General features: G+C 47.8%; 1 protein-coding gene across 5 annotated transcripts; it reads right to left on the reverse strand.

The window, feature by feature from the left end:
* Positions 1-36,305: 36,305 nt before the first annotated feature.
* Positions 36,306-97,161, reverse strand: STARD4 (StAR related lipid transfer domain containing 4). Of its 5 annotated transcripts, none has more exons than XM_063964114.1 (6): positions 97,066-97,161; positions 89,973-90,081; positions 81,029-81,078; positions 54,973-55,099; positions 51,111-51,225; positions 36,306-38,955 (listed from the first exon to the last, which is right to left on the reverse strand). In XM_063964114.1, exons 1-6 carry the CDS (start codon positions 97,122-97,124, stop codon positions 38,726-38,728), a joined length of 690 nt encoding a protein of 229 aa, XP_063820184.1. In that variant the 5' UTR covers positions 97,125-97,161; the 3' UTR covers positions 36,306-38,725. The 5 variants fall into 5 exon arrangements, with proteins under 5 accessions (XP_063820184.1, XP_063820185.1, XP_063820188.1 ...); XM_063964115.1 differs by lacking the exon at positions 97,066-97,161 and adding an exon at positions 91,787-91,872; XM_063964118.1 differs by lacking the exons at positions 81,029-81,078; positions 97,066-97,161 and adding an exon at positions 54,244-54,336 and having other exon boundaries at positions 89,973-90,059.
* Between the last annotated feature and the right edge of the window lie 47,018 nt (positions 97,162-144,179).

A 144,179-nucleotide genomic window follows, 5' to 3' on the forward strand; every position in this document is an offset into this window, starting at 1 on the left:
GTATGTAGTGTGTGCTCCTCCTCCCTGTACTGTGCTGTATGTAGTGTGTGCTCCCCCTCCCTGTACTGTATGTATTGTGTGCTCCTTCCCTGTACTGTGATGTATGTAGTGTGTGCTCCCCCTCCCTGTACTGTGCTGTATGTATTGTGTGCTCCCTCCCTGTACTGTGATGTATGTAGTGTGTGCTCCCTCCATGTACTGTGCTGTATGTAGTGTGTGCTCCCCCTCCCTGTACTGTGCTGTATGTAGTGTGTGCTCCCTCCCTGTACAGTGCTGTATGTATTGTGTGCTCCCTCCCTGTACTGTACTGTATGTAGAGTGTGCTCCTTCCCTGTACTGTGCTGTATGTAGTGTGTGCTCCCCCTCCCTGTACTGTGCTGTATGTAGTGTGTGCTCCACCTCCCTGTACTGTGCTGTATGTAGTGTGTGCTCCCTCCCTGTACTGTGCTGTATGTAGTGTGTGCCCCCTCCCTGTACTGTATGTAGTGTGTGCTCCCTCCCTGTACTGTGCTGTATGTATTGTGTGCTCCCTCCCTGTACTGTGATGTATGTAGTGTGTGCTCCCTCCCTGTACAGTGCTGTATGTATTGTGTGCTCCCTCCCTGTACTGTACTGTATGTAGAGTGTGCTCCCTCCCTGTACTGTGCTGTATGTAGTGTGTGCTCCCCTCCCTGTACTGTGCTGTATGTAGTGTGTGCTCCCTCCCTGTACTGTGCTGTATGTAGTGTGTGCCCCCTCCCTGTACTGTGCTGTATGTAGTGTGTGCTCCTTCCCTGTACTGTGCTGTATGTAGTGTGTGCTCCCTCCCTGTACTGTGCTGTATGTAGTGTGTGCTCCCCCTCCCTGTACTGTGCTGTATGTATTGTGTGCTCCCTCCCTGTACTGTGATGTATGTATTGTGTGCTCCCTCCCTGTACTGTGCTGTATGTAGTGTGTGCTCCCTCCCTGTACTGTGCTGTATGTAGTGTGTGCACTCTCCCTGTACTGTACTGTATGTAGTGTGTGCTCCCTCGCTGTACTGTGCTGTATGTAGTGTGTGCTCCCCCTCCCTGTGCTGTATGTAGTGTGTGCTCCCTCCCTGTACAGTGCTGTATGTAGTGTGTGCTCCCTCCCTTTACTGTATGTAGTGTGTGCTCCCTCCCTGTACTGTGCTGTATGTAGTGTGTGCTCCCCCTCCCTGTACTGTATGTATTGTGTGCTCCCTCCCTGTACTGTGATGTATGTAGTGTGTGCTCCCTCCCTGTACAGTGCTGTATGTAGTGTGTGCTCCCTCCCTTTACTGTATGTAGTGTGTGCTCCCTCCCTGTACTGTGCTGTATGTAGTGTGTGCTCCCCCTCCCTGTACTGTGCTGTATGTATTGTGTGCTCCCTCCCTGTACTGTGATGTATGTAGTGTGTGCTCCCTCCCTGTACTGTGCTGTATGTATTGTGTGCTCCCTCCCTGTACTGTACTGTACTGTATGTAGAGTGTGCTCCCTCCTTGTACTGTGCTGTATGTAGTGTGTGCTCCCCCTCCCTGTACTGTGCTGTATGTAGTGTGTGCTCCATCCCTGTACTGTGCTGTATGTAGTGTGTGCCCCCTCCCTGTACTGTGCTGTATGTAGTGTGTGCTCCCTCCCTGTACTGTGCTGTATGTAGTGTGTGCTCCCTCCCTGTACTGTGCTGTATGTAGTGTGTGCTCCCCCTCCCTGTACTGTGCTGTATGTAGTGTGTGCTCCCTCCCTGTACTGTGATGTATGTAGTGTGCTCCCTCCATGTACTGTGCTGTATGTAGTGTGTGCTCCTCCCCCTGTACTGTGCTGTATGTAGTGTGTGCTCCTCCTCCCTGTACTGTGCTGTATGTAGTGTGTGCTCCCTCCCTATACTGTGCTGTATGTAGTATGTGCTCCCCGTCCCTGTACTGTATGTAGTGTGTGCTCCCTCCCTGTACTGTGCTGTATGTAGTGTGTGCTCCCTCCCTGTACTGCACTGTATGTAGTGTGTGCTCCTCCCCCTGTACTGTGCTGTATGTAGTGTGTGCTCCTCCTCCCTGTACTGTGCTGTATGTAGTGTGTGCTCCCCCTCCCTGTACTGTGCTGTATGTATTGTGTGCTCCCTCCCTGTACTGTGATGTATGTAGTGTGTGCTCCCACTCCCTGTACTGTGCTGTATGTATTGTGTGCTCCCTCCCTGTACTGTGATGTATGTAGTGTGTGCTCCCTCCATGTACTGTGCTGTATGTAGTGTGTGCTCCCTCCCTGTACAGTGCTGTATGTATTGTGTGCTCCCTCCCTGTACTGTACTGTATGTAGAGTGTGCTCCTTCCCTGTACTGTGCTGTATGTAGTGTGTGCTCCCCCTCCATGTACTGTGCTGTATGTAGTGTGTGCTCCCCCTCCCTGTACTGTGCTGTATGTAGTGTGTGCTCCCTCCCTGTACTGTGCTGTATGTAGTGTGTGCCCCCTCCCTGTACTGTGCTGTATGTAGTGTGTGCTCCCTCCCTGTACTGTGCTGTATGTATTGTGTGCTCCTCCCTGTACTGTGATGTATGTAGTGTGTGCTCCCTCCCTGTACAGTGCTGTATGTAGTGTGTGCTCCCTCCCTGTACTGTACGTAGAGTGTGCTCCCTCCCTGTACTGTGCTGTATGTAGTGTGTGCTCCCCCTCCCTGTACTGTGCTGTATGTAGTGTGTGCTCCCTCCCTGTACTGTGCTGTATGTAGTGTGTGCTCCCCCTCCCTGTACTGTGCTGTATGTAGAGTGTGCTCCCTCCCTATACTGTGTTGTATGTAGTATGTGCTCCCCCTCCCTGTACAGGACTGTATGTAGTGTGTGCTCCCTCCCTGTACTGTGCTGTATGTAGTGTGTGCTCCCTCCCTGTACTGCACTGTATGTAGTGTGTGCTCCTCCCCCTGTACTGTGCTGTATGTAGTGTGTGCTCCTCCTCCCTGTACTGTGCTGTATGTAGTGTGTGCTCCCCCTCCCTGTACTGTATGTATTGTGTGCTCCCTCCCTGTACTGTGATGTATGTAGTGTGTGCTCCCCCTCCCTGTACTGTGCTGTATGTATTGTGTGCTCCCTCCCTGTACTGTGATGTATGTAGTGTGTGCTCCCTCCATGTACTGTGCTGTATGTAGTGTGTGCTCCCCCTTCCTGTACTGTGCTGTATGTAGTGTGTGCTCCCTCCCTGTACAGTGCTGTATGTATTGTGTGCTCCCTCCCTGTACTGTACTGTATGTAGAGTGTGCTCCTTCCCTGTACTGTGCTGTATGTAGTGTGTGCTCCCCCTCCCTGTACTGTGCTGTATGTAGTGTGTGCTCCCCCTCCCTGTACTGTGCTGTATGTAGTGTGTGCTCCCACCCTGTACTGTATGTAGTGTGTGCCCCCTCCCTGTACTGTGCTATATGTAGTGTGTGCTCCCTCCCTGTACTGTGCTGTATGTATTGTGTGCTCCCTCCCTGTACTGTGATGTATGTAGTGTGCTCCCTCCCTGTACAGTGCTGTATGTATTGTGTGCTCCCTCCCTGTACTGTACTGTATGTAGAGTGTGCTCCCTCCCTGTACTGTGCTGTATGTAGTGTGTGCTCCCCCTCCCTGTACTGTGCTGTATGTAGTGTGTGCTCCCTCCCTGTACTGTGCTGTATGTAGTGTGTGCCCCCTCCCTGTACTGTGCTGTATGTAGTATGTGCTCCCTCCCTGTACTGTGCTGTATGTAGTGTGTGCTCCCTCCCTGTACTGTGCTGTATGTAGTGTGTGCTCCCCCTCCCTGTACTGTGCTGTATGTATTGTGTGCTCCCTCCCTGTACTGTGATGTATGTATTGTATGCTCCCTCCCTGTACTGTGCTGTATGTAGTGTGTGCTCCCTCCCTGTACTGTGCTGTATGTAGTGTGTGCACTCTCCCTGTACTGTACTGTATGTAGTGTGTGCTCCCTCCCTGTACTGTATGTAGTGTGTGCTCCCCCTCCCTGTGCTGTATGTAGTGTGTCCTCCCTCCCTGTACAGTGCTGTATGTAGTGTGTGCTCCCTCCCTTTACTGTATGTAGTGTGTGCTCCCTCCCTGTACTGTGCTGTATGTAGTGTGTGCTCCCCCTCCCTGTACTGTATGTATTGTGTGCTCCCTCCCTGTACTGTGATGTATGTAGTGTGTGCTCCCTCCCTGTACAGTGCTGTATGTAGTGTGTGCTCCCTCCCTTTACTGTATGTAGTGTGTGCTCCCTCCCTGTACTGTGCTGTATGTAGTGTGTGCTCCCCCTCCCTGTACTGTGCTGTATGTATTGTGTGCTCCCTCCCTGTACTGTGATGTATGTAGTGTGTGTTCCCTCCCTGTACTGTATGTATTTTGTGCTCCCTCCCTGTACTGTACTGTATGTAGAGTGTGCTCCCTCCCTGTACTGTGCTGTATGTAGTGTGTGCTCCCCCTCCCTGTACTGTGCTGTATGTAGTGTGTGCTCAATCCCTGTACTGTGCTGTATGTAGTGTGTGCCCCCTCCCTGTACTGTGCTGTATGTAGTGTGTGCTCCCTCCCTGTACTGTGCTGTATGTAGTGTGTGCTCCCCCTCCCTGTACTGTGCTGTATGTATTGTGTGCTCCCTCCCTGTACTGTGATGTATGTAGTGTGTGCTCCCTCCATGTACTGTGCTGTATGTAGTGTGTGCTCCTCCCCCTGTACTGTGCTGTATGTAGTGTGTGCTCCTCCTCCCTGTACTGTGCTGTATGTAGTGTGTGCTCCCTCCCTATGCTGTGCTGTATGTAGTATGTGCTCCCCCTCCCTGTACTGGACTGTATGTAGTGTGTGCTCCCTCCCTGTACTGTGCTGTATGTAGTGTGTGCTCCCTCCCTGTACTGCACTGTATGTAGTGTGTGCTCCTCCCCCTGTACTGTGCTGTATGTAGTGTGTGCTCCTCCTCCCTGTACTGTGCTGTATGTAGTGTGTGCTCCCCCTCCCTGTACTGTGCTGTATGTATTGTGTGCTCCCTCCCTGTACTGTGATGTATGTAGTGTGTGCTCCCCCTCCCTGTACTGTGCTGTATGTATTGTGTGCTCCCTCCCTGTACTGTGATGTATGTAGTGTGTGCTCCCTCCATGTACTGTGCTGTATGTAGTGTGTGCTCCCCCTCCCTGTACTGTGCTGTATGTAGTGTGTGCTCCCTCCCTGTACAGTGCTGTATGTAGTGTGTGCTCCCCCTCCCTGTACTGTGCTGTATGTAGTGTGTGCTCCCTCCCTGTACTGTGCTGTATGTAGTGTGTGCTCCCTCCCTGTACTGTGCTGTATGTAGTGTGTGCCCCCTCCCTGTACTGTGCTGTATGTAGTGTGTTCTCCCTCCCTGTACTGTGCTGTATGTAGTGTGTGCTCCCTCCCTGTACTGTGCTGTATGTAGTGTGTGCCCCCTCCCTGTACTGTGCTGTATGTAGTGTGTGCTCCCTCCCTGTACTGTGCTGTATGTAGTGTGTGCCCCCTCCCTGTACTGTGCTGTATGTAGTGTGTGCTCCCTCCCTGTACTGTGCTGTATGTATTGTGTGCTCCCTCCCTGTACTGTGATGTATGTAGTGTGTGCTCCCTCCCTGTACAGTGCTGTATGTAGTGTGTGCACTCTCCCTGTACTGTACTGTATGTAGTGTGTGCTCCCTCCCTGTACTGTGCTGTATGTAGTGTGTGCTCCCCCTACCTGTGCTGTATGTAGTGTGTGCTCCCTCCCTGTACAGTGCTGTATGTAGTGTGTGCTCCCTCCCTTTACTGTATGTAGTGTGTGCTCCCTCCCTGTACTGTGCTGTATGTAGTGTGTGCTCCCCCTCCCTGTACTGTATGTATTGTGTGCTCCCTCCCTGTACTGTATGTAGTGTGTGCTCCCTCCCTGTACAGTGCTGTATGTAGTGTGTGCTCCCTCCCTTTACTGTATGTAGTGTGTGCTCCCTCCCTGTACTGTGCTGTATATAGTGTGTGCTCCCCCTCCCTGTACTGTATGTATTGTGTGCTCCCTCCCTGTACTGTGATGTATGTAGTGTGTGCTCCCTCCCTGTACTGTGCTGTATGTATTGTGTGCTCCCTCCCTGTACTGTACTGTATGTAGAGTGTGCTCCCTCCCTGTACTGTGCTGTATGTAGTGTGTGCTCCCCCTCCCTGTACTGTGCTGTATGTAGTGTGTGCTCCATCCCTGTACTGTGCTGTATGTAGTGTGTGCCCCCTCCCTGTACTGTGCTGTATGTAGTGTGTGCTCCCTCCCTGTACTGTGCTGTATGTAGTGTGTGCTCCCTCCCTGTACTGTGCTGTATGTAGTGTGTACTCCCCCTCCCTGTACTGTGCTGTATGTAGTGTGTGCTCCCTCCCTGTACTGTGATGTATGTAGTGTGCTCCCTCCATGTACTGTGCTGTATGTAGTGTGTGCTCCTCCCCCTGTACTGTGCTGTATGTAGTGTGTGCTCCTCCTCCCTGTACTGTGCTGTATGTAGTGTGCTCCCTCCCTATACTGTGCTGTATGTAGTATGTGCTCCCCCTCCCTGTACTGTATGTAGTGTGTGCTCCCTCCCTGTACTGTGCTGTATGTAGTGTGTGCTCCCTCCCTGTACTGCACTGTATGTAGTGTGTGCTCCTCCCCCTGTACTGTGCTGTATGTAGTGTGTGCTCCTCCTCCCTGTACTGTGCTGTATGTAGTGTGTGCTCCCCCTCCCTGTACTGCGCTGTATGTAGTGTGTGCTCCCTCCCTGTACTGCACTGTATGTAGTGTGTGCTCCTCCCCCTGTACTGTGCTGTATGTAGTGTGTGCTCCTCCTCCCTGTACTGTGCTGTATGTAGTGTGTGCTCCCCCTCCCTGTACTGTATGTATTGTGTGCTCCCTCCCTGTACTGTGATGTATGTAGTGTGTGCTCCCCCTCCCTGTACTGTATGTATTGTGTGCTCCCTCCCTGTACTGTGATGTATGTAGTGTGTGCTCCCTCCATGTACTGTGCTGTATGTAGTGTGTGCTCCCCCTTCCTGTACTGTGCTGTATGTAGTGTGTGCTCCCTCCCTGTACAGTGCTGTATGTATTGTGTGCTCCTTCCCTGTACTGTGCTGTATGTAGTGTGTGCTCCCCCTCCCTGTACTGTGCTGTATGTAGTGTGTGCTCCCCCTCCCTGTACTGTGCTGTATGTAGTGTGTGCTCCCTCCCTGTACTGTATGTAGTGTGTGCCCCCTCCCTGTACTGTGCTATATGTAGTGTGTGCTCCCTCCCTGTACTGTGCTGTATGTATTGTGTGCTCCCTCCCTGTACTGTGATGTATGTAGTGTGCTCCCCCTCCCTGTACAGTGCTGTATGTATTGTGTGCTCCCTCCCTGTACTGTACTGTATGTAGAGTGTGCTCCCTCCCTGTACTGTGCTGTATGTAGTGTGTGCTCCCCCTCCTTGTACTGTGCTGTATGTAGTGTGTGCTCCCTCCCTGTACTGTGCTGTATGTAGTGTGTGCCCTCTCCCTGTACTGTGCTGTATGTAGTATGTGCTCCCTCCCTGTACTGTGCTGTATGTAGTGTGTGCTCCCTCCCTGTACTGTGCTGTATGTAGTGTGTGCTCCCCCTCCCTGTACTGTGCTGTATGTATTGTGTGCTCCCTCCCTGTACTGTGATGTATGTATTGTATGCTCCCTCCCTGTACTGTGCTGTATGTAGTGTGTGCTCCCTCCCTGTACTGTGCTGTATGTAGTGTGTGCACTCTCCCTGTACTGTACTGTATGTAGTGTGTGCTCCCTCCCTGTACTGTATGTAGTGTGTGCTCCCCCTCCCTGTGCTGTATGTAGTGTGTCCTCCCTCCCTGTACAGTGCTGTATGTAGTGTGTGCTCCCTCCCTTTACTGTATGTAGTGTGTGCTCCCTCCCTGTACTGTGCTGTATGTAGTGTGTGCTCCCCCTCCCTGTACTGTATGTATTGTGTGCTCCCTCCCTGTACTGTGATGTATGTAGTGTGTGCTCCCTCCCTGTACAGTGCTGTATGTAGTGTGTGCTCCCTCCCTTTACTGTATGTAGTGTGTGCTCCCTCCCTGTACTGTGCTGTATGTAGTGTGTGCTCCCCCTCCCTGTACTGTGCTGTATGTATTGTGTGCTCCCTCCCTGTACTGTGATGTATGTAGTGTGTGTTCCCTCCCTGTACTGTATGTATTGTGTGCTCCCTCCCTGTACTGTACTGTATGTAGAGTGTGCTCCCTCCCTGTACTGTGCTGTATGTAGTGTGTGCTCCCCCTCCCTGTACTGTGCTGTATGTAGTGTGTGCTCCATCCCTGTACTGTGCTGTATGTAGAGTGTGCCCCCTCCCTGTACTGTGCTGTATGTAGTGTGTGCTCCCTCCCTGTACTGTGCTGTATGTAGTGTGTGCTCCCTCCCTGTACTGTGCTGTATGTAGTGTGTGCTCCCCCTCCCTGTACTGTGCTGTATGTATTGTGTGCTCCCTCCCTGTACTGTGATGTATGTAGTGTGTGCTCCCTCCATGTACTGTGCTGTATGTAGTGTGTGCTCCTCCCCCTGTACTCTGCTGTATGTAGTGTGTGCTCCTCCTCCCTGTACTGTGCTGTATGTAGTGTGTGCTCCCTCCCTATGCTGTGCTGTATGTAGTATGTGCTCCCCCTCCCTGTACTGGACTGTATGTAGTGTGTGCTCCCTCCCTGTACTGCACTGTATGTAGTGTGTGCTCCTCCCCCTGTACTGTGCTGTATGTAGTGTGTGCTCCTCCTCCCTGTACTGTGCTGTATGTAGTGTGTGCTCCCCCTCCCTGTACTGTGCTGTATGTATTGTGTGCTCCCTCCCTGTACTGTGATGTATGTAGTGTGTGCTCCCCCTCCCTGTACTGTGATGTATGTAGTGTGTGCTCCCTCCATGTACTGTGCTGTATGTAGTGTGTGCTCCCCCTCCCTGTACTGTGCTGTATGTAGTGTGTGCTCCCTCCCTGTACAGTGCTGTATGTAGTGTGTGCTCCCCCCTCCCTGTACTGTGCTGTATGTAGTGTGTGCTCCCTCCCTGTACTGTGCTGTATGTAGTGTGTGCTCCCTCCCTGTACTGTGCTGTATGTAGTGTGTGCCCCCCTCCCTGTACTGTGCTGTATGTAGTGTGTTCTCCCTCCCTGTACTGTGCTGTATGTTGTGTGTGCTCCCTCCCTGTACTGTGCTGTATGTAGTGTGTGCCCCCTCCCTGTACTGTGCTGTATGTAGTGTGTGCTCCCTCCCTGTACTGTGCTGTATGTAGTGTGTGCCCCCTCCCTGTACTGTGCTGTATGTAGTGTGTGCTCCCTCCCTGTACTGTGCTGTATGTATTGTGTGCTCCCTCCCTGTACTGTGATGTATGTAGTGTGTGCTCCCTCCCTGTACAGTGCTGTATGTAGTGTGTGCACTCTCCCTGTACTGTGCTGTATGTAGTGTGTGCTCCCTCCCTGTACTGTGCTGTATGTAGTGTGTGCTCCCCCTACCTGTGCTGTATGTAGTGTGTGCTCCCTCCCTGTACAGTGCTGTATGTAGTGTGTGCTCCCTCCCTTTACTGTATGTAGTGTGTGCTCCCTCCCTGTACTGTGCTGTATGTAGTGTGTGCTCCCCCTCCCTGTACTGTATGTATTGTGTGCTCCCTCCCTGTACTGTATGTAGTGTGTGCTCCCTCCCTGTACAGTGCTGTATGTAGTGTGTGCTCCCTCCCTTTACTGTATGTAGTGTGTGCTCCCTCCCTGTACTGTGCTGTATGTAGTGTGTGCTCCCCCTCCCTGTACTGTATGTATTGTGTGCTCCCTCCCTGTACTGTGATGTATGTAGTGTGTGCTCCCTCCCTGTACTGTGCTGTATGTATTGTGTGCTCCCTCCCTGTACTGTACTGTATGTAGAGTGTGCTCCCTCCCTGTACTGTGCTGTATGTAGTGTGTGCTCCCCCTCCCTGTACTGTGCTGTATGTAGTGTGTGCTCCATCCCTGTACTGTGCTGTATGTAGTGTGTGCCCCCTCCCTGTACTGTGCTGTATGTAGTGTGTGCTCCCTCCCTGTACTGTGCTGTATGTAGTGTGTGCTCCCTCCCTGTACTGTGCTGTATGTAGTGTGTGCTCCCCCTCCCTGTACTGTGCTGTATGTAGTGTGTGCTCCCTCCCTGTACTGTGATGTATGTAGTGTGCTCCCTCCATGTACTGTGCTGTATGTAGTGTGTGCTCCTCCCCCTGTACTGTGCTGTATGTAGTGTGTGCTCCTCCTCCCTGTACTGTGCTGTATGTAGTGTGCTCCCTCCCTATACTGTGCTGTATGTAGTATGTGCTCCCCCTCCCTGTACTGTATGTAGTGTGTGCTCCCTCCCTGTACTGTGCTGTATGTAGTGTGTGCTCCCTCCCTGTACTGCACTGTATGTAGTGTGTGCTCCTCCCCCTGTACTTTGCTGTATGTAGTGTGTGCTCCTCCTCCCTGTACTGTGCTGTATGTAGTGTGTGCTCCCCCTCCCTGTACTGTGCTGTATGTATTGTGTGCTCCCTCCCTGTACTGTGATGTATGTAGTGTGTGCTCCCCCTCCCTGTACTGTGCTGTATGTATTGTGTGCTCCCTCCCTGTACTGTGATGTATGTAGTGTGTGCTCCCTCCATGTACTGTGCTGTATGTAGTGTGTGCTCCCCCTCCCTGTACTGTGCTGTATGTAGTGTGTGCTCCCTCCCTGTACAGTGCTGTATCTATTGTGTGCTCCCTCCCTGTACTGTACTGTATGTAGAGTGTGCTCCTTCCCTGTACTGTGCTGTATGTAGTGTGTGCTCCCCCTCCCTGTACTGTGCTGTATGTAGTGTGTGCTCCCCCTCCCTGTACTGTGCTGTATGTAGTGTGTGCTCCCTCCCTGTACTGTGCTGTATGTAGTGTGTGCCCCCTCCCTGTACTGTGCTGTATGTAGTGTGTGCTCCCTCCCTGTACTGTGCTGTATGTATTGTGTGCTCCCTCCCTGTACTGTGATGTATGTAGTGTGTGCTCCCTCCCTGTACAGTGCTGTATGTATTGTGTGCTCCCTCCCTGTACTGTACGTAGAGTGTGCTCCCTCCCTGTACTGTGCTGTATGTAGTGTGTGCTCCCCCTCCCTGTACTGTGCTGTATGTAGTGTGTGCTCCCTCCCTGTACTGTGCTGTATGTAGTGTGTGCTCCCCCTCCCTGTACTGTGCTGTATGTAGAGTGTGCTCCCTCCCTATACTGTGCTGTATGTAGTATGTGCTCCCCCTCCCTGTACTGGACTGTATGTAGTGTGTGCTCCCTCCCTGTACTGTGCTGTATGTAGTGTGTGCTCCCTCCCTGTACTGCACTGTATGTAGTGTGTGCTCCTCCCCCTGTACTGTGCTGTATGTAGTGTTTGCTCCTCCTCCCTGTACTGTGCTGTATGTAGTGTGTGCTCCCCCTCCCTGTACTGTATGTATTGTGTGCTCCCTCCCTGTACTGTGATGTATGTAGTGTGTGCTCACCCTCCCTGTACTGTGCTGTATGTATTGTGTGCTCCCTCCCTGTACTGTGATGTATGTAGTGTGTGCTCCCTCCATGTACTGTGCTGTATGTAGTGTGTGCTCCCCCTTCCTGTACTGTGCTGTATGTAGTGTGTGCTCCCTCCCTGTACAGTGCTGTATGTATTGTGTGCTCCCTCCCTGTACTGTACTGTATGTAGAGTGTGCTCCTTCCCTGTACTGTGCTGTATGTAGTGTGTGCTCCCCCTCCCTGTACTGTGCTGTATGTAGTGTGTGCTCCCCCTCCCTGTACTGTGCTGTATGTAGTGTGTGCTCCCTCCCTGTACTGTGCTGTATGTAGTGTGTGCCCCCTCCCTGTACTGTGCTGTATGTAGTGTGTGCTCCCTCCCTGTACTGTGCTGTATGTATTGTGTGCTCCCTCCCTGTACTGTGATGTATGTAGTGTGCTCCCTCCCTCTACAGTGCTGTATGTAGTGTGTGCTCCCTCCCTGTACTGTGCTGTATGTAGTGTGTGCACTCTCCCTGTACTGTACTGTATGTAGTGTGTGCTCCCTCCCTGTACTGTGCTGTATGTAGTGTGTGCTCCCCCTCCCTGTGCTGTATGTAGTGTGTGCTCCCTCCCTGTACAGTGCTGTATGTAGTGTGTGCTCCCTCCCTCTACTGTATGTAGTGTGTGCTCCCTCCCTGTACTGTGCTGTATGTAGTGTGTGCTCCCCCTCCCTGTACTGTATGTATTGTGTGCTCCCTCCCTGTACTGTGATGTATGTAGTGTGTGCTCCCTCCCTGTACAGTGCTGTATGTAGTGTGTGCTCCCTCCCTTTACTGTATGTAGTGTGTGCTCCCTCCCTGTACTGTGCTGTATGTAGTGTGTGCTCCCTCCCTGTACTGTGATGTATGTAGTGTGTGCTCCCTCCCTGTACTGTACTGTATGTAGAGTGTGCTCCCTCCCTGTACTGTGCTGTATGTAGTGTGTGCTCCCACTCCCTGTACTGTGCTGTATGTAGTGTGTGCTCCATCCCTGTACTGTGCTGTATGTAGTGTGTGCCCCCACCCTGTACTGTATGTAGTGTGTGCTCCCTCCCTGTACTGTGCTGTATGTAGTGTGTGCCCCCTCCCTGTACTGTGCTGTATGTAGTGTGTGCTCCCCCTCCCTGTACTGTGCTGTATGTATTGTGTGCTCCCTCCCTGTACTGTGATGTATGTAGTGTGTGCTCCCTCCATGTACTGTGCTGTATGTAGTGTGTGCTCCTCCCCCTGTACTGTGCTGTATGTAGTGTGTGCTCCTCCTCCCTGTACTGTATGTAGTGTGTGCTCCCTCCCTATACTGTGCTGTATGTAGTATGTGCTCCCCCTCCCTGTACTGGACTGTATGTAGTGTGTGCTCCCTCCCTGTACTGTGCTGTATGTAGTGTGTGCTCCCTCCCTGTACTGCACTGTATGTAGTGTGTGTTCCTCCCCCTGTACTGTGCTGTATGTAGTGTGTGCTCCTCCTCCCTGTGCTGTATGTAGTGTGTGCTCCCCCTCCCTGTACTGTGCTGTATGTATTGTGTGCTCCCTCCCTGTACTGTGATGTATGTAGTGTGTGCTCCCCCTCCCTGTACTGTGCTGTATGTATTGTGTGCTCCCTCCCTGTACTGTGATGTATGTAGTGTGTGCTCCCTCCATGTACTGTGCTGTATGTAGTGTGTGCTCCCCCTCCCTGTACTGTGCTGTATGTAGTGTGTGCTCCCTCCCTGTACAGTGCTGTATGTATTGTGTGCTCCCTCCCTGTACTGTACGTAGAGTGTGCTCCTTCCCTGTACTGTGCTGTATGTAGTGTGTGCTCCCCCTCCCTGTACTGTGCTGTATGTAGTGTGTGCTCCCCCTCCCTGTACTGTGCTGTATGTAGTGTGTGCTCCCTCCCTGTACTGTGCTGTATGTAGTGTGTGCCCCCTCCCTGTACTGTGCTGTATGTAGTGTGTGCTCCCTCCCTGTACTGTGCTGTATGTATTGTGTGCTCCCTCCCTGTACTGTGATGTATGTAGTGTGTGCTCCCTCCCTGTACATTGCTGTATGTAGTGTGTGCACTCTCCCTGTACTGTACTGTATGTAGTGTGTGCTCCCTCCCTGTACTGTGCTGTATGTAGTGTGTGCTCCCCCTCCCTGTGCTGTATGTAGTGTGTGCTCCCTCCCTGTACAGTGCTGTATGTAGTGTGTGCTCCCTCCCTTTACTGTATGTAGTGTGTGCTTCCTCCCTGTACTGTGCTGTATGTAGTGTGTGCTCCCCCTCCCTGTACTGTATGTATTGTGTGCTCCCTCCCTGTACTGTATGTAGTGTGTGCTCCCTCCCTGTACAGTGCTGTATGTAGTGTGTGCTCCCTCCCTTTACTGTATGTAGTGTGTGCTCCCTCCCTGTACTGTGCTGTATGTAGTGTGTGCTCCCCCTCCCTGTACTGTATGTATTGTGTGCTCCCTCCCTGTACTGTGATGTATGTAGTGTGTGCTCCCTCCCTGTACTGTATGTATTGTGTGCTCCCTCCCTGTACTGTACTGTATGTAGAGTGTGCTCCCTCCCTGTACTGTGCTGTATGTAGTGTGTGCTCCCCCTCCCTGTACTGTGCTGTATGTAGTGTGTGCTCCATCCCTGTACTGTGCTGTATGTAGTGTGTGCCCCCTCCCTGTACTGTGCTGTATGTAGTGTGTGCTCCCTCCCTGTACTGTGCTGTATGTAGTGTGTGCTCCCTCCCTGTACTGTGCTGTATGTAGTGTGTGCACTCTCCCTGTACTGTACTGTATGTAGTGTGTGCTCCTTCCCTGTACTGTGCTGTATGTAGTGTGTGCTCCCCCTCCCTGTACTGTGCTGTATGTAGTGTGTGCTCCCCCTCCCTGTACTGTGCTGTATGTAGTGTGTGCTCCCTCCCTGTACTTTGCTGTATGTAGTGTGTGCCCCCTCCCTGTACTGTGCTGTATGTAGTGTGTGCTCCCTCCCTGTACAGTGCTGTATGTATTGTGTGCTCCCTCCCTGTACTGTACTGTATGTAGAGTGTGCTCCCTCCCTGTACTGTGCTGTATGTAGTGTGTGCTCCCCCTCCCTGTACTGTGCTGTATGTAGTGTGTGCTCCCTCCCTGTACTGTGCTGTATGTAGTGTGTGCTCCCCCTCCCTGTACTGTGCTGTATGTAGAGTGTGCTCCCTCCCTATACTGTGCTGTATGTAGTATGTGCTCCCCCTCCCTGTACTGGACTGTATGTATTGTGTGCTCCCTCCCTGTACTGGACTGTATGTAGTGTGTGCTCCCTCCCTGTACTGTGCTGTATGTATTGTGTGCTCCCTCCCTGTACTGTATGTAGAGTGTGCTCCCTCCCTGTACTGTGCTGTATGTAGTGTGTGCTCCCCCTCCCTGTACTGTGCTGTATGTAGTGTGTGCTCCCTCCCTGTACTGTGCTCTATGTAGTGTGTGCCCCCTCCCTGTACTGTGCTGTATGTAGTATGTGCTCCCTCCCTGTACTGTGCTGTATGTAGTGTGTGCTCCCTCCCTGTACTGTGCTGTATGTAGTGTGTGCTCCCCCTCCCTGTACTGTGCTGTATGTATTGTGTGCTCCCTCCCTGTACTGTGATGTATGTATTGTGTGCTCCCTCCCTGTACTGTGCTGTATGTAGTGTGTGCTCCCTCCCTGTACTGTGCTTTATGTAGTGTGTGCACTCTCCCTGTACTGTACTGTACTGTATGTAGTGTGTGCTCCCTCCCTGTACTGTGCTGTATGTAGTGTGTGCTCCCCCTCCCTGTGCTGTATGTAGTGTGTGCTCCCTCCCTGTACAGTGCTGTATGTAGTGTGTGCTCCCTCCCTTTACTGTATGTAGTGTGTGCTCCCTCCCTGTACTGTGCTGTATGTAGTGTGTGCTCCCCCTCCCTGTACTGTATGTATTGTGTGCTCCCTCCCTGTACTGTGATGTATGTAGTGTGTGCTCCCTCCCTGTACAGTGCTGTATGTAGTGTGTGCTCCCTCCCTTTACTGTATGTAGTGTGTGCTCCCTCCCTGTACTGTGCTGTATGTAGTGTGTGCTCCCCCTCCCTGTGCTGTATGTAGTGTGTGCTCCCTCCCTGTACAGTGCTGTATGTAGTGTGTGCTCCCTCCCTTTACTGTATGTAGTGTGTGCTCCCTCCCTGTACTGTGCTGTATGTAGTGTGTGCTCCCCCTCCCTGTACTGTATGTATTGTGTGCTCCCTCCCTGTACTGTGATGTATGTAGTGTGTGCTCCCTCCCTGTACAGTGCTGTATGTAGTGTGTGCTCCCTCCCTTAACTGTATGTAGTGTGTGCTCCCTCCCTGTACTGTGCTGTATGTAGTGTGTGCTCCCCCTCCCTGTACTGTGCTGTATGTATTGTGTGCTCCCTCCCTGTACTGTGATGTATGTAGTGTGTGCTCCCTCCCTGTACTGTATGTATTGTGTGCTCTCTCCCTGTACTGTACTGTATGTAGAGTGTGCTCCCTCCCTGTACTGTGCTGTATGTAGTGTGTGCTCCCCCTCCCTGTACTGTGCTGTATGTAGTGTGTGCTCCATCCCTGTACTGTGCTGTATGTAGTGTGTGCCCCCTCCCTGTACTGTGCTGTATGTAGTGTGTGCTCCCTCCCTGTACTGTGCTGTATGTAGTGTGTGCTCCCTCCCTGTACTGTGCTGTATGTAGTGTGTGCTCCCCCTCCCTGTACTGTATGTATTGTGTGCTCCCTCCCTGTACTGTGATGTATGTAGTGTGTGCTCCCTCCATGTACTGTGCTGTATGTAGTGTGTGCTCCTCCCCCTGTACTGTGCTGTATGTAGTGTGTGCTCCTCCTCCCTGTACTGTGCTGTATGTAGTGTGTGCTCCCTCCCTATACTGTGCTGTATGTAGTATGTGCTCCCCCTCCCTGTACTGGACTGTATGTAGTGTGTGCTCCCTCCCTGTACTGCACTGTATGTAGTGTGTGCTCCTCCCCCTGTACTGTGCTGTATGTAGTGTGTGCTCCTCCTCCCTGTACTGTGCTGTATGTAGTGTGTGCTCCCTCCCTGTACTGTGCTGTATGTAGTGTGTGCTCCCCCTCCCTGTACTGTGCTGTATGTATTGTGTGCTCCCTCCCTGTACTGTGATGTATGCAGTGTGTGCTCCCTCCATGTACTGTGCTGTATGTAGTGTGTGCTCCTCCCCCTGTACTGTGCTGTATGTAGTGTGTGCTCCTCCTCCCTGTACTGTGCTGTATGTAGTGTGTGCTCCCTCCCTATACTGTGCTGTATGTAGTATGTGCTCCCCCTCCCTGTACTGGACTGTATGTAGTGTGTGCTCCCTCCCTGTACTGTGCTGTATGTAGTGTGTGCTCCCTCCCTGTACTGCACTGTATGTAGTGTGTGCTCCTCCCCCTGTACTGTGCTGTATGTAGTGTGTGCTCCTCCTCCCTGTACTGTGCTGTATGTAGTGTGTGCTCCCCCTCCCTGTACTGTGCTGTATGTATTGTGTGCTCCCTCCCTGTACTGTGATGTATGTAGTGTGTGCTCCCCCTCCCTGTACTGTGCTGTATGTATTGTGTGCTCCCTCCCTGTACTGTGATGTATGTAGTGTGTGCTCCCTCCATGTACTGTGCTGTATGTAGTGTGTGCTCCCCCTCCCTGTACTGTGCTGTATGTAGTGTGTGCTCCCTCCCTGTACAGTGCTGTATGTATTGTGTGCTCCCTCCCTGTACTGTACGTAGAGTGTGCTCCTTCCCTGTACTGTGCTGTATGTAGTGTGTGCTCCCCCTCCCTGTACTGTGCTGTATGTAGTGTGTGCTCCCTCCCTGTACTGTGCTGTATGTAGTGTGTGCCCCCTCCCTGTACTGTGCTGTATGTAGTGTGTGCTCCCTCCCTGTACTGTGCTGTATGTATTGTGTGCTCCCTCCCTGTACTGTGATGTATGTAGTGTGTGCTCCCTCCCTGTACAGTGCTGTATGTAGTGTGTGAACTCTCCCTGTACTGTACTGTATGTAGTGTGTGCTCCCTCCCTGTACTGTGCTGTATGTAGTGTGTGCTCTCCCTCCCTGTGCTGTATGTAGTGTGTGCTCCCTCCCTGTACAGTGCTGTATGTAGTGTGTGCTCCCTCCCTTTACTGTATGTAGTGTGTGCTCCCTCCCTGTACTGTGCTGTATGTAGTGTGTGCTCCCCCTCCCTGTACTGTATGTATTGTGTGCTCCCTCCCTGTACTGTATGAAGTGTGTGCTCCCTCCCTGTACAGTGCTGTATGTAGTGTGTGCTCCCTCCCTTTACTGTATGTAGTGTGTGCTCCCTCTCTGTACTGTGCTGTATGTAGTGTGTGCTCCCTCCCTTTACTGTATGTATTGTGTGCTCCCTCCCTGTACTGTGATGTATGTAGTGTGTGCTCCCCCTCCCTGTACTGTATGTATTGTGTGCTCCCTCCCTGTACTGTGATGTAGAGTGTGCTCCCTCCCTGTACTGTGCTGTATGTAGTGTGTGCTCCCCCTCCCTGTACTGTGCTGTATGTAGTGTGTGCTCCATCCCTGTACTGTGCTGTATGTAGTGTGTGCCCCCTCCCTGTACTGTGCTGTATGTAGTGTGTGCTCCCTCCCTGTACTGTGCTGTATGTAGTGTGTGCTCCCTCCCTGTACTGTATGTAGTGTGTGCTCCCCCTCCCTGTACTGTGCTGTATGTATTGTGTGCTCCCTCCCTGTACTGTGATGTATGTAGTGTGTGCTCCCTCCATGTACTGTGCTGTATGTAGTGTGTGCTCCTCCCCCTGTACTGTGCTGTATGTAGTGTGTGCTCCTCCTCCCTGTACTGTGCTGTATGTAGTGTGTGCTCCCTCCCTATACTGTGCTGTATGTAGTATGTGCTCCCCCTCCCTGTACTGTATGTAGTGTGTGCTCCCTCCCTGTACTGTGCTGTATGTAGTGTGTGCTCCCTCCCTGTACTGCACTGTATGTAGTGTGTGCTCCTCCCCCTGTACTGTGCTGTATGTAGTGTGTGCTCCTCCTCCCTGTACTGTGCTGTATGTAGTGTGTGCTCCCCCTCCCTGTACTGTGCTGTATGTATTGTGTGCTCCCTCCCTGTACTGTGATGTATGTAGTGTGTGCTCCCCCTCCCTGTACTGTATGTATTGTGTGCTCCCTCCCTGTACTGTGATGTATGTAGTGTGTGCTCCCTCCATGTACTGTGCTGTATGTAGTGTGTGCTCCCCCTCCCTGTACTGTGCTGTATGTAGTGTGTGCTCCCTCCCTGTACAGTGCTGTATGTATTGTTTGCTCCCTCCCTGTACTGTACTGTATGTAGAGTGTGCTCCTTCCCTGTACTGTATGTAGTGTGTGCTCCCCCTCCCTGTACTGTGCTGTATGTAGTGTGTGCTCCCTCCCTGTACTGTGCTGTATGTAGTGTGTGCTCCCTCCCTGTATGTAGTGTGTGCCCCCTCCCTGTACTGTGCTGTATGTAGTGTGTGCTCCCTCCCTGTACTGTGCTGTATGTATTGTGTGCTCCCTCCCTGTACTGTGATGTATGTAGTGTGTGCTCCCTCCCTGTACAGTGCTGTATGTATTGTGTGCTCCCTCCCTGTACTGTATGTAGAGTGTGCTCCCTCCCTGTACTGTGCTGTATGTATTGTGTGCTCCCTCCCTGTACTGTATGTAGTGTGTGCTCCCTCCCTGTACTGTGCTGTATGTAGTGTGTGCTCCCCCTCCCTGTACTGTGCTGTATGTAGTGTGTGCTCCCTCCCTGTACTGTGCTGTATGTATTGTGTGCTCCCTCCCTGTACTGTATGTAGTGTGTGCTCCCTCCCTGTACTGTGCTGTATGTAGTGTGTGCTCCCTCCCTGTACAGTGCTGTATGTATTGTGTGCTCCCTCCCTGTACTGTACTGTATGTAGAGTGTGCTCCTTCCCTGTACTGTGCTGTATGTAGTGTGTGCTCCCCCTCCCTGTACTGTGCTGTATGTAGTGTGTGCTCCCTCCCTGTACTGTGCTGTATGTAGTGTGTGCTCCCTCCCTGTATGTAGTGTGTGCCCCCTCCCTGTACTGTGCTGTATGTAGTGTGTGCTCCCTCCCTGTACTGTGCTGTATCTCCCTCCCTGTACTGTGATGTATGTAGTGTGTGCTCCCTCCCTGTACAGTGCTGTATGTATTGTGTGCTCCCTCCCTGTACTGTATGTAGAGTGTGCTCCCTCCCTGTACTGTGCTGTATGTAGTGTGTGCTCCCCCTCCCTGTACTGTGCTGTATGTAGTGTGTGCTCCCTCCCTGTACTGTGCTGTATGTAGTGTGTGCCCCCTCCCTGTACTGTGCTGTATGTAGTGTGTGCTCCCACTCCCTGTACTGTATGTATTGTGTGCTCCCTCCCTGTACTGTGATGTATGTAGTGTGTGCTCCCTCCATGTACTGTGTTGTATGTAGTGTGTGCTCCCCCTCCCTGTACTGTGCTGTATGTAGTGTGTGCTCCCTCCCTGTACTGTATGTAGTGTGTGCTCCTCCCCCTGTACTGTGCTGTATGTAGTGTGTGCTCCTCCTCCCTGTGCTGTATGTAGTGTGTGCTCCCTCCCTATACTGTGCTGTATGTAGTATGTGCTCCCCCTCCCTGTACTGGACTGTATGTAGTGTGTGCTCCCTCCCTGTACTGTATGTAGTGTGTGCTCCCTCCCTGTACTGCACTGTATGTAGTGTGTGCTCCTCCCCCTGTACTGTGCTGTATGTAGTGTGTGCTCCTCCTCCCTGTACTATGCTGTATGTAGTGTGTGCTCCCCTCCCTGTACTTTGAAACATAAGGTTAAAAAAAGGGGTTTGTAGAAAAAAAAAATCAATAAAATCATAAGTAGATTAAAGGCATGACTGCAGTGTCAGTAGACACTGAAAGTGGGCATATCAGTCCTTGTATATTCAGACGTACAGATCTGCATCAGAGAAGGGTATTGTAGCAGCATATCCATAAAGGGGGTCATTCCAAGTTGATCGCTCAATCAGGTAAAAAAACGGCAAAACTGCGCATGCGTATGCGCCGCAATGCACACGCGCATCGTACGGGTACAAAGAACATAGTTGTTGTGCAATGCTTTTAGCGACGAATCCATTCGCACAGCCGATTGCAAGGAGATTGACAGGAAGAGGGAGTTTGTGGGTGGCAACTGACCGTTTTCTGGGAGTGTTTGGGAAAACGCAGGCGTGACCAGGCGTTTGCAGGACGGGTATCTGACGTCAATTCCGGGACATCCGTCACTAGAATTTTTTGCTGCACTGTGTGTGCACAGGTGGCCAAGTACAGCAAGTACAAAGTAGCGTAAGGGCATAGGAAAGTGTAGTCACTAAGCTCCATTAAAATGGATGCTGAAAAGTTTGAAATGCAGCTTCTTGGAGGGCTCTGACCCTGATGTAAGTGACACTGATAATGATGACAAAGTACAATTAGTCACACATGGTGAAAACACACCCAAATATGCCCAAAGTAATAGGTGCCTGTCGGAGCAATGCAATTGTTGCTCGATTGAGTGCCCATCATTTTTCACAAGCTCAAATAGACATCTCAAGTCCTGTATACAGGGCCCCAAATGGGACTTCTAGGACATTTTTTCTCTCCACTTTAGCTGGGTGTAAGAAGAGATGTGCCTCCCACGGCAAATGGGCGCCCGAATGGAGTAACATTTGAATTGCTCTATTTTGCGCCCCCTAGTGACAGCCACTGGGGAAAACATATGAACCATCCCCATAAAAATAAGAATTTACTTACCGATAATTCTATTTCTCGTAGTCCGTAAGTGGATGCTGGGAACTCCGTAAGGACCATTGGGGAATAGCGGCTCCGCAGGAGACTGGGCACAAAAAAGAAAGCTTTAGGACTACCTGGTGTGCACTGGCTCCTCCCCCTATGACCCTCCTCCAAGCCTCAGTTAGGATACTGTGCCCGGACGAGCGTACACAATAAGGAAGGATTTTGAATCCCGGGTAAGACTCATACCAGCCACACCAATCACACCGTACAACTTGTGATATGAAACCCAGTTAACAGCATGATAACAGAGGAGCCTCTGAATAGATGGCTCACAACAAGAACCCAATTAGTTAACAATAACTATGTACAAGTATTGCAGACAATCCGCACTTGGGATGGGCGCCCAGCATCCACTACGGACTACGAGAAATAGAATTATCGGTAAGTAAATTCTTATTTTCTCTGACGTCCTAGTGGATGCTGGGAACTCCGTAAGGACCATGGGGATTATACCAAAGCTCCCAAACGGGCGGGAGAGTGCGGATGACTCTGCAGCACCGAATGAGAGAACTCCAGGTCCTCCTCAGCCAGGGTATCAAATTCATAGAATTTTGCAAACGTGTTTGCCCCTGACCAAGTAACTGCTCGGCAAAGTTGTAAAGCCGAGACCCCTCGGGCAGCCGCCCAAGATGAGCCCACCGTCCTTGTGGAATGGGCTTTTATTGATTTAGGCTGCGGTAATCCTACCGCAGAATGCGCCAGCTGAATAGTGCTACAAATCCAGCGCGCAATAGACTGCTTAGAAGCAGGAGCACCCAGCTTGTTGGGTGCCATCAGGATAAACAGCGAGTCAGTTTTCCTGACTCCAGCCGTCCTGGAAAAATGAAATTTTCAGGGCCCTGACTACGTCCAGCAACTTGGAATCCTCCAAGTCCCCAGTAGCCGCAGGCACCACAATAGGTTGGTTCAAGTGAAAACCTGAGACCACCTTCGGGAGAAACTGAGGACGAGTCCTCAACTCTGCCCTATCCATATAGAAAATCAGATAAGGCCTTTTACATGACAAAGCCGCCAATTCTGACACACGCCTGGCCAAGGCCAAGGCCAACAGCATGACCACTTTCCACGGGAGATACTTTAGCTCCATGGTTTTAAGTGGCTCTACCCATGCGACTTTAGGAAATCCAACACCACGTTGAGATCCAAAAAGTGCCACAGGAGGCACAAAAAGGAGGCTGAATATGTAGTACTCCTTTAACCAAAGTCTGAACTTCAGGCAGTGAAGCCAGTTCTTTCTGGAAGAAATTCGACAGAGCCCAAATCTGGACCTTGATGGACCCCAATTTGAGGCCCAAACGTCACCCCTGCTTGCAGGAAGTGCAGGAATCGACATAGTTGAAATTCCTCCGTCGGGGCCTTCATGGCCTCCCACCAAGCAACAAATCTTCGCCAAACGCGGCGATAATGTCTTGTGGTGACATCCTTCCTGGCTATGATCAGGGTAGGGATGACTTCCTCCGGAATACCCTTTTCCTTTTGGATCCGGTGTTCTACCGCCATGCCGTCAAACGCAGCCGCGGTAAGTCTTGGAACAGACAGGGTCCCTGCTGCAGCAGGTCTTGTCTGAGCGGCAGAGGCCAAGGGTCCTCTGCCAGCATCTCTTGAAGTTCCGGGTACCAAGTTCTTCATGGCCAATCCGGAACCCCGAGTATGGTTTTCACTCCTCGCCTTCTTATTATTCTCAGTACCTTGGGTATGAGAGGTAGAGGAGGAGACACATAAACCGACTGGTACACCCATGGTGTCACTACAGCGTCCCCAGCGATCGCCTGAGGGTCCCTTGACCTGGCGCCATATCTTTTCAACTTCTTGTTGAGGCGGGACGCCATCATGTCCACCCGTGGTCATTCCCAACGGTTTACCCGCATTTGGAAAACTTCTGGATGAAGTCCCCATTCTCCTGGGTGTAGGTCGCCCATCGGAGAATCCTTGTGGCTTCTGCCATCGCCATACTTCTTCTTGTGCCGCCCTGTCTGTTTACATGGGCGACCGCCGTGATGTCGTCTGATTGGATCAGTACCGGCTGGTTCTGAAGCAGGGGCCTTGCTTGGCTTAGGGTATTGTAAATGGCCCTTAGCTGCAGAATATTTATGTGAAGCGAAATCTCCTTGGAAATTTCTTCCCTGTGTGACTGCACCCCAGCCCCGAAGGCTGGCATCCGTGGTCACCAGGACCCAGTCCTGTATTCCGAATCTGCGGCCCTCTAGTAGATGAGCCCTCTGCAGCCACCACAGCAGCTACACCCTGTTTCTTGCTGACAGGGTTATCCGCTGTTGTATCTGTAGATGGGACCCGGACCATTAGTCCCACAGGTCCCACTGGAACGTCCTTGCGTGGAGTCTTCCGAATGGAATTATGCTTCGTACGAAGCTACCATTTTTCCCAGAACTCGTGTGCATTGATGTACCGACACCTGTCCTGGTTTTAGGATGTCTCTGACTAGAGATGACAATTCCTCGGCTTTTTCCACTGAAAGAAACACTCTTTTCTGGTCTGCGTTCAGAAACATTCCCAGGAACAGAAGACGTGTCGTCGGGACCAGCTGTGACTTTGGAATATTGAGAATCCAGTCGTGCTGTTGTAGCACTTCTGCTACCCCCACTACCAACTGTTCTTTGGACCTCGCCTTTATCAGGAGATCGTCCAAGTACGGGAAAATAAAAACTTTCTTCTTGCGAAGGAGTATCGTCACTTCGGCCATTACCTAGGTAAAGACAACTCCAACGGCAGCGTCTGGAACTGATAGTGACAGTCCTGTACCACATATCTGAGGTACTCCTGGTGAGGGGGGTAAATGGGGACATGCAGGTACGCATCCTTGATGTCCAGGGAGACCCTGTAATCCCCCTCGTCCAGGCTCGTAATAACCGCCCTGAGCGATTCCATCTTGAACTTGAATCTTCTGATATAAAAGTTTAAGTATTTTAATTTCAAGATGGGTCTCACCGAACCGTTTCGGTACCACAACCACTGTGGAATAGTAACCCCTTCCTTGCTGAAGGAGGGGTACCTTGACAATCACTTGTTGTGATTATAGTGTTGAATATCCACCAACACCGTCTCCCTGGCAGAGGGAGGTGCCGGTAAGGCAGATTTTAGGAAACGGCAGGGGGAAGAACGTCTCGAACTCCAGCCTGTACCCCTGAGATCCTGCTTGAAGGACCCAGGGATCCATGTGAGAGAGCCCACTGTCCGCTGAAATATCTGAGACGGGCCCCCACCGTACCCGGGTCCGCCTGAGCAGCCCCAGCACCATGCTGTGGACCTACCGGACGCAGGGAGGACTTCTGCTCTTGGGAACTAGCTGTGTGTTGCAGCTTTTTTCCTCTACCTTTGCCTCTCGGCAGAAAGGATGAGCCTCTAGCCCTCTTGCTTTTCTGGGGCCGAAAGGACTGTACTTGATGATACGGTGCTTTCCTTTGTTGTGGGGTAGCCTGTGGCAAAAAAATCGATTTCCCAGCAGTAGCTGTGGAAACGAGGTCTGAAAAACTATCCCCAAACAGTTTTACCCCCTTATAGGGCAACTTCCATGTGCCGATTCGAGTCGGCATCGCCTGACCATTGTCAAGTCCATAACCCCCGTCTGGCGGCAATGGACCTAGCGCTTATTTTTGATGCCAGCCGGCAAATATCCCTCTGAGCATCAAGCATGTATAAGACCACGTCTTTTATATGCTCTATTTTCAGCAAAATATTGTCCCTATCCATAGTTATTTTCCGACAGGGAATCTGACCACGCAGCGGGAGCACTGCACATCCATGCCGAAGCAACGGCTGGTCGCAATATAATGCCCTAGTGTGTGACCATATCTTATAGGGTAACCTCCTGCTTTCTATCAGCAGGTTCCTTCAGGGCGGCCGTATCCGGAGACGGTAGTGCCACCTTTTCTGATAAGCGTGTAAGCGCTGTATCTACCCTATGGGGTGTTTCCCCGCGTGCCCTATCCTCTGGCGGGAAAGGGTACGCTGCCAATAACCGTTGTAGAAATTATCAATTTCTTACCGGGGGAAGACCACTCTTCCTCACACACCTCATTTAATTTCTCAGATGCAGGAAAAACTACTAATAGTTTTCTCTCACCAAACACAATACCCTTTTATGTGGTACCTGGGGTATAATCATAAATGTGTAATACATTTTTCATTGCCTCAATCCTGTAACGGGTGGACCTATTTGGAGGGTACACCAGTCTCATCGATGTCGACACTGGAGTCAGTATCCGTGTCGACATCTGTGTCTGTTATTTGAGGTAGCAGGCGATTTTAAAGCCCCCCATGACATTTGAGACGCTGGAACAGGCACAAGCTGAGTAGCCGGCTGTTCCGTGTCGTCGACCTTTTATGTAAGGAGTTGACACTTTCACATAATCCTTCCATAAGTTCAACCACCCCGGTGTCGACCCCGCAGGGGGTGACAACATATTTACAGGCATTCGCTCCGCCTCCACCTCATTATCCTCCACATACCTGTCGACACAGCCGTACCGACACACAGCACACACACAGGGAATGCTCTGATAGAGGACAGGACCCAACAAAGCCCTTTGGGGAGACAGAGGGAGAGTATGCCAGCACACACACCAGGGCGCTATATATCACAGGGATAGCACCTATAAAAAAGTGTTTTCCCTTATAGCTGCATATATTTGTATACTGCGCCTAAATTGTGCCCCCCCCTCTCTTTTTAACCCTTTCTGTAGTGTATTAACTGCAGGGGAGAGCCAGGGAGCTTCCCTCCAACGGAGCTGTGAGGGAAAATGGCGCCAGTGTGCTGAGGAGATAGGCTCCGCCCCCTTCTCGGCGGACTTTTCTCCCGCTTTTTTCTGGAATCTGGCAGGGGTTAATATACATCCATATAGCCCTGGGGGTTATATGTGATGTATTTTTGCCAGCCAAGGTGTTTATATTGCTGCTCAGGGCGCCCCCCCCCCAGCGCCCTGCACCCATCAGTGACCGGAGTGTGTGGTGTGCATGAGGAGCAATGGCGCACAGCTGCAGTGCTGTGCGCTACCTTGGTGAAGACTGATGTCTTCTGCCGCCGATTTTCCGGACCTCTTCTTGCTTCTGGCTCTGTAAGGGGGCCGGCGGCGCGGCTCTGGGACCGGACTCCGAGGCTGGGCCTGTGTTCGGTCCCTCTGGAGCTAATGGTGTCCAGTAGCCTAAGAAGCCCAAGCTGGCTGCAAGCAGGCAGGTTCGCTTCTTCTCCCCTTAGTCCCTCGATGCAGTGAGCCTGTTGCCAGCAGGTCTCACTGAAAATAAAAAAACCTAAAACTAACTTTTTCTAAGAAGCTCAGGAGAGCCCCCTAGATTGCACCCAGCTCGGTCGGGCACAAAAATCTAACTGAGGCTTGGAGGAGGGTCATAGGGGGAGGAGCCAGTGCACACCAGGTAGTCCTAAAGCTTTCTTTTTTGTGCCCAGTCTCCTGCGGAGCCGCTATTCCCCCATGGTCCTTACGGAAATCCCAGCATCCACTAGGACGTCAGAGAAATACTTCATATTCATTTGGGTGAAGGGAAGTGCGCACGTACATTTTTTTAAGGGTTGTCATTAAATATAAAATGTTCTATTTTCACAGGGTAATTTATGTAATTTTTTCTGGTATGAGTTTGTGTAACTGGAAGTGTGTTTTTAACCTGCTTGTTGAATAAAACTTTTATGCACTATAGAGTGCCTCCTTTCCTCTTGTCTTTAAGCAGGAATTTGTTCTCGTGGATCCCCGGATTATTATAGAAAGGGGAGCAGTGGTCACTATAAGGACACTAATGCAGAAATTCCACCAGGTGCTGGACTACAGTGGTATATTAGCACCTCCATTATTATACTTTGATATATATATACCGGTTTCGGTACCACGAAAAGGTTTGAATAGTAACCTTTGTTTTGCATATGAGGTGGTACTGGCACAATGACCTGTGCCTCCACCAACTTCTGGACGGCTTCTTGCAGGACAGTCCTGTACGCCAACAGAGCTGGCAAGCCTGATTTGAAAAATTGGTGAGGAGGGAGATTTTGAAATTCCAGCCTGTACCCCTGAGACACAATATCTTGCACCCAGGGGTCCAGGCCGGCTGACACTCAGACGTGCGTGAAATGCCTGAGTCTTGCTCCCACCAGCCCCACCTCCTGGGCGTGCAGTCCACCGTCATGCTGAGGACTTTGGTGTACCTTAAGCAGGTTTCTGTTCCTGGGAACCTGCGGCCTCAGGTTTCTTGGACTTGGGCCGACCTCCCCAAAAAAAGGTGTTGGACGGCTTGGCCTTTCTGGGCTTGGGAAACCGAAACCAAAGAGAGCCTGACCTGTGTAGGGTAGGGTCTCCACACTTCTCCTGGATTCCGCGTCGGCAAACCACTGGCGCAACTACAGTCCTCAACGAGCTGATACAGACATGGAAGAAATACCTGCAGTCTTTCATGGATTCTACCAGAAATCCTGCCGAATCCTGAATGTTAGGTATAAACAATTCAACATCACATTTCTCCATAGTATCCAAGTCTTCAAGTAACGTGCCTGATCACTTTACTATACTGTAGCTTTGGCAATCCAAGCACTGGCAATAGTGGGACGTAGTATTGCCCCAGAAGCCGTGTACATGGATTTAAGCGTATTATCAATTTTACGATCAGCCGGCTCTTTCAAGGCGGTAGATCCTGGAACAGGTAAAACCACCTTTTTTGAGAGTCTGGATACTGACGCGTCAACAATAGGCGGGTTTTCCTATTTTTTCCTATCCTCTATCGGGAAAGGAAACGCTACCAGAACCCTTTTAGGTATCTGGAATTTTTTATCCGGGTTTTCACAAGCCTTTTCAAAAGTAGCATTTAATTCCTTTGATGCAGGGAAGGTTAGCGAGGCTTTCTTATTTTCAGTGAAGTAAGCCTCCTCAACCTGCTCGGGTGTTGTATCAGCAATATTCAACACATCCCTAATAGCCTCTATCATCAACTGCACCCCTTTTGCAAGAGATGCTGCCCCTACTCTGATGCCGCCATCTACACACCGGCCCCCCGCTTGCTAGGGGGGTCGGTGACTCACTCGCCACTGATCTTCAGCTCTGTAAGGGGGTGGCGGCATGCTGCTGGGGTGAGCGATCCCCTGTGGCAGGGAACGATCTATCCCCTCAGGAGCTCAGTGTCCTGTCAGCGGAGATAGTGGCTCAGACCCCGCAGGGCGGACACTACTCCCCCGCTTAGTCCCACGAAGCAGGGAGGCTGTTCCAGCAGCCTCCCTGTAAAATAATAAACTCTAAAAATAAGAATTTACTTACCGATAATTCTATTTCTCGTAGTCCGTAGTGGATGCTGGGGACTCCGTAAGGACCATGGGGAATAGCGGCTCCGCAGGAGACTGGGCACAAAAGTAAAAGCTTTAGAACTACCTGGTGTGCACTGGCTCCTCCCCCTATGACCCTCCTCCAAGCCTCAGTTAGGATACTGTGCCCGGACGAGCGTACACAATAAGGAAGGATTTTGAATCCCGGGTAAGACTCATACCAGCCACACCAATCACACCATATAACTTGTGATCTAAACCCAGTTAACAGCATGATAACAGAGGAGCCTCTAGAAAAGATGGCTCACTACAGCAATAACCCGATTTTTTGGTAATAATAACTATGTACCAGTATTGCAGACAATCCGCACTTGGGATGGGCGCCCAGCATCCACTACGGACTACGAGAAATAGAATTATCGGTAAGTAAATTCTTATTTTCTCTGACGTCCTAGTGGATGCTGGGAACTCCGTAAGGACCATGGGGATTATACCAAAGCTCCCAAACGGGCGGGAGAGTGCGGATGACTCTGCAGCACCGAATGAGAGAACTCCAGGTCCTTTTACAGGATAAAGCCGCCAATTCTGACACGCACCTGGCCCAGGCCAGGGCCAACAGCATGACCACTTTCCATGTGAGATATTTTAACTCCACCTATTTAAGTGGTTCAAACCAATGTGACTTTTGGAACCCAAAAACTACATTTAGATCCCAAGGTGCCACTGGAGGCACAAAAGGAGGCTGTATATACAGTACCCCTTTCACAAACGTCTGAACTTCAGGGACTGAAGCTAGTTCTTTTTGGAAGAAAATTGACAGGGCCGAAATTTGAACCTTAATGGACCCCCATTTCAGGCCCATAGACACTCCTGTTTGCAGGAAATGTAGGAATCGACCTAGTTGAAAATTCCTCCGTCGGAGCCTTACTGGCCTCGCACCACGCAACATATTTTCGCCAAATGCGGTGATAATGTTTTGCGGTTATATCTTTCCTGGCTTTGATCAGGATAGGAATGACTTCATTCGGAATGCCTTTCTCCTTCAGGATCCGGCGTTCAACCGCCATGCCGTCAAACGCAGCCGCGGTAAGTCTTGGAACAGACAGGGTCCTTGCTGGAGCAGGTCCCTTCTTAGAGGTAGAGGCCCCGGATCCTCCGTGAGCATCTCTTGAAGTTCCGGTTACCAAGTCCTTCTTGGCCAATCCGGAGCCACGAATATAGTGCTTACTCCTCTCCATCTTATAATTCTCAGTACCTTGGGTATGAGAGGCAGAGGAGGGAACACATACACTGACTGGTACACCCACTGTGTTACCAGAGCGTCTACAGCTATTGCCTGAGGGTCCCTTGACCTGGCGCAATACTTGTCGAGTTTTATAAACATGTGGAAGACTTCTGGGTGAAGTCCCCACTCTCCCGGGTGGAGGTCGTGTCTGCTGAGGAAGTCTGCTTCCCAGTTGTCCACTCCCGGAATGAATACTGCTGACAGTGCTATCACATGATTTTCCGCCCAGCGAAGAATCCTTGCAGCTTCTGCCATTGCCCTCCTGCTTCTTGTGTCACCCTGTCTGTTTACGTGGGTGACTGCCGTGATGTTGTCCGAATGGATCAACTCCGGGTGACCTTGAAGCAGAGGTCTTGCTGAGCTTAGAGCATTGTAAATGGCCCTTAGCTTCAGGATATTTATGTGAAGTGATGTCTCCAGGCTTGACCATAAGCTCTGGAAATTCCTTCCCTGTGTGACTGCTCCCCAGCCTCGCAGGCTGGCATCCGTGGTCACCAGGACCCAGTCCTGAATGTGCGGCCCTCTAGAAGATGAGCACTCTGCAACCACCACAGGAGAGACACCCTTGTGCTTGGTGACAGGGTTATCCGCTGATGCATCTGAAGATGCGACCCGGACCATTTGTCCAGCAGGTCCCACTGGAAAGTTCTTGCGTGGAATCTGCCGAATGGGATTGCTTCGTAGGAAGCCACCATTTTTCCCAGAACCATTTCATTGATGTACTGAGACTTGGCTCGGTTATAGGAGGTTCCCGACTAGCTCGGATAACTCCCTGACTTTCTCCTCCGGGAGAAACACCTTTTTCTGGACTGTGTCCAGGATCATCCCTAAGAACAGAAGATGAGTCGTCGGAATCAGCTGCGATTTTGGAATATTGAGAATCCAATCGTGCTGCCGCAACACTACCTGAGATAGTGCTACACCGACCTCCAACTGTTCCCTGGATCTTACCCTTATCAGGGAATCGTCCAAGTAAGGGATAACTAAAATTTCCTTCCTTCGAAGGAGTGTTATAATTTCGGCCATTACCTTGGTAAAGACCCGGGGTGCCGTGGACCATCCATACGGCAGCGTCTGAAACTGATAGTGACAGTTCTGTACCATAAACCTGAGGTACCCTTGGTGAGAAGGGTAAATTGGGACATGAAGGTAAGCATCCTTGATGTCCCGAGTCATCATGTAGTCCCCTTCTTCCAGGTTCGCAATCACTGCTCTGAGTGACTCAATCTTGAATTTGAACCTCCGTATGTAAGTGTTCAAGATTTTAGATTTAGAATCGGTCTCACCGAGCCGTCCGGCTTCGGTACCACAACAGTGTGGAATAATACCCCGTTCCCTGTTGCAGGAGGGGTACCTTGATTATCACCTGCTGGGAATACAGCTTGTGAATGGCTTCCAAAACTGCCTCCCTGTCAGAAGGAGACATCGTTAAAGCCGACTTTAGGAAACGGCGAGGGGGAGACGTCTCGAATTCCAATTTGTACCCCTGAGATATCACCTGAAGGATCCAGGGGTCTACTTGCGAGTGAGCCCACTGCGCGCTGAAATTCATTGAGACGGGCCCCCACCGTGCCTGATTCTGCTTGTAAAGCCCCAGCGTCATACTGAGGGCTTGGCAGAGGCGGGAGAGGGTTTCGGTTCCTGGGAACTGGCTGATTTCTGCAGCCTTTTTCCTCTCCCTCTGTCACGGGGCAGAAATGAGGAACCTTTTGCCCCCTTGCCTACGAAAAGACTGCGCCTGATAATACGGCGTCTTCTTATGTTGAGAGGCGACCTGGGGTACAAACATGGATTTCCCAGCTGTTGCCGTGGCCACCAGGTCTGAAAGACCGACCCCAAATAACTCCTCCCCTTAATAAGGCAATACTTCCAAATGCCGTTTGGAATACGCATCACCTGACCACTGTCGTGTCCATAACCCTCTACTGGCAGAAATGGACAACGCACTTAGACTTGATGCCAGTCGGCAAATATTCCGCTGTGCATCACGCATATATAGAAATGCATCTTTTAAATGCTCTATAGGCAATAATATACTGTCCCTATCTAGGGTATCAATATTTTCAGTCAGGGAATCCGACCACGCCAACCCAGCACTGCACATCCAGGCTGAGGCGATTGCTGGTCGCAGTATAACACCAGTATGTGTGTAAATACATTTTAGGATACCCTCCTGCTTTCTATCAGCAGGATCCTTAAGGGCGGCCATCTCAGGAGAGGGTAGAGCCCTTGTTCTTACAAGCGTGTGAGCGCTTTATCCACCCTAGGGGGTGTTTCCCAACGCACCCTAACCTCTGGCGGGAAAGGATATAATGCCAATAACATTTTAGAAATTATCAGTTGTTATCGGGGGAAACCCACGCATCATCACACACCTCATTTAATTTCTCAGATTCAGGAAAACTACAGGTAGTTTTTCCTCACCGAACATAATACCCCTTTTTGGTGGTACTCGTATTATCAGAAATGTGTAAAACATTTTTCATTGCCTCAATCATGTAACGTGTGGCCCTACTGGAAGTCACATTTGTCTCTTCACCGTCGACACTGGAGTCAGTATCCGTGTCGGCGTCTATATCTGCCATCTGAGGTAACGGGCGCTTTAGAGCCCCTGACGGCCTATGAGACGTCTGGACAGGCACAAGCTGAGTAGCCGGCTGTCTCATGTCAACCACTGTCTTTTATACAGAGCTGACACTGTTACGTAATTCCTTCCAACAGTTCATCCACTCAGGTGTCGACCCCCTAGGGGGTGACATCACTATTACAGGCAATCTGCTCCGTCTCCACATCATTTTTCTCCTCATACATGTCGACACAAACGTACCGACACACAGCACACACACAGGGAATGCTCTGATAGAGGACAGGACCCCACTAGCCCTTTGGGGAGACAGAGGGAGAGTTTGCCAGCACACACCAGAGCGCTATATATATATATATACAGGGATAACCTTATATAAGTGTTTTTCCCCTTATAGCTGCTGTATTTTTAATACTGTGCGTAATTAGTGCCCCCCTCTCTTTTTTAACCCTTTCTGTAGTGTAGTGACTGCAGGGGAGAGCCAGGGAGCTTCCCTCCAACGGAGCTGTGAGGGAAAATGGCGCCAGTGTGCTGAGGAGATAGGCTCCGCCCCCTTCTCGGCGGCCTTATCTCCCGTTTTTCTGTGTATTCTGGCAGGGGTTAAATTCATCCATATAGCCCAGGAGCTATATGTGATGCATTTTTTTTTTTTTTGCCATCCAAGGTGTTTTTATTGCGTCTCAGGGCGCCCCCCCCCAGCGCCCTGCACCCTCAGTGACCGGAGTGTGAAGTGTGCTGAGAGCAATGGCGCACAGCTGCAGTGCTGTGCGCTACCTTGTTGAAGACAGGACGTCTTCTGCCGCCGATTTTCCGGACCTCTTCTGTCTTCTGGCTCTGTAAGGGGGCCGGCGGCGCGGCTCTGGGACCTATCCATGGCTGGGCCTGTGATCGGTCCCTCTGGAGCTAATGTCCAGTAGCCTAAGAAGCCCAATCCACTCTGCACGCAGGTGAGTTCGCTTCTTCTCCCCTCGATGCAGTGAGCCTGTTGCCAGCAGGTCTCACTGAACATAAAAAACCTAAAACTAAACTTTTCACTAAGCAGCTCAGGAGAGCCACCTAGTGTGCACCCTTCTCGTTCGGGCACAAAAATCTAACTGAGGCTTGGAGGAGGGTCATAGGGGGAGGAGCCAGTGCACACCAGGTAGTTCTAAAGCTTTACTTTTGTGCCCAGTCTCCTGCGGAGCCACTATTCCCCATGGTCCTTACGGAGTCCCCAGCATCCACTTAGGACGTTAGAGAAATAAACTTTACTAGAGAAACTCTGGAGAGCTCCCCTAGCTGTGACCGGCTTCTCCGGGAACATTTTATAAACTGAGTCTGGTAGGAGGGGCATAGAGGGAGGAGCCAGCCCACAATCTCAAACTCTTAAAGTGCCAATGGCTCCTGGTGGACCCGTCTATACCCCATGGTACCCCCAGCATCCTCTAGGACGTAAGAGAAATAGCACAGTAATAAAGTACCAACCAATCCGCTCCTGTCATTTTCCAAATACAGCCTGTAACATGGCAAGGTTTGATAAATGGGGGCCTGTGACTGATATTTCTGATAGAAACGTTTCCCAAAATGTCAAATTTACCACATAACTCAAATGATATCACATTAGACCTCATCACATGACGGGATCAGTATGAAATGCCAGCGGACGGAATCCTGGCTGTCATGATTCCGACAGCGGCATCCCATCCGCCGTAATGCCAGCAGCGGGGCGAGCACTAGAAAGGACCTCGCAGGCTAGCTGCGCTCACCATGCTGCAGGCTTGGTGGCTCGTGTAGTTTCTATTTTCCCTCTATGGGTGTCCTGGACACCCACAGAGGGAGAATAGCCTGTGTTGCCGCTAGTCGGGATCCTGGCATCGGCATTTGATCACCGGGATCCCGAATAGCGGTATTTTAACCGCTTCCCCACATGACTTGTATAATGATGATCTATTCAAGCAGCCACTTCAGAATCAGCAAACATCTGTCACCCCACATTATATCCACATACAGCTATTTTGTCACAACAGGGACCATTTTATAACATAGATATACCACTCTTGGGTGTGTGGTCGCGATATGATATACGCACACCTTGGGTGGTTGAACGCACGCCAAGGTGTGCATTTATCAGAGCGTGACCGCACACCCAAGAGTGGTATATCTTGCTGCGTATGCAGCGATCTGCGTCCATCTCTGAATCAGGTCTTATATGCAGAGACCCTGTTAAATCTACAATAATGGCGCATAAACTGGATCATGATCGCAAGTAGGTTCCCCCAGTAAACAAAAACTCACATGCCCGTTGGACCAGCATGCAGCTTAATCTAGTGATATTGCTATGAGGGCAACGCTGCCGAATGCAGCATGGCCTCTCTCCCTCCGCCCCCGTCGCTCTGTCACCGCTAGCATCGGCAAATGTGTATACACTTGTTGATGCTGGCTCCACCGCCAGGTCCCGTCGCCTGCGATGTCGTGCCGAGTACGAGAGCTCAGCAGTAGTGTGTGTCTGATGAATGGTTGTGTGCCTCCCATTACCCACCCCTAGAGAGAAGCTATGGGCAATGTGGCACAATACAGACTGAAGGGGCAGGATGGGGAGGTCGACTGGCAGACTGCGGATTACCCTCTGATATAATTTTTTGTTACTTTCATTCATATGGGAAGAAGCAAGATTATATCTACTGTAATACATGAGGCTTTTCTTTTACATCAAACTGGATAGTGAACATGCTTTTCACTATCCATACAAATGGTAAAGTTTTCTTATACAGTACTTTTGGCTTGTGACCTGGGGGGTCATTCAGATCTGAACGCTGCTGTGTGTTTTCACACAGTGGGCGATCAGATCCGAACTGCGCATGCGTATGCAACGCAATGCGCAGGTGCGACGGATGGCTGCAAAATGGATCGTTGGTCAGCGAAGGGTTTGTGCGAGGGATCCATTCGCACGGGTGTTCGCAAGGAGATTGAGAGGAAGAAGGTGTTTGTGGGTGGCAACTGACCGCTTTCAGGGAGTGTCTGGAAAAACGCAGGCGGGACCAAGCGTTCGACGGGAGGGATCCTGACGTCAATTCTGGTCCCGAACAGGCTGATGTGATCGCAGTGGCTGAGTAAGTCCTGGGCTGCGCAGAGACTGCACAAAATCAGCTTGTGCAGCTCTGCTACACATGCGTTCGCACACTTGCACAGCGAAAATAAACTCCCCCTGTAGGCGGCGACTATCTGATCGCAGGACTGCAAAAATTGCTGCCTAGTAATCAGATCTGAATAACCCCCCTGATTAGGTGTGTGTCTGGTGTACAGGTATACTATATACACCTGATGTAAGTCTGCTGCATGTGTTACTACTGCAGATCTGGATGTACATTATTATATATATGCTCAAAGTTATACACATATTCACCTATATCAGCTTTTTTTTTTAGCATAAATGTGTCTAACGCAGGGGTAGGCAACCTCTGGCACCCCAGTTGCTGTGGAACTATACCTCCCAGCATGCCCTGCCATAGTTTTGCTGTTGGGATGTGTAGTTTCATGGCAGCTGGAGTGCCTCAGGTTGCCTAGCCCTGGTGTAACTCATCATTCCGAGTGTGCACGTTATACATACTATGGGGGTTATTCAGAGATGAACAGAGATCAGTGCATACGCAGCCAGATCTGTGTTCGGGTGGTCTTCAGTTTGCCGGCTGTCGGGGTCCCGCCGCACAGTATACCGGCGCCGGAATCCCGACAACCGGCATACCGACACCTTTTCTCCCTCTTGTGGCTCCACGACTCCCCTGGAGGGAGAATAGATAGTGTGCCCGCAAGGGGCTCATTTGCGCTTGCCCAGCTGTCGGTATGACGGCGGTCAGGATTCCAGCGCCGGTATGCTATGCGCCGGGACCCCGACAGCCGGCATACCATACTACACCCCTGTGTTCATCTCCTCACATGCTGGGGGCTGCTGCACATGCGCAGTTTTCTGCCACCATCAAACTGAGCTGCGGGCCGCTGTTGCAGCCGGGTCCGAATGACCCTCTGTGTGCTGTGGGCTACATGTAAATAAAGGATAATAATAATTTTAAACCCTGTCCTGGATTTAATGTTTCTTGCAAAAATGGACAAACAGATATAAATAGTGGCATGTACAGTATCGCAGCAATACAAACCTAGTGAATAGTACAGTTTCACATATACTGCAGGGCCTGATTCAGGAGTAAGAACAGAAAAAAGGAGCAATTTGCACCTTGGTAAAACCATGTTGTACTGCAGTTGTGGCAGCAATGATGTGCAGAGAGATTTATATAGGGAAGGGGTGTGTACAAGCTTTATTCTAAATTTCAGTACGAAAATAACCTGCATTTGCTCACTACCTACAGAGCAGTCAGTATTTTCTCTGCATCCAAAAAATAAAATTTGCATCCCTCAAATTACAACAAAATTGCCCCCTTTTTTCTTACTCCTAAATCTGAATAAGCCCCATGTTGTTTAAATAGAAAATAGATTGAACATAGGGGGTCATTCCGAGTTGTTCGCTCGCTTGCTGCTTTTAGCAGCATTGCACACGCTAAGCCGCCGCCCTCTGGGAGTGTATCTTAGGTTAGCAGAATAGCGAACGAAAGATTAGCAGAATTGCGAATAGAAATTTCTTAGCAGTTTCTGAGTAGCTCCAGACCTACTCACAAATAGCGATCAGTTCAGTCCGTTTCGTTCCTGGTTTGACATCACACACACGCCCAGCGTTCGTCCAGCCACTCCCCCGTTTCTCCAGACACTCCCGCGTTTTTCCCTGACACGCCTGCGTTTTTCCGCACACTCCCAGAAAACGGCCAGTTTCCGCCCAGAAACACCCACTTCCTGTCAATCACACTCCGATCACTTCAACGATGAAAAATCTTCGTTCGGACGTGAGTAAATCTACTAAGTTTTGAGCTAAAATACTAACCGCGGGGGTCATTCCGAGTTGTTCGCTCGTTGCCGATTTTTGCTATACTGCGATTAGTCGCTTACTGCGCATGCTCAAGGTTCGCAGAGCGCATGCGCTTAGTTATTTTACACAAAAGTTAGGTATTTTACTCACGGCATAACGAAGCTTTTTCATCGCTGTGCTGATCGTAGTGTGATTGACAGGAAGTGGGTGTTTCTGGGCGGAAACTGGCCGTTTTATGGGAGAGTGCGGAAAAACGCAGGCGTTCGAGTTGCAAAACGCAGGAGTGGCTGGAGAAACGGGGGAGTGGTTGGGCAAACGCTGGGTGTGTTTGTGACGTCAAACCAGGAACGAAAAGGACTGAGCTGGTCGCAATGGCTGAGTAAGTCTGGAGCTACTCAGAAACTGATAAGAAATTTCTATTCGCAATTCTGCTAATCTTTCGTTCGCACTTCTGCTCTGCTAAGATACACTCCCAGAGGGCGGCGGCTTAGCGTATGCAATGCTGCTAAAATCAGCTAGCGAGCAAACAACTCGGAATGACCCCCCACATGCGCACTGCGAACCATGCGCATGCGCATTTTTGCCTTAATCGCTCCGTTGCGAAAATCGGCAACGAGCATACAACTCGGAATGACCCCCACAGTTTTATACAGAAGACAGCACTGCACAGCCAATCTTAAATTATTAAAATGATGTATAACTCTATAATTCATCTTACAATACTTGTTAGCCTATAAATTATTAACACTGTAATATAATAACATTTCACTAAAAGCTGTATCATTTTAAGTTAAATAAAGTTTACATGTTGTTTTCAAAATAAATTATAAAGAATTAAAAATAACTTAAAAAGTAAATATCAAGTACAGTGCAATAAAAATGTATAAATCAATACACAGCACCAAAGGTAAAATGCTTATTTTGGAGGTTAGAAAATATTTGGAGGTGAAATTAATCAAAGAAAAGGTTTTTGGAATGTGATGAAAGTTATGGAGTTCCCGCCACTTGCACACAATGAGGGCAAATATTTTTGTGGACCTATCAATTCTCTAGGGACCAGCCACATCACCTCAGGACCAATAGTAATAGGCACCTCCACTGTGTGTGGCTGGCAGGTGCTTCTACACCATGAATACTGTATGACAATGTGTATTCCTTTTTCATAGCTCAATCTACCATACGGAAGGAGAGTTATCATTTTTGACACTAAACACTTAGCTAGACAAATGTGGCAGCAGCTTGCAAAATTCTAAAAGCTAAATACTGTAGAATCCGTATCATAAAATATATGTCAATTTTTCTTCATAATAAAATAGCCGGCCCTCCCAAAGTGTGGATGTGGACTTAAAGGAATGGTCAAGCAATACATCTTAAAATATCTAATTGTCTAATGATGGCTCAGCAAGGCTTACATTTAGCAACAGGCTCATTCCATGAAGGTGTTGCATCAGTTACAAGACAAACCAACCAAAAAAATGAATGTTTCCTTCTATACATTCATGATTTGTTGCTTTTATTTTGTTACTGATGCAACAATCTCATGGAGTGAGCCATCATCTAGGAAGCCTATGTCTTCTGTAATGCCTTCCTGAGGTCGCTGTAGAAGTTTACTAGTGATCCTGCCATAGCGAGGTCAACAGTGCCCTGAGGAAGCATTCCTCTCAGGTCTGTCTGGATGTAGCCCGTCAGGAAGCTGTGCTCAGGAGTGTCCGAGAGCGGTACACAAAACCAGCCACAGGGGTGATTAAAGCCACGGACGCAGTGTGGCTTCACAATTTCATGTTCAACACTCACACCTGTGGAGGGAAACAAACAAAAATAGATATAAATCATCAGGTTTTAGGGCAGTTACTTTTAAAGTTAAGTTAGGCCTAACTGGATTAAGTTTTAGGCCGTGCTGCACAGCCAACCAGCGGATATTGTGTACGATGCCATGCTGCATCATGGTACACTGTGCTGTCGTAGCACTGCATCGTGCAAGTGTGTATGCACAGTGCGATAAATCGTCCCATTGGCTGACGGATTGGCCGGGGACACATGGTCCTGATGTGTACCAGGCAGCAGAATCTCACCTATACCAGTGCCTGTAACCAATAACTCTCTACACTTAGTAGCTGAGAGAATTTTCTAAACAATCCGTAAAAACAGATGATCTTTTGGAAGGGACAATCGAGGTAAAGAAAATAAGAATTTACTTACCGATAATTCTATTTCTCGTAGTCCGTAGTGGATGCTGGGGACTCCGTAAGGACCATGGGGAATAGCGGCTCCGCAGGAGTCTGGGCACAAAAGTAAAGCTTTAGAACTACCTGGTGTGCACTGGCTCCTCCCCCTATGACCCTCCTCCAAGCCTCAGTTAGGATACTGTGCCCGGACGAGCGTACACAATAAGGAAGGATTTTGAATCCCGGGTAAGACTCATACCAGCCACACCAATCACACCGTACAACTCGTGATCTAAACCCAGTTAACAGCATGATAACAGAGGAGCCTCTAGAAAAGATGGCTCACTACAGCAATAACCCGATTTTTTGGTAACAATAACTATGTACCAGTATTGCAGACAATCCGCACTTGGGATGGGCGCCCAGCATCCACTACGGACTACGAGAAATAGAATTATCGGTAAGTAAATTCTTATTTTCTCTAACGTCCTAAGTGGATGCTGGGGACTCCGTAAGGACCATGGGGATTATACCAAAGCTCCCAAACGGGCGGGAGAGTGCGGATGACTCTGCAGCACCAAATTAGAGAACTCCAGGTCCTCCTCAGCCAGGGTATCAATTTTGTAGAATTTTACAAACGTATTTGCTCCTGACCAAGTAGCTGCTCGGCAAAGTTGTAAAGCCGAGACCCCTCGGGCAGCCGCCCAAGATGAGCCCATCTTCCTTGTGGAGTGGGCATTTACAGATTTTTGGCTGTGGCAGGCCTGCCACAGAATGTGCAAGCTGAATTGTACTACAAATCCAACGAGCAATAGTCTGCTAAGAAGCAGGAGCACCCAGCTTGTTGGGTGCATACAGGATAAACAGCGAGTCAGATTTTCTGACTCCAGCCGTCCTGGAAACATATATTTTCAGGGCCCTGATAACGTCTAGCAACTTGGAGTCCTCCAAGTCCCTAGTAGCCGCAGGCACCACAATAGGTTGGTTCAGGTGAAACGCTGAAACCACCTTAGGGAGAAACTGAGGACGAGTCCTCAATTCCGCCCTGTCCGAATGGAAAATCAGATAAGGGCTTTTACAGGATAAAGCCGCCAATTCTGACACGCGCCTGGCCCAGGCCAGGGCCAACAGCATGACCACTTTCCATGTGAGATATTTTAACTCCACAGATTTAAGTGGTTCAAACCAATGTGACTTTTGGAACCCAAAAACTACATTGAGATCTCAAGGTGCCACTGGAGGCACAAAAGGAGGCTGTATATGCAGTACCCCTTTTACAACGTCTGAACTTCAGGGACTGAAGCTAGTTCTTTTTGGAAGAAAATTGACAGGGCCGAAATTTGAACCTTAATGGACCCCAATTTCAGGCCCATAGACACTCCTGTTTGCAGGAAATGTAGGAATCGACCCAGTTGAATTTCCTCCGTCGGGCCTTACTGGCCTCGCACCACGCAACATATTTTCGCCAAATGCGGTGATAATGTTTTGCGGTTACATCCTTCCTGGCTTTGATCAGGATAGGGATGACTTCATCCGGAATGCCTTTTTTCCTTCAGGATCCGGCGTTCAACCGCCATGCCGTCAAACGCAGCCGCGGTAAGTCTTGGAACAGACAGGGTCCTTGCTGGAGCAGGTCCCTTCTTAGAGGTAGAGGCCACGGATCCTCCGTGAGCATCTCTTGAAGTTCCGGTTACCAAGTCCTTCTTGGCCAATCCGGAGCCACGAATATAGTGCTTACTCCTCTCCATCTTATCAATCTCAGTACCTTGGGTATGAGAGGCAGATGAGGGAACACATACACTGACTGGTACACCCACGGTGTTACCAGAGCGTCTACAGCTATTGCCTGAGGGTCCCTTGACCTGGCGCAATACCTGTCGAGTTTTTCCCAACGGTTTATAATCATGTGGAAGACTTCTGGGTGAAGTCCCCACTCTCCCGGGTGGAGGTCGTGTCTGCTGAGGAAGTCTGCTTCCCAGTTGTCCACTCCCGGAATTGCTGACAGTGCTATCACATGATTTTCCGCCCAGCGAAGAATCCTTGCAGCTTCTGCCATTGCCCTCCTGCTTTTTGTGCCACCCTGTCTGTTTACGTGGGTGACTGCCGTGATGTTGTCCGACTGGATCAACACCGGCTGACCTTGAAGCAGAGGTCTTGCTAAGCTTAGAGCATTGTAAATGGCCCTTAGCTTCAGGATATTTATGTGAAGTGATGTCTCCAGGCTTGACCATAAGCCCTGGAAATTCCTTCCCTGTGTGACTGCTCCCCAGCCTCGCAGGCTGGCATCCGTGGTCACCAGGACCCAGTCCTGAATGCCGAATCTGCGGCCCTCTAGAAGATGAGCACTCTGCAACCAACACAGGAGGGACACCCTTGTTCTTGGTGACAGGGTTATCCGCTGATGCATCTGAAGATGCGACCTGGACCATTTGTCCAGCAGGTCCCACTGGAAAGTTCTTGCGTGGAATCTGCCGAATGGGATTGCTTCGTAGGAAGCCACCATTTTACCCAGAACCCTTGTGCATTGATGCACTGAGACTTGGCTCGGTTTTAGGAGGTTCCTGACTAGCTCGGATAACTCCCTGGCTTTCTCCTCCGGGAGAAACACCTTTTTCTGGACTGTGTCCAGGATCATCCCTAGGAACAGAAGACGAGTCGTCGGAACCAGCTGTGATTTTGGAATATTGAGAATCCAATCGTGCTGCCGCAACACTACCTGAGATAGTGCTACACCGACCTCCAACTGTTCCCTGGATCTTACCCTTATCAGGGAATCGTCCAAGTAAGGGATAACTAAAATTCCCTTCCTTCGAAGGAATATCATCATTTCGGCCATTACCTTGGTAAAGACCCGGGGTGCCGTGGACCATCCATACGGCAGCGTCTGAACTGATAGTGACAGTTCTGTACCATAAACCTGAGGTACCCTTGGTGAGAAGGGTAAATTTGGACATGAAGGTAAGCATCCTCGATGTCCCGAGACTGAGTGACTCAATCTTGAATTTGAACCTCTGTATGTAAGTGTTCAAAGATTTTAGATTTAGAATCGGTCTCACCGAGCCGTCCGGCTTCGGTACCACAACAGTGTGGAATAATACCCCGTTCCCTGTTGCAGGAGGGGGTACCTTGATTATCACCTGCTGGGAATACAGCTTGTGAATGGCTTCCAAAACTGTCTCCCTGTCAGAAGGAGACATCGGTAAAGCCGACTTTAGGAAACGGCGAGGGGGAGACGTCTCGAATTCCAATTTGTACCCCTGAGATATCACCTGAAGGATCCAGGGGTCTACTTGCGAGTGAGCCCACTGCGCGCTGAAATTCATTGAGACGGGCCCCCCACCGTGCCTGATTCTGCTTGTAAAGCCCCAGCGTCATACTGAGGGCTTGGCAGAGGCGGGAAAGGGTTTCTGTTCCTGGGAACTGGCTGATTTCTGCAGCCTTTTTCCTCTCCCTCTGTCACGGGGCAGAAATGAGGAACCTTTTGCCCGCTTGTCCACGAAAAGACTGCGCCTGATAATACGGCGTCTTCTCATGTTGCTTCCAAATGCCGTTTGAAATCCGCATCACCTGACCACTGTCGTGTCCATAACCCTCTACTGGTAGAAATGGACAACGCACTTAGACTTGATGCCAGTCGGCAAATATTCCGCTGTGCATCACGCATATATAGAAATGCATCTTTTAAATGCTCTATAGGCAAAAATATACTGTCCCTATCTAGGGTATCAATATTTTCAGTCAGGGAATCCGACCACGCCAACCCAGCACTGCACATCCAGGCTGAGGCGATTGCTGGTCGCAGTATAACACCAGTATGTGTGTAAATACATTTTAGGATACCCTCCTGCTTTCTATCAGCAGGATCCTTAAGGGCGGCCATCTCAGGAGAGGGTAGAGCCCTTACAAGCGTGTGAGCGCTTTATCCACCCTAGGGGGTGTTTCCCAACGCACCCTAACCTCTGGCGGGAAAGGATATAATGCCAATAACATTTTAGAAATTATCAGTTGTTATCGGGGGAAACCCACGCATCATCACACACCTCATTTAATTTCTCAGATTCAGGAAAACTACAGGTAGTTTTTCCTCACCGAACATAATACCCCTTTTTGGTGGTACTCGTATTATCAGAAATGTGTAAAACATTTTTCATTGCCTCCATCATGTAACGTGTGGCCCTACTGGAAGTCACATTTGTCTCTTCACCGTCGACACTGGAGTCAGTATCCGTGTCGGCGTCTATATCTGCCATCTGAGGTAACGGGCGCTTTAGAGCCCCTGACGGCCTATGAGACGTCTGGACAGGCACAAGCTGAGTAGCCGGCTGTCTCATGTCAACCACTGTCTTTTATACAGAGCTGACACTGTCACGTAATTCCTTCCAACAGTTCATCCACTCAGGTGTCGACCCCCTAGGGGGTGACATCACTATTACAGGCAATCTGCTCCGTCTCCACATCATTTTTCTCCTCATACATGTCGACACAAACGTACCGACATACAGCACACACACAGGGAATGCTCTGATAGAGGACAGGACCCCACTAGCCCTTTGGGGAGACAGAGGGAGAGTTTGCCAGCACACACCAGAGCGCTATATATATACAGGGATAACCTTATATAAGTGTTTTTCCCCTTAAAGCTGCTGTATCTTTAATACTGCGCGTAATTAGTGCCCCCCCTCTCTTTTTTAACCCTTTCTGTAGTGTAGTGACTGCAGGGGAGAGCCAGGGAGCTTCCCTCCAACGGAGCTGTGAGGGAAAATGGCGCCAGTGTGCTGAGGAGATAGGCTCCACCCCCTTATCGGCGGCCTTATCTCCCGTTTTTCTATGTATTCTGGCAGGGGTTAAATGCATCCATATAGCCCAGGAGCTATATGTGATGCATTTTTTGCCATCCAAGGTGTTTTTATTGCGTCTCAGGGCGCCCCCCCCCCAGCGCCCTGCACCCTCAGTGACCGGAGTGTGAAGTGTGCTGAGAGCAATGGCGCACAGCTGCAGTGCTGTGCGCTACCTTGTTGAAGACAGAACGACTTCTGCCGCCGATTTTCCGGACCTCTTCTGTCTTCTGGCTCTGTAAGGGGGCCGGCGGCGCGGCTCTGGGACCCATCCATGGCTGGACCTGTGATCGTCCCTCTGGAGCTAATGTCCAGTAGCCTAAGAAGCCCAATCCACTCTGCACGCAGGTGAGTTCGCTTATTCTCCCCTTAGTCCCTCGATGCAGTGAGCCTGTTGCCAGCAGGTCTCACTGAAAATAAAAAACCTAAAACTAAACTTTTCACTAAGCAGCTCAGGAGAGCCACCTAGTGTGCACCCTTCTCGTTCGGGCACAAAATCTTAACTGAGGCTTGGAGGAGGGTCATAGGGGGAGGAGCCAGTGCACACCAGGTAGTTCTAAAGCTTTACTTTTGTGCCCAGTCTCCTGCGGAGCCGCTATTCCCCATGGTCCTTACGGAGTCCCCAGCATCCACTTAGGACGTTAGAGAAAATAAGATTTTACTTACCGATAAATCTATTTCTCGTAGTCCGTAGTGGATGCTGGGACTCCGTAAGGACCATGGGGAATAGCGGCTCCGCAGGAGACAGGGCACAAGAATAAAAGCTTTAGGATCAGGTGGTGTGCACTGGCTCCTCCCCCTATGACCGTCCTCCAAGCCTCAGTTAGGATACTGTGCCCGGACGAGCGTACATAATAAGGAAGGATATTGAATCCCGGGTAAGACTCATACCAGCCACACCAATCACACCGTACAACTCGTGATCTGAACCCAGTTAACAGTATGATAACAACGAAGGAGCCTCTGAAAAGATGGCTCACAACAACAATAACCCGATTTAGTTAACAATAACTATGTACAAGTATTGCAGACAATCCGCACTTGGGATGGGCGCCCAGCATCCACTACGGACTACGAGAAATAGATTTATCGGTAAGTAAAATCTTATTTTCTCTGACGTCCTAGTGGATGCTGGGACTCCGTAAGGACCATGGGGATTATACCAAAGCTCCCAAACGGGCGGGAGAGTGCGGATGACTCTGCAGCACCGAATGAGAGAACTCCAGGTCCTCCTCAGCCAGGGTATCAAATTTGTAGAATTTAGCAAACGTGTTTGCCCCTGACCAAGTAGCTGCTCTGCAAAGTTGTAAAGCCGAGACCCCTCGGGCAGCCGCCCAAGATGAGCCCACTTTCCTTGTGGAATGGGCTTTTACAGATTTTGGCTGTGGCAGGCCTGCCACAGAATGTGCAAGCTGAATTGTACTACAAATCCAACGAGCAATAGTCTGCTTAGAAACAGGAGCACCCAGCTTGTTGGGTGCATACAGGATAAACAGCGAGTCAGACTTTCTGACTCCAGCCGTCCTGGAAACATATATTTTCAGGGCCCTGACAACGTCAAGTAACTTGGAGTCCTCCAAGTCCCTAGTAGCCGAAGGCACCACAATAGGTTGGTTCATGTGAAAAGCAGAAACCACCTTAGGGAGAAATTGAGGACGAGTCCTCAATTCTGCCCTGTCAGAATGAAAAATTAAGTAAGGGCTTTTATATGATAAAGCCGCCAATTCTGACACACGCCTGGCTGAAGCCAGGGCTAACAGCATCGTCACCTTCCATGTGAGATATTTTAAGTCCACAGTGGTGAGTGGTTCAAACCAATGTGACTTAAGAAACCTCAAAACAACATTGAGATCCCAAGGTGCCACTGGAGGCACAAAAGGAGGTTGTATATGCAGTACCCCTTTTACAAATGTCTGAACTTCAGGTACTGAAGCCAGTTCTTTCTGGAAGAAAATCGACAGGGCCGAAATTTGAACCTTAATGGACCCTAATTTTAGGCCCATAGACAGTCCTGTTTGCAGGAAATGGAGGAAACGACCCAGTTGAAATTCCTCTGTAGGGGCCTTCTTGGCCTCACACCACGCAACATATTTTCGCCAAATGCGGTGATAATGTTTTGCGGTTACATCCTTCCTGGCTTTGACCAGGGTAGGGATGACTTCATCTGGAATGCCTTTTTCCTTCAGGATCCGGCGTTCAACCGCCATGCCGTCAAACGCAGCCGCGGTAAGTCTTGGAACAGACAAGGCCCCTGCTGGAGCAGGTCCTTTCTTAGAGGTAGAGGCCACGGGTCTTCCGTGAGCATCTCCTGAAGTTCCGGGTACCAAGTCCTTCTTGGCCAATCCGGAACCACGAGTATCGTTCTTACTCCTCTCCTTCTTATGATTCTCAGTACTTTTGGTATGAGAGGCAGAGGAGGGAACACATACACTGACTGGTACACCCACGGTGTCACCAGAGCGTCCACCGCTATTGCCTGAGGGTCCCTTGACCTGGCGCAATATCTGTCTAATTTTTTGTTTAGACGTGACGCCATCATGTCCACCTTTTGGTTTTTCCCAACGGTTTACAATCAGGTGGAAGACTTCTGGGTGAAGTCCCCACTCTCCCGGGTGAAGGTCGTGTCTGCTGAGGAAGTCTGCTTCCCAGTTGTCCACTCCCGGAATGAACACTGCTGACAGAGCTATCACATGATTTTCCGCCCAGCGAAGAATCCTTGCAGCCTCTGCCATTGCCCTTCTGCTTCTCGTGCCGCCCTGTCTGTTTACGTGGGCGACTGACGTGATGTTGTCCGATTGGATCAATACCGCCTGACCCTGAAGCAGGGGTTTCGCTTGACTTAGGGCATTGTAAATGGCCCGTAGTTCCAGAATGTTTATATGAAGAGATGTTTCCATGCTTGACCACAATCCCTGGAAGTTTTTTCCCTGTGTGACTGCTCCCCAGCCTCTCAGGCTTGCATCCGTGGTCACCAGGATCCAATCCTGAATGCCGAATCTGCGGCCCTCTAGAAGATGAGCACTCTGCAACCACCACAGGAGAGACACCCTTGTCTTTGGTGACAGGGTTATCCGCTGCTGCATCTGAAGATGCGAACCGGACCATTTGTCCAGTAGATCCCACTGAAACGTTCTTGCATGGAATCTTCCGAATGGAATTGCTTCGTAAGAAGCCACCATTTTTTCCAGGACCCTCGTGCACTGATGCACTGACACCTGGGCTGGTTTTAGGAGGTTACTGACTAGCTCGGATAACTCCTTGGCCTTCTCCTCCGGGAGAAAAACCTTCTTCTGGACTGTGTCCAGAATCATTCCTAGGAACAGAAGACGTGTCGTTGGAATCAGCTGCGATTTTGGAATATTTAGGATCCACCCGTGCTGACGTAACACTATCTGAGATAGTGCTACTCCGACTTCTAACTGTTCCCTGGACCTTGCCCTTATCAGGAGATCGTCCAAGTAAGGGATAATTAATACGCCTTTTCTTCGAAGAAGAATCATCATTTCGGCCATTACCTTGGTAAAGACCCGAGGTGCCGTGGACAACCCAAACGGCAGCGTCTGAAACTGATAATGACAGTCTTGTACTACAAACCTGAGATACCCTTGGTGAGAAGGGTAGATTGGGACGTGGAGATAAGCATCTTTGATGTCCAGAGACACCATATAGTCCCCTTCTTCCAGGTTCGCTATCACCGCTCTGAGTGATTCCATCTTGAATTTGAACCTTTTTATGTAAGTGTTCAAGGATTTCAGATTTAAAATTGGTCTCACCGAGCCGTCCGGCTTCGGTACCACAAACAGCGTGGAATAATACCCCTTTCCTTGTTGTAGGAGGGGTACCTTGATTATCACCTGCTGGGAATACAGCTTGTGAATGGCTTCCAGAACTGCCTCCCTGTCGGAGGGAGACTTTGGCAGAGCAGACTTCAGGAACCGGCGAGGGGGAAACGCCTCGAATTCCAGTTTGTACCCCTGCGATACTACCTGTAGAATCCAGGGATCCACTTGCGAGTGAGCCCACTGCGCGTTGAAATTCTTGAGACGGGCCCCCACCAAGTCTGAGTCTGCTTGTAAAGCCCCAGCGTCATGCTGAAGACTTGGCAGAAGCAGGGGAAGGCTTCTGATCCTGGGAAGCGGCTGCATGGTGCAGTCTTTTTCCCCTTCCTCTGCCCCGGGGCAGAAAGGAATGGCCTTTTGCTCGCTTGTATTTATGGGAACGAAAGGACTGAGTTTGAAAAGACGGTGTCTTTTTCTGTTGATGTGAAGTGACCTGGGGTAAGAAGGTGGACTTTCCAGCCGTTGCCGTGGCCACCAGGTCCGAAAGACCAGCCCCAAATAACTCCTCCCCTTTATACGGCAATACTTCCATATGTCGTTTGGAATCCGCATCCCCTGACCACTGACGCGTCCATAACGTTCTTCTGGCAGAGATGGACATAGCACTTACTCTTGATGCCAGGGTGCAAATATCCCTCTGTGCATCACGCATATATAGTAATGCATCCTTCAAATGCTCTATAGTTAACAATATATTGTCCCTATCCAGGGTATCAATATTTTCAGTCAGGGAATCCGACCACGCGACTCCAGCACTGCACATCCAGGCTGAAGCGATTGCTGGTCGCAGTATAACACCAGTATGTGTGTATATACTTTTTAGGATATTTTCCAGCCTTCTATCAGCTGGTTCTTTGAGGGTGGCCGTATCAGGAGACGGTAACGCTACTTGTTTAGATAAACGTGTGAGCGCCTTATCTACCCTAGGGGGTGTTTCCCAACGTGTCCTAACCTCTGATGGGAAAGGATATAGTGCCAATAATTTATTAGAAATTAGCAGTTTTTTGTCGGGAGAAACCCACGCTTTATCACATACCTCATTCAATTCATCTGACTCAGGAAAAACTATTGGTAGTTTTTTCACCCCCCACATAATACCCTTCTTAGTGGTATTTGTAGTGTCAGAAATGTGCAATGCTTCCTTCATTGCCGTGATCATGTAACGTGTGGCCCTACTGGACATTACGTTCGACTCATCACCGTCGACACTAGACTCCGTATCTGTGTCTGTGTCGACCCACTGAGGTAACGGGCGTTTTAGGGCCCCTGACGGTGTCTGAGACGCCTGGACAGGCACTAATTGATTTGCCGGCTGTCTCATGTCGTCAACAGTTTTTTGCAAAGTGTTGACATTATCACTTAATTGTTTGAACACGATCATCCAGTCAGGTGTCGACTCCCTAGGGGGTGACATCACTAACGCAGGCAATTGCTCCGCCTCCACATCATTTTCCTCCTCATACATGTCGACACACAAGTACCGACACACAGCACACACACCGGGAATGCTCTGATAGAGGACAGGACCCCACGAGCCCTTTGGAGAGACAGAGGGAGAGTCTGCCAGCACACACCCAGCGCTATATATATATACAGGGATAACCTTATATAAGTGTTATTCCCTTATAGCTGCTGTTTATATTGTCATTTGCTGCCAATAGTGCCCCCCCTTCTCTTTTTTACCCTGATTCTGAAGCAGGACTGCAGGGGAGAGTCAGGGAGCCGTCCTTCCAGCGGAACTGTGAGGGAAAATGGCGCTTGTGTGCTGAGGAGATAGGCTCCGCCCCTTCACGACGTCCTTATCTCCCGCTTTTTTGTGTAAAAATGGCAGGGGTTAAAATACATCCATATAGCCCAGGAGCTATATGTGATGTATTCTTTTGCCACCTAAGGTATTATCATTTATATTGCGTCTCAGGGCGCTCCCCCCCAAGCGCCCTGCACCCTCAGTGACCGGAGTGTGAAGTGTGCTGAGAGCAATGGCGCACAGCTGCGGTGCTGTGCGCTACCTTAGTCTGAAGACAGGATTGTCTTCTGCCGCCGATTTCACCGGACCTCTTCGTCTCTTCTGGCTCTGTAAGGGGGACGGCGGCGCGGCTCCGGTGACCCATCCAGGCTGTACCTGTGATCGTCCCTCTGGAGCTAATGTCCAGTAGCCTAAGAAGCCCAATCCACTCTGCACGCAGGTGAGTTCGCTTCTTCTCCCCTTAGTCCCACGATGCAGTGAGCCTGTTGCCAGCAGGACTCACTGAAAATAAAAAACCTAAATTAAACTTTTATTCTAAGCAGCTCAGGAGAGCCACCTAGCCTGCACCCTTCTCGTTCGGGCACAAAAATCTAACTGAGGCTTGGAGGAGGGTCATAGGGGGAGGAGCCAGTGCACACCACCTGATCCTAAAGCTTTTATTCTTGTGCCCTGTCTCCTGCGGAGCCGCTATTCCCCATGGTCCTTACGGAGTCCCAGCATCCACTAGGACGTCAGAGAAAATACATTTAGCAGCTATGGTTTAAAGACAGTCCATAAAAAAACCTAATCTACACTTCTTACGGCCCGATTCAGCATGGTTCACAATTATGCTGAAATAGCTATTTGGCGATTTCAGCACATGTGCGCATGCCCGTAACCTGGTGCATGCAAGCGCAAGCCCTTAAACTGCGTTCTCTTCAGAACACAGTCTAAATCCTGGTGGAGGGCAGTGACGGGGCGTCCACACTGCATTTTATTGGCGTCAATGCACCATTTGGGGGGTCGCAGTCCAGAAAAACAGAGCGTGTCCGGACCGTTTGTAGGCCACACGCAGCCACTGCGAGCCTAAACATGGTGGGTCGCCATCTGCCTTCGCAGCGGGGCTACCCTAATCATGTGAGCACTTTGCTGGTTAGCGAAGCGTTCGCATGTTAGCGGGGGGGAGGACCCGGCATGCGGGGTGGACTTGCTCTGTGTTAGTGTAAAGAGTTGTAGTGTGATTTTTTCGCACAACTACAAATCATGCTGACTTAGGCCCTTAACCCACTGAACTGTAATTAATGACAAACATTTAGAATGAAACATAGGTTAAACATTGCATCATACTAATGATAATAATAATAATAATATATAAAGAAACAGTACCACAAGTTAAAAGGCCATCTTCATATACCGTGGTGTAGGAGAAGTCAACAAACTCTCTTGGGGAAATAATATTTAGAAGCTGCCCAGCGGTTGTGTAGCGCATCACACAGCAGCCCTATTGTATAAGCAGAATGATAAACAAAAACATTCATGCTTAGAGTTATATGAATATAAAATTATTCTAGGACACGTACTATGACTTGTATAGATTGTTTAAATTGTAATCAGTGTTTCCGTTACAAGGGTCACAATACTGTGAGTAAAGTATTCACAGGTATTGGCAACAATATTGCATCACAAATATGCTAACATATATAACAAATGCAAAACAGTTCTAGAACATGAAAAGGACTCCTTAATAATATCATAATTTATATTAATGTGTTAAAAAGCCTTTTCACTGGTTATGCTGTGCTCTCATCACCAGTGACTGTTCTATAATATATACTTTTAGTATGTTCACCAGCCCCATGAGCAAAGGAGAATTACTTCAACAAGACTCAGGACAGATAAACAATAATAAAATCTGAAAGCTGGTGCTTCATCATGGTTTTCCAGGGGGCAGTGAACACTGAGGACCTGATTCAGAAAGCAATTACTGTCAAGACTGCGCATGTGGCAAGGTGCTGCTGTGATCCTGCTTGCAATGAGGATTTCATAGCAAAGTGATTGACAGGAAGTGACCATTTGGAGGGGGTTAACAGGGAGTGGTTACAAAACCACAGGCCGTTTTCAGGGAGTGTATCTGCTATCGGCTGCAAGCTCTTAACGTACAAAAACATGGCTCCTGTGTCCAGTCTCGTATCATATAGCTACCCTTCAGCCCGATGTTCCTTGTTCTTGCGTATAGGCTGTGAATGAGTTGTGAAAGATCTGGTAGGTATCTCTTTTCACTAGCTGATATCATCAGCTGCGAAGCCAAGAAAATCCCACTTGCAGTTGCATTAGTGTCCGAATCAGGCCCTGAATCTATAACGTAGCAATGATGCAGGTTCTACAGGTATTTTTAAATAATCAAAGGTGCATCAATAATAATCAGTAGCTGAACTAACCATGGGTACACTTGTTAAAGAGCTTAAGGGGGGTTGGTTTTTTTTTTGTTCCTTTTTTTTTTTTTTATTGTTGTGCAGCAGAGAGCTGCAGGGAAGCCCCATTCTCTCCCTCACAGCTCTCACTGTCTTCCTGCTAGACACAACCTCGTTTCCACCCAATTAGCGCTGTTTGCGCCTGCAGCCCCCTGCATGGACAACATGCCCTCGGCACCACACACACACTTGCACCAGATATCAGATAGATGGTGGGGCCGAGATTAAACAGAAAGGAAGGAGAGGGGCAGACAAAAAAGTGAAAGGGGGTGAGAGAGGGCGGAGGGGGACAGAGATGAAAGAGAGAGGGGGACAGAGATGAGAAGGTGGCAAAAGACACCTGTAAGTTCTTGGAGCTGGTGCCAACCCCCGCATGCCCCCCCACTGACCTCCCAGACACAACATCACCTTGAACCCAACCACTAACCTCCCCAGCTCGTAGAGAACATCGGGGGATGGGACTGGACAAAACCAGAGAGGATGAGATTATATGGCCAAGGGCAAACATAGGATTTTCAGTGGCTCTCTTAAAAATGGCTCTTACCAAAGTATTGGCTGTGTCAACCGCTGACATATTATCACAGGTGATACTGTACTTTTGTTACCCTACTACAGGAATGGAACATCGCTTGCAGCATTGCATGACATGTGATAGTAGAATTGTGAATTATCTATTTACCTCACCTAGTGACTTTGCCAATTGAGGTATACGTCTATATATATATATATATATATATAGACAAGACGATACGAATGCTCAAAGAGCACATTGCGATGCATCGTTCATCAGTTAAAAAAGCAGCGATACACACAGACCAAAGCACACCACCTGTAGCTAATTTTACGAGATAGGACACACCTTAAAGGACTTCCAGTTTATGCCAATTGACCATATCAAACCTACTATGGGCTGACCATCATAAGATGTTACTTCAGAGGGAATATGAATTCATCTACAAGCTTAAAACTAGAGATGAGCGGGTTTGGTTTTACTCGGATTTACCCGAATCTCCTTATTGGCTCACGGACATCACATGTTTTGGTTAGCCAATAAGAAAAATCCAGAAAAAGTGAACTTGCGATAGTTCTTGCGTTAAGAACCGAGTAAATCCGAACCCGCTCATCTCTACTTAAAACAGTATTTCCTTCTGTTCTTAAGGAAGACCTGAACTTTAGTTTCACCTAGTAAAAGATACCTTTTTAAGGAGGGCTGGTTGAAAAAAATTATTTTTATTATTACGAATAGGCCTGCTTTAAAAAAAATATTTTGTAAAAACTTTTGTAAAAATGTTTTACTTTTTTGTATTATGATAAATGTTGATTTGCTTTATTTAAAAATGTTTTTAGCTTGTCAGGTTAGGATTATTTTTGTTAAGTATTTCTTTTTACTAGAATGACTTTGTTGGACTTAGTATTCATGTTAGGCGTTGCAAACCTCACTTTATTGCTACAGGGATTACCCCGCATAAGTGTATAGTAGTATTCTTTTTTCTAGGTTTCTGATCCTGCTGCCATGTCACATACAGTCCAGCGGAGTCCTGGAATATGCTCTTTCAGTACCTGTGCTCTGTGTTCCGTCTGGCCGGAAACCGGCTTGTATTTCATGTGGTGAGGACTTCCAGGACCCAGCGGCTGGTGTGAGCTAGGGCACCCATGACTTCACAGGTGAGGAGTGTTTGCTTATCTGATTTGGCGCCTTGTTTCTAGCAGTTTTCTTTTAGAGGTTGTGTGATTGATATAGGCTGATGGACCTACCGAAATGGCAATGAGGTCTGCTGAACCCAGCTCTCTATCTGAGGAGCTGCCAAGCATGCACGGCAGCTCCGGTCGCACAATCCTTGGCCAATGTGAGACGGACTGTTTCCATCTCAAGAAAAGTAAATGGTCTATTGCAGTGGTTCTCAAACTGTGTGCCGTGGCACCCTGGGGTGCCGCAAGACACTTGCTAAGGTGCCTCATTATTTATGGTCAATGTAATAGGCAAAACCAGTGTTAGTGGCTGTCAAACATAAATATGTGGACAAACAGAAGCAAATCTTGTCTCTCACCACACAAAAGAAAAGAATTCTGATACTCTAGGATGCCATGATTCAAAAACGTTTGGGAACCACTGGTCTTTTGGAAGGGACCTTCCCATGGACCTTTGTGGTTAAAAGACAAAAAAAGATTTAAAATTGATAGTTTATCTCCTACACTATGGGGGTCATTCCGAGTTGATCGCTCGCTAGCAGTATTTAGCAGCCGTGCAAACGCATTGTCGCCAACCACTGGGGAGTGTATTTTAGCTTTGCAGAAGTGCGAACACCTGTGCAGCAGAGCGCCTGCAAAATCTTTTTGTGCATAACAAGACCAGCCCTGTCAACGTGTGCGTTGATTCTAACGATGGAGGGACGGCTATTGATGTCACACACCCGCCCAGCGAACGCCCAGCCACGCCTGCGTATTTTCTGCCACACCTGCGTTTTTCTAAGCACTCCCTGAAAACGGTCAGTTGATACCCAGAAACGCCCTCTTCATGTCAATCTTCCTGCGTTCGGCCATGCGACTGGAATGTTCGTTACACTCTGTGCAAACGCACGATGCTCATTGTACCCGTACGACGCGCCTGAGCATTGCGGTGCATACGCATGCGCAGAAATACCGATATTTAGCCTGATCGCTACGCTGCAAACAACGGCAGCTAGCGATCAACTCGGAATGACCCCCTATGGACATTCTAATGTGTTTACATTGTGATTTCCATGGATTATTTAATTATGTAAGAAAAAACAGTATACCTGGTGCAAATCTTTGACTATCTCCATTTCCGTCATCAAGCTATCCCACTGCAGTCTGTAAGGCCCCGGGCGGATGAAGTCAACAATTCTGTTTGTAACTTCTTTCACAACTCCTTCCACTTTATAGCTGTAATAAAATGACAGGTTTAACAAAAACATTTAAGACAGCAGCAGCTGCTAATCAGTACATGTCAGTAAATTATATATGTATACATACACACAAACTGGTAGACAAAATATATTTGGAGAATGTGTGTCACATGACTCAAAATAAGGTGTTCCATAATGGACTATCAATAACGATAATTGATAAAACACACCCAGGTATGATGATCATCTCAATTATGAAATTAATGTACACTACTGTAAAATAAAAAGGATATTACAAGTCACCGCAGAGTTCTGCATCCTTCATAAAGGACCTATCCCTGTGCTAATAAAAGGCTGTGAGACTCCTCAGTGGTTTCTTATACTCTAACTCTACTATCTATCTATATATATATATATACAGGTTGAGTATCCCTTATCCAAAATGCTTGGGACCAGAGGTATTTTGGATATCGGATTTTTCCGTATTTTGGAATAATTACATACCATAATGAGATATCATGGCGATGGGACCTAAGTCTAAGCACAGAATGCTTTTATGTTTCATATACACCTTATACACACAGCCTGAAGGTCATTTTAGCCAATGTTATAATATACTTTATGCATTAAACAAAGTTTGTGTACATTCACACTATTCATTTATGTTTCATATACACCTTATACACACAGCCTGAAGGTCATTTAATACAATATTTTTAATAACTTTGTGTATTAAACAAAGTTTGTGTACATTGAGCCATCAGAAAACAAATGTTTCATTATCTCAGTCTCACTCAAAAAAATCCGTATTTTGGAATATTCCGTATTTCGGAATATTTGGATATGGGATACTCAACCTGTATATATGTGTGTGTGTGTATATATATATATATATATATATATATATATATATATATATATATAATAAGAATTTACTCACCGGTAATTCTATTTCTCGTAGTCCGTAGTGGATGCTGGGAACTCCGTAAGGACCATGGGGAATAGCGGCTCCGCAGCAGACTGGGCACAACTAAGAAAGATTTAGGACTACCTGATGTGCACTGGCTCCTCCCTCTATGCCCCTCCTCCAGACCTCAGTTAGGAAACTGTGCCCGGAAGAGCTGACACAATAAGGAAAGGATTTTGAATCCCGGGTAAGACTCATACCAGCCACACCAATCACACCGTACAACTCGTGATACTATACCCAGTTAACAGTATGAATAACAACTGAGCCTCACGAAAAGATGGCTCATAACAATAACCCTTTAGTTAGGCAATAATTATATACAAGTATTGCAGACAATCCGCACTTGGGATGGGCGCCCAGCATCCACTACGGACTACGAGAAATAGAATTACCGGTGAGTAAATTCTTATTTTCTCTGACGTCCTAGTGGATGCTGGGAACTCCGTAAGGACCATGGGGATTATACCAAAGCTCCCAAACGGGCGGGAGAGTGCGGATGACTCTGCAGCACCGAATGAGCAAACTCAAGGTCCTCCTTAGCCAGGGTATCAAACTTGTAGAATTTAGCAAACGTGTTTGAACCTGACCAAGTAGCCGCTCGGCAAAGTTGTAAAGCCGAGACCCCTCGGGCAGCCGCCCAAGAAGAGCCCACCTTCCTCGTGGAATGGGCTTTTACAGATTTAGGATGCGGCAGTCTAGCCGCAGAATGCGCAAGTTGAATCGTACTACAGATCCAGCGAGCAATAGACTGCTTTGAAGCAGGAGCACCCAGCTTGTTGGGCGCATACAGGATAAATAGCGAGTCAGTTTTCCTGACTCCAGCCGTCCTGGAAACATAGATTTTCAGGGCCCTGACTACGTCCAGCAACTTGGAATCCTCCAAGTCCTTAGTAGCCGCAGGCACCACAATAGGTTGGTTCAAATGAAAAGCTGATACCACCTTAGGAAGAAATTGGAGACGAGTCCTCAATTCCGCCCTATCCATATGGAAAATCAGATAAGGGCTTTTACATGACAAAGCCGCCAATTCTGACACACGCCTGGCCGAAGCCAAGGCCAACAGCATGACCACTTTCCACGTGAGATATTTTAGTTCCACGGTTTTAAGTGGCTCAAACCAATGTGACGTAAGGAAATCCAACACCACGTTGAGATCCCAAGGTGCCACTGGAGGCACAAAAGGGGGCTGAATATGCAGCACTCCTTTTACAAACGTCTGAACTTCAGGCAGTGAAGCCAGTTCTTTTTGGAAGAAAATCGACAGAGCCGAAATCTGGACCTTAATGGAACCTAATTTGAGGCCCATAGTCACCCCTGACTGTAGGAAGTGCAGAAATCGACCCAGCTGAAATTCCTCCGTTGGGGCCCTTCTGGCCTCACACCACGCAACATATTTTCGCCATATGCGGTGATAATGGTTTGCGGTCACCTCCTTCCTAGCTTTAATCAGCGTAGGGATGACTTCCTCCGGAATGCCCTTTTCTTTTAGGATCCGGTGTTCAACCGCCATGCCGTCAAACGCAGCCGCGGTAAGTCTTGGAACAGACAGGGCCCCTGCCGCAGCAGGTCCTGTCTGAGCGGCAGAGGCCATGGGTCCTCTGAGATCATTTCTTGAAGTTCTGGGTACCAAGCTCTTCTTGGCCAATCCGGAACCACAAGTATAGTTCTTACTCCTCTTCTTATTATTATTCTCAGTACCTTGGGTATGAGAGGCAGAGGAGGGAACACATAAACCGACTGGTACACCCACGGTGTCACTAGAGCGTCCATAGCTATCGCCTGAGGGTCCCTTGACCTGGCGCAATATCTTTTTAGCTTTTTGTTGAGGCGGGACGCCATCATGTCCACCTGTGGCCTTTCCCACCGGTGTACAACCATTTGGAAGACTTCTGGATGAAGTCCCCACTCTCTCCGGGTGGAGGTCGTGTCTGCTGAGAAAGTCTGCTTCCCAGTTGTCCACTCCGGGAATGAACACTGCTGACAGTGCTAACACATGATTTTCCGCCCATCGGAGAATCCTTGTGGCTTCTGCCATTGCCATCCTGCTTCTTGTGCCGCCCTGTCGGTTTACATGGGCGGCCGCCGTGATGTTGTCTGACTGGATCAGCACCGGCTGGTGTTGAAGCAGGGGTCTTGCCTGACTTAGGGCATTGTAAATGGCCCTTAGTTCCAGAATATTTATGTGTAGGGTAGTCTCCTGACTCGACCATTGTCCCTGGAAGTTTCTTCCCTGTGTGACTGCCCCCCAACCTCGAAGGCTGGCATCCGTGGTCACCAGGATCCAGTCCTGTATGCCGAATCTGCGGCCCTCTAGAAGATGAGCACTCTGCAGCCACCACAGCAGCGACACCCTGGCCCTTGGGGACAGGGTTATCAGCCGATGCATCTGAAGATGCGATCCGGACCACTTGTCCAACAGATCCCACTGAAAGATCCTTGCATGGAACCTTCCGAATGGAATTGCTTCGTAAGAAGCCACCATCTTTCCCAGGACTCGCGTGCAGTGGTGCACCGACACCTGTTTTGGTTTTAGGAGGTCTCTGACTAGAGATGACAACTCCTTGGCCTTCTCCTCCGGGAGAAACACCTTTTTCTGTTCTGTGTCCAGAACCATCCCCAGGAACAGCAGACACGTTGTAGGAGCCAGCTGCGACTTTGGAATATTCAGGATCCAGCCGTGCTGTTGTAGCACTTCCCGAGCTAGTGCTACTCCGATCAACAACTGTTCCCTGGACCTCGCCTTTATAAGGAGATCGTCCAAGTACGGGATAATTATAACTCCCTTTTTTCGAAGGAGTATCATCATTTCGGCCATTACCTTGGTAAATACCCTCGGTGCCGTGGACAGACCAAACTGCAACGTCTGGAATTGGTAATGACAGTCCTGTACCACAAATCTGAGGTACTCCTGGTGATGAGGGTAAATGGGGACATGCAGGTAAGCATCCTTGATGTCCAGTGATACCATGTAATCCCCTTCGTCCAGGCTTGCAATCACCGCCCTGAGCGATTCCATCTTGAACTTGAACCTTCTCATATAAGTGTTCAAGGATTTTAAATTTAAAATGGGTCTCACCGAACCGTCCGGTTTCGGTACCACAAACATTGTGGAATAGTAACCCCGTCCTTGCTGAAGGAGGGGTACCTTGATTATCAACTGCTGCGAATACAGCTTGTGAATCGCCTCCAGCACTGCCTCCCTGTCCGGGGGAGCTGTTGGTAAGGCAGATTTGAGGAAACGGCGAGGGGGAGAGGTCTCGAATTCCAGCTTGTACCCCTGAGATACTACTTGTAGAATCCAGGGATCCACCCGTGAGCGAGCCCACTGGTCGCTGAAGTCCTTGAGACGGGCCCCCACCGTACCTGGCTCCGCCTGTGGAGCCCCAGCGTCATGCGGTGGACTTAGAGGAAGCGGGGGAGGATTTTTGTTCCTGGGAACTGGCTGTATGTTGCAGCTTTTTCCCTCTACCTCTGCCTCTGGGCAGAAAGGACGCGCCTCTAACCCGCTTGCCTTTCTGGGGCCGAAAGGACTATACCTGATAATACGGTGCTTTCTTTGGCTGTGAGGGAACATGGGGTAAAAATGCTGACTTCCCAGCTGTCGCTGTGGAAACGAGGTCCGCGAGACCATCCCCAAACAACTCCTCACCCTTGTAAGGCAAAACTTCCATGTGCCTTTTAGAATCTGCATCTCCTGTCCACTGCCGAGTCCACAATCCTCTCCTGGCAGAAATGGACATTGTGTTTATTTTAGATGCCAGCCGGCAAATATCCCTCTGTGCATCTCTCATGTATAAGACAGCGTCTTTAATATGCTCTACGGTTAGCAATATAGTGTCCCTGTCTAGGGTATCAATGTTTTCCGACAGGGAATCTGACCACGCAGCTGCAGCACTGCACATCCATGCTGAAGCAATAGCCGGTCTCAGTATAATTCCTGAGTGTGTATATACAGACTTCAGGATAGCCTCCTGCTTTCTATCCGCAGGCTCCTTTAGGGCGGCCGTGTCCGGAGAATGTAGTGCCACCTTTTTTGACAGACGTGTGAGCGCTTTATCCACCCTAGGGGATGTCTCCCAACGTGACCTGTCCTCTGGCGGGAAAGGGTACGCCATTAGTAACTTTTTAGAAATTACCAGTTTCTTATCGGGGGAAGCCCACGCTTCTTCACACACTTTATTTAATTCATCAGATGGGGGAAAAACCACTGGTAGCTTTTTCTCCCCAAACATAATACCCTTTTTTGTGGTACCTGGGGTAATATCAGAAATGTGCAACACATTTTTCATTGCCGTAATCATATAACGAGTGGCTCTATTGGAATGTACACTAGTCTCATCGTCGTCGACACTGGAGTCAGTATCCGTGTCGACATCTGTGTCTGCCATCTGAGGTAGTGGGCATTTTAGAGCCCCTGATGGCTTTTGAGACGCCTGGGCAGGCACGGGAAGAAGCCGGCTGTCCCACATCTGTTATGTCGTCAAACCTTTTATGTAAGGAGTTGACACTGTCGCGTAATTCCTTCCACATGTCCATCCATTCAGGTGTCGACCCCGCAGGGGGTGACATCACATTTATCGGCACCTGCTCCGCCTCCACATAAGCCTCCTCATCAAACATGTCGACACAGCCGTACCGACACACCGCACACACACAGGGAATGCTCTGACTGAGGACAGGACCCCACAAAGTCCTTTGGGGAGACAGAGAGAGAGTATGCCAGCACACACCAGAGCGCTATATAATGCAGGGATACACACTACACACAGTGATTTTTCCCCTATAGCTGCTATAATACACAGTTTGCGCCTAAATTTAGTGCCCCCCCTCTCTTTACCCTATTGAGCCTGGAAACTGCAGGGGAGAGCCTTGGGAGCGTCCTTCCAGCGGAGCTGTGAGAGGAAATGGCGCCAGTGTGCTGAGGGAGATAGCCCCGCCCCCTTCACGGCGGACTTCTCCCGCTTTTTTCAGGATATTTGTGGCAGGGGATTTTACACATATATAGTATTACTGACTATATTATGTGTTTATTTGCCAAGCTAAGGTACTCTTATTGCAGCCCAGGGCCCCCCCCCCCCAGCGCCCTGCACCCATCAGTGACCGGAGTGTGTGGTGTGCATGGGGAGCAATGGCGCACAGCTGCAGTGCTGTGCGCTACCTTAATGAAGACCGGAGTCTTCAGCCGTCGATTTCCTGGACGTTCTTCTTGCTTCTGGCTCTGCAAGGGGGACAGCGGCGCGGCTCCGGGACCGGACGACCGAGGCTGGGCCTGTGTTCGATCCCTCTGGAGCTAATGGTGTCCAGTAGCCTAAGAAGCCCAAGCTAGCTGCAAGCAGGTAGGTTCGCTTCTTCTCCCCTCAGTCCCTCGTAGCAGTGAGTCTGTTGCCAGCAGATCTCACTGAAAATAAAAAAACTAATTATACTTTCTTTTCTAAGAGCTCAGGAGAGCCCCTAGTGTGCATCCAGCTCGGCCGGGCACAAAATTCTAACTGAGGTCTGGAGGAGGGGCATAGAGGGAGGAGCCAGTGCACACCAGGTAGTCCTAAATCTTTCTTAGTTGTGCCCAGTCTCCTGCGGAGCCGCTATTCCCCATGGTCCTTACGGAGTTCCAAGCATCCACTAGGACGTCAGAGAAATATATATATATATATATATATATATATATAGCATATATGGGCGGCACTCGTGAGGCTTTCAATCGACGAATAAAGAGACGAACAGCGTCTGCGTGTCAACGTTTCAGTCTATTTGACTTTTTTCAAGAGCAACTTACAACAAGTGAAATCTTACCTTAAATAGTGAAAAGCCGTCCTGGCCGCCATGACCGCCTCTCAGTCGCCGCGAGGCCCCTTCCGATGACGTCATCGCGCTGGTCCCCGTAGCTTGCTGCCGCCTTCCGTCCGTCACCTCACCTCTGCCCTGCTCGTGACAACTTCCGGCGCCGGCTGCCTGGAACGCAGACACGTGACCTTTCAGCGGAGGGGATAAGGGAGACTGGTGGTGGCCATGGTGACCTGTAAACAGCAACAACAACACGTGAACATTACTGATAAAAGTGCATCAAATTAACATCAAAAAGAATGGAATAAAAAAGAATTGAGTAAAACTTGAGTGTGCATGGATTAATGACAGTAATCAAATATGAAAGAGTGTTGTATACAAAGTCTACTGACCGAGCTACATAAGATACAGCGGGCAAAACACACTTAGGTGCCCCTGTAATAGTAAAAAAGACGTGAAAAAAATGTGTAAAAGTGGAAAGCGGCGTACCGCCTGTTAGGTAATAATAGAAAAATATAATAAAATTAAAATCCTCCTAGGAGGAAATTTCGTGTAGGAAACACGAAAAATGAGTGCTGGTAACTGATACATAAATCTAAATAAGTACAGCCTCGATTGGCAATGCCAAACTTAAAAATATGACTACTGTATAAGTGTACCCTCTACGAAGAACTGCCATATTGTAGAATATCCTGCTGAGGGATGTAACACAGGAAGTTAAATGTATTAAGATGAAATCTTAAAAAGACCTTCATTTTACTGAGACTCTACTGCTAGCCATGTGTTCTGCTAAAGAAAGGCATTCAGGGTAAAGAGAACATTGTATAGAGAGAAGTCTCGTTGGGCATTAATCATCTGACTCTGACTATGTCGCTGAATGCTACACATTCAATGTGTCTAATATGTTACACTAAATGCTGAGAGCTCATGGACTCTGTAGTGTTACAAGAAGCAAGAAAATGATAGCGACTCATTTAGACCAAAAGGTGTAATTGAGTTCATTCTGTGGATCCATTTCGCCTCTAATTGGAGTAATTTCTTGTCTCGGTCTCCGCCACGTATGGACACAGGTACATGATCGATCAGTTTATACACCAAAGATGATAGCGGATGCTTCCTTTCCTTGCCAATCGAGGCTGTACTTATTTAGATTTATGTATCAGTTACCAGCACTAATTTTTCGTGTTTCCTACACGAAATTTCCTCCTAGGAGGATTTTAATTTTATTATATTTTTCTATTATTACCTAACAGGCGGTACGCCGCTTTCCACTTTTACACATTTTTTTCACGTCTTTTTTACTATTACAGGGGCACCTAAGTGTGTTTTGCCCGCTGTATCTTATGTAGCTCGGTCAGTAGACTTTGTATACAACACTCTTTCATATTTGATTACTGTCATTAATCCATGCACACTCAAGTTTTACTCAATTCTTTTTTATTCCATTCTTTTTGATGTTAATTTGATGCACTTTTATCAGTAATGTTCACGTGTTGTTGTTGCTGTTTACAGGTCACCATGGCCACCACCAGTCTCCCTTATCCCCTCCGCTGAAAGGTCACGTGTCTGCGTTCCAGGCAGCCGGCGCCGGAAGTTGTCACGAGCAGGGCAGAGGTGAGGTGACGGACGGAAGGCGGCAGCAAGCTACGGGGACCAGCGCGATGACGTCATCGGAAGGGGCCTCGCGGCGACTGAGAGGCGGTCATGGCGGCCAGGACGGCTTTTCACTATTTAAGGTAAGATTTCACTTGTTGTAAGTTGCTCTTGAAAAAAGTCAAATAGACTGAAACGTTGACACGCAGACGCTGTTCGTCTCTTTATTCGTCGATTGAAAGCCTCACGAGTGCCGCCCATATATGCTATATACGAGGGTCCAAGTGTCTCAGGGAGGGCACCGGAGCAGCAGTGTTTGACAGCATGCGAGTGCCGACTCAATTTTGCTACATATTCAAGGACTTTGAATTTTCCTTGGGGTAAGGCACCCAATTCTATTTAACAGTTTACCCACCAGTGAATTTTTCTACAAGAACCGGGCTGTGCTATTACTGATACATACAGCAGCCCTGAGGCCTTTCATGTGCCTTATAATTACGGAGCACTGACCACTTGACCTCTCAATTGTATATTTCCAACATGGCAGAAGGGGGAACGGATGAGGGAAACGCCTTCCTGAATTTACGGCTAACAGTGGGAGACATCTTGTCCTTCAGTGATTCGGAGGCAGAAGCCGTGTACTTCAAGGATTCCCTGATACAGACAGCTGGAGCGGAATCAGCTAGTGAATTATATTCCACCTTGTGTCGATTGAAAAAGAAGGAATTAGACTATTACTTGCATGGGGTCACCCTGACTGACTACCATAAGGAGAAAAAAATACCCCGTGGGTTCAGAGTAAAAAACGTGCCGACGATTGGCCGTAACAATGTAGAGTTTTGCAAACGGTGGGTTGCTGTGTTGAATAAATGCGCTCTCGATCTCATCGTCTTGGTGATTGAAGAATCAGCACGCGAGATGCGCAATATACAAGAAAAGATTCGGGTATTTGAAGCAGCCCATAAGCAAACTCTGATAGAGGACCCTTCATGCAAGTGGATGGAGAAATTACAAAGTCAGCTGGATGAATACAAGAAAGAGCTCATTAAATTCAAGAAAGATAAACTTTCGAAAGTTAATGCTGATTATCAGGAGCAGAGAGTTTACACTTGGGTCACAGGGAGACTGCCCTCAGGAGAAGGGCGAATTAAATACCCACACAGGAGGCGTCCCAACAGGTTTGACAGTGACCAATCAAGAGACAACAGCACCTCCAATAGTGATACAGACAGCACCCGCAAATCTTTTTCCAAGAAACCCCCTTTAGGGGTTACCACTCGCGCCACCAAAAACGTAGGGCGCGCACGCGACGCGGGGGCCAATGCAAAAGGGAGGAATGCAAGCAAGAAGAAAACCTGATTGTCAACTTATCAAAACGTTCCATCACTCCCATGGAAGCCAAAGTATTAAATAAAGGACTTACCTTCATACCTACTGCTCATTTCAACTCATTTGAGTGGAAGAAAGAATTATGGAATTTTAATCGCCTACTTAAATTAAAGGAGTTTTTCCCCCAGGCGGACGACATCAATAATCTTTCACAGATGCCAGTCAAAAGAAGCTCAAGTTTTGAACCACAATCATTTAATTCCTCTATAAAAAGTTTCACACGTCTAGTAGATCAAGAAGTAACAAATGCACAAAGAAAGAGGCCTAGTAAGCAGCATTCCAACTTATCCAAAGAGGAATTTCAAGCACTCCAGGTGTTAAGTAAAGACAGTTCAGTGGTCTTTCGACCAGCCGACAAAGGGGACGCTCTGGTCATTCAAGATGTAGAGGCCTACATTCAAGAAATGTATAGGCAACTCAACATGCCGGACGTATATCAGAAATTATCGGGGGACCCAACTAACATCTATAAAAATGAATTGCTTCAAATTCTCACATCAGCAGTCAACGAGGGTTTCATATCCCAAAAAACATGTGAAGCCTTGACTATTCAGCACCCTGTGGTCCCTCTGATTTATTGTCTGCCGAAAATTCATAAATCCATGAATGCACCTCCGGGCCGCCCCATTATTTCGGCCAGAAATTCCCTGTACAGTAATGTGTCTAAATTTTTAGACCATTTTCTTCAACCTCTGGTCCAGCTGGAAGATACTTACCTTAAAGATACGAACACCTTCTTGGATAAACTTCAAAGCTTGAGGAATCTTCCAGCAGACGTCCTACTTTGCACCATAGATGTGGTGTCATTGTACACAAGTATACCGCACTGCGAAGGTCTCACTTGTCTGAAGGAATATCTCTCACAGAAACCTGAGTACACTGGACCACCTGTGCATTTTTTTGTAGATCTATTAGAGAAAACGCTTACCCGTAATTACTTTCTGTTCAACAACGAGTTTTTTGTTCAGCTGAGGGGGTGTGCCATGGGGAGTCACGTGGCACCCTCCTACGCGAACATTTTCATGTTTCAAATAGAAAAATCTTTGTTTCTGGATCATGGGTTGTTTCAACAATACACTTTTTTCTTTACAAGATATATAGACGATCTTTTTCTCTTATGGTCAGGTCCTGAACACAGCTTTAGACAGATGATGGCAGAGCTCAACGAACTTCATCCACATATTAAGTTTACGTATGAGTGTAATCACCAACAAATTCATTATCTTGATGTAAACGTACATTGGGACGGTGTTGAACTGAGCACATCGGTATACATCAAACCGACAGATGTAAACAATGCACTACATGCGCAGAGTCATCACCCTGTAGCTTTAAAAATAAGAATTTACTTACCGATAATTCTATTTCTCGTAGTCCGTAGTGGATGCTGGGAACTCCGTAAGGACCATGGGGAATAGCGGCTCCGCAGGAGACAGGGCACATCTAAAGAAAGCTTTAGGATCACCTGGTGTGCACTGGCTCCTCCCCCTATGACCCTCCTCCAAGCCTCAGTTAGGATACTGTGCCCGGACGAGCGTACACAATAAGGAAGGATTTTGAATCCCGGGTAAGACTCATACCAGCCACACCAATCACACTGTACAACTTGTGATCTGAACCCAGTTAACAGCATGATAATAGAGAAGCCTCTCGAAAAGATGGCTCACTACAACAATAACCCGAATTTTTTGGTAACAATAATTATGTACCAGTATTGCAGACAATCCGCACTTGGGATGGGCGCCCAGCATCCACTACGGACTACGAGAAATAGAATTATCGGTAAGTAAATTCTTATTTTCTCTGACGTCCTAGTGGATGCTGGGAACTCCGTAAGGACCATGGGGATTATACCAAAGCTCCCAAACGGGCGGGAGAGTGCAGATGACTCTGCAGCCCCCAATGAGAGAACTCCCGGTCCTCCTCAGCCAGGGTATCAAATTTGTAGAATTTTACAAACGTATTTGCTCCTGACCAAGTAACTGCTCGGCAAAGTTGTAAAGCCGAGACCCCTCGGGCAGCTGCCCAAGATGAGCCCACCTTCCTTGTGGAGTGGGCATTTACAGATTTTTGGCTGTGGCAGGCCTGCTGTCACAACTGAGGGCCTGAGCTGACGGGAGGCAGCCTCAGTTGTAGGGGCTGAGATGTACCGGAACCTGGGAGGTTGTATCAGACCCCTGGACATGTAAGTAACATGAATAATAACTGCCCGAAGGCGTGACCACGACAACTTAGATAAAAGTCAATGATGTTTATTATGACAACTCCGCATCACAGCAGCAATAAAAGAAAACGTAAAAGTCAGCAAAGAATAAATACAGTTCCTGAGTACTACAGCATGGCAGGAGCCACAGGGCACTGGTAGTGTGAGATAGTTCTTATGATCTTCTAGATGGAAAGTCCTTACCAGGCCCAGCTGTAGCAATGGAGATAACCCAGGATTGTACCAGCTGGTGTTCCAGGAAGAGCTGGGTTGCTGAAGGTAAAACAGCTGCTGTGGATACTGGCTGGAACCAGACTGTTGTTAGCACGGAGTGGATACTGGCTGGAACCAGTTAAATAATAAATGAACTTTGGGAGCGATGAAATGTGAACTGAAATGTAGAACTTGAGAGCGGAGAAATAATAATTCCGGTGGAGAGTGGTAAAGTGTAGAAAGGACACCGGCCCTTTAAGGGAAGCTGTACTCTGCTGGAAGCTGAGGCTGGAAGCAGGTAGTGTTGTAGCTGGAAACAGATGAATCCACAATGGATTGGAGAGTCAGGCTACACCGCAGGTGGAATGCTGGTGCGGGTCTCTATGGTGGAAGTCTTGAGACAGGAGCTGGAACCTGGAAGACAATCATAGAAGAGAGACAAACAGGAACTAGGTTTGACAACCAAAGCACTGACGTCTTCCTTGCTCAGGTACAGCTTACTTATACCTGCAGCAAGGAAGGGGTTGGCTAGGCAATTATGCAAATCAACAACACAGACAGCAGATTGGTGGAAATGATCAGATGACAGAATCCAAGATGGCTGCGCCCATGCAGACACTTGGAGGGAAGTTTGGTTTGTAATCCATGTGGTCTGGGAAACAGTAATGGCGGCGCCGGCCACCGGAGACAGGAGACGCCAGGCTGATAGATGCACATTTAACCACGCGGGCACAGCGGAGGCCGCGGCTGATGAAAAGACCACTCTGCATGTGGAAACTCAGGAACAGCGGAATCCGGTCCTGGAACGCTGAGCCCGCCTTAGGAGGCATCTGAAGGGTAAGTAATGGCGTCCAGATACCCGGATCGTGACAGCACCCCCCCCTTTAGGAGTGGCCCCAGGACACTTCTTAGGCTTTAAAGGAAACTTTGCGTGGAAATTTCGGACCAAGGCAGGAGCATGGACGTCAGAGGCATTGGTCCAAGAGCGTTCTTCAGGACCATAGCCCTTCCAGTCAATGAGATACTGAAGTTGACCGTAACGGTGACGTGAGTCCAGGATCTTGGCCACTTCATACTCAACGCCTCGTTGAGTTTGGACTTTCGGAGTTGGTGGAAGTAAGGAATGAAACCGATTCAAGATTAGCGGTTTCAACAGGGAAACATGGAATGTCCTGGGTATTTTTAAGAAGGGAGGTAACTGGAGTCTGTAAGCAACAGGATTGATGACTTGATCAATTTTAAAAGGACCGATGTAGCGAGGTGCAAACTTCATACTGGGAACTCTTAACCTCAAATTCTTCGTGGATAACCATACCCGATCACCCACCTTGAGAGCAGGAACTGCTCGACGCTTCTTATCCGCAAACTTCTTGTACCTGAACGATGCCTTGAGCAGAGCTGATCGTACGCTCTTCCAGATATTGGCAAACTGATGCAAGGTGATATCCACTGCGGGAACAGAAGTTGCTGGAAGCGGTTGGAACTCAGGGACTTTAGGGTGGAATCCAAAGTTGGTGAAGAATGGTGTTGAGGAAGATGAAGAATGATACTGGTTGTTATGACAGAACTCGGCCCAGGGAAGTAATTGAACCCAGTCATCTTGAGAGGAGGACACATAGATGCGGAGGAAGGCCTCCAAGTCCTGATTCACCCTCTCAGTTTGACCATTGGTCTGAGGATGGTAAGCCGTGGAAAACTTTAACTTGACTTGGAGGACTTGACATAAACTTCGCCAGAATTTGGCTGTGAATTGAACTCCTCGATCTGAGATAATTTCTTCTGGAAGACCGTGGAGTCGGAAGATCTCTTGTATGAATACTTGAGCCAACTTGGAAGCTGACGGAAGACCGGTGAGAGGAATGAAGTGTGCCATCTTGGTGAACCGGTCAACTACCACCCAGATGGTATTGAACTTGTTGCACATGGGCAAATCTGTAATAAAATCCATCGACAAATGGGTCCATGGTCGACGGGGAACAGATAGTGGAACCAGTTGCCCCGCAGGCGACTGGCGGGATACTTTATGTTGAGCACACTTTGGGCAAGATGCAATAAACTCCAAAACGTCCTTTTTCAGAGTTGGCCACCAATAGGACCTAGAGATAAACTCCAGGGTTTTTTGGATACCTGTATGTCCGGCAAAACGGGAAGCATGGGCCCAATGCATGAGCTTCTTCCTTAGTGTCGGCTTCACAAAACTTTTCCCTGATGGGGGCGTAGAGTCCATCCCTACCGTGGAGAATGCCAACGGATTTATAATAGGATGCTTGTCTGAAGACTCTGACTCATTTTCTTGCTCCCATGAGCGGGAAAGGGCATCGGCCTTGCGATTCTGAGAGCCCGGACAGAACTGGAGTTTAAAGTCGAACCTGGAAAAGAAAAGTGCCCATCTGGCCTGACGAGGGTTGAGACATTGTGCGCCTTTTAGATATAGAAGGTTCTTGTGGTCTGTAAGGATGGTGATTGAATGAGAAGCTCCCTCCAACAGATATCTCCACTCCTCTAGAGCGAGCTTGATGGCTAGCAACTCCTGGTCGCCAATGGCATAGTTGCGCTCCGCTGGGGAGAACTTCCGTGAGAAGAAACTGCAAGGATGTAAATGACCATCTTTAGCCCTCTGAGATAACACCGCTCCTACTCCAACGGAGGAGGCATCCACCTCTAAGATGAAAGGAGAGTCGATGTCAGGCTGTTTCAGGACAGGTGCAGAGATGAACCTCTGTTTTAAAAGATGAAAAGCTTGCATGGCTTCTTCAGACCACTTGGACGGGTTAGCACCCTTCTTGGTGAAAGCAGTAATAGGCGCCACAATGGTGGAAAAGTCTCGTATAAACTTTCGGTAATAATTGGCGAACCCTAAGAACCTCTGGACCCCTTTGAGGGTTAAGGGTACCGGCCAATTCTGGATTGCTTGTAGTTTCTCAGGATCCATCTCTAGTCCGGAACCGGACACAATGTACCCTAGAAACGGAATGGACTTGACTTCAAAGACGCATTTCTCTAATTTGCAGTAGAGATGATTGACACGGAGACGGGACAGAACCTCCTTTACCCAGAAACGATGTTCCTCTAAATCGTTGGCAAAAATGAGGATATCATCTAGATAGACCACGACATGACGGTATAGAATGTCTCTGAAGATCTCATTGACGAAATGCTGGAAGACAGCTGGAGCATTGCTCAATCCGAAGGGCATGACGAGGTACTCATAATGTCCGTCACGGGTGTTAAATGCGGTCTTCCACTCGTCACCCTCACGGATCCGGATGAGATTGTATGCACCTCTCAGGTCCAGCTTTGTAAAGATGGTAGCTCCGCTAACTCTGTCAAAGAGCTCAGTAATCAGGGGTAAAGGATAGCGGTTCTTGATGGTAATGTCGTTCAAACCTCTGTAGTCGATGCACGGCCGCAGACCACCATCTTTCTTCTTTACAAAAAAGAAGCCTGCGCCGGCTGGAGAAGAAGAAGGTCGAATGAACCCCTTTGCTAGGTTCTCTTTAATGTATTCCTCCATAGAATGTGTCTCGGGGAGAGACAACGGATAAGTTCGGCCTCGAGGTGGAACCTTCCCTGGAACGAGATCAATCGGGCAGTCCCATTCTCTATGAGGAGGAAGGATATCAGCAGAAGCTTTACTGAACACATCCGTGAAATCTTGATATGGAGGAGGTGGAACATCAGACGACCTGGGGGAGGAAGAACAGACAGGCAACACTTTAAACAAACATGTCTTAGTACAGGAGGAACCCCATGCCAGGATTTGCGTAGTCGTCCAATCAATTGTAGGATTGTGAAGACGGAGCCATGGAAGGCCCAGGACCACAGGATGTGTGGCTCTTGGAATCACTAAAAATGAAATAAGTTCGGAATGAAGAACTCCCACTCTCAGACGAACTGGTAGAGTCCTTAGAGAAATAACTGTATCAAAAATTTTACTGCCATCCACAGCAGTTAAGGAAAAGGACGAAGGAAGTCTCTCGGTGGGTAGGGACCACCGTTTAACATAGGCTTCAGTAATAAAGTTCCCAGCTGCTCCGGAATCCAGGAGGGCAATGACGTTCTGATAACGTTGAGCAACTTGAAGCGAGACTGGGAGGTTACAATCTTGAGGAGATGGAGAGGAGATCATTACTCCTAGCCGGCCCTCTCCTTGGCGAGCTAGGATTTGGAGTTTCCCGGACGTTTGGGACAGGCATTAATGGTGTGAGACGGAGCTGCACAATACAGACAGAGAAACTCAGAGAGACGTCTTCGGCGCTCAGCAGGAGTTAAACGGGAACGGCCAATTTGCATGGGTTCATCTGTAGTTGGTGACAGTTGGCGAGGAGGAGGAGTAGAAGATTTTGGAGCAGATGATCTTCCACGCTCAGTTGCTCTCTCTCTGAAACGTAAGTCAACTTTCGTACAAAGTGAGATTAGCTCATCTAACTTGGAGGGTAAGTCTCTGGTAGCTAACTCATCTTTAATACGCTCGGATAAACCATGCCAGAATGCAGCATACAGGGCCTCGTCGTTCCATGCCAGTTCGGATGCCAGGATCTGGAACTGTATAAGATATTGTCCTACAGTACGTGATTCCTGGCGTAAACGGAGAATCTCAGACGAAGCTGAAGTTACCCGGCCTGGCTCGTCGAAGATGCGCCTGAATGTTGACACAAATGCAGTGTAAGAAGATAGCAGGGTGTCGGACCTCTCCCATAACGGTGATGCCCAATCAAGGGCTGAGCCACTGAGAAGAGAAATAATGTAGGCAATTTTTGTACGGTCACTGGGAAAATTGCCAGGTTGTAGCTCAAACTGAATCTCACACTGGTTGAGAAATCCCCTGCAGAATCTTGGAGATCCGTCAAATTTTGCTGGCGTTGGAAGATGAAGACGTGGAGCAGAAATGGGTAAGGTGGGTGGGGTTATAGCTGGAGTCACTGTGGTTGACGCACCAGACGCGCCTGATCCACGGAGAGTTGTCTGAATCCCATCCAGCCGAGTAGAGAGATCCTGGAGACAGCGGATGATGTGGCCCTGTGCAGCCTCCTGATGTTCTAGTCGGGCTGCCAGTTCTTGCATCGGCCTGGCCGCTTGATCCTGGTCTCCGGCTGGATTCATTAGGTCAGTGCTTACTGTCACAACTGAGGGCCTGAGCTGACGGGAGGCAGCCTCAGTTGTAGGGGCTGAGATGTACCGGAACCTGGGAGGTTGTATCAGACCCCTGGACATGTAAGTAACATGAATAATAACTGCCCGAAGGCGTGACCACGACAACTTAGATAAAAGTCAATGATGTTTATTATGACAACTCCGCATCACAGCAGCAATAAAAGAAAACGTAAAAGTCAGCAAAGAATAAATACAGTTCCTGAGTACTACAGCATGGCAGGAGCCACAGGGCACTGGTAGTGTGAGATAGTTCTTATGATCTTCTAGATGGAAAGTCCTTACCAGGCCCAGCTGTAGCAATGGAGATAACCCAGGATTGTACCAGCTGGTGTTCCAGGAAGAGCTGGGTTGCTGAAGGTAAAACAGCTGCTGTGGATACTGGCTGGAACCAGACTGTTGTTAGCACGGAGTGGATACTGGCTGGAACCAGTTAAATAATAAATGAACTTTGGGAGCGATGAAATGTGAACTGAAATGTAGAACTTGAGAGCGGAGAAATAATAATTCCGGTGGAGAGTGGTAAAGTGTAGAAAGGACACCGGCCCTTTAAGGGAAGCTGTACTCTGCTGGAAGCTGAGGCTGGAAGCAGGTAGTGTTGTAGCTGGAAACAGATGAATCCACAATGGATTGGAGAGTCAGGCTACACCGCAGGTGGAATGCTGGTGCGGGTCTCTATGGTGGAAGTCTTGAGACAGGAGCTGGAACCTGGAAGACAATCATAGAAGAGAGACAAACAGGAACTAGGTTTGACAACCAAAGCACTGACGTCTTCCTTGCTCAGGTACAGCTTACTTATACCTGCAGCAAGGAAGGGGTTGGCTAGGCAATTATGCAAATCAACAACACAGACAGCAGATTGGTGGAAATGATCAGATGACAGAATCCAAGATGGCTGCGCCCATGCAGACACTTGGAGGGAAGTTTGGTTTGTAATCCATGTGGTCTGGGAAACAGTAATGGCGGCGCCGGCCACCGGAGACAGGAGACGCCAGGCTGATAGATGCACATTTAACCACGCGGGCACAGCGGAGGCCGCGGCTGATGAAAAGACCACTCTGCATGTGGAAACTCAGGAACAGCGGAATCCGGTCCTGGAACGCTGAGCCCGCCTTAGGAGGCATCTGAAGGGTAAGTAATGGCGTCCAGATACCCGGATCGTGACACCTGCCACAGAATGTGCAAGCTGAATTGCACTACAAATCCAACGAGCAATAGTCTGCTTAGAAGCAGGAGCACCCAGCTAGTTGGGTGCATAGAGGATAAACAGCGAGTCAGATTTCCTGACTCCAGCCGTCCTGGAAACATATATTTTCCGGGTCCTGACAACGTCTAGCAACTTGGAGTCCTCCAAGTCCATAGCAGCCGCAGGCACCACAATAGGTTTGGTTCAGGTGAACGCTGAAACCACCTTAGGGAGAAACTGAGGACGAGTCCTCAATTCCGCCCTGTCCGAATGGAAAATCAGATAAGGGCTTTTACAGGATAAAGCCACCAATTCTGACACGCGCCTGGCCCAGGCCAGAGCCAACAGCATGACCACTTTTTCTGTGAGATATTTTAACTCCACAGATTTAAGTGTGTCAAACCAATGTGACTTTTGGAACCCAAAAACCACCTGGAGATCCCAAAAGTGCCACTAAAGGCACAAAAGGAGGCTGTATATGCAGTACCCCTTTAACAAATGTCTGAACTTCAGGGACTGAAGCTAGTTCTTTTTTGGAAGAAAATTGACAGAGCCGAAATTTGAACCTTAATGGACCCCAATTTCAGGCCCATAGACACTCCTGTTGCAGGAAATGTAGGAATCGACCCAGTTGAATTTCCTCCGTCGAGCCTTACTGGCCTCGCACCACGCAACATATTTTCGCCAAATGCGGTGATAATGTTTTGCGGTTACATCCTTCCTGGCTTTGATCAGGATAGGGATGACTTCATCCGGAATGCCTTTTTCCTTCAGGATCCGGCGTTCAACCGCCATGCCGTCAACGCAGCCGCGGTAAGTCTTGGAACAGACAAGGTCCCTGCTGGAGCAGGTCCCCCCTCAGAGGCAGAGGCCACGGATCCTCCGTGAGCATCTCTTGAAGTTCCGGTTACCAATTCCTTCTTGGCCAATCCGGAGCCACTAATATAGTGCTTACTCCTCTCCATCTTATCAATCTCAGTACCTTGGGTATGAGAGGCAGAGGAGGGAACCCATACACTGATTGGTACACCCACGGTGTTACCAGAGCATCTACAGCTATTGCCTGAGGGTCCCTTGACGTGGCGCAATACCTGTCGAGTTTTTCCCAACGGTTTATAATCATGTGGAAGACTTCTGGGTGAAGTCCTTACTCTCCCGGGTGGAGGTCGTGCTGAGGAAAACTGCCACTCCCGGAATGAAAACTGCTGACAGTGCCATCACATGGTTTTTCGCCCCGCGAAGAATCCTTGCAGCTTCTGCCATTGCCCTCCTGCTTCTCGTGGCACCCTGTCTGTTTACGTGGGTGACTGCCGTAATGTTGTCCGACTGGATCAACACCGGCTGACCTTGAAGCAGAGGTCTTGCTAAGCTTAGAGCATTGTAAATGGCCCTTAGCTTCAGGACATTTATGTGAAGTGATGTCTCCAGGCTTGACCATAAGCCCTGGATATTCCTTCCCTGTGTGACTGCTCCCCAGCCTCGCAGGCTGGCATCCATGGCCACCAGGACCCAGTCCCGCATGCCGAATCTGCGGCCCTCTAGAAGATGAGCACTCTGCAACCACCACAGGAGGGATACCCTTGTCCCTGGTGACAGGGTTATCCGCTGAAGCATCTGAAGATGCGACCCGGACCATTTGTCCAGTAGGTTCCACTGGAAAGTCTTGCGTGGAATCTGCCGAATGGGATTGCTTCGTAGGAAGCCACCATTTTTACCCAGAACCCTTGTGCATTGATGCACTGAGACTTGGTTCGGTTTTAGGAGGTTCCTGACTAGCTCGGATAACTCCCTGGCTTTCTCCTCCGGGAGAAACACCTTCTTTCTGGACTGTGTCCAGGATCATCCCTAGGAACAGAAGACAAGTCGTCGGAACCAGCTGCGATTTTGGAATATTGAGAATCCAATCGTGCTGCCGCAACACTACCTGAGGTAGTGCTACACCGATCTCCAACTGTTCCCTGGATCTCACCCTTATCAGGGAATCGTCCAAGTAAAGGATAACTAAAATTCCCTTCCTTCGAAGGAATATCATCATTACGGTCATTACTTCAGTAAAGACCCGGGGTGCCGTGGACCATCCCTACGGCAGCGTCTGAACTGATAGTGACAGTTCTGTACCATAACCTGAGATACCCTTGGTGAGAAGGGTAAATTTTGACATGAAGGTAAGCATCCTTGATGTCCCGAGACATCATGTAGTCCCCTTCTTCCAGGTTTGCAATCACTGCTCTGAGTGACTCAATTTTGAATTTGAACCTCTGTATGTAAGTGTTCAAAGATTTTAGATTTTAGATTTTAAAATCGGTCTCACCGAGCCGTCTGGCTTCGGTACCACAATAGTGTGGAATAATACCCCGTTCCCTGTTGCAGGAGGGGTACCTTAATTATCACCTGCTGGGAATACAGCTTGTGAATGGCTTCCAAAACTGCCTCCCTGTCAGCGGGAGACGTCGGTAAAACAGACTTTTGGAAACGGCGAGGGGAATACGTCTCGAATTCCAATTTGTACCCCTGAAATATTACCTGAAGGATCCAGGGGTCTACTTGCGAGTGAGCCCACTGCGCACTGAAATTCATTGAGAACGGGCCCCCACCGTGCCTGAACTTGTAAAGCCCTAGCGTCATACTGAGAGCTTGGCAGAGGCGGAAAAGGGTTTCTGTTCCTGGGAACTGGCTGATCTCTGCAGCCATTTTCCTCTCCCTCTGTCACGAGCAGAAAAGAGGAACCCTTTTGTCCGCTTGCCAACCAGGACTGCGCCTGATAATACGGCGTCTTATTTTGAGAGGCGACCTGGGGTACATCCCCCTTTTTTTTAAGGCAATACTTCCAAATGCCGTTTGGAATCCGCATCACCTGACCACTTTACTGGTATAATTGGACAACGCACTTATACTTGATGCCAGTCGGCAAATATTCCGCTGTGCATCATGCATATATAGAAATGCATCTTTTAATTGCTCTATAGGCAATAATATACTGTCCTTATCTAGGATATCAAATTTCCAGTCAGGGAATCCGACCACGCCAACCCAGCACTGCACATCCAGGCTGAGGCGATTGCTGGTCGCAGTATAACACCAGTATGTGTGTAAATACATTTTAGGATACCCTCCTGCTTTCTATCAGCAGGATCCCTAAGGGCGGCCATCTCCAGAGAGGGTAGAGCCCTTGTTCTTACAAGCGTGTGAGCGCCTTATCCCCCCTAGGGGGTGTTTCCCAACGCACCCTAACCTCTGGCGGGAAAAGGTATACTGCCAATAACTTTTTAGAAATTATCAATTGTTATCGGGGGGAAACCCACGCATCATCACACACCTCATTTTATTTCTCAGATTCAGGAAAACTACAGGAAGTTTTTCCTCACCAAACATAATACCCCTTTTTTTGGTGGTATTTATATTATCAGAAGAGTGTAAACTTTTTCCATTGCCTCAATCATGCAATGTGTGGCCCTATTGGAAATCACGGTTGTCTCTTCACCGTCGACACAGGAGTCAGTATCCGTGTCGGCGTCTGTATCTGAGGTAACGGGCGCTTTAGAGCCCCTGTATGAGACGTCTGGACATGCACAAGCTGAGTAGCCGGCTGTCTCATGTCAACCACTGTCTTTTATACAAAGCTGACACTGTCACGCAATTTCAACAGTACATCCACTCAGGTGTCGACCCCCCAGGGGGTGACAACACTATTACAGACACTCTACTCCGTCTCCTCATCATTTTTCTCCTCATACATGTCGACACAAACGTACCGACACACAGCACACACACAGGGAATGCTCTGATAGAGGACAGGACCCCACTAGCCCTTTGGGGAGACAGAGGGAGAGTTTGCCAGCACACACCAGAGCGCTATATATATACAGGGATAACCTTATATAAGTGTTTTTCCCTTTATAGCTGCTGTATTGTTTATACTGCGCCTAATTTGTGCCCCCCTCTCTTTTTTAACCCCTTTCTGTAGTGTAGTGACTGCAGGGGAGAGCCAGGGAGCTTCCCTCCAACTGAGCTGTGAGGGAAAATGGCGCCAGTGTGCTGAGGAGATAGGCTCCGCCCCTTTCTCGGCGTCCTTATCATCCGTTTTCTTGTATGTTTTGGCAGGGGTTAAATGCATCCATATAGCCCAGGAGTTATATGTGATGCATTTATTTTAGCCATAAAAGGTTTTCTATCGATTTATTGCGTCTCAGGGCGCTGCCCCCCCAGCGCCCTGCACCCTCAGTGACCGGAGTGTGAAGTGTGCTGAGAGCAATGGCGCACAGCTGCGGTGCTGTGCGCCTACCTTTATCTGAAGACAGGAAAGTCTTCTGCCGCCGATTTTTCCGGACCTCTTCGCTCTTCTGGCTCTGTAAGGGGGCCGGCGGCGCGGCTCCGGTGACCCATCCAGGCTGAACCTGTGATCGTCCCTCTGGAGCTAATGTCCAGTAGCCTAAGAAGCCCAATCCACTCTGCACGCAGGTGAGTTCGCTTCTTCTCCCCTTAGTCCCTCGATGCAGTGAGCCTGTTGCCAGCAGGTCTCACTGAAAATAATAAACCTAAACTAAAACTTTCACAAAGAGCTCAGGAGAGCCCCTAGTGTGCACCCTTCTCGTCGGGCACAGAAAATCTAACTGAGGCTTGGAGGAGGGTCATAGGGGGAGGAGCCAGTGCACACCAGGTGATCCTAAAGCTTTCTTTAGATGTGCCCTGTCTCCTGCGGTGCCGCTATTCCCCATGGTCCTTACGGAGTTCCCAGCATCCACTAGGACGTCAGAGAAACTGGGGTTACCGTACTCACAGTTTTTACGCATCTGTAGAATAACAATGGATGCGGGACAAGCATCATTGGAGATTGACAAGATGATCCTGAAATTTCAAGCCAGGGGGTACGATAAGTTGGCTCTAGCCAAAGCCAAAACAAAAGTGATGCAATTGGATAGGACACAGTTGAACAAACGAGAACAGAGGGGGAAGAGGACCACCAAGACAACCATCTTTGTTAACAATTATAATACTGGATCAAGCACAATAAACTCAGTGGTCAAAAAATATTGGCCCATTGTCAACACTGACCAGACTTTACCATCTCTCACAGGTTCTAGACTTATGATGGGCTACAAAAGAAATAAAAATTTGAAGGACTGGTTGGTTCATAATAATGTTGTAACTCCAATACAAGGGAGTACCTCTCACTTCCTCACTAAAAAAGCGGGTTGTTATCGCTGTATCGGCTGCACAACGTGCAGGTATTTGGGAACAGGACATTATGTCTCACACCCATATTCTGGGAAGAAAATCGCCATCAAATATGTTCTCACGTGCACCACCAGATACGTTGTATACATGATCCGGTGTCCGTGCAGTCTGGTGTACATCGGGAAGACCTCTTGCACCTTAAGAGAAAGGATGAACCAACACCGCTCTGCCATACGGCAGGCACTGGAGGGCAAGCCCGTAGATCAGCCAGTGGCACGGCACTTCAAGGAAAGGAAGCATCCGCTATCATCTTTGGTGTATAAACTGATCGATCATGTACCTGTGTCCATACGTGGCGGAGACCGAGACAAGAAATTACTCCAATTAGAGGCGAAATGGATCCACAGAATGAACTCAATTACACCTTTTGGTCTAAATGAGTCGCTATCATTTTCTTTCTTCTTGTAACACTACAGAGTCCATGAGCTCTCAGCATTTAGTGTAACATATTAGACACATTGAATGTGTAGCATTCAGCGACATAGTCAGAGTCAGATGATTAATGCCCAACGAGACTTCTCTCTATACAATGTTCTCTTTACCCTGAATGCCTTTCTTTAGCAGAACACATGGCTAGCAGTAGAGTCTCAGTAAAATGAAGGTCTTTTTAAGATTTCATCTTAATACATTTAACTTCCTGTGTTACATCCCTCAGCAGGATATTCTACAATATGGCAGTTCTTCGTAGAGGGTACACTTATACAATAGTCATATTTTTAAGTTTGGCATTGCCAATCGAGGCTGTACTTATTTAGATTTATGTATCAGTTACCAGCACTCATTTTTCGTGTTTCCTACACGAAATTTCCTCCTAGGAGGATTTTAATTTTATTATATTTTTCTATTATTACCTAACAGGCGGTACGCCGCTTTCCACTTTTACACATTTTTTTCACGTCTTTTTTACTATTACAGGGGCACCTAAATGTGTTTTGCCCGCTGTATCTTATGTAGCTCGGTCAGCAGACTTTGTATACAACACTCTTTCATATTTGATTACTGTCATTAATCCATGCACACTCAAGTTTTACTCAATTCTTTTTTATTCCATTCTTTTTGATGTTAATTTGATGCACTTTTATCAGTAATGTTCACGTGTTGTTGTTGCTGTTTACAGGTCACCATGGCCACCACCAGTCTCCTTTATCCCCTCCGCTGAAAGGTCACGTGTCTGCGTTCCAGGCAGCCGGCGCCGGAAGTTGTCACGAGCAGGGCAGAGGTGAGGTGACGGACGGAAGGCGGCAGCAAGCTACGGGGACCAGCGCGATGACGTCATCGGAAGGGGCCTCGCGGCGACTGAGAGGCGGTCATGGCGGCCAGGACGGCTTTTCACTATTTAAGGTAAGATTTCACTTGTTGTAAGTTGCTCTTGAAAAAAGTCAAATAGACTGAAACGTTGACACGCAGACGCTGTTCGTCTCTTTATTCGTCGATTGAAAGCCTCACGAGTGCCGCCCATATATGCTATATACGAGGGTCCAAGTGTCTCAGGGAGGGCACCGGAGCAGCAGTGTTTGACAGCATGCGAGTGCCGACTCAATTTTGCTATATATATATATATATATATATATACACACTTACTGCAACTTGCTATTAAATGAAATTCCTCCTTGACCCAATAACTGTAGCATTTCACTCAAGCAGACAACCCAGACTACCACAGTGGGCCTAATTCATGTTTGTACGCAAGTGCAATTACAATTCTCTAGGCTAGGAAGCTGCTAATGTTGTCGAGTGGAGCTGCCGCCCAGGGATGATAAGAGACGCCCACTAGACTCATCACAAGCTCAATCACAATTGTGTACAATTAGTGGACTATGCGCACTTACAGAGAACATCGGAGCTAAGGGTTGGTCTATGGTTACGCAGACTGGCCACAGCAGTAGTGACTCAGACGCCATGTATTTGCGTGTTCGATCACGCAGCCATAAGAAGGCACACACCCTGAAAATGGCCATGGCACACCTGTGTTTCTCCAACCAATCCACTTAAACTCTCCATTAACATCTCCACACGGTCTCTTCCTGTCAGTCACTCTGCAACAAAGTTCTCAGTACGGGCAGGTATGTGCATTGCGCATTGCATTGCGATTGCAACACATGCGCAGTTTGCCAATAATAGCACCGTTATGTTAACATCGGCCAATGCATACAAACATGAATTAGACGCAGATTGTCTACCCATAAACATTTAGGAAAAACATGTAGGTAACATGCTAAATAAAACACCTTTGGTAAACACTCACAGGCAACCACCAAACTCTTCAGATGGTTTACGCCAGACCGTTACGTCACTCTGGAAAATACAGAAGTGAAGGCAAATGTTATTAGTTGATATGCATTGCAACTCATAAAATGCAAACCAATGGGTGAAAAAAAAAAAAAATAGGCCATTTGATAATGGAAACATCTCCTATATATTTGCCCAGATCTGTGACTCTGTGACTCATTTCCTAACGCTGGGCGTGGCTAGGAGCTCTCATTGGGTTAGCGCCAGGTCTATCACACCCAGCCCACAGCTGATTGGCCGAGAAATGCCCTCCCACACAGGTTACATCCAATGGGAGGCTCTGCCCTTTGCCTGCTGTGTGTTCCCTGGACTCCACTCGGCTGCAGAGGGACTCGCCATTGGGGGGGAAGCTGCGGTGCCTGGCTCGGCCACAGTCGCCTTCACCGACTGCTGAAGGGAGTGCCAACAAAGGTCAGCAGCTTAGCTGCTTCCAGGAGGAGAAGCGGGAGAAGCATTACCCGCACCTCTCCCACTGCCAGCACCAACGCCTCCCTACCCCATCCGCGTCACCACCGCAGCCACCCCTCCCCCAACCGCGGTGGCTCCGGACCCCCTGCCCCCCACCTGCCCCTCCCCCACTCGCGGCACCCCCGGAACCGGCCCTGCCCCACCCGAAGTGGCTCCAGACCCCCTCCTCCACCCGCGGAACCCATGCATCCGCCTTGCTCCCACCAGCGGCAGAGGATGTACACACTGATGGGGATGAGGAATCGTATGCTGATGATGAAATCTTGCCTTTGTCTGTGCAATATTTAAGCACTCACAAAATGAAGATTGGAGGTAATACTCCATATAATAAAAATAAAAATATTGCACGCCCCAAGGGCTTGCAAGGGATAAGGGGGCGCAACCCCTCTTTCCGATGATGTGAAGAGTTGCCCGTAGGGCGCAATGAATCACCTAGTACACACACACACACATATATATATATAATAAGAATTTACTTACCGATAATTCTATTTCTCATAGTCCGTAGTGGATGCTGGGGACTCCGTAAGGACCATGGGGAATAGCGGCTCCGCAGGAGACTGGGCACATCTAAAGAAAGCTTTAGGACTATCTGGTGTGCACTGGCTCCTCCCCCTATGACCCTCCTCCAAGCCTCAGTTAGGATACTGTGCCCGGACGAGCGTACACAATAAGGAAGGATTTTGAATCCCGGGTAAGACTCATACCAGCCACACCAATCACACCGTACAACTTGTGATCTGAACCCAGTTAACAGCATGATAACAGAGGAGCCTCTAGAAAAGATGGCTCACTACAGCAATAACCCGATTTTTTGGTAACAATAACTATGTACCAGTATTGCAGACAATCCGCACTTGGGATGGGCGCCCAGCATCCACTACGGACTATGAGAAATAGAATTATCGGTAAGTAAATTCTTATTTTCTCTAACGTCCTAAGTGGATGCTGGGGACTCCGTAAGGACCATGGGGATTATACCAAAGCTCCCAAACGGGCGGGAGAGTGCGGATGACTCTGCAGCACCAAATGAGAGAACTCAAGGTCCTCCTCAGCCAGGATATCAATTTTGTAGAATTTTACAAACGTATTTGCTCCTGACCAAGTAGCTGCTCGGCAAAGTTGTAAAGCCGAGACCCCTCGGGCAGCCGCCCAAGATGAGCCCACCTTCCTTGTGGAGTGGGCATTTACAGATTTTTGGCTGTGGCAGGCCTGCCACAGAATGTGCAAGCTGAATTGTACTACAAATCCAACGAGCAATAGTCTGCTTAGAAGCAGGAGCACCCAGCTTGTTGGGTGCATACAGGATAAACAGCGAGTCAGATTTCCTGACTCCAGCCGTCCTGGAAACATATATTTTCAGGGCCCTGACAACGTCTAGCAACTTGGAGTCCTCCAAGTCCCTAGTAGCCGCAGGCACCACAAATAGGTTGGTTCAGGTGAAACGCTGAAAACACCTTAGGGAGAAAATGAGGACGAGTCCTCAATTCCGCCCTGTCCGAATGGAAAATCAGATAAGGGCTTTTTCAGGATAAAGCCGCCAATACTGACACGCGCCTGGCCCAGGCCAGGGCCAACAGCATGACCACTTTCCATGTGAGATATTTTAACTCCACAGATTTAAGTGGTTCAAACCAATGTGACTTTTGGAACCCAAAACTACAGTGAGATCCCAAAGTGCCACTGGAGGCACAAAAGGAGGCTGTATATGCAGTACCCCTTTTACAAACGTCTGAACTTCAGGGACTGAAGCTAGTTCTTTTTGGAAGAAAATTGACAGGGCCGAAATTTGAACCTTAATGGACCCCAATTTCAGGCCCATAGACACTCCTGTTTGCAGGAAATGTAGGAATCGACCCAGTTGAATTTCCTCCGTCGGGCCTACTGGCCTCGCACCACGCAACATATTTTCGCCAAATGCGGTGATAATGTTTTTCGGTTACATCCTTCCTGGCTTTGATCAGGATAGGGATAACTTCATCCGGAATGCCGTTTTTCCTTCAGGATCCGGCGTTCAACCGCCATGCCGTCAAACGCAGCCGCGGTAAGTCTTGGAACAGACAGGGTCCTTGCTGGAGCAGGTCCCTTCTTAGAGGTAGAGGCCACGGATCCTCCGTGAGCATATCTTGAAGTTCCGGTTACCAAGTCCTTCTTGGCCAATCCGGAGCCACGAATATAGTGCTTACTCCTCTCCATCTTATCAATCTCAGTACCTTGGGTATGAGAGGCAGAGGAGGGAACACATACACTGACTGGTACACCCACGGTGTTACCAGAGCGTCTACAGCTATTGCCTGAGGGTCCCTTGACCTGGCGCAATACCTGTCGAGTTTTTCCCAACGGTTTATAAACAAGTGGAAGACTTCTGGGTGAAGTCCCCACTCTCCCGGGTGGAGGTCGTGCTGAGGAAGTCTGCTTCCCAGTTGTCCACTCCCGGAATGAATACTGCTGACAGTGCTATCACATGATTTTCCGCCCAGCGAAGAATCCTTGCAGCTTCTGCCATTGCCCTCCTGCTTCTTGTGCCACCCTGTCTGTTTACGTGGGTGACTGCCGTGATGTTGGCCGACTGGATCAACACCGGCTGACCTTGAAGCAGAGGTCTTGCTAAGCTTAGAGCATTGTAAATGTCCCTTAGCTTCAGGATATTTTTGTGAAGTGATGTCTCCAGGCTTGACTATAAGCACTGGATATTCCTTCCCTGTGTGACTGCTCCCCAGCCTCGCAGGCTGGCATCCGTGGTCACCAGGACCCAGTCCTGAATGCCGAATCTGCGGCCCTCTAGAAGATGAGCACTCTGCAACCACCACAGGAGGGACACCCTTGTCCTTGGTGACAGGGTTATCCGCTGATGCATCTGAAGATGCGACCCGGACCATTTGTCCAGCAGGTCCCACTGGAAAGTTCTTGCGTGGAATCTGCCGAATGGGATTGCTTCGTAGGAAGCCACCATTTTACCCAGAACCCTTGTGCATTGATGCACTGAGACTTGGCTCGGTTTTAGGAGGTTCCTGACTAGCTCGGATAACTCCCTGGCTTTCTCCTCCGGGAGAAACACCTTTTTCTGGACTGTGTCCAGGATCATCCCTAGGAACAGAAGATAAGTCGTCGGAACCAGCTGCGATTTTGGAATATTGAGAATCCAATCGTGCTGCCGCAACACTACCTGAGATAGTGCTACACCGACCTCCAACTGTTCCCTGGATCTTACCCTTATCAGGGAATTGTCCAAGTAAGGGATAACTAAAATTCCCTTCCTTCGAAGGAATATCATTATTTCGGCCATTACCTTGGTAAAGACCCGGGGTGCCGTGGACCATCCATACGGCAGCGTCTGAACTGATAGTGACAGTTCTGTACCATAAACCTGAGGTACCCTTGGTGAGAAGGGTAAATTTTGACATGAAGGTAAGCATCCCTGATGTCCCGAGACATCATGTAGTCCCCTTCTTCCAGGTTCGCAATCACTGCTCTGAGTGACTCAATCTTGAATTTGAACCTCTGTATGTAAGTGTTCAAAGATTTTAGATTTAGAATCGGTCTCACCGAGCCGTCCGGCTTCGGTACCACAACAGTGTGGAATAATACCCCGTTCCCTGTTGCAGGAGGGGTATCTTGATTATCACCTGCTGGGAATACAGCTTGTGAATGGCTTCCAAAACTGTCTCCCTGTCAGAAGGAGACATCGGTAAAGCCGACTTTAGGAAACGGCGAGGGGGAGACGTCTCGAATTCTAATTTGTACCCCTGAGATATCACCTGAAGGATCCAGGGGTCTACTTGCGAGTGAGCCCACTGCGCGCTGAAATTCATTGAGACGGGCCCCCCACCGTGCCTGATTCTGCTTGTAAAGCCCCAGCGTATACTGAGGGCTTGGCAGAGGCGGGAGAGGGTTTCTGTTCCTGGGAACTGGCTGATTTCTGCAGCCTTTTTCCTCTCCCTCTGTCACGGGGCAGAAATGAGGAACCTTTTGCCCGCTTGTCCATGAAAAGACTGCGCCTGATAATACGGCGTCTTCTCATGTTGAGAGGCGACCTGGGGTACAAACGTGGATTAACAGCTGTTGCCGTGGCCACCAGGTCTGAAAGAGCGACCCGAAATAACTCCTCCCCTTAATAAGGCAATACTTCCAAATGCCGTTTGGAATACGCATCACCTGACCACTGACGTGTCCATAACCCTCTACTGGTAGAAATGGACAACGCACTTAGACTTGATGCCAGTCGGCAAATATTCCGCTGTGCATCACGCATGTATAGAAATGCATCTTTTAAATGCTCTATAGGCAAAAATATACTGTCCCTATCTAGGGTATCAATATTTTCAGTCAGGGAATCCGACCACGCCAACCCAGCACTGCACATCCAGGCTGAGGCGATTGCTGGTCGCAGTATAACACCAGTATGTGTGTAAATACATTTTAGGATACCCTCCTGCTTTCTATCAGCAGGATCCTTAAGGGCGGCCATCTCAGGAGAGGGTAGAGCCCTTACAAGCGTGTGAGCGCTTTATCCACCCTAGGGGGTGTTTCCCAACGCACCCTAACCTCTGGCGGGAAAGGATATAATGCCAATAACATTATAGAAATTATCAGTTGTTATCGGGGAAAACCCACGCATCATCACACACCTCATTTAATTTCTCAGATTCAGGAAAACTACAGGTAGTTTTTCCTCACCGAACATAATACCCCTTTTTGGTGGTACTCGTATTATCAGAAATGTGTAAAACATTTTTCATTGCCTCAATCATGTAACGTGTGGCCCTACTGGAAGTCACATTTGTCTCTTCACCGTCGACACTGGAGTCAGTATCTGTGTCGGCGTCTATATCTGCCATCTGAGGTAACGGGCGCTTTAGAGCCCCTGACGGCCTATGAGACGTCTGGACAGGCACAAGCTGAGTAGCCGGCTGTCTCATGTCAACCACTGTCTTTTATACAGAGCTGACACTGTCACGTAATTTCCAACAGTTCATCCACTCAGGTGTCGACCCCCTAGGGGGTGACATCACTATTACAGGCAATCTGCTCCGTCTCCACATAATTTTTCTCCTCATACATGTCGACACAAAAGTACCGACATACAGCACACACACAGGGAATGCTCTGATAGAGGACAGGACCCCACTAGCCCTTTGGGGAGACAGAGGGAGAGTTTGCCAGCACACACCAGAGCGCTATATATATACAGGGATAACCTTATATAAGTGTTTTTCCCCTTATAGCTGCTGTATAGTTAATACTGCGCCTAATTTGTGCCCCCCTCTCTTTTTTAACCCTTTCTGTAGTGTAGTGACTGCAGGGGAGAGCCAGGGAGCTTCCCTCCAACAGAGCTGTGAGGGAAAATGGCGCCAGTGTGCTGAGGAGATAGGCTCCGCCCCTTTTTCGCTGACTTTTCCCCTGCTTTTTTATGGATTCTGGCAGGGGTTAAATGCATCCATATAGGCCAGGAGCTATATGTGATGCATTTTTTGCCATCCAAGGTGTTTTTATTGCGTCTCAGGGCGCTCCTTCCCAGCGCCCTGCACCCTCAGTGACCGGAGTGTGAAGTGTGCTGAGAGCAATGGCGCACAGCTGCAGTGCTGTGCGCTACCTTGTTGAAGACAGGACGTCTTCTGCCGCCGATTTTCCGGACCTCTTCTGCCTTCTGGCTCTGTAAGGGGGCCGGCGGTGCGGCTCTGGGACCCATCCAAGCTGGGCCTGTGATCGTCCCTCTGGAGCTAATGTCCAGTAGCCTAAGAAGCCCAATCCACTCTGCACGCAGGTGAGTTCGCTTCTTCTCCCCTTAGTCCCTCGATGCAGTGAGCCTGTTGCCAGCAGGTCTCACTGAAAATAAAAAACCTAAACTAAAACTTTCACTAAGAAGCTCAGGAGAGCCCCTAGTGTGCACCCTTCTCGTTCGGGCACAGAGATCTAACTGAGGCTTGGAGGAGGGTCATAGGGGGAGGAGCCAGTGCTCACCAGATAGTCCTAAAGCTTTCTTTAGATGTGCCCAGTCTCCTGCGGAGCCGCTATTCCCCATGGTCCTTACGGAGTCCCCAGCATCCACTTAGGACGTTAGAGAAATATATATATATATATATATATATATATATATATTTGCTGTACTATAAACAGCTTTACCTGTATCGTTATATAAGAGAATTTACAAGTGTGATTCATTACTGTATTGTATATATTTGGAGCGCAGACAACTGTATTGTAAAGTATTGAGTGATTTCATTTTTTTTAAAGAAATGTAGACAGAAGGTATAACCTAAATTATGAACTAACCTAAAAACATTATGACAGGAACGTGGGTACAGTTCAGCAGAATAACAGATGTATGAATGAAATGAACAGAATAAATCGCAGGGCACACAGGAAAATTCAGCATCATACATAAGGGGACACATGGTGTAGAAAGATACAGGACACACAATAGATAACAGCTGGAGAAGACCCTGCTTGTGAGAACAATTTTGTAGGAAGAGGCAATGACATACAACAGGTGCAAATGGGACACTGTAGGGATATTGGGAGGGAAGGATGGGGGGGAGAAGGCGAACAAGGGAGGTAAGATAGAATAGGAGTGAGTAACAAATAAAATGGAATAGAGCACACAGAAGTAGAAAGGGTCAGGGAAGTAGAAAGAGTCAGGGGAGATATGGCAGGTTGGGAAGGAGTGACAGTGAGTGAGTAGGCTAGGCGGGAGGTATAGAAGGGAGGGAATGATGGGGGTCAGTTTGGGTAGGCAGGTCTGTCTAAGTGAGCAGTGGAGTCAGACGGCAGTACAGGTTGAGTATCCCATATCCAAATATTCCAAAATCCGGAATATTCCGAAATCCGGAATTTTTTGAGTGAGAGTGAGATAGTGAGACCCGTGTTTTCTGATGGCTCAATGTACACAAACTTTGTTTAATACACAAAGTTATTAAAAATATTGTATTAAATTACATTCAGGCTGTGTATATAAGGTGTATATAAAACATAAATGAATTGTGTGAATGTACACACACTTTGTTTAATGCACAAACTTATTAAAAATATTGGCTAAAATTACCTTCAGGCTGTGTGTATAATGTGTGTATGAAACATAAAAGTCTTCTGTGCTTAGACTTAGGTCCCATCACCATGATATCTCATTATGGTATGTAATAATTCCAAAATACGGAAAAATCTGATATCCAAAATACTTCTGGTCCCAAGCATTTTGGATAAGGGATACTCAACCTGTATTAAGGCAGATGGCATTTCAGGCAGTCACCACAGGACATGGCTCAGTGGTCAGGTAGGCCTGTGTGACAGACAAAATGTGGGTGGCAGTAGAGTGAAGCATACTGTATACTGTGTCGTGGTGGTGGGGTAATCAATTTGTGACAGAGAACAGAAACATATGGAAGAACCCCCTGACTAATTCTCAAAGAGCAAGTACATCTAAAATACACTTTCCTTTATAGAAAATCATTAGTATTTACTAACATATTTATGTCCAACCTCCCAAACTTTGACATTTACATTAGCAATGAAGTGGTGTGTACTGTCACTGGGGGATCAAATGCCACTTTAGGGGTATTGTAATAGCACATAAAGGAATATTGACCCTAGGCAGAAAATACATGTAAAGGGGACCTAAGGACACTGATGGATGTGGGGGGTTATGTTACTGGGGATTAATCACCACTGGAGGGGTATAGGATAATAACACTTGGGGTCTGTTGCAACTAGGGGGCGGGGTGTGTGTGTGTGTGTGTGTGTGTGTGTGTGTGTGTGTGTATGTGTGTAAATGTTACAATAAGGACCTATGGTCACGAGGGGTACAAGGCACCCTCTAGACATATTTTTTTCCATTTAAATATTTAAATACATTTTTTATGTTTTTAACTTAAAATATTTAATAATCGTCAATTTCTGATTACACTTTGGCAAAAAAAATCATCAGTGATGTAGTTAAAAGAAATAACTGTGGAACACTTTCCAGTGTACCAGGGACTGGGGGCTAAATTGGTTTCTTGGCATTAAGACCTAGGCTGTGCCAAGGAGTTAGGTGTATTGGTAGCACTATAAAGGTGAATACACTTGTGTGCATCCAAAAGTCCCTATATTATACACAGACTAATTGCAAAAGGAGAGATCGAGTTCACTTTCTATTTATTGCAATTACTTTTTAGTAACAAGAGCATATGTAGAGCACCATACAGATAAAAGTAATCCTGGGATAGCATGAGCATGATAATTCTAGAGGCATTTATGACTATTTGGGGTAAAAGTCCTGTTCAGATGCAGACACAACATCTACAATCTCTGATAAAAAAAAGTATGTAAGAACAAAGTTTTGTGGTGACACAGGACTACAGTAGAAGATAACATTTATCCAGCATTAGAACAGTACTGTACAGTATGTAGAACAGTGTTGTAGAGTAAGAACAAATGCCGTAAGCCAGGAAACTTACTGATTTCTTAGCTACACTCCACTCATCATCTGGAATGTTGTGGTACTGAATCAGTGTGTTTTGCAATTGTGTGGACGTCGATGATACATCAATCTGGTCACCCATGTTTCTAGAAAGTATAAAAACATCAAACATTAAAAAGTTAACATCATCTGAAAGGTCCTTCAAAAGGAACATACAGATGTGTCCCATTACACCTCTCCCATAGCTTTATTTGGCACAGAATTCTTAGCATGACTAAGACGCTCCACCATAAGTAGCGATCGGATGGATTTTTTTTTTTTTTTTTTCACAAAATAATTTGTTTAAAGGAGCAGAATAAAGTAGCTATGTTGCAGATTAAACTGGATGGCTGATTTGGCCATACGGCTTAATTGGGGAAAGGTGTATGTGGACATATCTGTACAAAGCACACCTGGTCAATGCCTGGTCAATTGTCAGTCCAGGGTAGTGATACAACCTGATGCACTTTGGGCTTCCCTCTATCTCAGTAATAAAACCAATACATTTATTCAATGTAAGAAACATGTATCTGTAATAACGTACACAAGTGTCAAAGCCATAACAGACAAATTTGACAACGGAGCAGGAAAGAGCTGGGGCCACAGAGAAGGCCTGGAGAACTACATGAAGCCCTAGGACTACTTGTTGTCCATCACTGGTGTAGGGTATTACAGTATATCCGGATTCTTCTGAACCACTATATACAAGTTATATTATATGACAGCTACCTAATTGCTGCTAGTCAATAAGACAAGTTTAATGTTAAATTAGCATTGCTGCACCTCTCCATACAAGTGCAAACAGTCAGGTCAATTCAATTAGGGGCGATGTTCTCACCACGGCGAGTACATGGGCTATATGCTGCACTTACGGTACCGCCGGATTTGCAGATCTTTGTTTGTAGCCCCATAGGGCTGCATACAAAAATAAGTGCATTCAGGGTGAGATTGGGCGACGAGGGGGGTGAGTTTTACTGCTGTTGCCAATGTTTATATGCCATTACAATGGCAACTCGCCCTAACTGAGTTGACCCCAGTATATCTAAACTATAACTTAGGGTGGCGTAAGGGTAATTTTAAAGGGTGAGTCAATAAAAAATGAGGTACATTCTCCAGCCTCTTGTCTATAAGCTCTGTCATCCTTACCTTACCGTACGTTTCATGTCACTGTTTATCATGTTTGTATGACTACACCCTGATGTACAGTGCTGTGTCATATGTTGATGCTTTATAAATAATAGATAATAATAGCACTTGCATGTCATATCCTTTAAACCACCTGTGATGTAGCACAAGCATTTTAATTCCCTGACTGAATGTACCTGTAAGTCATCTGCCAAGTGTAGCTGGAAAGGATGGGCAGTAATGGGTGCGGACACGGTAAGGGCTGGCAGAGATCATGTACATCCAGTATCTCCTAGAACAGTCCCCATGTTTTCCATCAAAATGCTGGGACTCGCTATACTGTACTTACTGTACTCCTGATAAGCATACATGATCACAGTACAGGAACAGGCTTGTACAGTATACCTGATTTACCCTGACAGGATGGCTGCAGCAATGCACAGATCACACTGCTGTCCTTATTCCAGATACTGCTACCTGTCCTCTATAGACACCGTATCCTACAAGCGACACAGCCCATTATAATGTATAAAATCACACAACTAACCATAAAACCCTGACCCAGCTGTGGTGGAACTACATGTCCCAGCATACCGCCAGCAAGACTGGCATAATGCGCCGGGACCAGCCTGGATGCGGCACTGCAGTGAAATACCATAAATAACCAAATACAGCAGCAGCACATACCGTGTCCTCACCGGCCGGGTGACAGCTCAACAGTGACTGGATACTAACTGAGCCGCCGGCCAAGCATCGGCAGTTCCACTACAGCCAATGGCAGCGCTCGCTCATTCACAGTCGTCATTAGCATCTTAGAGGCTACCAATCAGAAAGCTCGCCACAAGCCCCGCCCCCTGCCCGTCAGCCGGAAGGCTGCAGTACACTACAGTAGTTCCCCAGGCAGATAGATGTGTAATGTAAGTGTGAGCAGAGCCGGTGTCACAGTACATGCTAGAGACTCACCCACTGCCGCCCTCTACACAATGAGAAGTGATTACATCAGTTATGGCCATAGTGTCAGCTGTGCCCGCTGCTCTGTACAGGGTGTGAGACAGGATCTCGCACTGGCCTCTGTGCTGCTTACTTACAGTAGTAGCTATGTCTCACTTCTACTGTATGTATACTGTGCACTGCATCCACATGGAAGGAACAACTCTCCTATAGACACATCGTAACAATAGTCTACCTGTGTACCACGCTGAGAGAGTGACACCTACAGTATCTCTGGAGCCTGGAGAAACTTACAGATGCCACTTACCTCCTGCTGCCCTTTAAATTGTGAGGCCACCACATGCTTAGCAACATACAGTAATTGTCTTGTGATAAAGTGGCACCATGCATACAGCTGCACGAGCATTTCACTTTTTATTTAGAATTTGTCATAATGGTGAGACATGGCATTCCACATTAAGTTCATGAAGATTCCTGTCCAATGCCCTCTGTGGCTGAAACAATTTATAATAATCTCTCTATGCAAAATCAGATGGACATGAATCACCCCCACTCACTGCAAGGGTTTTTAAATGCCCAGCTAGGATGTCCAGTTTAATTAATTACAGCGCATAATCCAGAGGTGAATGTACAAATCAGGCCGCCCCTAGGCACAATATTTTTGAACGACCCACCAGCTTCTTCACAACTGATACCACCCTCGCGACCCTGGCAGGGAAGCATATCTTAAGCAGCAGTTAACAGGCGGGTCTGCATCAACATCATGATAGTGTCACTGCTGGCTCAGGCTCCGCCCCCTGGTCCTGAAGCTAGCCCAAGATAGCCCAAACCTCTCCCACACATCCCGCATGCAAATCTCCCCCCTCCCCTACTGGGCTACATAAATAAAGGATCAACAGCTCTAATTGTGGGGGAAGGAGGGGGGGAGGGCTGCTGTGTGGCACCCCTAGGCACTTGCCTAGTGGCAATTCCGCCATGGGGATAATATACGCTTCATTAGTACTGCATGTATGCATCCGTAGAGGCTTGTTCAGCTGTTTAGATATTAAATTTGTTTACAACCTATCAACTTCTGAGCTGAATACCTATCTATTGCTTAGGTGTGCAGGCAAATTTAGTGCTTCTGGAAGCCTTATGTCATCATCTACACAGCAATACACAGCAATACATAACACTATGAAACATTGAATAGTTAATTTCAATAACCTTTCAATATACAGAACTGTATGGTTTAAAAACTGCATTCAAACTCCATTCATTTGCGAAGACTGTAAATTCAAGGTTAGATGTGTCAAGTCTTAATCAGCATACTGCAGTAAAAAAGAAAAAGAGATGGTAAAACCTGTCATTACTAGCAATGGGAAGACTGTTACCTTTGTCTTATATCCAAGAGTCCTGTAACATGAAGAGGATCTCACAAGGATAAATGAGAATACATTTGCTGAATCCATAGTTGCTTTATATTTCTCTGCCAGTGGGCAGTGATGTGATGTGCTGCTGTCAGCGAGGTAGACTGGCAAACTGCAGTGGTGGGGTGGGGTGTGGGAGATGGATGGGAGAGATTACAGCCTCCCTGTAAAATGCGGGGATGGGGTAATAGCCGGAACAATCCAGATCATACGGGGAAATTGTAATCTCTGTCCCTGATGACAGCCTAGCTGTCACAGACACAGTTCCAATTTGAGCCAATCACCATGCAGTAAGCGGACTAATCTCGCTAAAGCTGAGATGCGTTGGATTTTTAAATTAAATACCCTTTCCCCATGTGGTTTAAATTCGGATTTCGAATTAAAATGGTTTATGTGAAATTCCGTTAACTTACCACCATCATTTTACCTCTGTTTAGTGTTATTATATGGAGACTTGTATCTTTATAAACTAGGTTTACGTCTCTTTACCATTCTATCATATAGAATCATTACGTGTTTTATGAGGGACATTAGGAGGCTATCCGGTTGTAAAATTGGTATTTGAGGGGTGTGCACTTGTTGGCGCTATCCATGTTCACTAAGAGTTCCTCTAGAAATGTCCCTTCCGGCAGTGTGGAACGCAATGGGGATTGCGGAAGTGTGTCCATTGTAAGGGAAATGTGGGCTGCCTTTATCACATTCCCCCAATATATAAATTGACTGAGACCCGGTAAGACCATTATATCCCCATTGCTATTTGTAAACAAATGGGAATTCGGGCGGACGTGAATGCAGGCCACTTCCGGGTCAGTGGAACGCACGGTGGAACGCGGAAGTGCGGCTCCCGTGAAAGTAGGATTAGAACGAGGGAGTGCGTCCACCACCAGTACAGAGCGCCTATATTATGTACATCGACTATGCTAGCAGGGCCACTGCAAGACCACTACATCACTGACGCTATTTATAAATAAGCGGAGATTCAGTATAACGCGATCGCGGGCCACTTCCGGTTCCGTGGAACGCATGCTGGAACGCGGAAGTGAGGCTCCCGCGATCTCGTTATGGCTCTTTGTATCTTTCAAAATACTGCACAGTCATTAGATCATCGTAATGTATATACAAATGGCTTGTTAACATAAGGAACAGTTACATACATAGAAATTAACAGCGAAAATGTACAATTGGAGTGGGTTTCATTTACAAAGTCTATTACCCATGTTCCATTTCTATTTCCTGTTTTATGGTATAAATATCCTGTCTGTCACTGTCTGGGCATACACCTTGAAAAAGACCTTTGGTCGAAACGGCGTTGGTGCTTCCAGACAGTGATTTATTCGTGTTTTTTACTGCGTTCTCCTTTTACCATCAAAAATTCATAAGGTATACTACATTGGTGTTACATAGGTGTTAGTCTGGAATTCACCTATGTTAGTCTCATTTCATCTGACCCACTTTTGTGGTAACATATAAGGAGAAATTTTATTATATGTAATTTTTAATTTGTGACAATAAATAAGCTTTTTTGAAAGAGAAGTCTTCACGCATATCCATTCCAAAAAAAACGTTATATGAGGATATCCATCTTCCAAAAAGTGAGTGTGGTACGTTTAATTGAACGGATTTCAATCTGCTTTGCTGTCTTTCATTAAGAAATGATAAAGATACCTTGATATGCATGGTGTTACACTTCTCTAAGTGAGTTTTTGGTACGTTTATTTTTATATGAAGAGGTGGTGAGGAACTGTCCCTTTCTCAGCTGTCAAGATTTCCACCATACAGGGTTCATTTTTTCCTTTGGAGAAGCCACTGGACTCATTTATACCATTTTATAACAAACGTTACTACACATTGTGTGTCCCTTTTCTATTCTTTTCCCTATGTATTTTGCGTTGGGGATCTGTCTGAATTGATAAGAGAGAACCCACTATACCATTGGATAAGAAGAGATCTATATTGATACAAGTTCATCGAGATTTCATGTGACGTATATTTATTTTCTCTACCTTGTTCAAACCATTCAGTATCGCCTTTGATTTCCCCTCAACGACTTTTATAATCTCTGTCCGTGATGACAGCCTAGCTGTCACAGACACCGTTCCAATTTGAGCCAATCACCATGCAGTAAGCGGTCCTGGGTCAGATGACCTGGGTAACCCATTTTCACTGTAGCTCCCCCAGGACCTTCCCTTGTAAAGCCCTGCTCGGTACCCGGGAAGAATTCCCGGGTCATTGGACCCGGGTTCAGCCGTTTCCACTTACAAAAATCCTGGGTTGGTGCACATTCATGTGGGATCAGTGATAAAGATGTATTAGTTAGGCAGGGATGCGCTGCTGTCAGTGAGGCAGGGATGCGCTGCTGTCAGTGAGGCAGGGATGCGCTGCTGTCAGTGAGGCAGGGATGTGCTGCTGTCAGTGAGGCAGGGATGTGCTTCTGTTCTGTGAATAGTGTCTCTGTGAATGATGCTAGTGTTTACAGTTGTGGAGTGATACAGCTGTGGCTCTGGGATAAGGTTTTGGTGACAGTTTGAAGTAGTTCAGGTATGCGACTATTCGAAAATAATGAACAGTCATGTGACCGTTCGTGATGAAAAGTACCTACACAATGGTGAAAACCACATTACAGTGGATTCAGAGTTTATCTCAATCATCATTCATAAGATGTATAGATAGATAGTTTGAAAAAGAAGAGAATACGTGAGTACAGAAGCACAGAGCTGGGGATGCAGGTGAACACTTGGGTGACCTTTTGCCTGATGCTGCTTGCAGAATACATGCTTGAGAGATCACTCATTCCCATAACTGATAACACTTATCACAAAAACCTTGAATACTTAGCCCAGTCATTGCTGTAGTTTTTTTTTCAGTTCCGAGCGTACAGAGACGCTCCCATTCATGCGAATGGCCCCCAGATGTGCCTGCACCGGTGATCGAACGGGCGCAGATGTAGCCACGGTTGAGCATGGCTACATCTGTATATATTATAGAAATACTTTGTGATTCCTGCTGTGTCGTAAAAAACCACCTTTACAAATTTTCAAAAAGCAAAATTCTGGCCGCAGGTTTTCTTATCAAATAGCATGGTAGTCCACCAAGGCCTGCCATTCTTTAAACTAAAAAACCTACCATATCAAGGGGGTAAATTTACTAAGGTGGGCGTTCTATTTAACATGGGATGTTGCCCATAGCAACCAATCAGATTCTACTTCTCATTTATCTAGCACCTTCTAGAAGATAATACCTGGAATCTGATTGGTTGCTATGGGCAACATCTCATTTTAAATAGAACTCCCATCTTAGTAAATTAACCCCAAGGTGTCTATTTACTAAGAATTGTATGGAGGTAAAGTGGACGGAGCAGGGGCGTAAGTTCAAACCAGACGCCCGGAGGCAAATTAGACAGTGGTGTGCCCCCCCCCCACCTCATTTGCAGCCACATATGCGCACACACACACACAGCCACATATACACAGCCACATACAAACATAGCTACATATGCAGACAGCCACATCTACAGTCACATATACACGAACAGCCACATACTGTATACACACACACCCACTTATACACAGACATGCAAACAGCTACATATGCAGACAGCCTCCTCACCTACAGTATAGCAGATATAAATGCAAGGCATCTTCCAAGAGAACCTTCCTAAGCAGCATGTGCCGATGCGAGGGGGATGGTGGCAGAAGAAAGCTGGTGGGCTGTGGGAAACGAGCAGCAAGGCTGTCGGCAGGTGGGCGTATTTCCTGATACTAACAGCAAACCTCGCCTCCTCCCAGCCACTGAGATTCTATAATGATGCTGCTGTGCACTGCCACTGCAGCGCTGTTCATACTCATACTCATAGTGTACTGGCTGGCGCACAGAGACTGAAGGGAGGCAATGGAGAAGGTCGAGGTGCCCCTTTCAGAACTGGCTCCCAACTTAATTTTCTCCGATACTTCCGCCACTGCACACAGCCACATATGCACACACATCCCCATACATGCACAGCCTCATACACGCACATGCACAGCCTTATACGCACACACAAACAGCCCCAAATACGCCAGTGCGCACATGCACAGCTCCATACGCACACACAGCCTCATATACAGAACATACACACACAGTCCCATATACATACATACTGTACACATACACACACAGCTCCATATACATACATACTGTACACATACACAGCCCCATATACATACATACTGTACACATACACACACAGCCCCATATACATACATACTGTACACATACACAGCCCATATACATATACACTGTACACATACACAGCCCCATATACATACATACTGTACACATACACACAAAGCCCCATATACATACTGTACACATACACACACAGCTCCATATACATACATACTGTACACATACACAGCCCCATATACATACATACATACGCTACACATACACACACAGCCCCATATACATACATACTGTACACATACACACACAGCCCCATATACATACATACTGTACACATACACAGCCCCAAATACATACACACTGTACACATACACAGCCCCATATAAATGCATACTGTACACATACACACAAAGCCCCATATACATACTGTACACATACACACAGCTCCATATACATACATACTGTACACATACACAGCCCCATATACATACATACGCTACACATACACACACAGCCCCATATACATACATACTGTACACATACACACACAGCCCCATATACATACATACTGTACACATACACAGCCCCATATACATACACACTGTACACATACACAGCCCCATATACATACATACATACATACATACTGTACACATACACACAAAGCCCCATATACATACTGTACACATACACACACACAGCCCCATATATACTGTACACATACACAGCCCCATACTACATATATATATATATATATATAAGTTGTTTTTTTTTTGGGGGGGGGTTGCTTTATTGTTTGTTTTTATATACACACTTAGATCCCCAAACGTTACAGCTTCCGCTGCCACTCCTCCCCTGAAATCAGCCATCCAGCAGACTCCAGGACAGCAGGGAGCAGGTAAAGAGTGCGCTCTGCAGAGTACCGCTACTTCCCGGCCGGCATGAGCCACTCTGGGGAGGAGAGAGCGGGCGGGAGAAGGACTGCAAGACTGTCAGGAGGCGGGGCGCATTGCCAGACACCGACGGCAAACCCCGCCTCCTGCCCGCTGAGATTCTGGGGTGAAGCTGCTGCTCTGCAGCTGCAGCGCTGCTCCTCGAGTCGGAAGTAACAGGAAGCAATGGAGACGGTCAGGCCGAGTGCCCCCTTCAGAGCTGGAGCCCGGCGGCGACCGACTCCATTGACTCCGGAACTTCCGCCACTGGGACGGAGTCAATCAACTTCTAACTGTCATTTTTCAAACCCAGCCTGTGACATGGCAGTTAGGAGCTGGTTGGCTGGTACTTTATCTCAGTCCACTTTATCTCCATCCAAGGCTTACTAAATAGACCCCTAAATTAAATGACCTTATATTTTTTATGTGATGCAATATGGGGGCTTTAGATCCCCAATCCATCTATGGAAAATGTTATTTTTTTGTCTAGTGTTTTAGTTATTGCCTTTGATTACCAGACAATAACTACTAAGGGAGCTCCATTCTGTCAAACAATGGTGCTCCCTCGTACTGTATGTTTGAATAAGGTAATATTGTCTAGTGATCTCAGGTGACATCCAGATGATAGCTACTAGACGACTGCATTATTTGAAATAGAAGATCCTCCTCCTACAAATGTACAGTATATGCACTTGAATCTATAGAAATTAAATTGAGGGAGATCTTTCTCCATCCCTGGACTTCATGATTTAGTATAGTAAGGGGGGTTAATGTCTGGTGATCATACAGACATTAACTTTTATGGCTTTTAAATTGTCAGTTCTTTGGCCCCTGCTAGTAAATGTCTATACATGGGCATGATTATTTTTATTTTTACATTACTTTGCTCTGGAGGGTGAGTGGGATCCATTTTCTGCAGTCTTAAGATATATGCAGTGCACAAGCCTTAAAATGCCATCACACACATGTGCAGTAAGGTATTTAGATGTTCACAAAACACTGAAATAAATCCAATGACTTTACTAGTGTCTCTCTATTGGCAAACTACTCAGTATTGGGCCCAAAGAATGAAAACTGTTAAGTCAATGCCCACCTGCACTGTTGCATACACTAGCTGTCCCTCTGACTTTGATGTTCCATCTCAATGCACTTTATTACTGAACTGCCTAAATCTGAGGGACATGACACTGTCTTTTTGATTGCAGATTCTTATTCCAAATAGTCATATTTTATTCCCCTTTTGAGGACTTCCCACTGGTTTGCAAACTACATGTTTTTCTAAAAGACATCTACCGACTATATGGATGTCCACTGTCCAGAGAACATTATCTCCAACCAAGGAGTCCAGTTAACCACAGAGTTTTGGAGGGTCTCCTGTAAATCTTGGGGGGATCACTTTTTATCTAACTTCTTTTTAATACCATCAGTATAATGGCCAGTTAACAAGTTTATTAGACTACAGAGTGGTATTATAATTACGTTTTATTTATAGGGTACCACATTGTGTACATAGTACCACATAGGATAAACATAGCAGTAACAGGGTATCAGAATAAATACCATGTACAATGGGAGACCAGAGCATAAGTACATGTCATACATACCAAACACAAACATCATACCATAGACTGGGTGGACAAATGACAAGGACAAGTGTACTGCAACCACTGAAGCTAGAAGGCGCATATAGAGACAAGTCTCTGGAGGGAACTGACTCAGTACTCAGTGATCCCCTACCCAACACATGGGTGAGCCAACAGAGTCTGTCATTGAATAGTTATTACACACAAGTAAATGCAATCACTATGTCTAGCTGCCTGCAGAATTAGATCTCAGGGCAAAGCTACTTGCAGACATACTAAACACATACGACATACAGTAGCTTAAGAAAGGCTCAGCAAGCCTGCAGAAACCAAGCAGATAAATGCCAGAGGGATCCTTCTGTTTATACAATCATGCAAATAATTTGTCTCTCAACAAAAAAAGCAACATTTGTCTAGGATGTCTATCCCATACATTGGCTGAACGTTATATTTTGCCTTTTGTTAGTCCCACTCGGAAGACACGGTCACCTTTGTCTCGCCTGGCCTGTGAGAAGCATCCCTCACGTGTTTGACATCTCTTTGTTAATACTGTACCTGCTCTCCCCCTGCTGGGTCCTTCTCACCTTCACCTCCCCTCAATGTACAAGGGCATTTGGAAGGCATTTTAGATACATGGCTCCAGCAAAGACAGCTTCAGTATCTTGTGAAATGGAAGGGTTATGAGCTGGAAGAGTGTTCCTGGGACCCTGCCCCTGGGCCCACTGCTCACATTTCATCTTGTATTAACGTGTCTGCTACCTGGTGTCTACTCCGGATTTGGGGCACAAATGTTATGAACCACTGTGTCATTCACCTACTCATTCCCATGCACGATAGCAGGACTTTCTTCGGGCTGCACACACTCTGTGGAATGCCCTACCATGCACAATAAGACTCTCCTCTAGTTTCCAAACCTTCAAGCATTCCCTGAAAACTCACCTCTTCAGACGAGCCTATCAAATTCCAGAACCGCTCACATAACCTCATGAGCCTTTCTATCCAATTATATCCCCACTGTACAGTCCACACATATCCTCTCCTTCACTTATATCCTCACACATATCCTCTTCTTCTCCTTCACTTTCCCTTCCTCCTGACCTTGGTCATCACTGCTGTGTGGCCATATCATGCAGTCCACCAAGAACCTTTGCAATCTAGTGGACAACTGTGCAATAAATAGCACCTATCCTTGTGTATCAATGCCTATTTCCCTATAGATTGTATGCTTGCGAGCAGGGCTTTCCTACCTCTATGACTGCTTGTTACTGCCCAGTTTTGTTGGGCCAAATAAGGGCATGCCGTGACTGTTTTTGGGGCGGCTGTGTGACATCACACGCAGCCACTCAGATTAAAAAAATGTTGGTCAACCACCTGATAGCGCTGCCAGGGGTCAACTTTAGTTTGATGCAGATGCAAGCTAAGGGGACCCGATCGCACGCTGCAGTTTATCGCAGCGGTGTGATTGGATCAGAACTGCGCATGCGCTGGCACCGCAGTGCGCCAGCGCATGCCAGACGGCCGAAAGACATCGCTGCACTACAATCGCTTCTGCCTGATTGACAGGCAGAGGCGGTCGCTGGGCGGGGGGAGGTGGAACGGCGGCATTTGGACGCCGTTTCGTGGGTGTGGTGCGGGCCGCAGCGGCTGAGTGACGTCACGCTGGCCGGGAGCTACTCCTAAAGTGCAAAAGCATTACCGCTGTGCGATGCTTTTGCACTTCTGCGGGGGGGCCAGCACTGACATGTGGGGCGGGATAGCCCTGTGCTGGCCTCCCCCCGCATGTCTTCGGTCATTATCGTAGCCCTGCAAAATTTTGCAGGGCTACGATCAACTCGGAATCACCCCCTAATTGCGGACGTTCCAGGAGGTGGCCCGTCACATGCTGAGCGGCCTTGCCCTATGCTGGGCGGCCCGAGCATGTGAGGAGATGGACGCAGATCTGGCTGTGTATGCAGTGATCTGTGTCCACCTCTAAGGTCCTTAGTTGGAAAATGCAGAATTTCAAGCATGTGCAACAGGACTTCCAATCATATTACACTGTATAGACAATTAGTATACAGAAACAAAGATTTCTATTAATCATAAAAATAATAATGCAGTTAGTTATTTTTTCATAATTATGGATTTAGTAGTTAATAGGTAAAAAAAAATGGAAAATTATAGGGATCAATTATGTAAGCAGAAGGATATTAAAACATTTAATATGTTTTAAATGTAAAATATATTTCTTTGAATAAGTTGTATCTAGCTGGCTTCCTGACTTTTCAGCAACATAGGTTAACCACAACTGATACGCTGAATGGGCAAAATAATTTGAACATGAACAGATGATCTATTGCGAAATAAGCTACACGTTTGTAGGTACACACCCTGTAATATCTATTGAAAGTTATACAGTATGTAGAGAAATATGATGCATTGGCATTCTGTGTGATAGTGAAACTGTACAAGTGCAAATGGAGATCCTAGTTTAGAATCAGAAAGAGAGAATAGCTTTAGATGTCATTCTGAGGCTGTACCCTGCTCCATATGACTTTTCAGCATCCCACTTTTTGGTGTTCTCCTAATCGGATCCCTCCCAGTGTCCCCTGTTGCGTGTACGTCATACGTCACATGTACAGAAGGACTCCCAGATCACAAACCCGTAAGACTCCAAAGGACAGTTCTTATCGGGAGAGCTGTCCTTTGTGGAAATCTTTATGCACACAGTGTAAATAAATGCCACTATACATGCGATCAGTGGCAGGATGCATCCCACCGCAGGTCTGTATTACTGTTCCATTAAATCATACTTACCTACTTTGAATTAGAGATGAGCGGGTTCGGTTCCTCGGAATCCGAACCCGCCCGAACTTCATGTTTTTTTTCACGGGTCCGAGCGACTCGGATCTTCCCGCCTTGCTCGGTTAACCCGAGCGCGCCCGAACGTCATCATGACGCTGTCGGATTCTCGCGAGGCTCGGATTCTATCGCGAGACTCGGATTCTATATAAGGAGCCGCGCGTCGCCGCCATTTTCACTCGTGCATTGAGATTGATAGGGAGAGGACGTGTCTGGCGTCCTCTCCATTAGAATAGAGATAGATTAGATAGAGAGAGAGAGATTGTGCAGAGTCGCAGACAGAGTTAGTTTACCACAGTCAGTGACCAGTGCAGTTGCTAGTTAACTTTTATTTAATATAATATATCCGTTCACTTCTCTCTGCTATATCCGTTCTCTGCCTGAAAAAAAAAACGATACACAGCACAGTCAGTCACACAGTGTGACTCAGTCTGTGTGCACTCAGCTCAGCCCAGTGTGCTGCACAGTCATCAATGTATAAATTAAAAGCTTATAATTAATTGTGGGGGAGACTGGGGAGCACTGCAGGTTGTTAGCAGGAGCCAGGAGTACAATTATATTAATTAACAGTGCACACTTTTGCTGCAGGAGTGGTGACCAGTGCCTGACCACCAGTATAGTATTGTTGTATACTACTAATATCTCTTTAAATATCAACCAGTCTATATTAGCAGCAGACACAGTACAGTGCGGTAGTTCACGGCTGTGGCTACCTCTGTGTCGGCACACGGCAGGCAGTCCGTCCGACCAGAATTGTATTATTTATTATTATATACCTACCACCTAACCGTGGTTTTTTTTTCATTCTTTATACCGTCATAGTGTCATCCTAATTGTTACGAGTATACTACTATCTCTTTATCAACCAGTGTACAGTGCGGTAGTTCACGGCTGTGGCTACCTCTGTGTCGGCACACGGCAGGCAGTCCGTCCGACCAGAATTGTATTATTTATTATTATATACCTACCACCTAACCGTGGTTTTTTTTTTCATTCTTTATACCGTCATAGTGTCATCCTAATTGTTACGAGTATACTACTATCTCTTTATCAACCAGTGTACAGTGCGGTAGTTCACGGCTGTGGCTACCTCTGTGTCGGCACACGGCAGGCAGTCCGTCCGACCAGAATTGTATTATTTATTATTATATACCTACCACCTAACCGTGGTTTTTTTTTCATTCTTTATACCGTCATAGTGTCATCCTAATTGTTACGAGTATACTACTATCTCTTTATCAACCAGTGTACAGTGCGGTAGTTCACGGCTGTGGCTACCTCTGTGTCGGCACACGGCAGGCAGTCCGTCCGACCAGAATTGTATTATTTATTATTATATACCTACCACCTAACCGTGGTTTTTTTTTTCATTCTTTATACCGTCATAGTGTCATCCTAATTGTTACGAGTATACTACTATCTCTTTATCAACCAGTGTACAGTGCGGTAGTTCACGGCTGTGGCTACCTCTGTGTCGGCACACGGCAGGCAGTCCGTCCGACCAGAATTGTATTATTTATTATTATATACCTACCACCTAACCGTGGTTTTTTTTTTCATTCTTTATACCGTCATAGTGTCATCCTAATTGTTACGAGTATACTACTATCTCTTTATCAACCAGTGTACAGTGCGGTAGTTCACGGCTGTGGCTACCTCTGTGTCGGCACACGGCAGGCAGTCCGTCCGACCAGAATTGTATTATTTATTATTATATACCTACCACCTAACCGTGGTTTTTTTTTCATTCTTTATACCGTCATAGTGTCATCCTAATTGTTACGAGTATACTACTATCTCTTTATCAACCAGTGTACAGTGCGGTAGTTCACGGCTGTGGCTACCTCTGTGTCGGCACACGGCAGGCAGTCCGTCCGACCAGAATTGTATTATTTATTATTATATACCTACCACCTAACCGTGGTTTTTTTTTCATTCTTTATACCGTCATAGTGTCATCCTAATTGTTACGAGTATACTACTATCTCTTTATCAACCAGTGTACAGTGCGGTAGTTCACGGCTGTGGCTACCTCTGTGTCGGCACACGGCAGGCAGTCCGTCCGACCAGAATTGTATTATTTATTATTATATACCTACCACCTAACCGTGGTTTTTTTTTTCATTCTTTATACCGTCATAGTGTCATCCTAATTGTTACGAGTATACTACTATCTCTTTATCAACCAGTGTACAGTGCGGTAGTTCACGGCTGTGGCTACCTCTGTGTCGGCACACGGCAGGCAGTCCGTCCGACCAGAATTGTATTATTTATTATTATATACCTACCACCTAACCGTGGTTTTTTTTTCATTCTTTATACCGTCATAGTGTCATCCTAATTGTTACGAGTATACTACTATCTCTTTATCAACCAGTGTACAGTGCGGTAGTTCACGGCTGTGGCTACCTCTGTGTCGGCAGTCGGCAGGCAGTCCGTCCATCCATAATTGTATTATTATTATAATATATACCACCTAACCGTGTTTTTTTTTTCATTCTTTATACCGTCGTCATAGTGTCATACTAGTTGTTACGAGTATACTACTATCTCTTTATCAACCAGTGTACAGTGCGGTAGTTCACGGCACAAACAGAATGTGCACAAACTGGCTTTATTCTACCTAAGTTGCCCTCCCACAAGTGTGTACTCCGAAAGAGTGTTTAGTGCCGCCGCTCACCTTGTCAGCAATCGGCGTACGAGGTTACATCCAGAAAATGTGGAGAAGATGATGTTCATTAAAATGAATTATAGTCAATTCCTCCGCGGAGACATTGACCAGCAGCAATTGCCTCCACAAAGTACACAGGGAGCTGAGATGGTGGATTCCAGTGGGGACGAATTGATAATCTGTGAGGAGGGGGATGTACACGGTGATATATCGGAGGGTGAAGATGAGGTGGACATCTTGCCTCTGTAGAGCCAGTTTGTGCAAGGAGAGATTAATTGCTTCTTTTTTGGGGGGGGTCCAAACCAACCCGTCATATCAGTCACAGTCGTGTGGCAGACCCTGTCACTGAAATGATGGGTTGGTTAAAGTGTGCATGTCCTGTTTTGTTTATACAACATAAGGGTGGGTGGGAGGGCCCAAGGATAATTCCATCTTGCACCTCTTTTTTCTTTTCTTTTTCTTTGCATCATGTGCTGATTGGGGAGGGTTTTTTGGAAGGGACATCCTGCGTGACACTGCAGTGCCACTCCTAGATGGGCCCGGTGTTTGTGTCGGCCACTAGGGTCGCTAATCTTACTCACACAGTCAGCTACCTCATTGCGCCTCTTTTTTTCTTTGCGTCATGTGCTGTTTGGGGAGGGTTTTTTGGAAGGGACATCCTGCGTGACACTGCAGTGCCACTCCTAGATGTGCCCGGTGTTTGTGTCGGCCACTAGGGTCGCTAATCTTACTCACACAGTCAGCTACCTCATTGCGCCTCTTTTTTTCTTTGCGTCATGTGCTGTTTGGGGAGGGTTTTTTGGAAGGGCCATCCTGCGTGACACTGCAGTGCCACTCCTAGATGGGCCCGGTGTTTGTGTCGGCCACTAGGGTCGCTTATCTTACTCACACAGCGACCTCGGTGCAAATTTTAGGACTAAAAATAATATTGTGAGGTGTGATGTGTTCAGAATAGGCTGAAAATGAGTGTAAATTATGTTTTTTGAGGTTAATAATACTTTGGGATCAAAATGACCCCCAAATTCTATGATTTAAGCTGTTTTTTAGGGTTTTTTGAAAAAAACACCCGAATCCAAAACACACCCGAATCCGACAAAAAAAATTCGGTGAGGTTTTGCCAAAACGCGGTCGAACCCAAAACACGGCCGCGGAACCGAACCCAAAACCAAAACACAAAACCCGAAAAATTTCCGGCGCTCATCTCTACTTTGAATGTCTCCTCTCCGGGAGAGAAGACGCTGCAGGAGACTTCAGGGGGTGGAGCCGGGCTGTGACATCATCAAGCCCTGCCCCCACATACGGGAAAACGCAGCAATTCGCGGTTCCGCAGGAAGGGGGCGGGGATAAAATGACGCAATTCGCGTCATTTTAACCCCTTCCCCACTCCACGGACCCGCAAACTAAGGAGAGTATCTCTCCATACTGTCCGCATCACTAGGATGCGAGCAGGATGCTGGAGGCCTGCCTACTCTTCCGGGGGTGCAGGGGGCTACCCCCAAAAATGGGAGCCTCACGCAGCTTCCGGGAGAGTAGGCAAGTATGCAGTAAATGCATGAATTACTTACTATCAGTGTCCCCACCTGTAACTAACTAACCAAACTAAAATAGAACATTTTGCTCCATTAAGAATCCAAAAACAAAGAGGTATCTTCACAATAACTGAATGAATCGCATGTAGACTAACACTGTTCTTTTTATCAATCAAATGTTTTTCCTTGAAAGTAATACTATAGTTACGTCTCTGCTAAATCTACATCTAATGATAAGTATTGGGGCCCTCCGGTCGGCTTCACCTTTCTATCTCTAAGGCCAGTACAATGACCAGATATGACAAAAGGAATGTGAAGAGAGTAAAAAAAAATAAAAACAGCAATCTGTATAAGCAAGAACTACATGGGTGCATTCCACATACAGAATCACATTAATCCCAATATGTTGTCCATACCTCTGAATACTATACACTCAGACGGAATGGAGATGATATACTGGCTGACAGGATGCCGGCTGTCAGTATACTGGTAGAAAGGCAGTGAGGCAGTGAGTTCCCCTGCGGGCTCGCTGCGCTCACCATGCTTTAGGCCCTGTGGCAAGCTATGCCCACTCGGCGGGTGGCATGGACCCACCAACCGAGTGGGAATTACAGGCGGATGTCGGCATTCCGACCATCAGTAACATTCCGGCCTTTTGGCTAAGATCAAGTGTAGTATCTGCTCGAGGGAAACACATGGTGGAGTATCTGTTCTTACACTAGGAGCGTGAGAGGTTCCTAGATGTGGAATGGAGAAACACTTTGTGGAGTACCAAATGCTGGGGTGTGGCGCTGCCTCTGGTCGAGAGGGGAGAAAAACTAGGCTTAGTATCCACCGTCCTTCTAAGGGGATGAAAAAAGGCCCCTTGCGTGGAGTGGAGAAAGGCCTGGTCTAGTATCTTCTCTCGTACTGGGGGTTGACCCCGGCACCGAGTGGGTATGAAACTGGGTCTGGCTGAGAGGTCGGGAGCAGCTAGAAGCTCGAGGTGTTTCGTGCCCCTGGAACTGGAAGGGACAGGGGTGCCGGAAATGCACTGGGGTTTCGAGCCACCTTTGCACTAAGGCACTTTAGCACTTAACACTTCAACCCTTCCTGTCTGCACCCACTTCCTTTGCCCTGGCCTTTTGGCCAGGGTAAGGAAAATTTTTTATACCCCCCGGCCTTCTGTCTGGGGCTTATTTATTTATTTATTTATGCCCACTCACGTGTTTTGCACTTGTGCACAGCACTAGCACTTTTTATGTTTTTTGTAGTGTGTCACGTCACGGTTTTGTTGGGGTTAAGGTGAGACCCTTATGGGCCACCCTCTCTCCTAAGTTGCTGAGGCCCTCTCCTTTTGGGGAGGGCCAGAGGCTGATATCGGTCCCCAGGGGGAAGCTTCGGCCAACCCTGGGGACACACGAGGGTCCCTCCGCGCTTCGGCAAGGGGGGACCCACAGTCCCTTTTTTCCCTCAGTAGGCCTCCGGGCTCTGAGGGTTAGGGGAGTAACGGGGCCCTTCTCCTTTCGGAGAGGGTCCAAGAACCTTCGCCCCCAGCACGTTTGGTCACAGACACTGGGTGATGAAGTCACGCACCTCGGGCTTCGATAAAAAAAAAATCAGTAACATTCCGGCTGTTGGGGTTCCAGCTTCGGGATCCTGAACGCTGGGATCCCGACAGCCGGCATTATAACTGCATCTCGCTCAGACAACCCACCCATAGTTTTGATCAATTGTTCCGCTAAATTAAATGTTTTTCACCCTGTCAGCCAAGTACTGTAGACAAATCTCACTGGGGGAGATTCATTAACCCCTACTCCTAGACAATTATAACAGCCAATGCTTCAATGCATCTTTGCTTTTAATATTTGTGTAGTGTGATGTTTATCAAACAATTTTTCCATAAATTATGCATATCCCTCATGCCTCCTGCTTATTTTCAGGGGTGCAGTAGATCCATGAACACTACCATGTATTTATAGTTCAGTATTGCTAAACTACACTGTACAATAACTTGCATTCTGCATTTAGCTTCTTATTAACTATTTATTCTTATTTTCATATGGTTAAAAATGGTGAAAAATATATCAAATTAATTCAGTGGGGATAACGTGGCAAAAAATAATGATTGTTCATCTCATAAATGCCGGGGCAGATTGGGATGGAAAACCAGCTCGGGAAATTTATGGAAGCACCCTAATGGGGGTGCGGTCTGATGAGGATGTGGGGTCTGTTAAAGGGGGTGTAATCCCTCCTCATAGGGCCTGATTTTATGCAATTGGGCCTTCTGTGCATATCTTTCTGCAGTTGTGTCTGAGACCATGGGCAGATTGAGAACGAAAAGTAACCCTGTGAATATTTGTAGAAGTGGCCTGACATGGGCAGCACTAGAGGTATAACATACCGTGTAGCCATGGCAGCATTACTGGATGGCAGAGTTGCTGTATTGCAGAGATGGAATAACAGAATAATGGGGGTAATGCAGTATACTGAGTGCAGTGGGCTGCCTGTCATGTGGGGGGTGGGGCCACATGACAACACACAAAACAAGCCCCACAGACACTTCAGCCTACCAGGAATCTTCCTGGTAGGCCCTACAGCCAAACGAACCTTAGCACTATCTAGCTGACTGCAGCTGAATGCATTATGATGTCAAAGTGGCACTGTCTAGCTGCCTGCAGCTGAATGCACTGTGGTGTCACAGAGGTACTATCTGTCTTCAGCCGAATGTATTGTAATGTCACAGTGGTACTGTCTAGCTGCCTGCAGCTGAATGAAATGTGATGTCATAGAGGTACTGTCTGTCTGCAGCTGAACATATTGTGATGTCACAGTGTACTGTCTAGCTGTCTGCAGCTAAATGCATTGTGATGTCACAGAGGTTCTGTGTAGCTGCCTGCAGCTGAATGCATTGTAATGTCATTAAGATACTGTCCAGCCACCTGCAGCTGACTGCATTGTGATGTCAGATGTACTGTCTAGGTGCCTGCAGCTGAATGTACTGTGATGTCACTAAGGTAATTTCTAGCTGCCTGCAGCTGAATGCATTGTGATGTCACAGTGTACTGTCTAGCTGACTGCAGATGAATGCATTGTGATGTCACAGAGGCACTGTCTAGCTGCCTGCAGCTGAATACATTGTGATGTCACAGTGGTACATATGAAGTCACAGAGGTACTGTCTAGCTGCCGGCAGCAGAATGCATTGTGATGTCACAGTGGTACTGTCTAGCTGCCTGCAGCTGAATGCATTGTGATGTCACAGAGGTACTCTCTAAATGCCTGCAGCTGAATACACTGTGATGTCACAGAGGTAGTGCCTGTCTTCAGCTGAATGCATTGTGATGTCACAGTGGTACTGCCTAGCTGCCTGCAGCTGAATGCATTGCGATGTCTCAGAGGTACTGTACGTCTGCAGCTGAACGCTTTGTGATGTCACAGAGGTATTGATTAGCTGTCTGCAGCTGAATGCATTGTGATGTCACAGATGTACTGTATAGCTGCCTGCAGCTGAATGCATTGTGATGTCACAGAAGTACTGTCTAGCTGCCTGCAGCTTAATTCTTTGTGATGTCACAGAGGAACTGTTTATGTCTGCAGCTGAATGCATTGTGATGTCACAGAGAAACTTTATACCTGCCTGCAGCTGAATGCATTGTGATGTTTGACTGTACTGTCTAGCTGCCTGCAGCTGAATGCATTGTAATGTCACAAAGGTGCTGTCTAGCTACATGCAGCTGAATGCATTGTGATGTCACAGAGGTGCTGTCTAGCTACCTGCAGCTGAATGCATTGTGATGTCACAGAGGTACTGTCTAGCTGCCTGCAGCTGAATGCATTATAATGTCACAATGGTGCTGTCTAGCTACCTGCAGTTGAATGCATTGTGATGTCAAATTGGTAGTATCTAGCTGCCTGCAGCTGAATGCATTGTGATGTCACAGAGGTACTGTCTAGCTGCCTGTATCGGAATGCATTGTGATGTCACAGTGGTACTATCTAGCTGCCTGCAGAAGAATATATTGTGATGTCACAGTGGTACTGTCTAGCTGACTGCAGCTGAGTACATTGCGTTGTCACTGATGTACTGTCTAGCTGCTTTCAGCTTAATGCAAGAGATTGTCACAGTGGTACTGTCTAGCTGCCTGCAGCTGAATTCATTGAGATGTCACAGTGGTACTGTCTAGCTCCTTATAGCTGAATGCATTATGATGTCACAGACGTACTGTTTAGCTACCTGCAGGTTAATTCATTGTGATGTCACAGAGATACTGCACTTTCTAGCTCCCTGCAGCTAAATGCATTATGATGTCACAGAGTTACTTTCTAACTGCCTGCAGCTAAATGCATTGTGATGTCATAGTGTGCTACTTAACTGCCTGCAGCTGAGTGCATTGTGATGTCACGCAAGAACTGTCTAGCTGTCTGCAGCTGAATAAATTGTGATGTGACAGAGATACTTTCTAAATGCCTGCAACTGAATGCACTGTGATGTCAGAGGTACCTTCTAGCTGCCTGCAGCTGAATGCATTGTGATGTCACAGTGTGCTCTCTAACTGCCTGCTGCTGAGTGCATTGTGATGTCACAGAGGCACAGTCTAGCTGCCTGCAACTAAATGCATTTTGATGTCACAGTGGTACTATCTAGATGCCTGCAGCTGAATGCATTGTGATGTCACAGAGGTACTGTCTAGCTGCCTGCAGCTGAATACATTGTTATGACACAGTGGTACTGTCTAGCTGCTTGCAGCTGAATGCATTGTGATGTCACAGAGGTACTGTCTAGCTGCCTGCAGGTGAACTCATTGAGATGTCACAGAGGTACATTTTAGCTGTTTGCAGTTGAATGTATTGTGATGTCACAGTGGTACTGTCTAGCTGCCTGCAGCTGAATGCATTGTGATGTCACAGAGGTACTGTTTAGTTCTATCCAGCTGAATGTATTGTAATATCACAGAGGTACTTCCTAGCTGCCTGTAGCTGAATGCATTGTGATGTTTGAGTGTACTGTCTAGATCAGGCATTCCCAACCACGGTCCTCAAGGCACACCAACAGTGCAGGTTAAATCAAAATAACTGAGCTACTAATTAAGTCACCTGTGCTGAAGCCTGGATATCACTAAAACCTGCACTGTTGGTGTGCCTTGAGGACCGTGGTTGGGAATGCCTGGTCTAGATGCTTGCAGCTGAATGCATTGTGAAGTCACAGAGGTACTGTCTAGGTGCCTGCAGCTGAATGCATTGTGATGTCACAGTGGTACATATGAAGTCACAGAGGTACTCTCTACTTACCTGCAGCTGAATGCATTGTGAAGTCACAGAGGTACTGTCTAGCTGCCTGCAGCTGAATGCATTGTGATGTCACTGTGGTACATATGAAGTCACAGAGGTACTGTCTATCTGCCTGCAGCTGAATGCATTGTAATGTCACAAAGGTACTGTCTAGCTATCTGCAGCTGAATGCATTGTGATGTCACAGAGGTACTGTTTAGCCGCATGCCACTGAATCTATTGTGATGTCACAGAGATACTGTCTAGCTGCCTGCAGCTGAATACATTGTGATTTCCCAATGGTACACATGAAGTCACAGAGGCACTTTCTAGCTGCCTGCAGCTAACTGCATTGTATTGTCACAAAGATGCTGTCGACCTACCTGCAGCTGAATGCACTGTGATGTCACAGAGGTACTGTGTAGTTGCCTGCACCTGAATGCATTGTGAAGTCACAGTGGTACTCTCTAGCTGCTTGCAGTTAAATGCATTGAAATGTCACAGTGGTACTGTCTAGCTGCCTGCAGCTGAATGCACTGTGATGTCAAAGAGGTACTGTATGTCTCCAGATGAATGCATTGTGATGTCCCAGTATTACTGTCTAGCTGCCTGCAGCTGAATGCGTTGTGATGTCACAAAGGTACTGTATGTCTGCAGCTGAATGCTTTGTGATGTCACAGAGGTACTGTTTAGATGTCTTCAGCTGAATGGATTGTGATGTCACAAGGTACTGTATAGCTGCCTGCAACTGAATGCATTGTGATGTCACAATGTACTGTCTAGCTGCCTGCAGCTGAATGCGTTGTGATGTCACAAAGGTACTGTACGTCTGCAGCTGAATGCTTTGTGATGTCACAGAGGTACTGTTTAGATGTCTGCAGCTGAATGGATTGTGATGTCACAAGGTACTGTATAGCTGCCTGCAACTGAATGCATTGTGATGTCACAATGTACTGTCTAGCTGCCTGCAACTTAATGTTTTGTGATGTCACAGAGGTACTGTCTAGCTGCCTGCAGCTGAATACATTGTTATGACACAGTGGTACTGTCTAGCTGCTTGCAGCTGAATGCATTGTGATGTCACAGAGGTACTGTCTAGCTGCCTGCAGGTGAACTCATTGAGATGTCACAGAGGTACATTTTAGCTGTTTGCAGTTGAATGTATTGTGATGTCACAGTGGTACTGTCTAGCTGCCTGCAGCTGAATGCATTGTGATGTCACAGAGGTACTGTTTAGTTCTATCCAGCTGAATGTATTGTAATATCACAGAGGTACTTCCTAGCTGCCTGTAGCTGAATGCATTGTGATGTTTGAGTGTACTGTCTAGATCAGGCATTCCCAACCACGGTCCTCAAGGCACACCAACAGTGCAGGTTAAATCAAAATAACTGAGCTACTAATTAAGTCACCTGTGCTGAAGCCTGGATATCACTAAAACCTGCACTGTTGGTGTGCCTTGAGGACCGTGGTTGGGAATGCCTGGTCTAGATGCTTGCAGCTGAATGCATTGTGAAGTCACAGAGGTACTGTCTAGGTGCCTGCAGCTGAATGCATTGTGATGTCACAGTGGTACATATGAAGTCACAGAGGTACTCTCTACTTACCTGCAGCTGAATGCATTGTGAAGTCACAGAGGTACTGTCTAGCTGCCTGCAGCTGAATGCATTGTGATGTCACTGTGGTACATATGAAGTCACAGAGGTACTGTCTATCTGCCTGCAGCTGAATGCATTGTAATGTCACAAAGGTACTGTCTAGCTATCTGCAGCTGAATGCATTGTGATGTCACAGAGGTACTGTTTAGCCGCATGCCACTGAATCTATTGTGATGTCACAGAGATACTGTCTAGCTGCCTGCAGCTGAATACATTGTGATTTCCCAATGGTACACATGAAGTCACAGAGGCACTTTCTAGCTGCCTGCAGCTAACTGCATTGTATTGTCACAAAGATGCTGTCGACCTACCTGCAGCTGAATGCACTGTGATGTCACAGAGGTACTGTGTAGTTGCCTGCACCTGAATGCATTGTGAAGTCACAGTGGTACTCTCTAGCTGCTTGCAGTTAAATGCATTGAAATGTCACAGTGGTACTGTCTAGCTGCCTGCAGCTGAATGCACTGTGATGTCAAAGAGGTACTGTATGTCTCCAGATGAATGCATTGTGATGTCCCAGTATTACTGTCTAGCTGCCTGCAGCTGAATGCGTTGTGATGTCACAAAGGTACTGTATGTCTGCAGCTGAATGCTTTGTGATGTCACAGAGGTACTGTTTAGATGTCTTCAGCTGAATGGATTGTGATGTCACAAGGTACTGTATAGCTGCCTGCAACTGAATGCATTGTGATGTCACAATGTACTGTCTAGCTGCCTGCAGCTGAATGCGTTGTGATGTCACAAAGGTACTGTACGTCTGCAGCTGAATGCTTTGTGATGTCACAGAGGTACTGTTTAGATGTCTGCAGCTGAATGGATTGTGATGTCACAAGGTACTGTATAGCTGCCTGCAACTGAATGCATTGTGATGTCACAATGTACTGTCTAGCTGCCTGCAACTTAATGTTTTGTGATGTTATAAAGGAACTGTTTATCTGTCTCCAGCTGAATGCATTTTGATGTCACAGAGGTACTTTCTACCTGCCTACAGCTGAATGCTTTGTGATGTTTGAGTGTACTGTCTCGCTGCCTGCTGCTGAATCCATTGTGATATCACAGAGGTGCTGTCTAGATACCTAAAGCTGAATGCATTGTGATGTCAAAAAGGTACTGCTAAGCGGCCTGCAGCCGAATGCATTGTAATATCACAAAGGTGCTATCTAGCTACCTGCAGTTGAATGCATTGTGATGTCACAGTGGTACTATCTAGCTGCCTGCAGCTGAATGCATTGTGAAGTCACAGATGTACAGTTTTGATGCCTGCAGCTAAATGCATTGTGATGCCACAGTGGTAATGTCTAGCTGCTTGCACCTTAATTCATTGTGATGTCACTGTGGTACTGTCTAGCTGCCTGCAGATGAATTCATTGTGATGTCACAGATGTACTCTCTAACTGCCTACAGCTGAATGCACTGTGATGTCACAGAGGTACTGCCTGTCTTCAGGTGAATGTATTTTGATGTCACAGTGAAACTGTCTAGTTACCTGCAGCTAAATACATTGTGATGTCACAGAGGTACTGTCTGTTTGCAGCTGAATGCTTTGTGAAGTCATAGAGGTACTATTTAGATGTCTGCAACTGAAAGCATTGTGATGTCACAGACGTACTTTATAGCTGCCTGCAGCTGAATGCATTGTGATGTCACAGTGTAGTGTCGCTGCCTGCAGCTTAACGCTTTATGATGTCATAGAGAAACTGTTTAGCTGTCTGAAGCTGAATGCATTGTGATGTCACAGAGGTACTGTATAGCTGCCTGCAACTGAATGCATTGTGATGTCACAATGTACTGTCTAGCTGCCTGCAACTTAATGTTTTGTGATGTTATATATACAGTAGGAACTGTTTATCTGTCTGCAGCTGAATGCATTTTGATGTCACAGAGGTACTTTCTACCTGCCTACAGCTGAATGCATTGTGATGTTTGAGTGTACTGTCTAGCTGCCTGCAGCTGAATGAATTGTGATGTCACAGAGGTACTGTTTAGCTGCCTGCAGCTAAATGTATTGTGATGTCACAGAGGTACTGTCTAGCTGCCTGCAGCTGAATGCATTGTGATGTCACAGAGGTACTTCCTGTCTTCAGCTGAATGTATTGTGATGTCACAGTGAAACTGTCTAGTTACCTGCAGCTGAATACATTGTGATGTCACAGAGGTACTGTCTGTCTGCAGCTGAACGCCTTGTGAAGTCACAGAGGTACTGTTTAGATGTCTGCAACTGAAAGCATTGTGATGTCACAGACGTACTTTATAGCTGCCTGCAGCTGAATGCATTGTGATGTCACAGTGTAGTGTCGCTGCCTGCAGCTTAACGCTTTATGATGTCATAGAGGAATTGTTTAGCTGTCTGTAGCGGAATGCATTGTGATGCATTTATCACAATTTATTGTGATATCACAGTGTACTGTCTAACTGCCTGCAGCTGAATGCATTGTGATGTGACAGGGGTACATTTGAAGTCACAGAGGTATTGTCTAGCTGCCTGCAGCTGATTGCATTGTAATGTCACAAAGGTAATGTCTAGCTACCTGCAGCTGAATGCATTGTGATCTCACAGAGGTACTGTCTAGCTGACTGCAGCTGAATGCATTGTAATGTCACAAAGGGAGTGGTCTTCAGTATACCGAATGTCGGGATCCCGGCGCACAGTATACCGGCGCCGGGATCCCGACACCCAGCATACTGACAGATATTCTCCCTCGTGGGGGTCCACGACCCCCCTGGAGGGAGAATAAATAGTGTGGCGCACGTGGCGAGCGCAGTGAGCCCGCATGGGGCTCCTTTGCGCTCGCCAGACTGTCGGTATGTCGGTATGCTGGTCGCCGGGAGCCCGGCCGCCGGCATACCATACTACACCCCACAAAGGTGCTGTCTAGCTACCTGCAGTTGAATGCATTGTGATGTCACAGTGGTACTATCTAGCTGATTGTAGCTTAATTCATTGTGATGTCAAAGTGGTACTGTCTAGCTGCCTGCAGCTAAATGCATTGTGATGTCACAGTGGTAATGTCTAGCTGCTTGCAGCTGAATGCATTGTGATGTCACTGTGGTATTTTCTAGCTGCCTGCAGTTGAATTCATTGTGATGTCACAGAGATACCCTCTAACTGCCTACAGCTGAATGGACTGTGATGTCACAGAGGTAAAGCCTGTCTTCAGCTGAATGTATTGTGATGTCACAGTGAAACTGTCTAGCTGCCTGCTGCTAAATACATTGTGATATCACAGAGGTACTGTCTGTCTGCAGCTGAATGCATTGGGATATCACAGAGGTACTGTTTAGCTGCCTGCAGCTAATTGTATTGTGATGTCACAGAGGTACTGTCTAGCTGCCTGCAGCTGAATGCATTGTGATGTCACAGAGGTACTTCCTGTCTTCAGCCAAATGTATTGTGATGTCACAGTGAAACTGTCTAGTTACGAGCAAATTAATTCATTGTGATGTCACAGAGATACTGTCTGTCTGCAGCTGAACGCTTTGTGATGTCACAGAGGTACTTTATATCTGCCTGCAGCTGAATGCATTGTGATGTCAGAGAGGTACGGTCTACCTGCCTGCAGCAGAATACATCGTGATGTCAGAGGTATTGTCTAGATGCCTGCAGGTGAACGCATTGTGATATCACAGACGTACTGTCTAGCTGCTTGCAGCTTAATGCATTGTGAAGACACACATGTACAGTTTAGCTGCCTGCAGCTGAATGCATTGTCATATTACAGTGGTACTGTCTAGCTGCCTGCAGCTGAATGCATTGTGATGTAACAGAGGTACTGTCTGTCTGCAGCTGAGCGCTTTGTGATGTCACAGAGTTACTGTTTAGCTGTCTGCAGCTGACTGCATTGTGATGTCACAGAGGTAATTTATAGCTGCCTGCAGCTGAATGCAATGTGATGTCACAGTGTACTGTTTAGCTGTCTGCAGCTGGATGCATTGTCATGTCACAGAGGTAATTTATAGTTGCCTGCAGCTGAATGGATTGTGATGTCACAGAGTACTGTCTAGCAGCCTGCAGCTGAATGCATTGTGATGTCACAGACGTATTGTCTACCTGCCAGCATCTGAATGTATTGTGATGTCACAGTGGTACTATCTATCCGCCTGCAGCTTAATGCATTGTAATGTCACAGTGGTAATGTCTAGCTTCCTTCAGCTTAAAACTTTGTGATGTCACATGGGTACTGTCTAGCTGCCTGCAGCTGAATACATTCTGATATCACAGAGGTACTGTTTAGCTGCCTTCAGCTAAATGTATTGTGATGTCACAGAGGTACTGTCTAGCTGCCTTCAGCTAAATGCATTGTGATGTCACAGAGGTACTGTCTAGCTGCCTGCAGCTGAATGTATTGTGACGTCACAGAGGTACTGTCTAGCTGCCTGCAACTTAATGCATTGTAATGTCACAGAGGTACTGTCTAGCTACCTGCAGCTTAATGCATTGTGATGTCACAGAGGTACTGTCTAGCTGTCTGCATCTGAATGCATTGTGATGTCACAAAGGTGCTGTATAGATACCTGCAGCTGAATGCATTGTGATGTCAAAGGGGTGCTGCCAAGCTGCCTGCAGCTGAGTGCATTGTAATGTCACAAAGGTACTGTCTAGCTACCTGCAGTTGAATAAATTGTGATGTCACAGTGGTACTGTCTAGCTGCTTGTAGCTTAATACATTGTGATATCAAAGTGGTACTGTCTAGCTGACTGCAGCTGAATGCATTGTGAAGTCACATATGTACAGTTTAGCTGCCTGCAGATAAATGCATTGTGATGTCACAGTGGTAATGTCTAGCTGCTTGCACCTGAATTCATTGTGATGGCACAGTGGTACTGTCTAGCTGCCTGCAGATGAATTCATAAGTTGTCACAGAGGTACTGTCTAGCTGCCTGCAGGTGAACCCATTGTAATGTCACAAAGGTACAGTTTAGCTGTCTGCAGCTGAATGCATTGTGAAGTCACAAAAGTACTGTCTGTCTTCCTGCAGCTGAGTAAAATGTGATGTCACAGAGGTACTTTCTAATTGCCTGCAGCTGAATGCACTGTGATATCACAGAGGTACCTTTTAGCTGCCTAAAGCAGAGTGCATTGTGATGTCACAGAGGCACTGTCTAGCTACATGCAGCTAAATGCATTGTGATGTCACAGTGGTACTGTCTAGATGCCTGCAGCCATAGGCGGATCCAGGGGGGCGGGGGCACTGGGGCCCGTGCCCCCCCTGTCATTTCTGATTTCTTTTTTTTCTTCAAAAGGAGAACAGCAGCAGCACTACTGCTATTTCCGTCAGTCAGATTTGATAAAAGAGCCAGCAGGCACTAGGACCCACCGCGGCTCTAACAGTAAGTGGGTCCTATGGGGATGCTGGAGCTCCAGCTCCAGCCTCCCCCTGCTCACACTGCAACCTACCTCCCCCACTGCCAGCCAGCCAGAGTCCAGTCCAGGAGCGGGGTTCAAATGCCAGCATCGAGTAAGACTGTTACTTATGATGGTGCAGATGTCTTCATTAGCCCTCACTGCACCGCAGTTTCCCAGCGCTTCCTCCTCCACTTCCTTTACCACCATGCTAGGTGCAGTGAAATTCAACCTTAGCTTTGAGATGGCAGCCCGTGTGATTGTGACAGGGCTTGCCTGCAGATGTCTTATGCTGCTTGTTGGAGATCCAGCTGGCTGCTTCTGCCAAAGCTCGGCAGTTCATGTCCTGCAGTCTGAGTCTCAGTGCAGTGCCCAATACAAGGTATGCTGCACCTGCCACCACCAACTAAAAACTTTAATAATTATATTGTGCTGGGGTGCCTTCCAGGCTCCCATAACTAATGGAACAGGTGACCAACATTTCAAGGCTCAATTGGCCTTTTCATCAGGGTGAAATATTGGCAATAAACCAGGATGCGCTCCTACAGCCATTCATTACCTGATGGCGTATTCTGTGAGGCCACGCCCCCTGTGATACCACTCCCCTTATCTGGGAGCACGCGTGCCTTAGGTGCATGTAAATATAACTATTACCGTTCCCCTATCATGGTGCCCCCCCTTTCATTTTCTTCTGGATCCGCCCCTGCCTGCAGCTGAATGCATTGTGATCTCACAGAGGTACTGTCTAGCTGCCTGCAGCTAAATGGATTGTGATGTAACAGAGGTACTGTCTGTCTGCAGCTGAACACTTTGTGATGTCACAGAAGTACGTTATAGCTGCCTGCAGCTGAATGCATTGTGATGTCACAGTGTACTGTCTAGCTGCCTGCATCTTAACGATTTGCAGTGTCACAGAGGAACTGTTTAGCTGTCTGTACCTGATTGCATTGTGATGTCACAGAGTACTGTCTAGCAGCCTGCAGTTGAATGCATTGTAATGTCACAAAGGTGCTGTCTAGCTACCTGCAGCTGAATGCATTGTGATGTCACAGAGGTACGGTCTACCTGCCTGCATCTGAATGCATTGTGATGTCACAGTGGTACTATCTAGCTGCCTGCAGCTGAACGTATTGTGATGTCACAGTGGTACTGTCTAGCTGCATGCAGCTTAATGTATTGTGATGTTACTGAGGTACTGTCTAGCTGATTTCAGCTTAATGCATAAGATCAGGCCTGGCCAACCTGTGGCTCTCCAGCTGTTGTGCAACTACAAGTCCCAGCATGCCCTGACAGAGTTTTAGAATTCCCTAATAGCAAAAGTGTGGCAGGGCATGCTGGGACTTGTAGTTTTACAACAGCTGGAGAGCCACAGGTTGGCCAGGCCTACATTAGATTGTCACAGTGGTAATGTCTAGCTGATTACAGCTGAATGCATTGTGATGTCACAGAGGTACTGTCTAGCTGCCTGCAGGTGAATTCATTGTGATGTCACAAAGATACTTTCTAACTGCCTGCAGCTGAATGCACTGTGATGTCATAGAGGTACTTTCTAGCTGCCTACAGCTGAATGCATTGTGATGTCATGCAAGTACTGTCTAGCTGCCTGCAGCTGAATAAAATGTGATGTCACAGAGATACTTTCTAAATGTCTGCAGCCGAATGTACTGGGATGTCACAGAGGTACTTTCTAGCTGCCTGCAGCTGAATGCATTGTGATGTCACAGTGTGCTATCTACCTGCCTGCAGCTGAATGCATTGTAGTGTCACAAAGGTGCTGTCTAGCTACCTGCAGTTAAATGCATTGTCATGTCAAAGTGGTACTATCTAGCTGCCTGCAGCTGAATGCATTGTGATGTCACAGTGGTAATGTCTAGCTATCTGCAGATGAATTAATTGTGATGTCACAGAGATACTCTCTAACTGCCTACAACATAATGCACTGTGATGTCACAGAGGTACTGCCTATCTTCAGCTGAATGTATTGTGATGTCACAGTGAAACTGTCTAGTTACCTGCAGCTGAATACATTGTGATGTCACAGAGGTACTGTCTGTCTGCAGCTGAACGCTTTGTGAAGTCACAGAGGTACTGTTTAGATGTCTGCAGCTGAAAGCATTGTGATGTCACAGAGGTACTTTATATCTGCCTGCAGCTGAATGAATTGTGATGTCACAGAGGTAATGTCTAGCTGCCTGCAGCTGAATGGATTGTGATGTCACAGTGGTACTGTCTAGCTGCCTGCAGCTGAATGTATTGTGATCTCACAGAGGTACTGCCTAGGTCCTTGGAGCTTAATGCAGTGGATTGTCACAGTGGTACTGTCTAGCTGCCTGCAGCTGAATGCATTGTGATGTCACGGTGGTACTGTCTAGCTGCTTGCAGGTGAACGCATAGTGATGTCACAGAGGTACTGTCTAGCTGCCTGCAGCTGAATGTATTGTGATGTCACAGTGTGCTGTCTAGCTTCCTGCAGCTGAATGCATTGTGAGGTCAGGGAGGTACTGTCTAGCTGCGTGCACTTGAATTCATTGTGATGTCACAGGGGTATAGTTTAACTGTCTGTAGCTGAGTACATTGTGGTGTCACACAGGCACTGTCTAGCTGCCTGCAGCTGAATAAAATGTGATGTCACAGAGATACTTTCTAACTGCCTGTAGCTGAATGCATTCTGTTGTCACAGTGGTACTGTCTAGATGCCTGCAGCTGAATACATTTTGATGTCACAGGGGCACGGTCTAGCTGCCTGCAGCTGAATGCATTGTGATGTCCTAGTTGTACTGTCTAGCTGCCTGCACCTGAACGCATTGTGATGCCACAGCGGTACTATTTAGCTGCCTGCAGGTAAATGCATTGTGATGTCACAGTGGTACTTAGGAAATCACAGTGGTTCTGTCCAGCTGCCTGCAGTTGAATGCATTGTGATGCCACAGAGGTACTGTCTAGCTGCCTGCAGCTGAATGCATTGTGATGTCACAGAGGTACAGTGTAGGTTTCTGCAGCTAATTGCATTCTGAAATAATGAGTTTCATGGTAAGAACTTACCTTTGTTAAAACTTTTTCTGCGAGGTACACTGGGCTCCACAAGGATAGACATAGGGGTGTAGAGTAGGATCTTGATCCGAAGCACCAACAGGCTCAAAAGCTTTGACCTTCTTCCCAAGATGCATAGCGCCGCCTCCTATATCACCCCGCCTCCGTGCACAGGAGCTCAGTTTTGTTAACAAGCCCAATGCAGTAGCAAGTAAAAGAGATGACAACTGCCAGTTGCCACGAACACCACACTCTCCCGACAGGAGAAGTGTCAGCGGCTAATGCCATACCAACCCAAAGAAGCTAAGTGCGTCAGGGTGGGCGCCTTGAAGAGCCCAGTGTACCTCGCAGAAAGAGTTTTAACAAGGTAAGTTCTTACCATAAAACTCGTTTTCTGCTGCGGGGTACACTGGGCTCCACAAGGATAGACATAGGAGATGTCCTAAAGCAGTTCCTTATGGGAGGGGACGCACTGTAGCCGGCACAAGAACCCTGCGTCCAAAGGAAGCATCCTGGGAAGCGGCAGTATCGAAGGCATAGAACCTTATGAACGTGTTCACAGAGAACCACGTAGCCGCCTTGCACAATTGTTCAAGGGTTGCACCACGTTGGGCCGCCCAAGAAGGTCCAACAGGCCGAGTAGAATGGGCCGTAATGTGATCAGGAGCAGAGAGACCAGCCTTCACATAAGCATGTGCAATCACCATTCTAATCCATCTGGCCAGAGTTTGCTTGTGAGCAGGCCAGCCACGTTTGAGAAACCCAAACACAACAAAATCAGATTTCCTAATAGGAGCAGTTCTCTTCACATAGATACGGAGAGCCCAGAGTCGGCCATAGGCATAGGGAAACTAGGCAATTGCCTAGGGCATTTGATATGCCTAGGGGCATCAGCAGCTTCTGCTGATTAAAATGATATGCGAAATGCCTATATTCTGTGTGTAGCATTTGGTATGCAGATACAGCCACAGTCTCACACAGTATATAGGCATGCTGCATATCATTTTAATCAGCAGAAGCTGCTTGTGCATCCTAGCCACATAGCAATGCAAATAAGATGCATTTTCTTAAAAAAAGGTGCCCAACATTAGCATTGAGGCAAGATTTATGAGGACACATCTGTATCCAAGCAGAGGCAGAGGTCACAGTGTTAGTGGCAGTGTGAGTGCTGTGTGCATGTGAGTGGGTTGGTTGTGCAGTAGTGTTTGGAATATGTGTAAGGAGCATTATGTGTGTCATGTAAAAATGCATTAATAATGTGCAACATATGTGTAAGGGGCACTATGCGTGTCATTATGTGTATAAGGGCATTAATAATGTGCGGCATATGTGTAACAGGGTACTACTGTATGTGTGTCATTATGTGTATAGGGGCACTAATAATGTGTAGCAAATGTGTAGGGGGCACTATGTGTGTCATTATGGGGGTAATTCCAAGTTGATCACAGCAGGAATTTTGTTAGCAGTTGGGCAAAACCATGTGCACTGCAGGGGAGGCAGATTTACCATGTGCAGAGAGAGTTACATTTGGGTGTGGTGTGTTCAATCTGCAATCTAATTTGCAGTGTAAAAATAAAGCAGCCAGTATTTACCCTGCACAGAAACAAATTAACCCACCCAAATCTAACTCTTTCTGCACATGTTATATCTGCCTCCCCTGCAGTGCACATGGTTTTGCCCAACTGCTAACAAAATTCCTGCTGCGATCAACTTGGAATTACCCCCTATGTGTATAAGGGCATTAATAATGTGCAGCATATATGTAAGGGACATTATGTGTAAAAGGGCATTAATAAAGGTTGTCATAATGTGTAAGACGCATTATGTTTATAAGGACATTAATAATGTGTAAGGGGCATTACTGTGTGGAATTATGTATATAAATGCATTACTAATGTGTGGCATTATGTGTATAAGGTGCTCTACTATGTGGCATTGCATATAGAAAGGGTCGTCTAATATGAATAAAGAGCAATAGGATGTGGTGTAATGTGAATAAGGAGCAATTCAGTGTGATGTAATGTGAATAAGGGGCTCTACTGTGAGGAGTAACGTTTATAAGGTAAAGTAATACTACTGTGGGATGTAATATGAATTATGGACACTATCGCATGATAAAATGTGAATAAAGTTGCAGTACTGTGTGGCATAATTGGAATTGGGGTTACTATTGTGTGACCATGCCCCTTACCAGCAAAAACACACCCCTTTTTGGGCTGTGCTCCAAATGTGCGAACTGTTCCTATTTAAAATATAGGGAGTACACACACCAAAATAAGGACTGCTATGGGTGAGGGGTGATGGTGCTGGGAAAGAGGTGCAAGGTCAGAGGCGGAACCAGCAGTGGTGCTAGGGGGCACCAGCCAAAATCTTGCGTAGGGCATCATATTGGTTAGGGCCGGCTCTGGGAGTGCCCGTACCACATCCAAAGACCGCTCTTTGGGAGACAGATCAGGAGAAACAAGTGCCGGAACTACAATCTCCTGATTAAGGTGGAACGAAGAAACCACCTTAGGTAGATAGCCGGGACGAGTCCTAAGAACTGCCCGGTCACGGTGAAATATCAGATATGGGGAACTACAGGACAAGGCACCCAAATCTGACACTCTTCTAGCTGAAGTAATAGCCAGCAGAAACACCACCTTAAGGGAAAGCCACTTAAGGTCAGCTGAACCAAGAGGTTCAAACGGAGACTCTTGTAACGCCCCCAAAACTACCGACAAGTCCCAAGGAGCCACAGGCGGGACATAGGGAGGTTGGATATGCAACACGCCCTGAGTAAAGGTATGGACATCAGGTAAGGTCGCAATTTTTCTCTGAAACCACACCGACAAGGCAGATATTTGAACCTTGAGGGAGGCCAGACGCAGGCCTAAGTCCAGGCCCTGCTGAAGAAAAGCCAACAACTTGGCTATACTAAACTTGTAAGCGTCATAATCGTTAGATGCGCACCAAACAAAGTAAGACCCTATAGTAAATCCGAGCAGAAGCCGGTTTCCGGGCCCGCAACATAGTTTGAATGACCGCCTCAGAAAACCCTTTAGCCCTTAAAACGGAAGCTTCAAGAGCCACGCCATCAAAGACAGCCGGGCTAGGTCCTGGTAGACACAGGGGCCCTGAACGAGGAGGTCTGGGCGTTGTGGAAGTAAAATTGGACGCTCTGACGATAGGCCTTGCAGGTCTGAGAACCAGTGCCGTCTGGGCCATGCTGGAGCTATGAGAAGCAGAATTCCTTTTTCTTGCTTGAACTTCCGAATTACCCTGGGCAGGAGTGACACCGGAGGGAACACGTACGGCAGCCGAAACTTCCACGGTACCGCCAGCGCATCCACGAATGCTGCTTGAGGATCCCTTGTCCTTGCTCCGAATGACCGGAACCTTGTGATTGTGTCGAGACGCCATCAGATCTACGTCTGGAAGGCCCCACCTTTCCACTAGGAGTTGAAACACTTCTGGATGGAGGCCCCACTCGCCGGCATGCACGTCCTGACGACTGAGAAAGTCCACTTCCCAATTCAGGACTCCCGGAATGAATATTGCCGATATGGCCGGTAGATGGCGTTCTGCCCACTGTAGAATCCGTGAGACTTCCTTCATTGCTAGGCGGCTTCGAGTGCCGCCTTGATGATTTATGTAAGCCACTGTGGTGGCGTTGTCCGACTGTACTTGAACAGGACGGTTCTGAATTAAATGCTGGGCTAGGTTCAAGGCATTGAAGACCGCCCGCAACTCCAGAATATTGATCGAGAGGAGGGACTCCTCCTTGGTCCACCGCCCCTGAAGGGAGTGTTGCTCCAGCACCGTGCCCCAACCTCTTAGACTGGAATCTGTTGTCAACAGGACCCAGTCGGATATCCAGAAAGGACGGCCCCTGCACAGTTGTTAGTCCCGGAGCCACCAGAGCAGCGACAAACGGACCTCCGGAGTCAATGAGATCATTTGAGACCTGATCCGGTGAGGCAGGCCGTCCCATTTGGCTAGAATCAGCCTCTGGAGAGGGCGAGAGCGAAATTGAGCGTACTCCACCATGTCGAATGCTGACACCATGAGGCCCAGCACCTGCATCGCCGAATGTATCGACACTTGCGGACGAGATAGGAAGCAACGAATCTTGTCCTGAAGTTTCAGGACTTTCTCCTGAGACAGGAACAACCGCTGGTTGTGAGTGTCCAATAGTGCTCCCAGATGCACCATGCTCTGAGCAGGGATCAGGGATGACTTCTTCCAGTTGATGAGCCACCCGTGGGCTTGCAGAAACCGGACCGTCACATCTAGATGACGCAGGAGAAGTTCCGGGGAATTTGCCATGATTAACAAGTCGTCCAAATACGGCAGTATCCTGACCCCTTGACGGCGGAGTACCACCGTCATCACCGCCATGACTTTTGTAAAGACTCGCGGAGCCGTTGTTAAACCAAAAGGTAACGCCCGAAACTGGTAATGGAAGTTGCCAATTGCAAATCTCAGGTAGTGCTGATGAGACACTGCTATAGGAATGTGCAGGTAAGCATCCTGTATATCCAGGGAGACCATGAAGTCCCCAGGTTCCAAGGCCAGAACTAGAGAGCGAAGGGTTTCCATCCGGAACTTGGAAACCTTCACAAACCTGTTCAATGCCTTGAGGTTGAGAATGGGCCGAGAGGACCCATTCAGTTTCGGGACTAGAAACAGCGGAGAATAGTACCCCCGGCCCCTCTGCGCAAGAGGCACCTGTACTACGACTCCTGTATCCAGGAGGGTCTGTACCACCGAATGTAGAGTGTTTGCCTTTGTCTTGTCCAACGGGACATCTGTCTGGCAAAATCGATGAGGGGGTCAGTTTTTGAAGGCTATGGCGTAACCTCGAGTGACGACTTCCTGTACCCAGGCATCTGAAGTGGTCTTCAACCATTCTTGGGTATACCCTAGAAGCTGGCCCCCCACCCTGGGATCCCCCAGAGGGAGGCCCGCCCCGTCATACGGCAGGCTTGTCTGTCTTGGAGGCTGGTTGATGGGCCGCCCAGGCTCTTTTGGGCTTAGGCTCACCAGGTTTGGAAGTGCGGGCCTGCTTGTTGTACGCCTGACTTTTTGCTTTACCTGAAGGACGAAAGGGGCGAAAGGAAGTACCTTTAGCCTTCGACACAGAAGGAGCAGTACTTGGCAGACAGGCAGTTTTGGCAGTAGCCAAGTCAGCCACAATCTTATTTAAATCCTCCCCAAACAGAATATCTCCCTTAAAAGGGAGTACCTCCAGGGTTTTTCTAGAGTCCAGATCCACAGACCAGGATCTCAGCCACAATATCCGGCGAGCCAGGACTGACGTAGTAGAGGCCTTGGCTGCCAGGATACCGGCATCAGAAGCTGCCTCTTTAATACAACGAGAAGCTGTGACAATATAAGACAAGCATTGTCTAGCATGGTCATAGGAGATTTCAGCATCTAACTCCAAGGCCCATGCTTCAATGGCCTCTGCAGCCCAAGTAGCTGCAATAGTGGGCCTTTGTGCAGCACCCGTGAGGGTGTAAATCGCTTTCAGACAACCCTCCACACGTTTATCCATAGGCTCTTTTAGAGACGTGACGGTGGTGACCGGTAGAGCTGAGGAAACCACCATCCTAGCCACATGTGAGTCCAATGGAGAAGGCGTTTCCCAATTCTTAGACAGCTCCGGCGCGAGGGGATAGTGAGCCAGCATCTTCTTTTCAGGCACAAACTTCGTACCCGGGTTTTCCCAGGGTTCCTGACGTATATCAATTAGGTGGTCAGAGTGAGGTAAAACTTGTTTAATCACCTTCTGACGCTTGAACCTATCTGTTTTTTTAGGAGGAACGGATGGCTCGGGATCATCCGTAAACTGTAAAATCAACTTAATAGCCTCCAAAAGATCAGGAACATCCACATGTGAACCACCCTCCCCATCAGCCGTATCTGAGTCAGAACCTGTGGGGTCAGTGTAAGTGCCGTCTTCATCCGACGAGGTGTCAGTGACAGCAGTGGATTGTGAGGAGACGAGCGCTTGCTTAGAGGACCACTTGGACGTAGGCGAGCGCCGGTCAGACTTTTTAGTAGTCAGGGACTGGTTCAACTTCTTTATTTGAGCAGATAAATCGTGTGCCCACGGCGGGTTAGCTGCAGGGACCACAAACGGTTGCACCGGCATTGGGGATCCCATAGGGGGTGTTAGTTTATGAACTAGCGTATGCAGAAGCGTGGAAAAAGTGGCCCACGGCAGGTCATTTTTTCCCCCCATTGCCACCGTCCCACTGGGGGGCAAGGAGCCCCCAGAACCAGAGCCCAAAGCTGCTATATTTTCCTCATAGATATCTGCGGCTTCAGCAACACCGGCAGTGTGTTCAGCCCCAGAACCGTTACCCTCAGAAGCAGACATGATATAACTTGCAGTATCAGGTAACACAGTACAATTTGTCAGCAGCACAATACCTCTAGCCCAAACCCCTGCACAGTGTAGTCAGCACCAGCAGAGATAAAGGAGAGATATGGTGACTAAATCACAGAGAAAAATACGTAATACAGTATATCTTTGTGAAAATCCTATATTAGATAAAACCTGACGCACCAAGCCCCCTCAGGTTATAGAATAGAGGGATAGCAGGTTGAGTGAAAGACACGAAATGGACACCACTCAGCTATCAAATGCACACACAAATAGTCACAGTCTGTACAATGCAGAGGTTATTACTAACAATAATACTGCACTGGACTAGCTTACACAGCTATATAACAATAGATATAACAGTACACAGTAAGAACTGGATGTATATCACAGGGTAATTGTACTAGGAAACCCTGACTAAGTGCACTCTTTCTTAACTAACACTGACTAAAAAAGGGCAGGTAGAATACTTAAGTGTCATGTAAAGTCACAGCACTGACAACCAGGCGGCTTTACATAGGAGGATTTGCCCAAGCATTCCCAGGAACAGTGAGCTGAGGGATAATGGCTCCGCAGACACTGCCAGGGAGTGAGGGAGAGACAGATATGCAGCTCCAGGGCGGGAACATTTGCGGGAAATGGCACCCTGGGGCTGGGGGAGGGGCTCCAGGTCTAAGCCTTATCCCCTCTGCTGGCAAAACCACTGGGTACTGCGGGCTACTTGTAAAAAAGGTTTAGAGAGAAAACCTGACCTGCACCCATGCCCTGGTGATCTAGTGGGATCGCCTGTACTGCCACAGTGTCCACCGCCAGCGCATGTGGCCCGCCTCCCACCGGCCGCGCCGGATCGCGATAAAGTGCGGGTCCCGCGAGCGGGACCCACTTACCTCCTCCCGAAGTGCGGCCACGCGATCCCGGAGAGCCCCAGCCGTGTGTGACTAACTTGGAAGAAAACCGGAGCCTCCTGCTGTAGGTACCCGGCAACCAGGGCACGGGAGTGTACGGCGCCACTGGGGGAGAGATGGAGCTGCAGCAGGCAATGTCTACTGACATCCAGCACAATCTGTGCCTCTGCTGCAGCCCTTGTAGTCTTCTTTTTTCCTCAGAAAAAGCTTTCTAGAGCTGCTGTGAGCAGCTCTTCCTGTTACATGCTTGCACTGCAAGCACCAACTACAAACTGGGCTCCTGTGCACGGAGGCGGGGTGATATAGGAGGCGGCGCTATGCATCTTGGGAAGAAGGTCAAAGCTCTTGAGCCTGTTGGTGCTTCGGATCAAGATCCTACTCTACACCCCTATGTCTATCCTTGTGGAGCCCAGTGTACCCCGCAGCAGAAAAGAGAGGTACTCCCCGGCGGATTGGGATGGAAAACCAGCCATGATGTTAATGGAAGCAGGCCTAATGAGGATGCGGTCTGATGAGGAGGTGGGGTCTGGTGAGGGGGGTGGAATGTCTCCTAATAGGGCCTGATTGTGCGCAATTGGGCCTTCTGTGCATCTTTTGCTGCAGTTGTGTCTGAGACCAGGGGCATATTGTGAACCAAAAGTGGCCCTGTAAATTTTTGTAGGAGTGGCCTGACATGGGCAGCATAGGATGTATAACATAACATATTGGGGGTAATTCCAAGTTGATCGCAGCAGAAATTCTGTTAGCAATTGGGCAAATCCATGTGCACTGCAGGGGAGGCAGATATAACATGTGCAGAGAGAGTTAGATTTAGGTGTGGTGTGTTCAATCTGCAATCTAATTTGCAGTGTAAAAATAAAGCAGCCAGTATTTACCCTGCACAGAAATAAAATAACCCACCCAAATCTAACTCTCTCTGCAAATGTTATATCTGCCTCCCCTGCAGTGCACATGGTTTTGCCCAACTGCTAAAAAATTTCCTGCTGCGATCAACTTGGAATTACCCCCATTGTGTAGCCATGGTGGCATCAATGGATGTCAGAGTTGCTGTATTGCAGAGATGGAATAACAGAATAATGGGGGGTAGGGCCACATGACAACACACAAAACAGGTCCCACAGACACGTCAGCCTATGGCCAATCCACCCCTGCATAAGTGTTACTAGAAATTACATTAAGAGGCTTATTCAGAGTTGTTAGCAAACCAATTGGCAATTGGGCAAATCCATGGGGGTAATTCCAAGTTGATCGCAGCAGGAAATTTTTTAGCAGTTGTGCAAAACCATGTGCACTGCAGGGGAGGCAGATATAACGTGCAGAGAGAGTTACATTTGGGTGTGGTGTGTTCAATCTACAATCTAATTTGCAGTGTAACAATAAAGCAGCCAGTATTTACCCTGCACAGAAACACTATAACCCATCCATATCTAACTCTTTCTGCAAATGTTATATCTGCCCCCCCCTGCAGTGCACATGGTTTTGCCCAACTGCTAAAAAATTTCCTGCTGCGATCAACTTGGAATTACCCCCTATGTGCACTGCAGGTGGGGCAGATGTTACATGTGCAGAGAGATTTGGGTTAGTTATATTGTTTCTGTGCAGGGTAAATACTGGCTGCTTTATTTTTTCACTGCATTTAGATTTCAGTTTGAGCACACCCTACCCACATCTAACTCTCTCTGCACATGGGGGGGGGGGGGGGATTCAGACCTGATCGCTATGCTGCTAAAATTGTAGCCCTGCAATCAGATAGTCGCCGCCCAAGAGGAGTGTATATTCCCCGTACAAGTGTGCGATCGCATGTGTACGCCGAGCTGCTAAAAAAACTTTAGTCAGCAGACAGCTACAAATCCGTTCACACCTTACGCACCAGTGGCTGTTTTTTACATGTGTGTGCAGTCTCTGCTCAGCCCAGGACTTACTCCTACATTGCGATCAGAACAGGCTGATCAGGGCCGGAACTGATGTCACACACCCTCCCTGAATACGCTTGGGAATACTTGCGTTTTCCCTGACCCTTCCAGAAAACTCTCAGTTACCACCCACAAACGGCTTCCTCCTGTCAATCAGCATGCGAATGGCTGTGCGATTAGAATTTTCACACCAGCCTGTCGCTGACCGGCGATGCCTGTTATTGTTGGCTGATGCGCATACACATTGCGGCGCATATGCATGTGCAGTTAATGCCTGATCGCCCACTGTGCAAAAACGCACAGCAGTGATCAGGTCTGAATCGGGCCCATAGTTTTGTCCAATTGCTAACAACTCTGAATAACGCCCCAAATTGCTAGTGATTTACCAAGCGGTAACAGAGAACAAAGTGAGAGTACAGCCACAGCAGCAAAGGGGTTGATGAGATTGTACAAATGTATTGTACACATTATTGCTGAGGGAAATAAATCTTCTAAAAATTTTACTGCAGTTAAAATTCACTTGTATAAATAAATGACAGAACTTTGGGATTTTTTTTTTTTAATGAATTTATTGAAGCTAGAGGTAAATATTTACAAATTTTATTAAAATGTTTTAAGACTCCGCTAACCATGTTGGTAGGCTTTAGAATAGATCAGGGGTTCTCAAACTCGGTCCTCAGGACCCCACACAGTGCATGTTTTGCAGGTAACCCAGTAGGTGCACAGGTGTATTAATTACTCACTGACACTTTTTAAAAGGTCCACAGGTGGAGCTAATTATTTCACTTGTGATTTTGTGAGGAGACCTGCAAAACATGCACTGTGTGGGGTCCTGAGGACCGAGTTTGAGAACCTGTGGAATAGATAAATCAGAACTTTGTCATTTGCTATTTCAACCACAAGGTGGCAGGAGCATTCGACTTGTTTTTGTGTCTACTGTAAAATATCTCTGTATAATATACTAGAGTACTTGTATTTCACTGTAGTTTAGCTCATGTGGGTGTAAAACAACACAATCAGTAAAACAAATGTAGCATGCCAGAGGCGTCACTAGGGTTGGTGTCACCCGGTGGGGTAACTCATGGTGTCACCCCCCCCCCCCCCATGGACCTCCTCCCGGATCACACCACACAGAATCCTTGGGTTATTTTAAAAAAAAAATGGCCTCAAATTACACCAAAATCATCTTTTTCATTAGATTATGCACCCCAAATTTAATGAAATTATTTCAACAAAAAATAATTGATTCTGTTTATTTAAAAAATAAATTAATGCTGCCTCAAATTACCCCAAAAGCAAAATTTATCTAGCATTTTTTGTTTAATTGCATTGTAAGTAAATGAAATTTATAAGCATTTTTCAGTTAATTATTTAAAAAAATGCACAAATCAGCATTGTTACACCTTTTAAAAGGGTCCAGAACTCTGCTTATGCTCACAACTTTCTAGATGATTTTGCTAACATAGGAGTAACTTTTTGGGGGGACATAAAGTTCTCCCCACTTTTTAATTCACTTATCCCAGGTCATATTTTGTAGAAAATTTGCAACCCCTCACTGCGAGTACTGCAATTTGGCTTTTTTTTATTTATTGTATCTCACATTTCTTAGGTATGTACATTAATGCGGAAGTCTGTTTCATGACAAAACAATGCATTTGCAGACTCGCATTTACAGATGTGTCCTCTTACACTCCCGCAGCTAACAAAGGGGCTGATTCAGCATGGATCGCTGAAGTGCTAAATCACAATTTGCCGGTGCGCACATATGCAAGGTCTTAAACTGCGTTCTCTTCAGAATGCAGTGTAAGTGCTGGCAGGGGGTGGTGATGAGGCGTTGATGCATTGTTTGGGGAAAGTGGTCCAGACAACGCAGGCGTGTCCGGACGTTGTACGCTCTCCCACTTTTGGCTGTACCTTTCGGCTCGCCTGTAACTTCCGCGGATAGCCCTCTCCCAATGGCTAGCGTGACAGCGTGAACGGGCATGTACATTTGTTATTTGTGGATGCTGGGGACCAGTGGACACGTGGAGAGGACATAACTCTCCCTGTGGACAGGGAGGGTTAGGGGGCCACTGGAGGAAGGTAAGTATACTTACCTAGCTCCTGTCAGGATTCTCACTATTGGGATGCTGCGGATGGTCTTCTGACTGCCGGCATCCCAAACGCCAGCATATCGTACCCAACACACTTTGCTCTTCCCTTCTGCACTACTGTCACACCGTGATAAAGGAGCAATTATGTACCGAAACATTGGATTCTTTATGTTTCCTTTGTTAAGACTTTGAGTGTCACTGATTGTTCCACATGCTACCTACTGCGCAGGCAGGGATTGATCACAGATCGATGCATTCACAATTAAATTGCGGACGCATTGTGGGGTGGCACAACACACATGCTGGGCGGCCCCCAGCATGTGAGTAGATGGATGCAGATCTTGCTGCGGAATCAAGATCCGTGTCCATCTCTGAATAATCCCCATTGTGTAATGCGGGTCACGGGTGCAGGCTTGGACTGGCACACAGGGGTACAGGGGAAACCACCGGTGGGCCCCACTGTCTGGGGGCCCACCTCCTGCTCTAAGGATCAGGTTCCAGACTATGCACTTGAATTATACATCATACATATGTTACCCTATACTGTACTATGGTGTATTTTCTACAGTGCATTGCTGTTATTAATCTGTTATTAATCTGGTACATTATCATGCATGCAGCAGATGAATTTACTGTATATATTTATGAAGGGGCCCAGACATTGCACTCTCTAATGGTTAGTCAAACCAATGAGGTGGCAGGCCACACCCCCTCTGCGGACTGGCCACGCCCCTAAACATGGACCCCTACCACTGCATTCCCCCGGAGGGCCCTACATGCCCCAGTCCGACACTGCACCGGTGTCACAGTAAATGTTCATAAGGGAGTGTGCTCTGAGCACTGTATGACTGCATGATTCCTGCCCCATGAGTTACATTTTATTAGGCTCCTATGTTGCTCATCAGTTTTAAATGAGCATACAGTAACTAAACTCCACAGTAATTAATGCAAAATACTGCTTAAAACCAGTTAATTACAGCATGCAGCATACATACTTGCTGACATTCTGGCTGCCCCCACAAATTACCTGGGTCATGTCTGTGATTTGTCATTTAGCAACAACAACAACAACAACAACAAAAAAACAGAAATATGTGCACAGGTGGCAAAAGTACCCACATGGTTCAGTGATGGCTGTGGAAGCTGCAATCTCTGGAAGTAGCAGTGAGCGGCTGGAGGGACCAAGGCGGAGTCGGAAAGCGGCATCTGCTCTCTCTGCACAACCCGCGATTCGCGGGTCTTCAAAGGGGCGGGGCTAACCGGCGGGGTGGGACTTAAATTGCGGGCTGCGGTAGGCAGCTCTATTACACGGGAAACAAATTGGTTGGTCAAGGGGGGATTGCTGGGAACTTAGAAACCCCCCCTGCGTGCGTTACTAGATGGGGGGTGCGTGTGCGGCTCGTTTTGGTGTCACCCCATTTAAGGGTGACATCCGGAGCACCCGCACCCCCCGCACCCCTCTCATGACGCCACTGTAGCATGCAAAACATGGTAATAGAATTAAGTGGACAGTAGGAAACAAAACAATATGTGCCAAGTTGTCTATTTACACAAAATGACGGTTGAAATGTTCCTCTATAATAACAATAAATAATTCCATAATTCTCCAACATGTTCTCAGTTTGAATTGAGCTGTCAGCAACAAAATATTCACAAAGTGAGATTTAAAGGACAAAAATGTAAAAACATGTAATCTGCATAGAACCACTATGTAAAAAAAACAGACAGAAAGAAAGTAATACACCATTTTGTACACAGGATGGACTGGGGCGTGCAGGGGAAAGGGGCATCACCAAGCATCATGGCGGTAAATTGTGTGTCACAGGGGTGTGGCCACATGGCATACCTATGTGGTACCTACGTTTGGGACATTATTGCTGCATGCGATTGCAGCCCTAACTGGCAGCTAGTGCTGCCTAAAAAAATGGTCAAAATTAACTAAGGCACTGACAGAGTTAAAGACTGCCTAATCAACTGCTGTGGTCGTCGCCTGGCAACGACCCATGAACGGAGCGGAGATGGAGGGCGTTAGGACCCAGGGCAGGCCTGTATGAGGACAGCGCGCGGGAAGCCTGAGAAGACAGGGATTGGACGGCCGGAGGCGCGAAAGGCAAGAGGAGGTCCCAGACTGACTGACCCGGTGGAAAAGAGAGAACCGTGGTGTGGGCTGAGGAAGGTCACGGCTACTTCACCCGGGGAACGCAGCGCGGGTGCACAGGAGAGACCGCTGGCGCTGATCTACCGCTGCAGGCAGGGAAGGGAGAGAGGGACCTGTCACGTGTGAGCAGCGAGCCGCGGCTAGCCGGAGCGGAAGTCGCCGGCTACCAGCCGCGCGGAGAGAGAGAGAGAGATGCCTCTGAGCTGCAGGGACCCACAGAAGGGGGAACTACCAGAAGAGGACTCCCAGCAGTGTGTCCGCCGCCACCAGCCGCCACAGGTCAGACAGCCAGCGCACAGGAGAGGCTGCTGCTCCAACTACAAACACTGGTACCCAATTCTCCCTACACTCCAGTTTACTTATATGTAGTGTGGCCTGTCACTAGCAATATCCCCGGTGGAGAAGAAAGGGGGACGCCCCTGATCTTAAGAGCTGCGTAACCCCGCGAGGACGACACCTCTCTAATAATTGGAAGTGCCCTACCATTGCCCCATGCTGTGGTAATTATACCTAAATCCCATCCATATATTACCGTACCCGGAGTAGCTTTAGTTCCTCAGACTTGCCTTTACGTGGATACAAATACCTTTTAGCACCACTTTCCATTGTTGCTGTGTTATGATACAAATAATCTATCTTGCACGCCTTCCTACAAATACTTACCTTACGTCCACTGACGTCTTCCCAAGAGTTCTGTTAAAGGGACATTGACCGCAGACGCCCACTGAGGTGCAGGAACTGAACATTAGTACCTGGAGTGTAACGCCACCTTATGGACGGTTTAGGGAGTGCTTCCAAATTACTGTCAGGCAGGGGCGGATTGGGAACAAAAAGCGGCCCTGGAAAAATTTGTACTAGTGGCCCCACATGGGCAGCACCAGAGGTGTAAGGTCTAGCCATGGGCCATGACAACAGCACCCTCCCCCCAAGACTTTCCAGATAGTGGGGATGTCCAGCATCAAGGGGGAAGTTTAAAAGAAATAAAAATGAAATATTATGAGCACATTATATGATACACCTTCAGAATTTAGGAAACTATATCATTCTTTAGAAATATATATTTTCTTGCTTATTACACCAACCGCGTATCCCAATCACTATTCACTCAATCTTATATGTCAGCCAAGCAGGCAGACAGAGCATTCACTAGACTAGATCATCTGCAATCACAGGCGAAGTGGCAAAGTAATTTTCATATATGCAAATTATTTAGCATCTTATTCATTATGTCTATAAAAAGGACCACTTGTCCTTAAACAAAACAGGCCCTGCGGGTGCGCCGGCCCACCGGGAATCTTCCCTGTGAACCCTATGGCCAATCCGCCTCTGCTGTCAGGACATTTCTTACTTCCAAATATCATTGTCATTCAAATGATTACTATAGTCTGTGATATGTATGATTATTTTCTCAGATTGTTGTCATGCCTTTGAAATACCTAAGTTGCAAATACTGTTATAGACAGGAAAAGATTCAGGGTATTGAAATGATGTTCAACCTATGCAACTACTCCTGGTAAGAATTGAGTTACAGTGGTGACTGATATTTTCAGTGCAATAAATGGTTGTCACCGTCTCTATGTGTAGTTGTCCTTGAGCATATTGTGTTTGGGTTGTCCTTCCGGGGTTCTCCTGGTCCTTCTGCCCCAGCCTTACAGGTGACAGGAAGAATAGTCGCTGGCCTCGACATCGTAGAAGAGTGGATACAGCCAACTCCGAAAACGACAGAGCTTCAGGTACGAACCCACTTTATAGAGATATTACACCTACATCTTTTTGCATGGTGGCAGAGCAGAGAGCTGGGAGGCGGAGCTGCTTGGCCAGGCTATCGGGCTGAACCGGCCCATCAGGCCATCTGCCCTTCTGGCATTTGCGAGAAGTCCAGCCCTGCAGGTACATAAGGGAACCTGGAAATGAAGAGGTGTTTTTTTAAGTTTTTATATAATATGGAGTTGCAAAGACATTTTTATCTCCTTACTGTGGATTGGAGTAATCGATATGGCAACTGAATTCAGATATATCAGAGGGACTTAATACACTTGTAGGAGGCTCAGTGAACCCACAGAGATGGGCAAGACTGCCTTGCAAATAACATTAAAGTTCTGTAAATACTTACAATCCCCCTTTTCCTTTTAGAAATATATTAGCTTAAAGTGCCTTCATGTGTGAAGGGTAACAGTTTATGTTGTTCAAAAGAAATTTCCTTTTTATCCTTGAAATCATTATGTACAATTTAGCAGGGTACACGTGGTAGTAAAAAACTATTTATACATTATGCAAACACATAGAAAAAAATATTGGTGGTCATTCCGAGTTGTTCGCTCGCTGCCGTTTTTAGCAGAATAGCGATCAGGCTAGAAATGGGCGATTCTGCACATGGTATGGGCCGCAGGGCACACGCGCTAAGTATTTTCACACAAAACGATGCAATTTTACACAGGTCTGAGCAACGCTTTTCAGTTGCTCTGCTGATCGGTGAGTGATTGACAGGAAGTGGGTGTTTCTGGGCGGAAACTGAGCGTTTTCCGGGAGTGTGCTAAAAAACGCAGGCGTGTCAGGCTAAAACGCAGGAGTGGCTGGAGAAACGGGGGAGTGGCTGGCCAAACGCAGGGCGTGTTTGTGATGTCAAACCAGGAACTAAACGGACTGAGGTGATCGCAATCTAGGAGTAGGTCTGGAGCTACTCAGAAACTGCAAGAAAATATTTAGTAGCAGCTCTGCTAATCTTTCGTTCGCTATTCTGCTAAGCTAAGATACACTCCCAGAGGGCGGCGGCCTAGCGTGTGCAATGCTGCTAAAAGCAGCTAGCGATCGATCAACTCAGAATGAGGACCATTGTCTGGTTTAGGGTGGAAGCTACCATTAGGGCGCTGGGACCTGATGGGGCAACCTGTAGTGCCTGCCTGTGAGAAAAATGAAACCTGTCTCTAACATCCTTATTATGTTTTAAAAGGGAGAGAAAGGTACTTTTTTGTTTGGGGCACACTATTACCCTAAAGTCAATGTGGTGACAGAATTGCTATTAAAACGTAACATTTATTATGTATTGCATTTAAAATAATGACAAAAAACAATACCCACAAATGACAAACATACATAACTTAAAATCCAGAGGTGTGGTCATATAGTTGTGCAATGAGAGCATATACAAGTGTCTGAAATTAGACAATTCAAAGAAAATGTATATTTACTCATCTCAGTGTCACCGCTTGTCGTTAGGTGGTTCTATGATAAATGCGTTGCACAGTACAACAGAGCACTGACATATGTTGATTAGAGATGAGCGCCGGAAATTTTTCGGGTTTTGTGTTTTGGTTTTGGGTTCGGTTCCGCGGCCGTGTTTTGGGTTCGACCGCGTTTTGGCAAAACCTCACCGAATTTTTTTTGTCGGATTCGGGTGTGTTTTGGATTCGGGTGTTTTTTTAAAAAAACCCTAAAAAACAGCTTAAATCATTGAATTTGGGGGTAATTTTGATCCCAAAGTATTATTAACCTCAAAAAACATAATTTACACTCATTTTCAGCCTATTCTGAACACATCACACCTCACAATATTATTTTTAGTCCTAAAATTTGCACCGAGGTCGCTGTGTGAGTAAGATAAGCGACCCTAGTGGCCGACACAAACACCGGGCCCATCTAGGAGTGGCACTGCAGTGTCACGCAGGATGGCCCTTCCAAAAAACCCTCCCCAAACAGCACATGACGCAAAGAAAAAAAGAGGCGCAATGAGGTAGCTGACTGTGTGAGTAAGATTAGCGACCCTAGTGGCCGACACAAACACCGGGCACATCTAGGAGTGGCACTGCAGTGTCACGCAGGATGTCCCTTCCAAAAAACCCTCCCCAAACAGCACATGACGCAAAGAAAAAAAGAGGCGCAATGAGGTAGCTGTGTGAGTAAGATTAGCGACCCTAGTGGCCGACACAAACACCGGGCCCATCTAGGAGTGGCACTGCAGTGTCACGCAGGATGTCCCTTCCAAAAAACCCTCCCCAATCAGCACATGATGCAAAGAAAAAGAAAAGAAAAAAGAGGTGCAAGATGGAATTATCCTTGGGCCCTCCCACCCACCCTTATGTTGTATAAACAAAACAGGACATGCACACTTTAACCAACCCATCATTTCAGTGACAGGGTCTGCCACACGACTGTGACTGATATGACGGGTTGGTTTGGACCCCCCCCAAAAAAGAAGCAATTAATCTCTCCTTGCACAAACTGGCTCTACAGAGGCAAGATGTCCACCTCATCTTCACCCTCCGATATATCACCGTGTACATCCCCCTCCTCACAGATTATCAATTCGTCCCCACTGGAATCCACCATCTCAGCTCCCTGTGTACTTTGTGGAGGCAATTGCTGCTGGTCAATGTCTCCGCGGAGGAATTGATTATAATTCATTTTAATGAACATCATCTTCTCCACATTTTCTGGATGTAACCTCGTACGCCGATTGCTGACAAGGTGAGCGGCGGCACTAAACACTCTTTCGGAGTACACACTTGTGGGAGGGCAACTTAGGTAGAATAAAGCCAGTTTGTGCAAGGGCCTCCAAATTGCCTCTTTTTCCTGCCAGTATAAGTACGGACTGTCTGACGTGCCTACTTGGATGCGGTCACTCATATAATCCTCCACCATTCTTTCAATGGGGGGAGAATCATATGCAGTGACAGTAGACGACATGTCCGTAATCGTTGTCAGGTCCTTCAGTCCGGACCAGATGTCAGCATCAGCAGTCGCTCCAGACTGCCCTGCATCACCGCCAGCGGGTGGGCTCGGAATTCTGAGCCTTTTCCTCGCACCCCCAGTTGCGGGAGAATGTGAAGGAGGAGATGTTGACAGGTCGCGTTCCGCTTGACTTGACAATTTTGTCACCAGCAGGTCTTTCAACCCCAGCAGACCTGTGTCTGCCGGAAAGAGAGATCCAAGGTAGGCTTTAAATCTAGGATCGAGCACGGTGGCCAAAATGTAGTGCTCTGATTTCAACAGATTGACCACCCGTGAATCCTTGTTAAGCGAATTAAGGGCTGCATCCACAAGTCCCACATGCCTAGCGGAATCGCTCCGTGTTAGCTCCTTCTTCAATGCCTCCAGCTTCTTCTGCAAAAGCCTGATGAGGGGAATGACCTGACTCAGGCTGGCAGTGTCTGAACTGACTTCACGTGTGGCAAGTTCAAAGGGCATCAGAACCTTGCACAACGTTGAAATCATTCTCCACTGCACTTGAGACAGGTGCATTCCATCTCCTATATCGTGCTCAATTGTATAGGCTTGAATGGCCTTTTGCTGCTCCTCCAACCTCTGAAGCATATAGAGGGTTGAATTCCACCTCGTTACCACTTCTTGCTTCAGATGATGGCAGGGCAGGTTCAGTAGTTTTTGGTGGTGCTCCAGTCTTCTGTACGTGGTGCCTGTACGCCGAAAGTGTCCCGCAATTTTTCTGGCCACCGACAGCATCTCTTGCACGCCCCTGTCGTTTTTTAAAAAATTCTGCACCACCAAATTCAAGGTATGTGCAAAACATGGGACGTGCTGGAATTTGCCCATATTTAATGCACACACAATATTGCTGGCGTTGTCCGATGCCACAAATCCACAGGAGAGTCCAATTGGGGTAAGCCATTCCGCGATGATCTTCCTCAGTTGCCGTAAGAGGTTTTCAGCTGTGTGCGTATTCTGGAAAGCGGTGATACAAAGCGTAGCCTGCCTAGGAAAGAGTTGGCGTTTGCGAGATGCTGCTACTGGTGCCGCCGCTGCTGTTCTTGCGGCGGGAGTCCATACATCTACCCAGTGAGCTGTCACAGTCATATAGTCCTGACCCTGCCCTGCTCCACTTGTCCACATGTCCGTGGTTAAGTGGACATTGGGTACAACTGCATTTTTTAGGACACTGGTGAGTCTTTTTCTGACGTCCGTGTACATTCTCGGTATCGCCTGCCTAGAGAAGTGGAACCTAGATGGTATTTGGTAACGGGGGCACACTGCCTCAATAAATTGTCTAGTTCCCTGTGAACTAACGGCGGATACCGGACGCACGTCTAACACCAACATAGTTGTCAAGGACTCAGTTATCCGCTTTGCAGTAGGATGACTGCTGTGATATTTCATCTTCCTCGCAAAGGACTGTTGAACAGTCAATTGCTTACTGGAAGTAGTACAAGTGGGCTTACGACTTCCCCTCTGGGATGACCATCGACTCCCAGCGGCAACAACAGCAGCGCCAGCAGCAGTAGGCGTTACACGCAAGGATGCATCGGAGGAATCCCAGGCAGGAAAGGACTCGTCAGACTTGCCAGTGACATGGCCTGCAGGACTATTGGCATTCCTGGGGAAGGAGGAAATTGACACTGAGGGAGTTGGTGGGGTGGTTTGCGTGAGCTTGGTTACAAGAGGAAGGGATTTACTGGTCAGTGGACTGCTTCCGCTGTCACCCAAAGTTTTTGAACTTGTCACTGACTTATTATGAATGCGCTGCAGGTGACGTATAAGGGAGGATGTTCCGAGGTGGTTAACGTCCTTACCCCTACTTATTACAGCTTGACAAAGGGAACACACGGCTTGACACCTGTTGTCCGCATTTCTGGTGAAATACCTCCATACCGAAGAGCTGATTTTTTTGGTATTTTCACCTGGCATGTCAACGGCCATATTCCTCCCACGGACAACAGGTGTCTCCCCGGGTGCCTGACTTAAACAAACCACCTCACCATCAGAATCCTCCTGGTCAATTTCCTCCCCAGCGCCAGCAACACCCATATCCTCCTCATCCTGGTGTACTTCAACACTGACATCTTCAATCTGACTATCAGGAACTGGACTGCGGGTGCTCCTTCCAGCACTTGCAGGGGGCATGCAAATAGTGGAAGGCGCATGCTCTTCACGTCCAGTGTTGGGAAGGTCAGGCATCGCAAACGACACAATTGGACTCTCCTTGTGGATTTGGGATTTCAAAGAACGCACAGTTCTTTGCGGTGCTTTTGCCAGCTTGAGTCTTTTCAGTTTTCTAGCGAGAGGCTGAGTGCTTCCATCCTCATGTGAAGCTGAACCACTAGCCATGAACATAGGCCAGGGCCTCAGCCGTTCCTTGCCACTCCGTGTGGTAAATGGCATATTGGCAAGTTTACGCTTCTCCTCCGACAATTTTATTTTAGGTTTTGGAGTCCTTTTTTTTCTGATATTTGGTGTTTTGGATTTGACATGCTCTGTACTATGACATTGGGCATCGGCCTTGGCAGACGACGTTGCTGGCATTTCATCGTCTCGGCCATGACTAGTGGCAGCAGCTTCAGCACGAGGTGGAAGTGGATCTTGATCTTTCCCTAATTTTGGAACCTCAACTTTTTTGTTCTCCATATTTTATAGGCAGAACTAAAAGGCACCTCAGGTAAACAATGGAGATGGATGGATTGGATACTAGTATACAATTATGGACGGACTGCCACGGTTAGGTGGTATAAAAAAACCACGGTTAGGTGGTATATATTATAATAATAATACAATTATGGATGGACGGACTGCCTGCCGACTGCCGACACAGAGGTAGCCACAGCCGTGAACTACCGCACTGTACACTGGTTGATAAAGAGATAGTAGTATACTCGTAACAACTAGTATGACACTATGACGACGGTATAAAGAATGAAAAAAAAACCACGGTTAGGTGGTATATATTATAATAATAATACAATTATGGATGGACGGACTGCCTGCCGACTGCCGACACAGAGGTAGCCACAGCCGTGAACTACCGCACTGTACACTGGTTGATAAAGAGATAGTAGTATACTCGTAACAACTAGTATGACACTATGACGACGGTATAAAGAATGAAAAAAAAACCACGGTTAGGTGGTATATATTATAATAATAATACAATTATGGATGGACGGACTGCCTGCCGACTGCCGACACAGAGGTAGCCACAGCCGTGAACTACCGCACTGTACACTGGTTGATAAAGAGATAGTAGTATACTCGTAACAACTAGTATGACACTATGACGACGGTATAAAGAATGAAAAAAAAACCACGGTTAGGTGGTATATATTATAATAATAATACAATTATGGATGGACGGACTGCCTGCCGACTGCCGACACAGAGGTAGCCACAGCCGTGAACTACCGCACTGTACACTGGTTGATAAAGAGATAGTAGTATACTCGTAACAACTAGTATGACACTATGACGGTATAAAGAATGAAAAAAAAACCACGGTTAGGTGGTATATATTATAATAATAATACAATTATGGATGGACGGACTGCCTGCCGACTGCCGACAC

Source organism: Pseudophryne corroboree, chromosome 1, assembly GCF_028390025.1.
Source record: "Pseudophryne corroboree isolate aPseCor3 chromosome 1, aPseCor3.hap2, whole genome shotgun sequence".
NCBI lineage: Eukaryota > Metazoa > Chordata > Amphibia > Anura > Myobatrachidae > Pseudophryne > Pseudophryne corroboree.

Coding starts and splice junctions, on each gene's coding strand:
- STARD4 (XM_063964114.1), bottom strand. CDS start 97,124: ATGCTGCTTAGGAAGGTTCTCTTGGAAGATGCCTTGCATTTATATCTG. Junction 90,082..97,065: donor TTATATCTGCTATACTGTAG/GTGAGGAGGCTG, acceptor TATACTTTCTAG/AAACATGGGTGACCAGATTG. Junction 38,956..51,110: donor AGATGGCCTTTTAACTTGTG/GTACTGTTTCTT, acceptor TTCCCTCCACAG/GTGTGAGTGTTGAACATGAA.